Below are 144,179 nucleotides of genomic sequence, written 5' to 3'. Positions count from 1 at the left end.
GATAAAAAATTATGATTTATATTTTGAAGAACTATAAATTTTAGATTTTGCAATAAAATACTTTCACGAGTTTAAATAATGGGATCAATGTACCTGATCTGCCACAAAAAGAACATTTCTTTAACAATCAGTTAAATTGGTCCAATGTTCAAAGTCTTATGTATACCAAAAAAGCAAATAGAAAAAAAAATGGCAGAGTTGAATATGTCAGAGTTATTTCTTTTCGCATTTAATAGAAATTTCCTAACGAAATACCTCATAATTCCGTGAAAAAAACTCTTAATATCTACATGTAAAGAGATTATTGTTGTCAGTTAAACTTTTTCGTACAAAAAAATATTAATAAAAGAAAAATTCTCTACAATTCTTAATTTAATGATACAGTTACTGAATATTGGATAAGGCAACTGGTTTCAAAATTATCTAAGAGATTTATATCAATGGCTTTATTCATTCTGCAGTGGTGTTTTAAATGAATGCAGCTTCTGCTTCATATACAGGGTGCATAGAAAATATTTAGTAAAATCATTAAATACGGCAAAGCGAACTCATTCTTTCCCCATTCAATATGTTTCAAGAGCTCCGATGCACTTAAGACAACAAATATTGAAAAAAAAATATACTGTAAACTGAATAAAGTGTGACGAACCTTTTAAAAAGAAAAAAAAAAGATGTTCAAATATTGTCTAATAAAAGTTTGTCAATATCGGCGTATTTTTTACTTTTCCTGTAGCTATAAAATCTAGCAACAAGAAAGAAAAACATATCCAGACATAAAAAATTAAATTTATTGAACGTGATAAATAAAGAACAGGCCCACTTTTGGGTAATTTCTATGCCTAATCCGGAAACAAACATCGGCTTCAATTTATTAAGTTAAATGTTTCTGGACTCATATTCCATGGCAATATATATAGTTGGTTTGTTCAATCCACTTTTAAAAATTCTCCTATGTATTTGCAGGACATCTTGTTTATTATAATTTTTAATGTTTTGATATAAACGAGATTACTCCGCAGCTTAATTCAGATAGATTTATCTTTAGAGTTTTGTTTCTAATACAATGATCTGAAATTAATTTTTACAATGCATTTCTTATGATCTAAATAGGCATTATAAATCGAGTTTTGGGCTATGATTGAATTTTTGCAAATATTGATGTTACTTTTGTAGCCGTTTTATTTCAAAAATTATCAGAAACAGCAGATTCATTATTTGCTGCAATGCCGGCAGCCACGCGCCGGCCACCAGCTAGTTCTTTGTGAAAATGAATTGTTTGTTTGGATCTATATCATTGATATATCATTAAGAGATCTTTAGTTCTAGTGATTGACACCCATCTTACATGGATTTGTCTCAATTATTTTTTATGCAGATACAGTTATTAATTTATTGTTATACCTGTGACTTATCCGAAGCTTGTTATGGATCGAACTTGTTCCTTTAATTCATTTTTCTTTCCTGATAAAATAATTCTCAAAAATGATTCATGTCTAATATTCCTGTGGTAGTTTTTAATTCAACCATTCAACGAATTCTAAATTAACTTTTAAATTATTTTTTTAATATAAAAATTTTAAAAACAAAGGCAACAATACTCCAAGTTTTCAAAACTTTTTTGAGATATTTTTATCATACATACTCTAAAATTACTTATGTTAAATGATACACACGAACAAAAAGTACCGGTAATTTCTCAAATCACATCATTAAAAAAATTTGTTCTTCGTTTCATTAAAAATATCAAGTCATAGGTATGATTGTCAACGAAGGTGAAATGTGAAGACAGCAAACGATCTATGATTAGAACGACACTCATTCTTATCAACGATTTAAATAATTCAGACACATGCCAAGGTCTTAACAATGATACGAATGACCTAGGCGAAAGTTCTTAGATTTATTTTCATGCCAATTCGACAAAAAGCTTCTTTTCAACTTCATTTAAAAATTCTTTTAATCTAAATTCACTTTTTTTTTTATTTTACTCTTCTGTTATCGTGACTAGTTAGGTAGCTACAAAAACTTTTCAAATTTGCATTCCAAACACAAAATGTACACGAATGTCAGCTGAATGCACGATAGGGTGTTACAATTGAAACTATTCACACCAAACAACCCCCCCCCCCTTCTTTTTTTGTTTTTTGTTTTCAGAATCAACTCTAAAAGAATTGCGATGCAGCATGTGGTCAGACCATGGTAAATACCTTTTACTTGCAAAATCAGTTGTTCTTTTCTCTGTAACGAAAGGGTGTCTGACCAAACAGAAAAAATGCAGGGTGGTTTCTTTTTTCCATAGAGTCTACTCGTTCGAGTGTCCACGACTGGGCCCTTTTATCGCACCTAACAGTGGTCACGTTTGCATTTTGCTGTGTTTCGGGGTCACGCCACAGATGAACTTATCGCCGAGAGTGGTTCGTGGGAAAACCGAAGATTGCTCGCCTTCTGATGGTGTCGGCAATTCAAAAGTGATAAAAGATCACCTCGTCATCGCCGTGGATGGAAAAAAAAAAGTAATTCATCCGAGATTTTGTTTGTTTGATTGGTGTTTCCTAAACTATATTTTACAGACAGATAACGGCAATCTAAACATGCGGCGTTTTGGAGAGATTATTCGGAACGTTATGGAAAGAACCGTCGACTAAAATGGCATGCCCCATTACGGAATATATATGGCAGGATTCTTTTTTAAATAATAGACAATGTATCTCGTTCGGCATGGGCGAATGTTAAAACTTTGCAAATTAATAAATAAATGATTAAAGAATACTCGAACATAACTTAAAGTTTTTCTTTTATAAGCTGTTCTGAGATTTTACCATTGTTTACTGATTAATATGTATACTATATCGTTAAGGTATTAAAATTTTATTTTCAACTTTTATAACCTCCAACTCCGAACCAGTGGATACTCCAGTCTTCTAACAGAGAATTTTTTCCCAATATTTATTTTGTCATGTTATTTGTGATTGACAGAATGATTATTAATAAGGAAATATAAGAATAAAGGACTCCACAGCGATCTGAAAAGACTATATACAATTTCTTCAACATACAATAGAATTTTCAATGATATGAATAGGAAAGAAAGTACTTTTTTTCTTCTACTAAAATATTCATCTCAAAAAGGATTTCAAATTTCTTTTAACCATTTCCTAAAGGCTGATTGTATATAATTATTTTCAAAAAGTTATAATTAGAGTTAAGAATCTGAAATAAGACTGTTACAGTATTTAGTTGCCAATAGAGACGAGTTATTGTACAAAAGAAATTTGGCGATTTGGAGATTTTTCAAAGAAATTAGGAGAAAAAAAGATTTTGAGATAGTCATAAAATACTGTTGCAGATGAAAAGAAATTATGCTTGATAAAAGATAGTTTATTATTGACTTTCAGCTCAAAGAAGATATTCAATAAGAAATCATTTCATTTCTTGATTGATTGATTGATTATTAAAATTGTAAAGTTTCCAACAACTGCATATTTTTGCAAAGAAATACGCATTTCTTATGCTATAAAAGTAAATAATAGAATTTTATCTGCGTCATGATAATATTGACATTCATAAGAAGAAAATGACATTACATTGTCATTTTGTACATTAAAAAAAACATAAATATTCTTTTCTTTAAAAAAAAACATAAATATTCTTTTCTTTAGACTTAGTTTTTATTTTGATATTTTTGCGTCCGATGTAATCTATAAAGAAAACGCAGTAGTTACAAGATCACCCCGGGTAGCAAAAGATGTAGCTATGGCCACTGCCCTTTGGTACCCGAAGTCAAGACCTTACCAGTAACACACGTTCATTTTTGAATAATTTGTCTTCATACATTTCATTTTTATGACAAATTTATTTTGAATGAATGGTCACTTTATTTCCTCAAAGTGACAACATCATTTATTAAACGTTTAAACGACTGGTCAAATAATATTTATATTTAAAATAAATTCCTAAGATTTTGTGTCTAACGAACTGGGCTATTTTTATGAATTCATTTGTTTGGTTTTGAAGCCATTTATTGAAACACAATAAGGTCAATAGCCTTTTCAAATATTTACTGATTTTTTTTTTATTTGAAATAGCAGATTTCACCAGAAAACACTTTTTGATTTAGTGTTATACTAAAAAAATGATGTACAGTTAGTTCCATTCGTGGAAAAAAAGATAAAGATAAATAAATTACGTATCACTGCGACCGAAACTGACTCGCAAATTAACGATTCTATTTAAGAGATTTAATTTATGCAGCACAGTAAAAATTTCATTAGCAGTTAAATGCGCCGGGAACGAGCATTATCGAAAACAATGTATTCCGAGAAGAGTTGTAAATTTGAAGAATGCGGAACCCTGAAGCACCATTACTGCAATTTACGCCGCTTTAAGTACGCTATCGGAGAGTAAATCAACATTATTTCACGAGCCAGATTCCCATTTTAGATTAACAGCGCTTTAATAGCTTTATTTTAAAACTTCCTGAAAGAAATTAGACTGGTGGAATATACAAAAAGATTTTAAATATTCGAAAGAAATGCAAAACTAGCTAATGTTTCTAACAGGATATTTTCTTAGTTCGATTTACTCGAGAGCTTAAAATGCAGAGCAGTTATATTATTTGGCCATCAACGTTACGTCAAATGTTTGTCAATAAGATTCAAGGACAGTGCATTGAATTGATCCAGATATGATGAATAACAAAACAGCTCATGCTTACTAAGAATACCGCTTATTGTGGAGAAACTTAAATTGTAGACTATTCGAACAGAACTTTGGCAAATAATAATAATAATAATAATAAAACATGCAGTTCCGCACTAAAAAAAAATCTTGATTAATAAGTAAAAATTAGCGTAAATCTTTATATATGTTTGTATATATTTGAATGTAACGAATTGAAACAATTCTGAAGATCTAGCTGGTGTTCTAAGCTGCATATTTAAAATGAAACATATAATTCTTGTCATGAATCGGTATAATTGAATTTAGTTAAATTTTTTTTAAGAAACCTGGTGGCTATTCTCGTAATTTTGAATAGTGTTTGAAAGAAAAAGATTAGGTTAGAGTCGGCTAACTCCTTTCTAAATTACTATCTATCTACTAGATGAAGCACATTTGATGCCAACAGACTCAACGTTTATTAGACCTACTTACACAGCGTCGAGGTTGGTTTGATTTAGTTAGTTTAGTTTCGTTATATTAACGCCCCGTTTTAAAGCAACACTTGGGCTATGTTGGGGCGGACATCGTAATTTTGAATCGCGGTCAGATGACGAGGACGAAGAACTGGTACGTTGTCTCTAAACTTCTACATCCACCAGCAGGAGGACAATTGGCTCCGGCAGATTTAGTATTCCCAGACCCGCTTACACGACGGATCTTCAGTGGAAGCGGGTCTCCAAACTGAAATCCTCTGGATCCGAAGCCGAGACGTTACACCAGGCCACCGCAGCCCCTGAAACGATTTAGAGCGATCTAGCCGTTATTCTAAGCTGTATATTTAAAATGTAATGTAAAATTCTTATCATGAATCGATAAAATTGAGTTTCATTAATCATCTTTTTAAAGAAACTTGTAGACTATTCTTGAACGGAGCTCGTAATTTTGAATCGTGTTCAGGTGACGAGGACCACATCAGAATCAGTTACCGCCTTTCTGAATTTCTATACTATGCTAGCTGGAGTACGATAGCACCAGTTTTAACATGCTTCCGACCTGATTACACAGCATTTTTCCTAATATGAAATATCGGGTTTCGAAAGCCAAAACCCTATATTCATGCTACCACGATCATTGGTAAAATGAACCCTCTGACTGTAAATTTTTTAAAAATCTCTATTTAGATGAGACGTTTGCAAATAAGTTCAAATATTTTTCAAACAAAACGAACTGATATCATATGTTACATGATAACAATATGGTATGATAAAAAATCTGTAATCGTAAAAATAAACACTCTAAACTGCGAAAAACGAGGGATGCAATAGAAAACGGACTAATTATCAAACCACGGAAATTGCAATATAAGTAGCTCGAGGGTTAAATTAAATCCGAAATCTTCAGAAGATAGAAAAGTAAAATCCATTGGTTTTTAAAGATACCTAAAAGCAAAAAAAAAAAAAAAAAAAATGCAAGGAAGAAATAAAGCAACAGCTTTTAATTACTCAAAACGAAAAAAAAAGTAGTCAATGTCACGAACTGATTTCTTTACTCGGTTTTGAAATCGTTATCGTTTGGCATTATCATCGTCAATTATTCATGTTATGTAAGCACTTGTTTGCAAAACGGATGATGAATCTAATATTTCTGAGATGAAGTCTAATCAAAATGATATTACAGTTATACCCAAAATTAACTGCCTAATTTTCTATGGGATGTTTAATACAATGAAATTTTTAGTAACATTATATTTTCCATTTTAAAAGTAAACAGCTGTTACCACACTTCCTGACAACCTGAATTTTGGAATAGTGTTGTACTCGTTCATGCAACTCATATAAAATGTAAAAGAATGGAAAAAATTACTAAGAAATTAAAAGAAAAAAAAAGTGGAATGACTTACAAATACAAGAGATTTTTTTTCTCCACTCTTCTGATTTCTTGCATACGATAGAGCATAAGTGCGGCAATTGTCAAAAAAATTCGACTTGAAATTTTTAATAAATCTCCATGATTTAGCATTCCGTGTGCTCGAAAGAAACGATTCCTCAAATTTGTGTCTGTCAATTGTCGATTCACATATATTTGAATACAATAGCTGAAAAATGAGATGATCTACATGATTGAAATCGGTTATGCAATTTTCCAAACTGCATTGTACGTATGAGCTGAATTTTGAACTAAATAAATTTGAAATAATAAGCAATTTATTAATGATCATTCATCTCGTGGTCATCATCACGTGATCATCAAATCTTGTGGTCTTTTCGATATGCTATGAAAAAGAAGGAAAGCCTTTTAAAGAATGTTACATTTAATCAGATATTATATAAAGTTTTCAGCAAATGAAATATTTAAAATTTTTGTGCAAAAGTTTTTGAATTTTAATGTTTTATAAAACATTCTTTTGTTAAATTAGCTTATAAGAATAATTAATTAATTAATTAATTAAATAGCTTATATATCTTTTTTTTAATTTTTAGATATGAAAAGTAAAGACCTAGATTGCAAATATCTAGTAAAATATATTATAAAATATATCATATGTCTTTAAAAATTAATATTATGTGTAATAATAATATATTTTTCTTTAAATATGTTATTTAATATTTATAAAATATTAAATTATTTAACAAATTCCATAATTTTAATATTATTCAGAAATTAATAAATTTTCTAAAAACCGATATAAGATAAATAATCATTGATTACCAAAATATTGTATAAACGATTCATTCTCAAACAATCCATTTTTATACTTATGCTTAAATAACATTTCAAACTTGATTTGAATTTGCAACAAGAAAAATAATTGATAAGAAGACGAACATTTCCCTTAAAAAATCTTTCTCGAATAAATAATATTTGATTAATATATTTTTCTTTAAATATGCTAGTTAACATTTATAAAATATTAAATTCAATATTTTCCCCGATTTTAATATTATTGGGAAATTAATAAATTATCTAAAAACCGATAAAAGATAAATACTCTCTAATATCTTTACCAATATACTGAATCAAACGATTAATTTTCAAATGATCAATTTTTAACATGCTTTCAATTTGCAACAAAAAAAGTAATTATCTAGAAGACAAGCATTTTCTTTTGAAAATCTTTCTTATTTGACAGTATAATTTTCTTTAAATATGCTAGTTAACATTTATAAAATAATAAATTTAATAAATTCCATAATTTTAATATTATTGGGAAATTAATAAATTATCTAATCACCGATATAAGATAATTAATCTCCATTAAGATATTGTATGAACGGATTAATTTTCAAACCATTATTTTTAATACTTTTGCTTAAATAGGATCTTTAACATGGTTTGAATTTGCTGCAGGAAAAATAATTAACGAGAAAACAAGCATTTTTGTTTGAAAATCTCTGTTGAATAAATAGTATTTGAATTTTCACCAAAAGAATTTGTAAATCTATCGAATTATATTAATCTTTTTTTACAATCAAGTCATAAAAATGGATATTTTTCATACCAGAATCAAAATAAGACAATCAAGGAAGAAGAAGACAGAAAAAAATGACTAAGAATTGTGTCTTCCATAAACCATCTTAGTGTCAGGGTTTTTATCTAAGTAGCCATGAAGATGCATGTCAAAGTCATAAATCAGATTATTGTTTAAAACAATCAATCAGCCGGACCTCGATTGTTACCCTGTTGCCATTCAGATGAGAGGAAGAAACAAAAAATTAAACATAAAGAGTCATATAACCAATTTTCCCTCGGCGGCCAAACGACATTTTATTGTTCTCTAATATCGCATCTTCTCGTACATTGGCCTGTGAATAGAAGTTATTGTTTGCTAAAAACCATAGCTTCCGAAGAAGATCCATTATAACAAAAGAAACGGAGCAATTCATTTTTTTTGTGCATTTCTTTTTTCGTGCCGTTTATTACCTTCTAAGTGAGGAGATTTCACTCCAATTGCTGCTTTACTCTTCCGTGAAGAAGTTCTACCAGATAAGCCACGATTTCGCTATTGTTTCTCATCGCCGGGTTTGATTGGCAGCAGGTGGTCGCTTGTTATTACGTCATAATAAAAAGAAGCAAAGAAGGTGAGAAGGGATCGATAATTAGTATTCGCAGTTTTATAAAATATTTAATCTAAGAGAAAAGAATTGTTCTTTATTTAGGATTAACTAACCATGACTTCTAGCTTGTTCTCCAGAAAATTCGTTTTCCGGGCTATTTATCAGTGAAAAAGACTTGCTCAAATTTTCTGAATTATTTTCGAAATTTCAATGAGTTGCAACAGTTACTTTCGTTTATTTTCAATGAAGACAAAAGTTGAAATTTATTAAATAGCCACTGTATGACAAAATTTATGCATTTAATGACTTTTGTCCATATATATACATAATTTTAATTCAATTTATGTATATAATTTTTAAAATTCAGTATTTTAAAAATTATTTAAAACTTTGCAATGTAGTTGAAATTTATTACCTAGACACAATGTGACGAAAATTTTACGATTAATGACTTTTGTTCATACTAAATAAATATATAAATAGAAATAATTTTTACTCAATTTATGCATATAAGTTTTAAAATTCACTATCTATATTTTAAATTTCAGTATTTTAAAAATGACTAAAAACTTTGCAATGCAGTTGGAAGTTATTACCTAGACACAATGTGACGAAAATTTTACGATTAATGACTTTTGTTCATACTAAATAAATATATAAATAGAAATAATTTTTACTCAATTTATGCATATAAGTTTTAAAATTCACTATCTATATTTTAAATTTCAGTATTTTAAAAATGACTAAAAACTTTGCAATGTAGTTGAAAGTTATTACCTAGACACAATGTGACGAAAATTTTACGATTAATGACTTTTGTTCATACTAAATAAATATATAAATAGAAATAATTTTTACTCAATTTATGCATATAAGTTTTAAAATTCACTATCTATATTTTAAATTTCAATATTTTAAAAATGACTAAAAACTTTGCAATGTAGTTGAAAGTTATTACCTAGACACAATGTGACGAAAATTTTACGATTAATGACTTTTGTTCATACTAAATAAATATATAAATAGAAATAATTTTTACTCAATTTATGCATATAAGTTTTAAAATTCACTATCTATATTTTAAATTTCAGTATTTTAAAAATGACTAAAAACTTTGCAATGCAGTTGGAAGTTATTACCTAGACACAATGTGACGAAAATTTTATGATTAATGACTTTTGTTCGTATTTAAGTAACTTTAGATATAAATAATTTATTCAATTTATGTATATAAGTTTTAAAATTCACTATCTATATTTTAAATTTCAGCATTTTAAAAATGACTAAAAACTTTGCAATGCAGTTGGAAGTTATTACCTAGACACAATGTGACGAAAATTTTATGATTAATGACTTTTGTTCGTATTTAAGTAACTTTAGATATAAATAATTTATTCAATTTATGTATATAAGTTTTAAAATTCACTATCTATATTTTAAATTTCAGTATTTTAAAAATGACTAAAAACTTTGCAATGCAGTTTTAAGTTATTACCTAGACACAATGTGACGAAAATTTTATGATTAATGACTTTTGTTCATATTTAAGTAACTTTAGATATAAATAATTTATTCAATTTATGTATATAATTTTTAAAATTCATGATCTATACTTTAAAATTCACTATTTTAAAAATGATTAAAAACTTTGCAATGCAATTGGAAGTTATTACCTAGACACAATGAGAAAAATATTTTACGTTTAATGACTGTCCATATTTAAATAAATAGAAATAAAATAATTTTTTGTCAATTTCTGAATATAATTTTTTAAATTAATTATCTGTATTTTAAAATTTAATATTTTAAAAACGATTTAAAACTTTATAATGTAGTTGGAAATTATTATTCAGACACAATGTGACGAAAATGTTACAATTTGTGACTTTTGTCCATATTTAAATTATATAAATAAAATAATTTTTAGTCAATTAATAAATATAATTTTAATAATTCATTTTTATAGCTTAAAATTCAATATTTAAAAAATTATTAAAAATTTTGCAATGCTTTTGCGCGAATTGAAAAAAATTTATTGATTAATTATTTTTGTCCTTCTCTAAGTCAATATACACAGAAATAATCCTATCTTCAATTTAAACATACTCTATTCATTTTAAATTCCTTATATGTAAATTAAACATTTTTTATCTTAAAGATGACAAAAACTTTCGCAATGCAGTAGCAAGTTTCGAAAGGAACCAAATTATGTAAATCACAAATTATTCTACAAATATTTTTTACTTTGATTGTAGTATATTACAACAGATTATTCCACAGTTTTACTACAAATTCCGTGAACACTGTAGAAATATTTATGTCGCTCACATTTCGTGTCGCAAGAAATTGAAATGAAACCAAACTCCTCAGTCTCGTTTTTATCGACTACTGAAATATTCGATTCACTCTTCTTTCAGGATTGTAATCTAAGTTGTAGGAGATCTTAAAATGTTGGCATTTTCTAGTGTGTCATTCTAATTCACCTATATTGACTTTCATTTGGCATGTAATTTAAAATACGTTTTCTTTGTTTGCAACTTTTTTTTTGTTTTAGTGTAATATAATTCTTATTTTTTCATTTAAGATAGTTAAATTATATATTGATAAAATGCGGGGTAATTATATTAAACCAGCGAGAATGCCCCCCAAAAGCATTTCTCGCATACTCTCTCCATATTTTTTTCGCGTGATATTGGCAAACATTATTTATGAAATATAAATCTTTGGCGTGAATCTAGCACTTTTATTGAATCTATCGTGTAAATAAATTTTAGATGTTTTTTCCCCTGACCAATTGAAACCACAATTTTGGTTGTTGTTGTTTAAGCACAAGATCACATAACGAATTATATTCATTTAAATCAGAGTATTTATGAATTATTAAGATTAAATACAGACCGACAGATGACAAACCCTTCGACAGATTTGAATCAAAACTTGATAAGAATATACATTGTGGATGCTTAACTTGTGTACCAAATTTTTTGTGTCTAGCACTTTACGTTTTGTCGTTATCAATTTCACTAGTTATCGGGTAGCAAGATAAACAGATTTCGTCTGAATAGATTTCGTTAAAATTTAATGGAAATCCATAGATTCGGCTTTAAGTCCTTTTGCCAAATTTCACCCGTTTAGCTCAACGTGTTCATGACTTTTCGTGTTCAGATAGACACACATAATTCCAAAAAATGTGTTTTTAGGATTCAAGGAGGTTTAAAAGAAAAATATTCGTCATCTTTTCGAATTATAATTTTTTGGCGATTAAGTGCATTCTTTCTACCTCGTAAATAAATAGTAACTAGCTTAATTGTTCTTTTACCGCTTTTCTTGCATGGTCAAATCATAAGTTATGAATGATATATAACTGTCGGTATCTTCCCATTTATAAACAATTAATAGTTTTTTTATCATAAAACTTCAATTTTTGTTTTAAACACTCAAAGGCTTGCTTTAAAAGGAATCTCGAGATGTAAAAAATTATTCATTGTTGCAAAGGTTACTCTCTTTATCAAAAACAGTTGTATTCGTACGTAAGTCATGCGAAATTCTATCAACTAAAATTACGAAACGGATGTAAAAAATTTGGTGAGAAAAAATTAAAAAAATATTATATGGATTTTAATTTATTGAAATAATGAATTCTATTTATTTTTAATTACTCTCTATCTAAACCTGCATCAATCGAAGAGTAAACAAGACTGTATTGTTTACGATATACGCAAAAATAAATTGTCTCGTTTCAACCAATATTAACTATGTTTAGAAAAAATATTCATTCTTTCAGTGCATTTCACAATGTTCTATATATATATATATATATATATATATATATATATATATATATATATATATTGCTAAGATAGATAAGTGAAGGTCTATAAAAAAAAGAAGACGAAAGAAAGAAAGAAAAGAAAAGAAAAATACCCTCAATATTAACTATTTTTAGAAAAAATATTCATTCTTTCAGTGCATTTCACAATGTTCTATAATTTTTTTTTCCTAAGATACATAAGTGAAGGTCTATAAAAAAAGAAGAAGAAAGAAAGAAAGAAAAGAAAAGAAAAATACCCTCAATATTAACTATGTTTAGAAAAAAATATTCATTCTTTCAGTGCATTTCACAATGTTCTATAATTTTTTTTCCTAAGATACATAAGTGAAGGTCTATAAAAAAAGAAGAAAGAAAGAAAGAAAAGAAAAGAAAAATATCCTCAATATTATCTATGTTTAGAAAAAATATTCATTCTTTCAGTGCATTTCACAATGTTCTATAAATTTATTTGCTAAGATAGATAAGTGAAGGTCCATAAAAAAAAAGAAAAGAAAGAAAAATACCCTCCTGAATTCCTCACCAAACTTCATTATAATAATTGAATAGAATTATATTACTTACCAATAATTTCCATGTTGTCTATTGTGTTAAATAATAAATGTTTATTATTAATAAATAAATAATAGTAAAGTATTAACAAGAAAAAAATTTCAGACAGTTTGTAGGATTTGATTAATATATTACAACAATTCAAAAATCGTATTTTAAAGTTTTCACAACTCATTCTATTCTTAAAAACAATAATCTCCACACCTGAATTCTAATTTTATCATCAAGCATAAAATAAAAAAAATTCTAACAGAAAGTCAAAAAAAAAAAAACCTACAATTTTCTCTTACACTACGTTATTTTTTCCACCTAAGAAAATGATCAATTTAGTATAAAAGTGGATAAAAACGAAAATCCATTCGCGTTGCCATTCGACCTTTCTTAAACTTTTCTTAATCGTGACCATAAAGCACGGGATATAAAAGCTCTGAAAGAACAATATGAAATACTCATCTCTCCGCCATATCAGTGTCCGTCGCCAAACAATAAAGAAACAGTGTTTACCGTGGGAAAAAATGCACGCGCATCTTTAATAGCAGCTCAGAAGTTTGGCATTGAGAGCATTTCGATTTCCGGGTGCGATTGCAGTTAGATCTACGAGCTGTTTACTGTAACCCTTTCCGCGCTCTTTTTTATATTTTATTACTGTGATCTTTGTTTTTTATTTGTCTGCTGCTAACGCTGAAGGAAGCAGCTGGTTCAAGAGGTCTCAACAGTTGGGAAACAACGATGCTAAGTCAAATAGAACCCTTTCTTTTACGGTGCTTACTAAATTCACCACGAATATTAGGTTTTGTTGTAAACTTTTTTATATGGCTCTGAAAAGGGTGTTTGTTTCCAATTATTTTAACAAATTATGCGGCATTTTGTAAAGGATTTTTGATTTATGATACGTGGATTCTTTTTTTTTTTCTCCTTCCTGAAAAATAGGGCGTCAATTAGAACTGGGGATGGTTTTGGTTACCGTGGCAGGATGTCGCTGCATTTTGTTATCTTTTTTTCTTCATTTGTAATTTGATGTATTTTGCCTCGTTCTTGTTTTAATTAAAATTCTTGCCCTATGGCTGATAATATCAAAATTTTATACTTTAGTTTTTTAATGGGAAATAAATGTGATTTTAATTCCTCTAAATATACTTTTTTATACTTGACTTTAGTACACTTGTTTAACTAAAAGATAAAAAAAAATATGAAGAACTTTTTTTTTCATAACGATAGTGTATTTATCAGCAGAAGTAAGACAAATGGATACAAATAAGATTTGATGCAATGAAAATAAATCAAGACAACATTTTACTAAATAGTTTAAATAAATGCAATTTTCGTCCGTATAATCATTGCCAATATCGATCTTACATAATATTAGGTTAGCCAAACGAAAAAAGTAAATTTGGTTAATTATTTACGGGTTCTGAATCAGACAAATTTCATTGCCGATTATTTTAACACAAATAATGATAGGGGGAAAAAACACATCTCATTCCTAAGTGTGGTATTCTATTTTTAAATAAATTTCGTAAAACAATTGATTTAATCGACTTTAAATTAAATAAATGATGTTTTACTTTATTTTGTTAAATCAAAGGATTGCAGCATTGTCAAATTTCTTATGTAGCTTGAAAGATGCTATTAATATTTGTAAATTTAGTAAAGCAGTGATTTTAATAACTAATCTTATTATCTATAATTTAGTTAATTTTACCGACAGTATTGGAAGGATTTTATAATGTAATAAGTCTGCTACGGCAACCAACTTGTTCATCCAGTTTAATAACTTTTTATGTTGTTAAATATTAATTTTAAAGAAATAACATATTGTTGTTTGATAAAACTGAAAACATAAATTTTATTGAACCAGCCTACTACAGATTATTGTTCGAGCAAATTAAAATTGTATATACTAGAAAATAAAAGCTTAAATGAAATTCTTACTTATGTTGAGTTAGAAAGAAATAGAAAAGGAATTGAGAAAGCAGTTCTTTTTCGCCTTAATTTTAACGCTGGCAAATCACGCATTTTAGTATATTCAAGGATAAGTTTGAATTTCATCAAAACTATAAAGCCCTGTTACAGATTGTATATCAAATCAAATTTTAAAAACTTTTTTTCTAAACTAAGAAATAATTGCCCGGTTTTAAATTTATGCTATATTTGCTTTGTATTCGTATTATTTTCAAATGTACTTTTCTGTATTAAATGTGAACATGCAAACGATTTTATCATGCATTTACCATACTTCAAAAATAAAAACTTTGAAAAATTATTTTTTTAGTATTAATATAATTCAAAAAACATCTTTGTGAGATAATAGTTTTGATTATATAATATATGAGCATCTATCTCATTAAATAACATTTCTTCTTTTAAATAAAATGGAAAAAAGGGTTATCTAATTATATAGATGGTTTCGACGAGCTCTCTTCTTAGCATTTCTTATATAATATAATGAAACAGAGTGAAACGTCAGTGCGACGTTCTTTTGCGACATTTGATTGAGACAATATGTAATTAAATGGATTTCAGTGCCACCTAGTTTAGCATTTTATATATAGAGAGCTTATTTAATTTCAATATTTTTAAGCAAAATATTTTTATCGATACGTAAAAGTAAACATATCAAAACATATTAACAGTATATGTTTCAGTTTATGAAAAATTTGAAGATATAGCTTTGAATTTTTATTAAACGGTAATTTAACCTGTATTTTTATAAAAAAATAATTTTGTTAAGATTTTCCAAAATTTACTTTTTGTTTCCACTTCTAATTGTACCCCAAATTAGTTACTTTAAAAATTTGGTAAATTTATATGCCTTTTATAATTTCGTGGAATGTGTTAATAAATCCGTTTTTCAATATTCTTTGGAATTTTTTTATCTGTTCATTTTAATTTACACTAGATAGCAATTCTTAGAATAGCGCTATCTTTCTCCTCCAGAAATAAATCTAAAGAAACTGTTTCAATATCTCTGCAATGCTTTTATCGGAAAAAACTCACACTTACGCTGTTTCTGAAGAGTCCAGATAAAAGATTTAAAGAATCGTCTGCACCAATTCTTTAAAAAGTAATAAATGCAATATAAAAAAACTATAATTTCTTCAAAATGATCAGTTTTATCAGCTATGAAATATTTCATCTCCCAATTTTAGAGTGCACAAATATGATAGTGGAAATTCCCAACCACACATAAGAAAATAAATAAATAAAAAAAGAGCTCAAGAACTTCCGTGTCAGAAAGATAGAAATAGAAGAAGAAGGAAAAGATGTTTCATCTATCTGTACTTGATTTGCAAACTTCATTGAATTAATTACAGTTTCTGAAATGAAATCGCTAGAAATGGAAATGTTATGATAAATTGCAGAATTATGTAAATAGGACGTCATTGGAAGATATTTCTGATACGATTTCAGAGTTACATATGTTTTAATTATTATACAGTTATTCAGGCTTGTCTTTTATTTAGGGTAGCAACATTGTCGAGTTGTTACAATTCGATTTTAAAATATCTCGTTCGAAATTGAGCTAAAAATTAATTAGGATTGTTAAAGAGAAATAAATAATTAATCATTATGTGAAAAAGGACTATTAATTTTAACTACTTCGAGACAGTCCATTAATCAATGTAGTTTATTGCTTTGTTTTTAGATTTAAAAAATTTTTGATTTTAAATAATTTGCAATTTTTCCGACTTTGTGTTTAGTACATTTCAGATATATTTTCGATCATGGGTTGTTAGTCTATTTTATCTATCGATAAAAATTCAAGATAAATACAGTCTTTCTTTTTGTTAAAAGAATTATCTATTTCTAATATTCCATTTTTTAATAATGTTCCAAATATTTTACAGATATTTTTCAGCATTTTGTAAAACAAATAGAAATTATTTTCAGATTGGAATCTTAAACAATTCGGCCGATGGGACTTCATCTGACATCTAACTAAGTGCAGTTTGTCAAATCAAATTCAAAAAAATATTAAATGAAAAGTAAATTAATAAATAATAAAACACGAATATTGCAAAAGATATTTATGAAAGCTGTATTTTTTTTATCTATTTTTAACTAAATCCTTTCACATTCATTGTCAGATTTCATAGTTTCTGCTACTTGATGGATTTAAATAAGCAGATTTTATCATCTTAACTGGTTTTTTTTCTGTTATATAATTAGGATTTGCCTTCTATCTTGGAAATGTTTCGTATTGATTCAACTACTATTCCATAGAAAATTAGATGCTTCCGTATTAATGTCATTTTAGTATTGACTTATAAGATCTGTTAATGTTTAAAAATGGGGCAATTCAACAATTGAATTTCACTCGCTGTATCCTAGTTAAGAGATCTGTGTATTTAATCCACTACGTTTCCAGTTAATACAAAAGGATATGTTTTAAGAATTCAAGAATAGTGTTTTGTGATTGTGTATCTTTACCTATTACCTTCATTTCTATGAATGATTTTTAACAAAAGAATCAAAGAAATAATTTTAATAATATGAAGTAATCATATGGAATAAATAATAAAAGAAAACATTGGAAGAGTTGCACTCATTGTTTGAATTTTTTTCTGTGATTAGTGAATAAAACTTTTCTCTAGAATTGATGCTATTTTTTCTCCTTATATATGTAATTTCGACATGTGCTCCGAGTTTCTGAGCAATTCTGAATCGAAGCGAAAAACCGCTTCAGGATTCAAATCGATTAGCGATTTCATGGATAGAAAGTATGCTTTCACAGTTTAATTGCAATTATATAATGAGAGTAAAAGGTAATTTTATATATGTATATAATAGTTTCAATTCATCCGCGTTTTTAAAAATTAATTCTTTTCTAAACATTAGAATTAAAACTTCAATTTAAAGGTGTTTGTTCTTTTCCATATTTCTCAGATTTTACACACGCCTAACCCGAAATGTCTGCTCAGCTAAATTTCAAATAGTCCCCGTTTGAAACTATTTAAATCCTGAATTAGTGTATCCTTTTTTTACTGCTTTCTGCCTTTACTATTGAGTTGAAACTTTAAAAAATAATCTCTAAAAATTGAACCTTTTGTTAAGTATCACAGAGAAAATGCAGATGAAGATTTTGCAGGCAGCTCATTTAATATAGTATATTTATCATTTATTGCATAATATCATCGAATTAAAAGAAAGAAATACCTCAAAATTGCGATAAATAATAAAAAAATGCTTAAAAAATAATTTTGATAATGAACTTTTAATAATTTTCTCTTTCCCTCTTTCAACTTGGAGCACCCCCAATCGAAATCCTCCATAGCCATCGGGCTCCAGAACTTGCAGATCTTATCACCAAGGCTTTTGGAGGACTCTAATCGTTTGCATTAGCACTGCATGTATAGACACGACAACAACAACAATAATTTTCTCTAAAAATTGAACCTTTTGTTAAGTATCCTGGAAAAAATGAAGATAAAGATCTCAATGAAAGAACTTATCGGCTGTCCTTTTATTGCATATATATTTTATCTTTTATTGCATAATACAATAGAAATAAAAAATGCTCCAAAATTGCGACAAAAGAATAAATAAATGTTTAAAAATGTATTGCAGATTTAATGTCCGAATGTGCCATCGTATTATCCAATTGATCAATTTCCTGTAAATCATCTATCATTTGCTTTTCTTTCTAAACTCACAGAACAAATTGCAAAGACTCTTATGCAATTTTACCAGTTTAGAACATTTCAGTCTCTTGCCAATCAGTTTGAATCAGAACTTAAAATCTGTTCCAATTCCTACTCCACGTTTAACCCTGCCCTTATGCATAGTGTCATTCGCAAACAAAAGCTAAACATTGGTCACATATAAATGAACCTGTAGAAGTACAGCAAGCAATATAGATCATTGTTCGCGAAGGCTGTATTTATCTGCAAAAGAAAAAAATTGCCCAAACGATAAAAAAAAACCCGTAATAACTTAAATAGCCGTTACTTTAATGAAACGAAACTGCACGATTTTCGGTTGAAAGTGAGGGTTGGGCAGTCCATTACCGACATCTCATTTGAAGATCCCCCCTTTATCTTGCCTATTTGTCAGTCAGATAGGTATGTTTAACCTTAACATTCGGAGTTTGAGTAATCGTTCTGGGCTTTACGTTGGTAACTGGATGCTGTTTCACTTCCGTGTGCCAGATTGTTTTGATCTGTAAGAGAAAGGGATGGTATATTTATCGCCAAATTGAGGGAATAAACGCATGATTGCGTCTATGTTAATTGACAGCAATTATTCGGTTTAATGTGTATTTTTATCTTGCCTACATTATACGACTCTTTAATTCATAATAAATCAGCGGGAGTGATTTCCCTCAAACTTGCTTGTATACTCTCTAATAAACTTCTCATACCAGAGAACACCTTATATACCATTGGAATACAATATCTACGAAATATTTATTTTTGGCGTTAATTTAGCATTTTTACTGAATCTATCGTGTTAACCTTGGCGAGATATTTTATGATTAATCTCTGGAATGCGTTAATAGTAACCAAAAATCGAATTCGTATTTTAAACACGTTTTTCCCAACCGATTGAAACAAAAAATTAACACAAAATTTGTAGTCATAAAATACCTAACCAAATTTGATATATTTCAATCATTGTGTTTTTCTATAATCGTATTTACATTTTTCTGACCGCGCTGACAGATAGACTATCAACCGATAGTTGGATTTGACTCAAAATTTGACAGATGTCTACACTATAGATGTTAAATCCGTATACCGAATTTTTTTCTATCTAGATCGCTTCATTTTGTAATTATCATGATAATTTATGTTCCAACAGCCAGAGAGACGGAGTTCCTATGAATAAATATTACACAAAATCTGATAGAAATGTGCACATTTAGTGCAAAGACCTTATAAGAAATTCCAACCATCTATCTCAAAGTGTTTTTAACAGTCGGGCAATTTCCAAAAATGTGTTTTTCGACCTCAGAGTTGTCTTAAATGTCAGAATTCTCATTTCTAGGTCAATTTTTCAAAATCTCTTATTCCAGTTTTGTGTCGATTACTATACTTTCTTTATACTATGTATACGAGAAAGTAAAGAGTATTATTTTGAAAAAGGCGTTTATTATAGCACTAGATACAATTTCTGCTTAAAAGACTAAATTCCATAAGTTTTGATTTTACAATTTTACGTGACAGTAATTACATAATCATTTTTTGAGACATTTCTAACCTTGTGATATCATAAAAAAAATCTAATGCATACATAATCTAATGCGTTACCTGCGTTACATATAACATCATATCAATATCTTCAGAGAAGATTCCAAAATGTAAAAACACATTTGCTATCTGAGGGCAGAAATTTGAGTTTTTTATTTAGTTTTTAAAAAATTAAAACAATAAATAAATCGCTTATGTATCTGAACAAATTTTTGCATTTCTTAAAAACATATTGAATTTAAATAAAAATTGGGGCTACTAGATTAGAACGGTAAAAAAAAGTCATAAATCTTTATAAAATTAATGAGAATTTCTTTTCCTGATTTTCTAAAACATTTACACAATTGAATGCGTTTTGTGTTTAACTTCGTCTTTTAACAAATGAAAGTGAGCTTACATTTTGACTTATTTTCATCTGCTTCAAAAGATCTAAAATTCTATAATAATTTATAATTTTATGAGGGAAGACTAATTCTATTCTTATTTCTTATGCTTTCTTTGAATTTTTGTATTCAATGTGTATGTGCAAATTAAACACAGATGTGAAATTCTAATTCGAGGCTCATATTCTAGAATTCATTCATCTACTGTGTTTTGTTTTTGAGTAATCACATTAAAATATGCACAAATACAATTCGATAGACTATCAATCATTCAGGAATTTACAGTTCGATAGACAATTAATCATTGACTGATTTACAGATCTATAGACAACCAATCATTGAAGGATTTACAATTACATTGACGGAATGCTAGACAATCAATCACTAAAGGCAGTAATAAAATCATGTGCTAAATACTATTCATACTATACTTATTCATGTGTTGACATATAGACAGGTTTCTCATCGATATGCAAAATGCTTATTTGAATCTTTAGGACTAGCGCTGGTTCTATGTTAAGATTTTTTCTTTTTGTGTGTGTTTTCTCAAATTGTATTTTGGGTGCTCTTTTTACATTAAATTACAGCTGAAGACAGCGGTCGTTTTCTTTTCAAAAAGCGAAAATGGTTTTAAAAATCGTCTTCATATTATCTTGTATAAATGCTATATTACCATTTTCATTCCAATTTTATTTTAGAATTCATTATGTATATTGCAAGACAAAAGAGAGAGAGAGAAAGAGATATTAATGTCAATATGTAAAAACATTTATTTATGAAAATTAAATGAATTGGTTCTGTTTTGAAGTAGGATAAGCTTTTGAATGTTCAAATCAAATTCTCAAAAACTAATAAGAAATTGATGTTCTTTTCATTTTTTTTAAAGTAAAGAAAAATGATATATAACCATAACAGAACTATTCCCATTTTTTAGCAAATTATACTAATTTAAAGTTGTAGAGGGACGAGACTCTTTATAACTTCATTATGAGGTAGTTGAAAATAATGGACGAGTTTAAGAAACAGTTATTTAATTATTTTCTAAGTTCCGCATTTCAAAAGACAAAGCAAACACGAATACGAAAATGCACGACACTCACTTAGAAAACAATCTAATAATAACCCCCAAGGAGGATCATGGGAAATGTTAATAAAGTATCGCCATCTGTTGTATCAAAAGAGAAAGTAGTAGAGTTATATAACTGCTACAACAATTCATTAAAGCTCAAGATAGCGTTCGTTTCCTTTTTCAAAAAGCTAAAATTATTTTTAAAATCTTCATATTATCTTATATAAATGTTATATTACCATTTTCATTCCAATTTTATTTTAGAATTCATTATTATTATTTTTATTTAGAATTTATTATACGATAACGCCATCTGTAATATCAAATGAGAAGGTAGTAGAGCTATGTAAACGATACAAAGCAAAATAAAATATAAAATAATTCTGTCGACATATTATTGCTATAGATAGGCAAACGATTTTCAGATTCAAAATGGTAAATTGAAATAAAATTTCTCATATAAGTAATCTAGAACTGGTAAGTTTCCTAATTGATAGATAAATTTATTTTTGAGTAATATTAAGTTGAAAATCACTATACTTTTTATATCCTTAGTAGGAAGTTAATTTTTATAACATAAAAATTTTAATTTAAGACCAATAACAAAATAGTGTCGCTTTGACTTACTTAAATAATTTCGCCTTTGTATTCGTGTTACACTCTATAAATCAAGTCGAAATATTTTGTTTTAAGCGATGATTCATGCAGTATGTAGAGAAGAATTATTTGTTATGCAAATTTTTCAAACAGTAAAACAAAACCTGAGTGCGATATGAAGTGAATTCAGGTCATCAACTTTCGGTTTTGGCGAAGCAAGTTTACGGAACAAATTATAAAGCGTCGAAGGTTTTCAGAGCAGGTTTCTTTCAAGTATTTAATTCTATTAAGTGAAACTTCTTTCGTGTTTAGTTGCCATTCTACTAGGACTCAATGAAATGAAGAATCAATTTCAAAGTTTTAATTTCAGAGGTGTGGCAACTGCTTGATAAAATCGTTTACATGTTTATGTTTAATACAGTAACGTACCTCTGCTTTGAATAAATAATGCAAATAACAGAACAAATGCAGCATAAATTCATTTTGTCCTACTTTACTTTCTCATATGAATACGCATGAAAATACAAACAGACAATACAAAATACAAACTGTCAGCATGAAAATACAAACAGAATTAGATAAAATTTATTATACTAATTTAACAGAATATATTTTATGGTTCAGTTTCGAAGAATGTCTAGACTGGGCGGATATTGAAAATATTGAACCTTTTTCAACATATTAATTAAAAATAAATTGTTAGTTGATTTTCCATATTAAAACGTAATATTTTTAATTTATCGAAAATATATCACAATAATTTATTTGTATTTGTTACATATTGTGAATTACAGTTATTTGCTTATATCTATGGCATTTTATTATAAAATGCTTGAGATTTTTATATTATAAAAACATAAACTCATTTTAAGAAAAAATTTAGTCAAGGCTTTACTAGAGCAAATTTCCAGCTAATTATTATATACATTTTTATTTGCCTTGCACTTAAATCTATAGAAAAGATTTTACAGAAACAAATTCATTCATTAAATTTTAAATTTTAAAAAATTGAAAGAGACTTACTTAATCCACTCAAATATTTTATCTTATTCAAGTTTGTTCCGGCATCTTGTAATAGTAATCAAAATGACAAGATGAATTTATTCCAAGATAACCTTTGATAAATTGACTAGATGTATGGCAAAACGCCCAAATACAGTAATCTTATAACGAAACAATACTAGCTATGGAATTATTACAACACCATTTACAAACATACACATACGTGCACTAACAGAAAAAAATTGCAATTAGAATCTTGTTAAAAATAATCCCGCTTATAGTAGACCTATTATTTATTCCCAAGAATTGTTCTTTTGCAAACGATATTTTTTTTTTTCTGTTTCCCGATATTTTTTCGTTTGAAAGAGAAGAATTAATATAATAAAAAGATTATGATGATGATTTTACACAAAGAAAATAATGTAAATTCTTCCAGTGAAATTGTAGATAACAAAATAAACAAAAAAATAAATGTTTAATCCACTTGTATTTAAAATGTCTTACAGTGCATATTGCATGTTATTTTGAAAACAAATTACATAAGATTTATGAGAATATCCTTTAATGTAAGATTTTTGAAATAAAAAAATGCTTAGCTTTCTTTTAAATTTACCTACATTATATTTAAACAATTGTTCTGTGTGAATTAAAAAAAATTCCACATAAAAAGTAATTTCTTATTTGTTTTAATACGAATACGTTGATATTTACATATAAACGATAAAGGCTTCCAATAAAAAAAGAACATGTTCAAATTTTGAAATGATTTACGCCATATATAGAAAATTGAATATTTTACTCAAAAATATTCTCATATGCAAGAAAATAAAAATAATTTCATTAAGAATAATAACTTTATAATAATAAGAATTTCATTAATTTCGTAAGAATTTCATGCTGATGATTTAATTTTCCTTTCGTGCAAATTAAATAGAACAATAAATAATATTAGCCATTTGCAAATAATATTATCTGCTAATAATCGTTTCTGGTTTTTTTTTTCTGTTTCTTTTGATGGCAACCGTTTTTTACAATTCTATTTTTCATTTTGTTATTTCTAATAGTGTTTTTTTTAAGTGTTAAACTTTTTTTTTCTGATTCTGATTGTTCTTCCATCATAAACAAATTCTTTGGTGAGTCATATTATTTTGTTTATTCAATTATTCTTAATAAACTTATTTGCACCATTTTTTTTCTTTTAATGTAGAATTATCTTATATCGTATTAAGTCATTCTGTTTTACGCGTATATTTAAACGAAATATCCGTTGAATTTCACTACGCCGTCTAATTTTTATCGCTTCTTAACTAAATAAACTCACGAATAAAAAAACCGAATGACCGCAAAAAACATCTGCTGATTTATTTATCAATTTAAAGTTGATAAGAATCTGTCTCGATGGTTCAGATTTAAACGTCAAATACTAAAAATACGCCGCACTCGTCAAACTTCACACTTCACACACAGATAACTGTATCCCACCTATTTATGACTCATGTTTAATCCGTAAATACAAGTGCATTTAATCTAATCTTTTAAGGCAAGGAATGCGTGCAATAGACATTTTATAAATCAAGGATGTTGCTTGTTTACATTTTTTTTTCGATCGTTCTTTGGTGTTTGAATAAATAGATTTCATTTTAGTTCAGCAAATTCTTTGAGTATGACACTTGTATTGCAATGATTCAATCGTATTACAAAAACTTTTTCAGAGTACGGTAGTGATAGCAGTCCGGATATAGATTTCAGGATTAAATTTCTTCAAAATAGAAAGTATGTATTTATGAAGTACAAACTCATTACTTCTGTCAAGTTTTGTTTTACAGCTATTATATAATCCAAGATAAAGTAAATTGGAGATATTACTACATTTAAGGGAAAATTAACTAATTTTGTTTTCTAATATGACAAGTATTAAAAACTAGTGAAGCAAAAATTTCTGCTTCTTTCTTTAATTAATTTTTTTAAAGATATTGTAAATAATATTTAAAATAATGCACTTCATATCTGATAAAAGATTATAAAATTAATCCTTTCAAAACCGCCCAGAAAAACTGTGATAGATATAGACGTAACCTGAAGCTTGTAATTCTAAAATTAATTATTTCTTTAATTTAAAAGTAAGTGTTACTTTTACGTTTATCAGTATACAGACTGACTGATAAAATTGATTCTATATGTGACAATATAAAGAACATTCTTTTGTGTAGTAACTGAAATGTTGAGTTAATTATAAAGTATTATTTATTCTCATTGTCTAAAATATGAACGAAAATTTTAGTTCAAAAATACATTCCAAAATTCTTCTAGTAAACCTTTAAAGGGCCATTTTTTTCTAGTCATATTATGTTAAAATACTTTTAGGCTTGAAATTAGAATAAGGAAAGGGATTAATTTAATTTATTAGATAAATTTAATTTGATTAATTAATTAATTTGGTTAATTAATAATTGATTAACAAATCAAGACACATCATTTTGTGTAAGATAAAGAACTGAAGCATCTAATTTTCTGTCTGTCTAAAAAAGTTTGTCAGAACTTATGCCAACCTACATAATTTCACACAAAGATTGATAAATTTGGTGGGAAGCATACTTCCCAGAAAGGGGTAAGAAAGGGGTAAAATACATAAGAATAATTTATTCAATATCTCTCAAAAATCTTTCGTATTACATGAAGCTTTCATTTTCTGTTTCTGTTATAACACCTTTTAAAGTGCTTAAGTCTGGATTCAATGTAATATACTTTAAAGTAAAGAACCTTCATCTATAAATATAAATCATTCTGAAATTTCGATTGTCTGCAAAGAAAAGCATGAATATAGAGATTACCCTCGCACAGAGTAAACTAAAATTAACATTTTTTTTTTTTTTAATTCTTGAGAAAACAAATAGATAGATAATTTTGGTTGAAACGAAGTTATGAAATTTATGTTAATTTAAATAAAAAGTACATTATATTAAGCATATTTTTACTTTCTTTAATTAAATTGCTTACCATTTATTTGTTTGTTTATTTACGTCGTTTTAATATTCAGAAATATTTGAAATAACCTGTCTTTGAAGTTCAATCGATTTGCCGGAATTGTTAAACTAATCAATTAAATACCCTTTTGTAGTTTGCTCCTGATATTTTTACCTTAACAAACTATTTTTAAATTTTTAAATTTGTTGGACATGTAGTACGTATTATTTTTGAAGCCTTATATAGGTCTGTTGATTGTGCTATGCATCTCTAATTTTCTATAAATTCAACTAAAATTTAAACTTAATCTAGAAGCGGAGCAAAAATATTTCTTACTGAAAATATTTAAAAATGGAAGTACCTTTTAAAAAAATTATTATTCCCTACTTGTAAAGCTCAATTGTAATTACAAGTATTACAAAATTTCAAAAAGCTTACTTAAAACTTATTCACCATGGAAAAATAAGCCGTGTTCTTATATGTTCATCATGAATATTGGAAGAAAAGATCATGATGTAAGACTTGTAGGAACACTGAAAACGATTTCAAATTCATTATAAAAATGGAATATATTTTGTGAAATAAGTTTAAAATATTTCTTTTATATAATTAAAAATAAACAAAAAAAATATACAGTCATTTAATTGGTATGATCGAACATTTTTTTTTTTAATTTTAAAATGTTGTAAAATTTATTTTTGTGTTATAATATTGTCAGCTGCGAATGGAAATGTCGAATTTCGCTTACTATTTCATTAATTAAAATTACATTAAGTTGAATTAATTTTTAATTAATTAAAAATTTTAAAAGTCACTCACACTTACTTCGGGTCTTCAAATTTCTTTTAAGCCAAATTTGTGTAGCCTATTTAGGTCTAACGGTCTAATCTGTAAACCACTAACACATCCATATATACATTCTCCTTTAGTATTAGTAGAGATTGTGTTGACTCCTATAGCGCCTTCCTTTTAAAGTCGTGATTACTATCTACTGTAACGTTAATTTTTTTAAATAAATAATTCTATATACTATTGTACTTTATTTATTATTTATTTATAAAAGAAATTATTGCGCCGGTTTCTTATAAAAATCTCTATAATAGTCTTTCCATCTTATTGTACAGGATAGCTGATAATGATTTCTGTGCCGCCTAGGCGAAATAAAAGTATTACATTATTTATTTTAGAATGGTCATATTCATGTAACAAACCTTAAATGTAATTTCATTAGGGAGTCAATACATATCTTGCAGGATAGAAAAAAACCCATGGCGTTATGGAAAAGCTTATTTCAATGTGCAATTAAATGTTAGATAATATGTGCAGTGAATGACATCTAATTTTGATATAGCTTGATTGAATAAATTTCCAAAAAAATTACGCAGTTTGAGTCAAATTTTAATAAATAATTTTCATAAATTATTTTGCGGACAAAGCTGTATCGGTATCTTTATCACTCAAATTACATTAGGCATGCCGTCCAAAATAGTCTCCAAAACGATGATACCTCTAATTTTCTATTATTATTCCTTTGTTGTCAAATTTTTGTAAGCAATTACTTAACTTCAAACTTCCTGAGAGTTGTGTTATTATTTATTCGATGGATCTCAACAAGGTCTATTGAAGCGAGGAGCCACTTCCACGTATTATATAGGATTTGAAGTATTTCCGGAAACGTCTTATCGGCACGTTAATGATGGCTGAAACAATGATCTTTGGCGTAGAAAAATGGCATTAAAGACCATTTGGTGGCGCATCGGAATTCACTTCTAGATTGATGGCTTAATCATGCCAAGTAGGCAAAGGAATACACACACACATAATCGAAAAAATCTATGGTATTATGAAAACTTGATTTGAAAACTGATGAGTTTCTGGTAAGAAGTCTGTTCAAAGATATCGATGTTTTTGTTTTCTGTAATCTTAATCGCGGTATCTATTTCATGAAATGACACCGATTGCTATCGCAGGTTATGCGTTCGTCTGGTCATTGTGTTACATTTCTTTGGGAAAATATTTAGAAGGAAATGAATGTGATTATAATTTATATGGCTATTATTTTTTGTTCCTTATCTTTGCCAATATTGAAAACTGTTCTAATAATTAAAAATGCGGATATTAAATCAAAATGAAAATAGTTCATATATTCTTATCTTTACGGAACCAGTCGTTAAAATTGCATGAACTACACAGTCATCATCTAACATTTAATAGCACATAGTCTTATACTGTGTTTCGATTTCATTCTTTATCTTTTGTAAAATATCCAATACATTCTAAAAGTTAAACCAGTTTGTCATGAGAGAATGTTGTCAGAAAATAGATCATTTTTTCGAAATCGAACAGACTGCCATACATAAACATATTTATCTCATTTCTATAAATTGATCTCAAATTTATAAAGATCCCTCAACCGAGTTTATTTTCTCAAGAATTTTGCATGTATTTTTTTTCTAAGCCTGTATCAATATTCATTTCTTTAGATTTACTTTCGGAAAAAGTGAAACAATTTCGTGCAAATATTTTTTGTTGAATGCATAGATAGTAAAAGAATGGCATAGTGGTAAAAGATAATACACATTGGTTTATCATCTCATACTTTTTCAATTTTTAACGCTTTTATTTTTGGTTTTGTCATTTGTTTTTATGACAATCCTATTGTGGAACGGGGTCTTATATCGATAAGTAACATGAAGATGGAAAACTATGCATTTCAACATATAATGCTGGATTTCTGGAAATGTTTTAGTAACACAAGATTATGTCACGCCCAACTCATAATATTGCCAACGATGTATTTGTATAACATTTAAGGTTTTGATAATTTATAGTTTCATAAAAAAAATCATTTCCACATAGTTGTCTTTTCATAATCTTTAGGCAGTAGACCTTTAGCTCATATATTCGGGTTGGTCTTCACTAGCACATGCTTCATGTTTAAAACTGCAACTTTCTTTTAAAAATTGGTCAGTTCGTAATTCCGAAGTGCACCAAGAAATTAACCCCGAATAATTGACAACAACCTCTTATGAAACACATGAAACCAAACATCTCTTTCTAATCAATCAAGGTGTTACGTTTCACTCATTTTCTTGACGCATGTGGTATACCAGTCCATGTAACTTATTTCCATCGCCTTGGCCATCCATCATACGGCCATCTTTTCACGTCTTGGGCGAACGTTGTCCTCTATTATCTGATAGCTCTCAGCTGCCCCGCCCGAAATGCGTGCAAGACCGACTCTGGCGTGTGAAGTGTAACAATGATTTGGCGCGAAAGGATGCAGCAGGTGAATCTGAAGTTCATAGTGATTCCGTATCTCAAGTTGGCAGGCTTGGCACAGGATCGCCGATATTCTGGCGAAAATAAGATTTTTACATGCTAGTATATTAATTGAACGATTGTTTGAGTTTTCATGAGACAAGGCCTTTGATTTCATTTGATTGTCAAAAATGGTAGAGATAGATACGGTTGATTGGAACAAAAATGTACAAAATCCGAATCCCGAATTTATTTTGATCTTTTGATCTTTAAGAATGAAAGTATTATATATATTTTAGTTGAAGCAACGAAGACAAACATTAATCATACAATTGGGAGTTGCAATACAGATTTAGGCATTTCTCCGTGAGTATTAAAATTCGAGTATTTATTTACTATAGGCCTGCAATTAACGTTTCATTTCTTTACTACAACAAAAAAAATTATGATGGCCTAGGGACAGAGGGTCGACTTTGAGGCGAAAAGATTGAGAATTTTAAGACTTAATTTCACTGAAGATATTCTGTGTTTACTGTGAAGTTGAACGATTCGGATGTTCTCCCCCATTGATGTACTATCGACAAGGCAAGATTTAACAATATGTTATTTAAAACAATAAGACGCATGTCCATCACACAAACTGGCTGTTAGTTGTTCGTCAGATATCCGCTTCTCATGTTAGATATTGAATTGCAATATACATCTAAATGTAAATACTTTATTTTGGATATCAATGAATTATTAATGGTCTAAGAGTAAATTAATAAATATGGATTTTTCATTTTGCGCAGTTTAAATACTTTATTAATTAAATTAACTGAAATAAAATCCATATTTTATAGCAAACTTGTTTGTATTTTGCAAAATATTTTGAGTTTGCATGTGAATATGTTAGTGCGTAATTATAAAGAGTAATTATAATAATAAAAATAATAATTTTTCCCTTGTCTTCCTATACTGGCTACGGATCGGTCCCATGGGGGAAAACCTCGTTAATGAGGATGAGAAGCCTCCGGTGTGGGGGTTGGTTCTCGCCACCCTTATGGGTACGCGAAAAGGTGGGGGTCTGGCTCCTCCCATCGATGAAGGGACGTACTTTCCACGGGAAGGGTTGTACCTTGCCCGGTGAATGGCTCTTAGGTCTTAACCACAGTTCCCACCAATGTTGATGTTACGGTAGTCCTGTTATTCAAGTTTTTCAGTGTGCCTTCGAGCGGTCGGAATAGTCAGTTTGTAATTGTGATATACTGGGTACGGAAGTAGTAAAAATGTGTCCCCGATTGAGTTGATTAAGAAATATGAACATTCTCCATATAAAGCAAAATAATATCACACTCTAAGGCTCAAAGTAGATTCACCTAATTGCCTCAGCACATCTTTCATATCCTGAAAGATTTTACAATATTACTGAAGATTGGATGCATTTCGCAATCCATATTGGTGCAAAATTGTTCTGAAAAAAAAATTGCCGGAATAATATAGAATCATTTTAGGAATGTAGGTTTAGGCGATTTTTTTCTACGATGTAAAAGGAATAATTTCGTTCATGCACTTATATTTAAAATCTCTATAGTGGTCTGTTAGACAAAATTCTTTAAAAGTCTGTTAGACGAAATTTTATAGAATTTTTCTTTTAGTTTGCTTCTAAAAATGCTCAAATACAGATACTCAATGCTCCAATACAGAAATTGAATGCTCAGTACTTCTGCATTGAAAATTGAGCTGAAAATTGCGAATTGATAGTATCTCACTATGAAGAATAGTAAAATTCATTTATTTTACTTTCTTAAATGAAAAATAATTTCTTGGCGAAATATTGCCTTTGATTGCGAAATTCTGCCTTTGATTGCAAAATTCGTGCAAATCCTTTTCTTTTCTAAATATGCTTTCATTTCAAAAGCAAATCTTTTTTTCTACGAATATTTTAACTTTCTAGCATCCTTTATTTTGTCTACGTATAGTTTTTTTTTTTTTTTTTTTCACTGGATATCAGCTCTGTCAGAACTCTTTCCTTGAGGAAACGAATCCTTTCCACTTTTTATTTTTCACTTTTATTTAACTTGACTTGTTTCGTGTTTCTAAAGATGGAATGCTGTAGCAGACTTTACCCACACTTCCTGATGTGCTTGAAGTCCGAAATTTTGTATTGGCGTGTTGCCAGTGTAAAATGTTAATGTTTTCCGAATTTTACAATCAGTTAATCATATTTTTTTTCCATTTAATTAAATTTTGATTCCATAAGAACGGCATCACTTAGCAATAAATTTTAAAAGGAAATGATGACATGATTCCATTATATTTAGAATATTGACTTATAAATTAAATATTTAAAACAATGAATATTATAAATGTATTCCTATTAGTTTACTAATAAAACTAATAAATACCATTTTATTGAATCATTTTATTTATTTCAAAATATGTCGGAAATCGAGAATATTTCTAGCCTTATATAAGTCAATGGTTCGGCTCGTAAAAATTATAATTCATTTGAATTCAAAAATGTTAAATCGAAATATCAAAAACTTAATTAGTTTTAATGACAAGTAATGCATAACGAAGCTTTTTAGGGTTGCATTTCCCCAAATTTTCATAATCATATAAAAATGAGGAATAATAAGCAATTATTCCTCATGTATTCCATTCAAAGTTCTTTAAACTAAAAGAATGATTTGTTTAGTTAAATAATTTACATTGTGAATTGCAAAGTAAATTTTTTGTCATCAAAATGCAAAATGATAACAAATTTCTTTCCTCTAAATCGAAGAATTTTATAAACCAGCTTACAATAATTGTTTTTGTTGCTGTTACAGCTTTTTTTCCTCTTCAAAATTTAATGAATAATGGAGAAAAAAATCAACAGAAATTGTTTAACTTCAGCAAAGTTTTTTTTTTCTTTGGCAAACATATAAAGTTTCATGCGATGCATGAATCGAAGCAGTTATCTGAGTTATTCATCATATAATAGTCAAATTTTAGGCATAATAGGTTTTTACGATGTTCTTCAAATTATTTAAATCTCCATCTTTTTTCAAAAAACTATTGTTAAAATGGCACCGAATTTTACGATTTAAGATAGATGAAAGAATAAGAAGAAATCTTTTGATGGATCGCTGAATAATTTGTTCCAATAAATCAGAATTTCGGACAAGAAGTACGGAAGTACGTTTGGGGAACAAAGCTTTTGATAAATGATGCTATTTCATGTTCTTTTTAACCCAAAAAAAATTTTCAAAGCTGCATTCAACAAGATGCCAATCTCCATTACTTTCATTGATTTATTACTCAAAAATGAAGCAATCTTTGAATCTTTTAGGAAATTCATTGGAACTACAGTTTTGTAATGTAACGGTTTTCTGCAGTTTGATAATAAATTTCGGCAGAGACATGAAAGCTGGAAATTCTTACATTCGATAACAATAAGTTAACGCATGTCAAAATAAATTATTTTCAAGGTATAATTCCAGAATAATAGTCACTTCTTATTTTACTGATGCTAGGTTTATCACTTTTACTTAAAAAAAGAATTTGGGAATAAAAAATTATGACAGAATAATGAATAATAATTAAACTTGATTTTCTGTACTCTATTTTTATTAATACATAATTTTATTTAAATTGACATATTTCAGTTTTTAAAAATTGAATATCGTAACAGAAATTGTTATTTTTATTTATTTTATTATTTTTTTATTTATTCTGAAACTGATTATCAGTTAATTGATAAATTGAACTACGTTTTGATTTCAGATTAATTTTTGTGAGAGTAATTTCAAAAGAAAAAAAAATTACCAGCTATAATATTTGAAAAATAATAATTAAAATAAAAGAAAATTTTACTTTTTAGAATCTTTTCTTTGCTTTTTTATTTAAGAAAAATTTCATTAGTTTGGTAACTTATAAAATTCTGGTTTGTGCCTTATCATCACTTTTATAATTCTAAAATTAATGTAAAGTAACACATTTAATTTTAATTAATTTCGATGACGTATCATTTTCTATAATTCATTAACATATACAGATCATATCATTACAAAATTTGTAATAATTTTCTGTTATAATCTATAAAATTTAATTAATCTTTGATTTAAAGTACTGATATGCAATAAATTTTCGGATTTGATGGACAAAATTTAGATTTATTTTTACAAGACAGTAACTGAAGCTCGGGGATATTTTCTTATCATTCATATTTGCTGTATTAAAATGTTTTTTGTTACTTATATAACATTTACCATCAATATTTTTTCATTTCCACTGTCCAGGACAACGTAGAATACAGTGCCTTGCTATAAATATCATTCATAACATATTTCATAATGTATCATACAAATTAGTACATTAAATATAAGATTTATTGTATTAGTATTTTTTCAGAAAAACATAGCGCTTAAGATTCATTTTTATTATAAAAATTATAATGACAGCCAAATGAAATTTTTAAAAATTTCACGGAAGTTACTTCTATAATAATATGTAAAAGATGCACGAATGTTCTCTATTTAAAAAAGCAGATGCTGAGTTTAAAAGATTTTCCATTTATTTTGATTTATTAAACGCTCATTATTTGGCAATTTTTGTTAATTTTTATAAAATTTGTTATATTAGTTTAATTCTTCTTTTCTAATTTTCTTCCTTTTTAAAATTTTTTTTTTTTTTGTTTAATATATTTGTTTATTGATGAAAATTATTTTGTAAGATCATCGCTTATCATTTTTTAAGTTTATAATATTTAAAAATGTAATGTCCCAAATGTAATTCAATTGAAAGCAGTTGAAAAAAATTAGTCATTATTAATGAGACAATGTATTGCTTTCTTTTAAATAGCAATTGCTCAAAAGAAGTCAGGAAAATAATCATTATTTATTAAAAAATAATAAATTAAAATAATGTTATCCAGAAAAAGAATAAGAAATTTGGATAATTCATTAGAAAATAGATCATTTATTTAGTAGATTCTAGAATTAGATTTTTTTTATCTACGTTCTCTATAAAATAAAGTTCTATAAGATGAAAAAAAATTGAGATCTCGCAGGAAAATTTCCAGAGATAATAAACATTGCGTTAAAGCACATTTATTTATTCCTTTATTTTAAATATTTTACTACGCAATAAAATTAAAAGTTATTTTCTAAACAACCATCATCATTTTTAAATTCAGATCGCCATTGATTACTTCTGATAACTGGTGGCAAATACTTATTATAGTTAACCCAAAACGATCTAAACCCAAACTGAAACTGGATTGGCGACCAAGAATCGATGCCTTTCCAAAACCAGTAACCCTCCATGAGGATCTCTTGAACCTGACCCGTTCCGATGATGATGCACACAACCCCGCCCCGCTCATCACTGCACCCAGGGATCATCATCTGATAGTCCATCGGGACGGGACACGACTCGAGCACTTTTTTGTTTGTTTGTTTGCTGTTTAATCGGTTCGCTCTATTTGATGCTTTAAGGATGCAATTTGGAGAAGAAAACAAACTCATTTGAAGGAAGGTTCCATCTCTTTGCTGGGGTGCCTGGTGGGGAAGGGGGTAGAGGGGTGCCAAGGGTAGAGTTTGTTTATGGATATCACTCGGGTAAAAGGGTATCGAGGGATGCTTATTTTGGTACGATGTCATGATCTTTGAGCTGAACGTGTTTAGCGATAAGGGGCTAGTGGTTAAGGAATCGTGATTTTGTGATGTTTTCGGTAGTTACACTTTATTTTCAAAATGTAAACTGCTGGCTAGTTATGAAACACAGTGAGTCTATGTACCTCAGTGCTTAATATAGATTATATTTTTATCGCGATCTTCTTTGAAAATCTATTACATTGAAAATCTGAAAATCTATCGCGTTTTTTTTTTTTTTCGTGCATATTCACCACAACGAAATAAAGTATGTGTCAAGCACAGAAATAATTACTAGGCTTCTATTTATTTATAAAACGGGAAGAAGTATTCGTTCATATAACTAGTTTGTATTAATAATGGATATGGAACTTTTCACTAATATCTAATATACAGATATATTCTAGAATGTTAGTCAAATTCAATGCCCTGAATTTAAATCTTCGACGCATAGCAATTAGTTGCAGTATTTATTTAAAAGATTCATAATGGATTTGAAGAATAATTCAAAATGCACTTGGAGAATATAAAATTTTCAAAATGCAATAATTTTTAACAACCGAAATTCTTTTTCCAATATAAAAATGGTGGTATAAGTATAAAGCATTGACAAAATATTTCATGTTGTTTGGAAAGAATATTTATTTTCTACAGGATAGTGTGTTCTAATATTAAAAAAAAAAGAAATTGTTGATATTTATTTTTTATTTTCAGTTTGTAAAACGGATAAAAATGAACATTTTCTCGATCCAAATGAACTGTAAATTTAAAGGAGGTATTTAAAACAACCGGAGATGTTCAATGTCAGCAGAAGAGGCAAAATTTCAAAGTAATACCCTACATTGGATTTTCATGCTTCAAATATGGAATTCCATTTCAATGCAAACTGAAATCAAGAAATAGAAAAAGAATACATTTTTTGAAGAAAATCCACATTAAATAATCAAAAAAAAATGTTTATATATATATATATATATATATATATATATATATATATATATATATATATTGCGAATTACACATTTAAAATAAGTTTGAAAATTTCCTCATAAATTTTATCTCAATCCAATAAATCAGAAGGCAGTTCATCCAAACTCAAGTTCCGAATGCAGTCTGCATTCAGAACTTGAATACCTTGTTGTAAATTCTTAATATGAGTGTCAGCAGTATCAGCACAGACGCGCTATATTCTATAATAAAAGAAGCGTACACTGAACTTTTTGACTGTTGCATTCTAAATTTGAATGTTTAAAATATCAATACATCAATACAAAAATATAAATATAAAAATATTGTTTGCTTAAGATGACGCTGCTTTTCTAAACATTTCCTATTTTCTAATGAAAAGTGAATAGTGAAGTTTTAAAACTTAACGGTTTTATAATGACGGCATAAAATGTGTATGGTATAGCATTTTTTTAGCTTTAATTATTAGTTATATTGAGCAATTTTCTTTTTCTGGTTTTTAGAGTTTTATTCGCTTTCTTGTACTTTATTTTTACAACAAAACTTTATTTCCTTCATGATGTTATCATGAGAATTTCTGCATTATAATATACTTTCCCCTTAAAAAATGTAGAATATAATAAATATTTTAATCCATGCATGGTAACAATTTGCTAATCAAGTTATTCAATTAGAATTGATCTAAAAAGTATAGGATAAGCTTTATTTATTTATTTATTGATTGATTCAGTGAGATAATGCTTTCTTCTGATTAAGATACAATTCAGCATAAAAGAAATAACCAGTCATTTTTTCATAAAATTATTTTATTTCATTCTTTTGCGAAAAAAAAAATGTAAACATCTATCAATATTTGGTACTTACAGCAAATCAAGTCGAAAGGGAAAAAAAGAGGCCAGTTCAATAAAATAACTTGTATTTACTTTGTTCCTGAAAAAAGAAAAACGAAAGAAAGAAAGAAAGAAAGAAAAACAGCGAAAGCTATGTTCGAATATAAAACCTAATAAAACAATCGTACTTTATTTTATACAATATTTAGGCATCCTTTATTTAAAATAAAATATTTAAACAATTTTAATGCAACTGCAAGATTTATTATTTTGCAATGAATTAACATCCAATTGTAAAACATGTTTGTTATGCAATATTATGATCAAATTTAATGAATCTGTTTCAATATAAATATTCAAATACAATCCTCTCTATAAAAGTTCTTAAAATCTAAATACTTCTATGAATAACGTTTAACAAATTCTAAAATAGAAAAATCTCTACTGATAGGTTTATTTAATAAAAGATTAAGCTTACACATTTTATAGAGTGTGAAAGTTTCGCTGAAGGTCTCAAAATATTTTAAAGATAGACTAGACACTATCTTAATACTGATGCGTTTGCAAACATTTTACAAATATTTTCCATAGTAAGCTTTCTTTATTTGTTGAAATAATAAATTTTACAGGTCTTTTCCACAAGTTAATCGTTTAAAATGATTAAATATAATCCCTCAATTAAGGCATTTGAACAAAATGAGGAAGGTTTTTTTTCCATGAAGAATCCCAAAAGTATCTCCTATCACTTAGGTTAGAAATGCTTTAATATTTTAATTTAAAGATAATCATTTTATTTACGCAAAGTAATTATAAAAACACAGATTCAATGTACAAAAGCATTTTTTTACAGAATATATAACGGAAATCCTAGGTTTTGCACAATGGCAATATAATAAATATACAAGGTTTATTATTTTAGCAGTTCTATGTGATTACATGGGCAACACACACGAACTAGAAAATTGATATAAAATTGTTCCCTATTATTTTCGTTACTAGAACTGACTTGATACAAAATGTATTTATAAGGAGAAAACAAAGAAAACGTACATAAGTTGTGTAGAAGTATATTGTTCGGATTGAAATAAGGGTACGTTTAATTCTTCAGTTTTAATGCTAAGATTCAATTACGTGCTAACATCTTTATAAACATGTTGGCGCGTACTATTCTACCCGGCTTTTAAAGAAGTCTTTTGTTACCAAAATCAACTGACGCTACGGCAGGAAATCGAAAATATAATGATAAACCTTATTATATAATTATCATAAATGTAATAAGAGAAAGGACTATTGACTTCAAATTTTAATTCTTGTATATACATGTATGTAACAGATCGGCTCCACACATGTTTTACGTACTAATAACATAATAATCCAATAAATGATTTCGTACAAATACTGCTACTTTTCCTGTTGATTCTTAAGGAAGCCATTTCGTCTCTTACCAATGTGCAGCTTGTAATCAGATGACTTCTTTTTTCCGAATTACACCTGTTGAAAAAAAAGAAAGGTATTTTTACATTTTTTTTATACTTTATACAGTATACTTTAAATTTCAGTATAATAGCATTTATATTAGTGGTCGACTATATTTTGATTGAATACTAAGTTTTAAACAGTATACTGATTCCACTTTGTTTAATTGTCGCAGGGGAAAGGCTATATGATCAAAGGAAAATTAATGGAACAATTGAAATGACCAATTAATATTTAATACAAATATATAAGACAAATAACAAAAATTAAAATAGAAGAGGAGCACTGTTTGAATGCGTGGAGGAAGTAATGGAGGTCACAAATTACTTCATACCAAAATGTTTTATGAGCTTACATTATTATTTTATCGTCTTTTGAATGTTTCCTATCATAGTATGCAGAAGAAGAAAAAAAAAAGTTTTGTTTTGCTTTGTCATTTGAAGGCGATGCTTTTCCGACTTGAAAGCATATTACTTCAATTTTAAGTTCATTTTAATTATAATGACGCCCCATTTCGGTTAAACGCAAGGGCTATATGAAGACGGATCTCATAACTGTGAACTGCGGTCAGATGACAAGGATGACGCTTGAACCCCTTCCTCCCCAAACTTTCCCACCACATTAGCACCCTTTTCAAATGCAATGCCTTTATGGTTAAGTTTTTATGTGAATCTTGAATTCTCTTCACTGTTATATTTTCATATTCCTTTAATATCTTATATTCATACAATTTCATCATAAAAAATATTATATATTTTAGGATTCAAGCAGATAAATTTGTTGACAAAAAAGTTTTAGGTGAATGAGTGAACACTAAAAATAAAACATTTTCTATTTCTTAGCGTTCCTAATTTTTACTTATTATCTTCTCCTTGTTTTTTCGGAGAGTTTCATCAAAATTTCCTTAATCCAGAATATCAGAAAAGGTTTTAAATCATCGTAAATATTGTCTATTGTTATGTGTAAACTCAGTCTGGTAATTTTCATTATAAAAAAATTCTTAAAACGTAAATAGCCCAAGTGAAACATTTGAAATTGAAATAATTTCAAACAGAAAAAACACACACACATAGATAGAATTACTTAACCAGAAGCTGAGCTTGCGAATTTTAAAAAGGGTAAAAATTGCTGATGAACTCAAAATATTTTAGAGATGTAAACAAAATTTCTTTTGAGATTTGTTCATGGATGAGAGCTATCATTTCCAAATATTCTGCACATATTATTAATTTTTGAAGAATAATTTTTAGCTTTCATTTTTGCGAGTAAACCTCTTACAATCATTGGCTTTAATATAATATCACAATCAAAATGTCTGATTAGACCCCACAATATTCTAAATTTTCTTCAATGAAAAAAGCTATGTTATGGGCGATGTTTTATTTTTTTTTCACAATTTTTTGTGAGCACTGAACTGTTTTAAAGTCAGCTTAATTTCTCTTTGTATCCGTTTAAGAATCGAACAAAGTCATAACAGGAATGGAATCAAGTTTGGCAAGGACTAAAAATAAACAACTTAAGAAGATAATCCTGTACGTACAAGAACGGTCCTGTTAGCGTATTTTTTATATTGAGAAAAATAAATTGTCTCAGCATATTAAATCAACAGCATAAATGCACTGAATATTTTTTTTAACTCTTACGCATACCCTAAATTGTAAGATCATCTCATCTTTTGGGAGAATATGAGTCATTTCTTCCGCCGGCATTTAACTCATGCAGAGCTTTGATGATTGAACCTAATTAGAAAGGAAGTGAAAAAAGACCTATTTGTGGTTTGGTGTTAAAGCAACGTAGAACAGAAAAAAACCCATCTTTTGGAATACATCTTTTAGCTTAATTCCCCTGTCCTTAACAAGCGAACACATCATTGGATGAAATCGTTTGCGTTAAATTTAGACATTGCGTCTTCCACCAAACGCTGCTATCGACTCGGAAACAATTATTAGATTCCATTTCGAATTTTTTTTCCTTTGACGTAACTGCCGAACATGTTTCCCTGCCTTATGCCACACCCTGTAACAATTCTCTCTTTTTTTTACATGCACAATGATTTTGTTGCAGTCAATAGAAAATACTATAAATGAAACTTCTCGATGAAAAGATTTCTTCGCATGAAAAGGTTTTCTTCGCATCGCAATAGAAATAATTTGGAAATATTCGTCGTTTCTATACACTTTTTGTTTAACTTGACGTTTAATTTTTTTTAAGGATAGAATTTTGTTATAGATCTTTCCATTTCCCTTTTGGTGTTTACAAATTCTCTACATTTGCGTGTTCTCTATGACGATACTATATTTTAATATTTTCAGAACTTCATTACCTCGATTTGATTAAATTTTGATTTCATGTGAATTGCGCCAATTAGCAGTTCAGAAAAAAATTCAGAATTCAGAAAAAAAAATTTGAAGATTCTTGATATAAAGAGATTACGCTCTGCCATATAGAGTGATATATGACAGATCGAGTTTTCGCCATTTACAGAGAGCATGCCAGCTTATAAAAGTTATCACATTAAAATCCGCTTTTGTCCCAGTGCACTTGGGTCAAGTCAACAAATTAATTCTACTTTGCGGTTTACTAAAAGTGTCACTGTTGTCGATACCTTGCAGGTGTTTGATAACGTAATGACCAGACAGGTATCCTAATTATGACTTCAACGGAAATTCCATTGTATTGAGATCGACAAATTATCCCAATAAAGTGATTCTTAATTGTTATGGCACATTAGAAGCAATATTCAACTTCACATTCATAAAGAAAAGCTGGGATATTACGTTCTCATATACTTCACATAAAGCTGTCATTTATAATTTAGGATAAGAAATAATATTTTTCAAAAATGAATTCACAATCTTTTAAGATACTCAATAGATTTTAAAATTAAGCTGAATTTATCTGCGTATGCTACTTTTCATGTTCATAATTTCTGATAAATGTCGAAAATAATACCTAAACGATAATTTTTTGGAAGGAAATTTTATATCATAATATCATTTTAAAGTTTATTTAATGATGTTAGTTTGTTCTTAGAGTCATATTGATTCTGTTACGAATTTATTATGAATTTAACTTCAAATTATAATCAAGTTAAGTACGAAAAAGTGCGGAATGTTCTTATCATAGGATAGAAAACATAAACATAGAAGTAGAAATTATAAATGATATTTTTATTGAATGGGAGGTGCAATACGCGTGTTAAACCTTCCTTATTTATTGTTTTATTGTTCATTATTTATTGTTATTTTACTCCTTAGAATACAGAAGAAAATCGAGTAGAAATTTAGTACATATTTACGATGCAGGTGTTAAAAACGTATGCCAAATTTTATTTGCTTAACTCATTCAGCTTTATGAGTTTTCATTTCTTCATACACACAAGATGTGATACCAAAAATGCAATTTTTTTAACCAAAAAGTCTTAAGACGTCAAAATTCAGACAAATCTCTTTTTCTAAATTTTTTGACGAATACCTTGAACTGAATTCACCTTCGTGTACTTTTTATACAGAAAAAAATAATTCATATCCTAAAATAGCAAACGATAATCTTTTCAATTCCACTTGTATTCTGGTTAGAAGTGTCGATATAATCAGTGTGGATTTTAGATTCGCAAAACTACAATTTATACACAATCATTTTGTTCTGAAATATTTACCCTCCTTTTGAAGCGATATAATTAGGGATTGCAATACCGGACCAAAATTTCAATACCGGTATTCGGTATTTTTCAGATCTTAATACCGGGATACCGGTTTTAATACCGGTATTAGAAATTTTAGAAAAATAAAGAAAACACAGGTGTTTCTTTGTTTTATTTGCCAGTTTCATTAGAGAGTGTAAATGTTACAAAAAATAATTTGTAACTTATACAATATAACAGTATATAAAGAGTTTCAAAAAAGTAAAGGAACATCTTATTTATTTAAATCATAAAAAAAGTGTAAATATCACTCTTCAGTCTGTGGTACAATTAAAATTTTTTGAAATTTGATAATAAAAAACATAATGCATCAATTGTACTATCATTAAGCCTGAAAAGTAATTTTGTGCAAAAATTACCAGATGTCAAAAACGCTCTTTCGGCATCTACACTAGTTGGTGGTACTGTTAGGAATGAGCGATATACTTTTCCCAAGTATTTACCTCTAAATCCCTCATCTTCAACTAAATCGATTTCTCTTCGGGTGGGTTTTGATATAGCTGATTTCTGTATTGTAGTTTGGTTCGTTGAAATTTTTTTATCTATCGCTAATTCTAATTTTTGTTCAAGAGACAATTCATTTTCACTATCGACATTGATGTCATCATAATCTTCGATAAGTGAACAGTATAGGTTTATGGGTAAAAACATTTAAGAAAATTTACTATAAACTTAATCCGATTTGAATTGGTTATTTTCTTTTCATTTTCATTTTCATTTTTAAAATCATTATAATTAAGTAAATACCATAAGACATTTTCTATTTCGGTATGCCTTTCAACTGTGTGATTTTTCAATGTAATATATAATTCTTCAGATAGTGTTGTGTGCTGTTCTTTCAGTGACTGCGACATGAAATTTATTGTTGCATTAGCTGTTAATAAATTAGAATCTCTCCGACATAATGCCTCAACAGTCAGTTTTATTGGAAGTAGAGCTGATGCAGTTCTGGATATTGAGTCGAATTCATTATCTGAAAAATTAATTTACGAGTTGAAGTCGATTATTGCTTTTGAATTGGATTTCTCAGTTTCAAAAATCGTTCCATCATTAGGAGTAAACTGTTTCAACGTGTTTTAGAATCTAATATTAACATATATTCTGTTTTATTTTCAGTTAGTATATATTTTAGTAATATGTCATTTTTATAGGGGAACGCTTAAATATCTTAACAATTTTTTGAACTTTATAAACTATAGGAAGCAATTCGTGATTGGTTAATATTTCATCCTCATTAGAAATATCTTCTTCAGCAATGATATTGTCATTATTTTCATTGTCAATATCACTCACTCTCACTCTTACTCTCTTCAAAGTTGGAATTCGAAGTTTTATATCCACAGTATTTGGATTCTTCTGTTCTTTATTTTTTGACATCTATTACTCCTAATTGAATTCCATGTGCACAGCACAACTGCTGATGTGCACCAATCAACTTTCTAACTTTTTTCATAATTGTTGCTCCATCAGTCGTTATGGATACAATATTTTCTTTGAGGGATAATCCATGTTTCGCTAATTTAGATTTAAGCCATTAATTTCGTCCATTAGGGAGATATAAAAGCAAAAACGTATACTATTTTGCTATGTTGGCGATTCCTGAACATTTAGTGTAGACAATTTTAAAAATTTCTAGTAAATACCGAAAAACCGGTATTTAAACTTGTGAATACCGGTATTACAAAATTGTACAAATAGCTCAAAATACCGGTATTCGGTATCCCGGAATACCGGTATTGCAATACCTAGATATAATAGAATATTTTTATGGAATTCTAATAGTGAGCCATAATCAAGTAACTTGAATATCATATGCGTTATATGCTCTATTCCATAAGCCGCAGCAGTTTGAGGTCAAGCAAAACGATGAAAATAACATAAAATGTACTCCCTTCATCCAATGCTAATCGCCTGATTGGCCACATTTTCTTGATTATTAACATTATTAGTCCTATTTTCGAAAAAAAAATCAAGGAATCCATCACAAATTAATTTTGAAATGTATGGAGACAAAGAAACCTAAACTCATAGTGTCTTTGACATCTTTTTCTTAAAAATGCATGATTTTACCCCTTCTTTTCCAAACAACAAAATACGTAGGTTGTATTTTCTCCGTCAAATCGGATTAACTTTTATGCATTTCCATCTAAGTTCATCAGAGTGCTTCTGAACAAATCAGATATTAATATTTTAATGGAAGGTTGAATAAATATCATTAAAGAAACTGCCATAGCTTTAAATATACTTTGTCGGCAATGGAGAAACAAAATGAATTATTTAAACGACATTTGTCAGTTTCTATAGGAAAAGTACCCATTACATATATAAGCGTTAAAAGATGTATGGCCAGCTTTTCCAACCGAATTTTCAGGAATTTCACTTTACTCTTTTATTTATTTAATGGGAAATAAAATAAAATGAAATGAAGCGAAAATAAATTTGACAACTGAACATTAATTTATTACAAAATTAAGTGGGTATGTAAAAATAGCCCAATATCTACATTTATGAAGGGAGAAACACAATTTTATTGCTAAATTTGAAATTTAAATCATTGTTCTTTTGAGTTATACTGTCTACATACACATGACCATACAAATATACATAAACTTAATTCCAGAGATCATCTCATCATTTGAGCCTTTAAGATAATACATTAGTTTATTTAAATATTATGACATTATTTTATTTACAGATAAGACTAGATAAGACATTATTTTAACATTTAAAATAAGGCATAATTTTATTTAAAGATACGACCTTATTTCAAGAGGACAATATTTATAGGTTGGTATAATATCCATAAATTAAGCCTTGCGGCATAATTAATCAAAATACACTTCAGAGTAACCATTAACCTAGAATTACCAAAACTGACGCATTGTTACATCTTGGATAGTAAGAGTTCATTGAGAAGTGTCTTTTCAAAATTTTAATAAATTTTTTTATTGCAATCTAATCAAAATGTTACCATTTCTCTCTAACTTTGCAATATATTATTGCATTAAAACCACTTTTATACTTTTTTCAACATTCAAAAAGTTAGTTTTCCTTGATACCAATTTTTTTTGTATAATTTTTTTCTTTGAACCTTTAAAAATACGTTTAAGAATATTGTATAACAATGCTTTTACTGTATATATACTTTTCATTTATCTTAGCTACTTTATTTATTCTTTTACTTTTAGTAAACATATCTTTCCAGTATTGGATCTATGTAATTAAGAGTAAAATTGCAATAAAAATATCATATTACTGTTTCGGATGAAATACTCGTTTCTCTCTCTCTCATTTTTTTCAGAAATTGTAGAAGTTCATTTTCAAACTTGTAGATCCAGAAAATCGTTGAGATCACATACTTTCGCCGATTTTCTTTATATAGTCTTGGTATAAAAATGAGAAGAAAAAAATCACTAAAATGCTCTTAATTTCTCTCCCCGAAAACTTTTAAACAGCTCAGAAAAAAAATCCTTTAAGTGTTTATTTCGCGAGCAAAAATAGCAACTAGAGTCCGCATCCAGAAACTCAATTTAGATAAACTCACGAGTGTAAGTTTTCTCTTAATATTTCGCGTCTCTCACCCAGTCTTATTGCCATTCTAACGGCTTCTGTAAACAGTCTTTATTTTTAAGCCCAGCCAGATGACTCAAGCAGAGAGGAGAGAGAAAAGGGGGGGGGACTCCACGTGGAATGACAGTTGGAAGGGATATGGTATAAGCGATGGGGATTAGGGGAAAATATTTGTTCGACTGACGGGAGTGGGATTAAGCGGGATACAGAATAAAAGGGAGTCGACCTTGACCGTTAAAACAAAAAACTGAAAATATTGCATTGTGGCGAAATTCTGCAGATATCATGGCATCTAGTTGTTATTTAATATTGCGGTTGTTACATTATATATTGTAGGAAATGCTTTGTATGGGAATTTTTTTTGTAAAGTGAGTTAAATCAAGGGTACATGAACTTTTTTACAAATAGGTAAAAAAAGAAAAGAAACATTTGATTGGACAGTATAAGTTATTATAAAACTCAAATATAATTATCAACATTTTTTTAGTTTAGTTACATCAACGTTCCCGTTTTAAAGCAACACTTGGGCTAATATGAGACGCTACACTTAATTTTGAACTGCGGTCAGATAACGAGGACGACGCCTGAGTTGGCATCACTCTCTCTAAACTTCCATACCTCACCGCCGGAAGGGATTTTGTTTCCGTCGGATTTAATGCGCACCAGAGCCCCTAACGCATCAGTTCCTCGGAAGAGTTGGATCTCGAATCCGAAACCCTTGGATCCCGAAGACGAGACCGTGCAATCAGGCCATCACGGCCCTGAAGCCTGTTTTTGAGAAGTGTTTTCTCGAAGACCTATGAATATGGAAACGTCATCGGCTTACCTATGTATCTTTAACTTCAAATTTAAATGAAAATTGACAAAATCTGCTCATTGGTTTTAGTTGCATTATGGTTTTTTAAATTAGCCAATTATTTTTTAAAAAAAGTTTGGGGCCAACAGTCAGTCTCCAAAGGCGGCTAGTTATACTGATAGTTTTTACAAATCATTTAAATTATTATCCTGTGGCAAATGGGACAGAATGTCTAAGTTAGCCGAGATTGCCCACCATCATTATTCAAGCATCAAATTTCATTTTATATGCTTTGTCTAAAAGCACAGTTCCCTGTTTGAAAGTATGTCCAGAAACACTAATGATCACAGTGAAACTAAATTTCACTTACACAATGTAGAAAGTATAAAAAGATGAATTTCTCATAATAAGTATCGGTAATTTATAATTATAAATTAAGTTATCAATATGATATAATTTTACGCTGCCGAAACCAAAAATTATGCATTAGGTATTAACTCAAAAATTGAATTTTTAGCAATATCTGCCAATAAAAAAAAGTTCCAGAAATACAATTATAGGCTACTTTTTCCAAAAATTAATTTGCTTATGAAGTAACCTGTCATGCAAAGGACTGTAATTGGTCCGAATTTTAGTTGATCATACATAGAAAATGGGATACAATATTTTATTTGAGTTGATTTCTTAATTGCGTAGCTTTTCCAAAGCCTTTCACGATTCGAAAACACATACTACAATCCAGACACTGATATGTTTATATACCAAATACTATATCCATCAGACTTCTTTTTAAAGTTGACATTTAAAGTTGACAAATAACTATAAAATATAAGAAATTGGAAATGTGGGGACAAAAACTAATACTATAGTAGATGCATTTCGCAAATGCTGGTAATTTCTGAATTTTATTATTTGCCATACGGTACAAGAAATTTCTTTATGGAAAACAGTTGTGGGAATATTTTTGGTTTCTTTAATTATGCTAATGTTTCCATTTAAAGAAACATTAGAATTAGGGGATGACTTCGTAATTCGGGAAAATGTCAAATAATACCACAGTTGTCCCTCGCAGTATTTCCTACATTTATTATTTCCAATTATAAGATGTGCAATGGATTTCGAAATTAAATGGATGCGGCACATATTGCGTGTATCACGAAAGAATATATTTATATTAATTATTGTGGAATTAGAGAACATACATATAATGAATGATATAAAACTTCATACCAGAGATTACTAATTTGGCTATGATAATTATAAATAATAATTATTAAAAATGTCATATAACTTTAAAGAAACTCTTGTATTTATATATAAATTTATTTGGTGTATCTCAGAAATGGCTCTAACGATTTGGTTCAAATTTTATATTTAGATAAGGTTTTGCTTTTTTAATATTACCTATATAAGTATCTTTAATGAAAAAAAATGCGATTTTACACGCATAAGTTTTTATAACTAATTATTAGAATAAGTATATTTAACCCTTATTGTGGCAAGATTGCTTTTTTGAAGAAAGGCAAAAAAAAAATGCATATAGGTAGCTTCTTTACTACTATTTTTATTTTTGAAGTATAAATAAACGTCTAGAAATGTCATGTGTTTAATAAAACTAAGTTAAAAACTATTTTATAGTGGTAGTATATTGTTATAAAGTTGTATGTATGGTATACTATACAAAATGAACATAAGGGTTCATTTTGTCGAAGTTTGGGCAATGCAGTATAGTGGTCAGAACAACTTGAAGGGCGCGTGTGGTGCCAGTCCTCGCGTCGAGTTGCGCTTTTCGTTACATTTTTTTGTTCATGTATTTATATTTAATATTTTTGACTTTTTAGTTTATCTATATAGGCGTCTTTCTTGAAAAATTGCAATTTTATATACACACACAAGCTACTTTTTATAACTAATTATTACAGCCTCTTTCTATCTGCTCTCATGCTGACGATGTCATTTAACAGCCTCTCCGACTCGATTTCACCATAATAAAAGTGAGTGTAAGTTCAACAAGTAATATAAAAGGAAAATTTTTAAGTTAATTGCTACTTTCGTAAGAATTGAACTCTCATTTTTCCCCTTCACGTGCAAAATACTGAAATCCTTGCATTTTACCGAGTGAGCTACTGCCAGCTGGCTTCAATTTCCATTACAAACTGCTAAAAATCTATTTAAAATATTAAAAATTAATTTAATTTAATAATTAATGAATTAATATTTGAAAAAAATATATTAACATCAAGTGTCATCCATTACAAATTTTAAAAAAATGCATTTAAACTTCAGTGGATGAATAAAAAGTATTTTATTAACTATTGAAAATTTGAACAAGATATAAAAATATATATAGGGAGAATGTGAACTAATAGTAGGAATTGAAAATTGTAAGCAATGATAGATAAACTGTAAAATGAATACTGTAATAGAGCAGATAGTTTCGAATATCGTGTTAAACTAAGTGCATTTTTTTTTATTTAAATGACCATTTCATATGTAGGTAAGATTGAAAAATATTTATATGTAATTAGCATGTGATTCGTATCTAAATATTTTCTACGTAAAAACACGACCCCACCCCCGAAAGAAAACCTACCGAACGAAGCCGCTAGATATTAAAATGGTGATGATTTTCTTCTGTCTCGAATCATTAGTATGTGCTAATTAAAAAAAATAGTCTATCAAAATTTGAACATTATTATAACCCATTTTAACAAAAGTTATAGTTCAAGCTTCACAGTTCAAATAGATATTGTAGCTTTTAGCTTCGTTATTATTTTCACTGTTTGTCGAAACAAGCAGAGGTTGAAAATTTGCTAATTACGTTTCGCTCGTTTCTCTCCTACCTGAGAACGTTATTTCCCTCTAAGCTTATTTGACTGCAGAGAAATTTCCTGTTATGGGCACGTGACTTTATCGATTTCTAGGGGAAAGATGAGTTAATGTTTCTAAAATTGATTTAGAATGATCGATAGGCTTCACTTGTGTTAATTTTTGTGGAGACAAAAGTCTAGTTATTTTGCTATTTCTAGAACTGTATAATGAAATGCTTAGAAGTTTTTATATCTGATGGAAAAATAAAATTAATATTATTACTTAACTGTATATATCTTTAAAAATTAGATAAATATTATTTTAACCAAATAATAAAAAGAATACCAACAAAGGAAATAATCTAAATCATATCATTTGATTAGATACGTAAGTATAATAGCATTTTGATTTAGAACAAATTGTCGAATAAAAGTTAATCTTATTTTTATATTCAGTTAATGACACTCATTCCAAAAGCAAATGTTAAGAAAAATGAAAATTTAGCAGAAAAGAAATAAGATAAGTGAAAATGAAATGCTGAAGATAAAAGAAAAAAAAAGTAACAAAAAAGAACAAAAATATAGAAAAAGAAAATTAAAATGAAATCTACGATCGCCAATTTCAAGTTATCATGTGAGAACATTATTATTCTTTAATCAATTACTTGTATTAAATAATTCAAGTCATTAACCAGTTTAAACCGGTTTGAAACAATCACGAGACTTCTCTATCGGTCTCTACCCCAATATATAATTTTTTAAAACTTTCATTTTCAATTTTTCTAGCTGGTAAACAAAGTTTTGGAGCTTGACCGATTTTGAGATGAAATAACAGCTATGATGTGATATAGTTCTACGTCAACCTTTTAAAAACGCATCTACTTTCAAAGAAACATACGTAATAATAAAGCAATACTGGTAAAAGCAGGTCAACCTTTTAAAAACACATCTGCTGTCAAAGAAACATACGTAATAATAAAGCAATACTGGTAAAAGCAGGTCAACCTTTTAAAAACACATCTGCTGTCAAAGAAACATACGTAATAATAAAGCAATACTGGTAAAAGAAGGTAAAAAAAATATATCCGATTAAAAGATGAAAATTGCTCTTTATGCTTTTATTCATTGCCTACGCGTTTTCGAGCTTCAAAACCCCTAACCAAAACAACATCTTGCTCTCACATGATAATAAAGGAGATAAATGATATGTGAAAATAAAAGTTGTATTTTATCTCTATTAATAACAAAGCTGACTGTGAGTGCATGTTTGTCTGCTTATGTATCTTTTATTGGCCCTCAGGTAACAAACCGATCGTCAGATCTATATTTACTAACTTTATATATATATATATATATATATATATATATATATATATATATATATATATATATATATATATATATATATATATATATATATATATATATATATATATATATATATATATATATATATATATATATATATATATATATATATATAAGTAACCAATCTAAAGTAAGAAAAAGTTTGAAAACGAAACTAAAATGAAAACGAAACAAAACAGTTTCGAAATCGCAACTAAAATTTATTACCTATTTAAACTAAAACCAAAAAAGAACTTCATAGTATTTTATATATATACTAGTACATAGTACTTTTATATATATATATATATATGTGTGTGTGTGTGTGTGTGTGTGTGTGTGTGTGTGTGTGTGTGTGTGTGTGTGTGTGTGTGTGTGTGTGTGTGTGTGTGTGTGTGTGTGTGTGTGTGTGTGTGTGTGTGTGTGTGTGTGTGTGTGTGTGTGTATTAGATAGTTTCAATGTGAACCTGAGAGCTAGTTTTTGAATTTTTAATTAGAATTTAATTTATCAAAGTTCAAGCAGAATTTTGTCATTTTTTGTAATGATGCTTATATTGTTTTATTTGTCTATTTTATTTTTATTAATTAGTCTATTAATTTTCTTAAAATATTTTAAAATCTATTATACAATATATTGCACTGCTGCATAGAAACTGAAATCTCTTTTATTGTTGTAAGTATTTCATTCTCTACTTTTCGTCAATCGTTTAGGATGAAAGCATAAGATTTATTTTTATGATGAATAACTTTCTACTTAATGTATATTTTTATCAAACTTTTTACATTTTTTGTAAATAGAAGGTTTAACTACACACGCAAGTAATAATGTGCATTTTTCCTAGTGCGTCCATTTTTAAATATTTTCAGTAAGAAAATGTTTGTATATACCATATATATTATATAAAGAGTATATGTTCTTTCTTTATAATGAATATCTACTCTCTCTCTCTCTCTCTCTCTCTCTCTCTCTCTATATATATATATATATATATATATATATATATATATATGCTGAATTTAAGCATCGCATAGTAAATGATCGAAATTTGGGGTAAATAAACTTAATGTTGACGCCAAGTAATCATGGAAACAAAGTAAAAATTTGCTTTATACTTCCTTTTATTTTCCACAAAATTAATCAATTAATCTTTGAAAATATCAACTCTAATTTTGCATTGAAAATAAAGTCGTACACAGTATAACAGCATAGTTTGAACCCAAACACCTTATTTTAGGCCGATTTGATACTTTTTATTGACCCCTCAAAATCACTTCGTTCCCCACTACTTCGATACCCAAGACTATATTCTTGAGCATAACCCCCATAAAATATTATTTTGGAAACGCTCCTGATCTTACATTCGAAAATGAGTTGGGTACCATTCGCTTTCTAGCCATTTGCTTTAGCTTGACTTCCATCATATTCTCCCCTCAATCCACTTAGTTAAATTTGGGAAAATCTGATTATTTTAAATTTACATAAGTAATAATTTTTTCAGTGGACTTTTTAAATTTATAAGACTTTTATCAATCAAAGCTTTCCACATTTTTAAAAACAATATTGTCCTAAAAATTTAAAACAAAGAAAGAATTAGGTAATAAGAAATATTTACCGCCAAAACCTAATTCAAATATTCCAGTCAGCGACACTTTGATTTAAGCAGATAAATCGATTTGCCGCATTCCGAAATTTTAACTCTGTATACATTTTCACAAAATATATTGAAATGTAGCATTAAATTTATCAGCCAAACGCAATAAATCGCATTTTATGGCAACCCTGCAACTTGTCATCTAAATTTAACTGTGATCTCCAGTGCCGACTTTTTTCTCACTTCACTTCAGTTGCTATCTCCTATCCGCTTAATCCACGCTATGACTCTTGCCAAACACTTAATTCTATCCCTCTAAAGAGACAAACAAAAAAGGAAAAAAAGGAGCATTTTCTGAGGATGTCGGAGACAGAGAAAAAAAAACAATAATAACAGATTACTCTTACAGGGTCGTGTTTTGTGTCAAAAACTGTTTCTTTCTCCTCTGACAGCTGGCAGGAAAATAAAAAAAAGTAAAAATAAAAATAAATAAATAAACGGTTTCGAAAGAATAAAAAGACAGAGAAACTGGAGACGAATGTGTTGATGCGGTAAGTTATTGTCATTCGAAAAAGATGTATTGAAATCGGAGGAAAATGCTTTCAATTAGCGGTAGCGGTTGACACATGATTTGAAAGATAACTTTGTTCAGAATACTTGTTTCCTTTTTCCATTCTTCTGGATAGGAAAAGAATGTCATATGATACACTTCCCCGAATTTTATACACAAACGATATTATTGTCAGTTTCGTGAATTTCAACTTGACATCCCCCCCCCTTCACCGAATCTTTTTTTTTTTATTATAAATTCTGTGTTTATCATTTCTAGTCTTATTCAAAAATAATATTCTTTTCATTAACCAAATTTATATAATATATGATTTACTGACTTTCTAAAGGGTGTCCCAGAATAAACGCAAGATTTGAATTTGCCATCATTCGTGTAATAAAGCGTTGGCAACCCTATTAAAAAAACCATTTGACAATTTATCGCTTAGGATTAGTAAAAATAGAGCGTTACACGATACAACAAGCTGTTAACGCAATATTTGAATTAAATAAAAATAAACAATTTTTTCTTTAAATTGTTATATTTTATTGAATCGTAAAGTACTCAGGATAAGGTATTAGGGAATAACATATAGAACAAATGGCCTGGATGACTTTGCTGGCACATACGCACTCTTTTGTCGAAATTTTCCATGACCATTTTGCATAAATGTGGCTGAATTTCGTTGATGCAACGTTGAATTTCCTCCATTGAACAAAGTCAATGTCAAAATGTCAAAAGTCAATGTCACTGTGTGGTAATTTAAAGTCAAAGACTTAGACCTTTGATTTTAAATTACCACATAAAAAGAAATCCAATGTTGTTAAATCACACGATCTAGGGGTCCAATTCTCAAATTTTCAAATTATGGATGCCAGACTTTCATTGTTTTTTAAATATGGTTCAACAATGAAAACACATTGTTCTATTGTGTAACGCTTCATTTTTACTAATCCTAAACTAAACTATCAGATATAAATTGTTTTTTTAATAGGGTAATGGTGAACGAATGGTGGCAAATTAATCTTGCGTTTATTTTGGGCACCCTTTACAATAGAAAAGGAAAAATGAGAAGAAGAGAAATGAAAATAAATTTAAAAGGAGAAGAAAAATAAATTCATCATGCAGGTGATAACTTATTAAAATATTAGGTTACTTTAGTAATAATTTTATAAAACATACATAATAATTTCCTCCTCTTTTTTAAAGTTCGTATATTATAGCTAAAATGAACAGATTTTTAACACTTAAAATAGATTATATATTGATCCCAACTTTGTTATATTTTAAACTTTCACTGACAAATGTTGCAAAAATTATCTATTTGGTCATTTAAACAGCTATTCGGCATTATTTAATCATTTAAAAATAGTTTTTAATCTAGAGAAAAACTGAGTTTTGAAATTGTTGATGTGGCATTATACAGTAACTATGCGACAAGCGACAGGAACTCTGGCCAGAATATATTTCTGCAAGTGATTTCAAAGTGATTGAATTTCAAATTAATTTTCCCAATACAAATGAGATCGAGGTTCGAATCGATAGATCACGGCAGCTTCAGACAGACTATTTTTTCATTGCCTTTAAAGTTATTTAAGTGTGTCAATAGCAGATTTGTTGAAAAAGATGTACTCATTTTTATATTTAAAATTTTTAAGTATTAAAATGATGATTGATGTATTAATATATCAGGGTTTTTTTTCCTTAATCATATAGGATTTGCCGCTTTTAAATAAGAATTGGACTCTATCGTTTCTGGTGAAGAGAAACCTAGTAAAAAGTAATAGTTTCTGACAATGTAAGAAGAGCATATTTTATAGAATGACTTCATAGTGATATTGGTCTACATTCGTATCTCATATGACAAAAAATCCCAGCATAATCAGTGCGAAGAATAAAAACTTCAGATGCGACTTAAATATTTGTTTATCAGGTTTTAAATAATGACCTCCAGAAATAGAAAATTAAATATCAGACCAAACCTTGCATATCTCAATTCCAATTTAACAAAAATTAAATTATAAGCCTTACTTAAGTATCATGTAGTGATTGATTTCTTAGATTAAGATCCTGATTTTAAGTTATACTTTAAGCATTTGAGTCAAGACAGAAATATGGAAGTGACTACTATGTTTCAGACCTCTAAAATTATCTGCTCTACAACAGATTTTTAATTAACCCTAGATCCATATAAAAATTTGAAAACGCAATTATAAGACCCTGAAGAAAAAACCAGGCACTTACCTTTCACATCTCTAAGAAAATGGAAAATCACGTGACAAAATAATACAATTTAATTTTATATTCAAATGGACCCGCATATTTCGCAGCACGACACTTGCATGAAATTTTTTTGAACGGGGTGGGAGAGAGAAAAGAGTGAAAGTGCTATTGGCAAGTTTTATGAACTCGAGATTACAGTTGAACATTCGATTCGATTGCAAATATTTTGAATAAGAGAGATTATATGTAGACGAATTCATATTACAATTCACTTAGTATGGAAACTTGCTGAAGAGATAACCGGTTTAAGTGTTACTTTCGTTATCTGATAAGGGTTTTAATTAAATCATTCCCAAAAAACGGTCGGATTAATATTTGAATTTTCAATGTTGCAGCTCAATATATTTATTATATTTATTTTATTAAATATTTTTATACAAGTACTTTATACTTTTTACACCAAAGACTTCATACTTTTTTTTACTTTATCTTTACACTTTGTACTCTTACTTATACTTTAATACTTTTATACTTATTATCTATAAAGTATACCTGTACTCTATACATTTTACACAAAGATTTTATACTTTTTTATACTTTATACTTCCACCTGATATTCTTAATTATACTGTTATACTTTTTTAATACTTATTTTCTATAAAGTATACCTGTATTCTATATTTTATACACAAGGATTTTATACTTTTTTATTCCTTATCCTTCCACTTGATACTCTTAATTATACTTTTATACTTTTTTATATTTTCTATAAAGATAATCTCTATATTTTTCTATGCACTCTATATTTTTTATACAAAGATTTTATGTTTTTTATACTTTATCCCTGCATTTGATACTCTTAATTATGCTTATTTTCTTTAAAGTATATAATACTCTATATTTTTTACACAAAAATTTTATACTTTTTTATACTTATTTTCTATAAAGTATACCTGTACTCTATACTTTTTCACTGGCTTTATGCAGGCATTTCATATTTCAGAGATATTTCAATTATTTTTTAATATCAAGAGATTTCTATTAGAAAATAATATGAAATTATTTTGTTGGAATTATTACTTTAATACAACATTTTAATTTTTTTTCCACCATTAGTTAGATACTTTATAAAGGGAAATGAATTTTCAGTGAAAGGAATGTCTACAGATCGTAATAAAATAGAAATTTAGATAATAAATATTTAATTTCGAATGTTCAACATATAAAAAATATTTCATTCTACATTTTTACTAAAAATAGAGACTTTAAACCATCCAAAAACACTTCACAAAGGCTTTATTTTGACGCATGTACAACAGATGTCTCGAATTTTACAACAGCACACATCTACATTGCCGGGAAAACAACGTTTCCGTTCACAAAATGCGAAAAACAAGAGTTTCATTCATTGGAAACCAACAGGTAGTATATGCACAGGTAGTATACGTTCAATTTTACTAAAAGGACCTCTCGCGGATCAGAAGGTAATTTTACGTCCACAATGACGTCATGTACTAGAGCAATGACGTCTTTCAGGCTCTGACGTCATTGTGCTAGATGGATGCCTTTTTTTGACACTGGCATACCTGTGCACTACTATTTGCCTAGCTACAGGTGAACGCGATTGAAGAGACGTTGGATACATTTTTATCACTTTTTTTTTTATTTCGCAGTTAATCGGATGCGGAGGATGACGTCAGAGATTTAGATGGCTATATTTATCTGTATATTTTGCGCAGCTGAGCGGCGATCTAAAATTAATATTTCTTTCATAGATAGGAAATAGCGTTGCCTTATCTTCAATTGAACAAAAAGGAAATTTCGAGATAAAAAGATGGAAATTTATTGATCATTCGTTGAATAGATTTTTAGCTCTTCTTCATTTAAGAATGCGACATTAAAAATTTCAGACAATTTACGGTGACGTATATCTTTGTTAAAAAAGACATATGTTCAATAATCCAAAAGAAATTATGTGATAAAATTAACATTAAACTTGTAAGATAACGTTTTTAAAGAAGCGTTTTAAGAGAAACCAGTCAGATAATATTTTTAAAAAAAAGAACGCTGATGATTAATTAATGAAACGAAAATTTCAAAATACAAATTTTTGATACAAAACAATTTTTTCTGACTGTTCAAATTTTATTTCATAGATTAATTAAAATCCGTAACTCACTTTCATTTTTTGTTTTATAATTAAATTATTCGTTTCTTTTCCGTCGCATCATTAGTTTGTTTCTCTGTAACTTGAGGTTGTTGGTTGTGAAACAACTTTTACAGATAAAGGATTTTTAGCTTGTGGCATATGGGCATTTATTTTTTTATCAGTTTGGAGATATTTGGCGATGAAATGTGGCGCCAAATCATAGCTCTAGATTTGATTGACTCTGAAGATTAATTAATGAAAGAAAAATTTCAAAAAGTACATTTTGATACAAGACACTTTTTTCTGACTATTCAATTTCATTTTATAGATTAATTACAATCCGTATCTCAATTTCATTTTTTTTTTTTGTTTTGTAATTTAAAAATGATTATTCATTTCTTTTCGTTGTCATTAGTTCGTTTGTTTCTCTGTAACATGAGAATGCTGATTAAGAACAACTTTTACAGAAAAAGATTTTGAGCTTGTGGCATATGGGCAGAGTTTTTTCGTGCAGCTTTGATCAGTTTGGGAGGTATTTGGCGATTAAATATGGCGCCAAATCATTGCTCGAAATCGTTTAATGTCTTGGAAGATTAGAAATAAAATTTCTAAATGGATTTTGAACTTACATGATGGACATTAATTGTAATAACGCATCAAATGATAGACAAAAAAATTTAATCTGGGGGTGAAGGTTCAGTAAAGCAGTCATTAAAATTCTAATTATGAATTTAACATTTTAGTAGTCCATTTTGATGTCTAAAGTTGCTCAGTTTTAACTCAGCAAAACACACTCATATGAGACATGAGTAGAAATTATATTTTATTTTAATTGATTCTAAAACTTTTAAATATGAGAAATATTTAGCAGTGTTTGTGTATGTGAAGAAAATTCATATATTTAAGCTGTAGTGTTTGGAAATTAATATTTTATACACTTGTGATGGAAATTTAACATTATTCGAAACCTCCGAAACCTCATAATTAGGAATATTACATCATAGCTATTATTAAAAACTGCTGCAAATGCGAACTAATTAACCACCAAAGAGCATTTTTTTATATTTTGATCTATTAAGAAGAGCATATTAGACGAGATACATTTTTATAGAAGCGAAGCATAGTATTAACTTTCCTTTGTATAAAAGTGTTTCAAAACTATACAAAAAAAGTCTAGAAATAGAATGTTTGTTGATAATTAAAGACATGCAGAATTCTATACACAGTGTGAGTGTCATTGACTTCTCGTTATACCGAAAAGAAGAGCGGTGGGAACACTTTGGTTTAGATTTGCAATTATTTTTAAGTTTTAATTCGCAAATTTTATGTGTTTGTGTGCGTTGTTATTATTTTTTTTTAATTCTGTGATATATATTTTCTTTGGGGTTTTTGTCTGGAGGGTTTCGTGAGTGATGATCCCCTCTTAATGTATTTAAAAATTTATGACATTTTTACTGTTTATTTTTTATAGATTGAGCTAATCATAAATTGGCTACTCCGACCCTTCCTAAGACACACGGAAAAAACTGAATGAAAGGACCGCCGCGACAGTAACATTGGCAGGAACTATGGTTAAATCCTAAGGGTCATCACTGGCCACGGTTACAACCCTTCCCGTGGGAAGTACGTTTCGTCATCGATAGGAGGTGGCCAACGCTCACCATTTCTGTATCCAACAGGGTGGTTAGAACCAACCACCATATCGGAAGCTTCTCATTCTCATTTCTGAGGTGCCCCCCTATCTGATTACAAATTGGTTTAAGTCAACCTTTTAACTCTCCGACCCGCGCTAAGGCACACGGATTTAAACCATAAAACTGAATGACCAGACCGCCGCAACAGCAATTGGCTGGAACTGTGGTTGAGTCCTAAGGGCCGTCACCGGCCACGGTACAACCCTCCCCGAAGGAAGTACGTCCCGTCATCGATGGGAGGAGCCAGATCCCCCACCTATTAGTGTACCCTCCAGGGTGGCGAGATCCAACCACCATGCCGGAAGCATCTCATCCTCATTTCTGAGGTGCCCCCCCGAGGGTCTACAAATTGGTTTAAATCATTTTGCATATTAACTCTTTATATATAGGGCTTTTCAAAATTGAACCTCTTTTTCTTAAAATTTATAGTGATTGTGATATTATCAATCACTTTTTTCCCCGTACCTTAAACAAATCAACCAAGAAATTGACGAATCTGTAACAGTGTCTCAACTTTCATATCAATCGATAGGTAATTTTTGCTTCCGAAGATTCATCGTGTTAACCTTCATTTCTGTATAACCCATTTATGCAAACCCAAATTTTTTTGCACGTCTCATTAAATCAAAGTGCAAAGCTGAAGGGTTAGATATGCTCATCTGAAGTTTTATATTCTGACTTAAAGAAACATATGTATCGGGATCTTTATGCGGGGTCACTCAGAACCTACCAGGACCATTAGTATTCTTGAGGAAAGTATTGCCATGCAATTCCCAATGTACCCAACCCTTCTGCTTTGTAACTTCCAGATTCTATCCTGACGGAACCCTTCCTAGACACGAGCCTAGCACTATTTTACTTTATCTGATTCCCTCTTTCGGCTAGTCTGTCTTCATGACATACGAATTTCGGGAATTAACCAGCGGGATTGGTTTTCCCCAAACGCTTTATTGCATACTCTGTAATGAACTTGCCATACCAGAAAACGCTTTATATGGTATTAACCTGCAATAGTTACGAAATATTGAATTTTGGCGTGAATTTAGGCTTTTTACTAAATCTATCCTGTGATTCTTGGCGATCAATTCCTGGTATTTAGCAATAAGTATCCAAAAATCGAATTTCGGATTTTTTCCAATCGTTTGAAATCAAAATTTGACACAGAACTAAAATAGTAGCCATAAAATCACATACCAAATTTCATTTATTTAAATCATTGCATTTTTGAGTTATTGCATTTATATGTTTTTGAAAATGCAGACCAACAAACGGTCAACTTTCCTGTGACGGATTTCCTTCCAAATTTCATAGGTATCAATTCGTTAGATGCTAAATCTGTATACCAAATTTTATCTATTTAAATTGTTGCGTTATTCCATTTACACGCATGTGAAATCCCAACCGACAGATGGTCTACCCGCTGAATGAATCCGGTTCCAAATTTGATAGTTATCTACACTTTAGATGTTAAATCTGTGTAGAAAATTTTTTTTTCCATTGAACAATTTTTTAAAATCTAGGGCGGATCCTAGCACAGCCCACCTCTTGGCGTCTTTTTGAATTCACGCCAAACGAGTGGCGATAACGTCACCAATATGGCAACCTAGACGGATTTTTTTATTATTTATTTTTATTTTATTTATTTTTTATTATATTTATCTTTTCTTATTAATTATTTTATTTTATTATTAAATAATCAACCTAGACGTATTTTTTAAATTTATTTTTATTTTATTTTTTTATTATTTCATTTTATTTATTTATTATTTTTTTTATTTATTATATTTATTTTTTATTATATTTATTATTATTTCTGGCCTTCAAGTATCGTTTTTTAATTGAAAAATAATAATAATAATAACAAATATTCAATTAGTAGTCAACTTGGCGAGATTTCAAATAAGTCGCCAAGAGGTGGGCCCATCTAGGATTTTACCAAAATCTATGTAGCAATTTCTTTTGCACGTGTTACATTAACTTATATTCACAGGCATACAGAAAAACTTTCATTCATGGATTTCGCTCAAAATGTGAAGAAATCTAAAAATTTGACACAAAGACCGTGTTTCAAATTTCACACGTCTAGCTCAAGGTATTTTTAGTTATCTTTGTCACAAACAGACAGACGGACAGGCAAATATAATGCAAAAAATATGCTTTTCGAACTCAGAGAAATCCAAAATGTTCAGATTGTGAGGTGGGGCGTCTGGAAAACATGAAAAAACATCTCAAAATTAAGTAATTGAAAACAAATGAAATAATAATGCTATATTTTCTTAGAAACATGTTAGTTCCGCTCCTTTCTTGATTCTCTGTATCAAATATTTAATCCGAAGTGGCAATTAACAACTTTGCATCTCTGCGCCTTCGCATCATTATCCAATTTGCAACTTTATTAATGGTGTCATTATCGCCCCAACAAAATAAAAGCTTTCTGAGCCACACAAGGGCCGCGACGGTTTCTGAAAACTGAGACGGCTATCAGACGGTCTAGATTTCATTGCGAAACATGACTCATGTCATTCAGAGTCGAGTGCAACATTATGAATTGCTCGTTGTACATGAATCATTTCGCACTGAATATTTGTAGTTGTAATTCATTGGCGAAAGAAAGAGAATTTGAAACAGTTTCATTTGCATTCAAGATTCACAAGCTTTACTGAAATTTGAAAAACTGTTAAGTTTTCGATTTCCTTAGATTTTCGGTGTAATAATAATGTAATTTGGTATAATGCAAAATTATTCGTTAGATGGTCTGATGACACACAAAAAAAATTTATAATCATGTTGTTTTCGTTCCTGTAATAAATTCTGAAGAAACTGTAAGAAAACATTTATTAGTATTTATTATCATGGTGAATCGGTACAAGGGAGATTCAATAAAAGTTTCACTCGCTATATTTTATAATTCAAAATTTTTTATACTAATGTTAAAGTATTATTCAAGTTACAATGCTGTACGTATTTTTCCAAGTGTGATAACATCTGAATGCAGACTAAATTATTTTTTATTAAGATTAAGATTAAGTTTTGTCTTAAATAAATAAAATAGATAATGATTTCAGCACTTTTGAATGCTGATATAATACTGCATTTATATTAATTAATGTGAGTTATGAATCTTTGCTACTGATGGTTTATGATTTATTTCTATTGCTTATGAATTGTTAATATACTCCTTATTAAATATACATTTTTATACTTTCTCGAATACGTAGTATAGACTTAGTTTAGTTTAATTTAGTTATATTAACGTCCCGTTTGAAGCAACACAAGGGCTATTTTGGGACGGACCTCGTAATTTTGAACCGGTCAAATGACGAGGACAACACCTGAGGTGGCACCCCCCTCTCCACCCCACACCAGCGGGAGGACGTTTGGTCATGACGGATTTAACGTGCAACAGACCCCCTTACACGACGGTTCCTCGGTGGAATAGGGTCTCGAACCTGAAACCCTCCGGCTTCGAGCCGAGGCCTTACCACCAGGCCACCGCGGTCCACGTAGTATAGAGAAAGCATTGTAATCGTCAAAAAATTCGAACTCGAGATTTTGACGAATCTCAACGTTTTAGAACTCTCTGAGTTCGAAAAACACATTTTTTTTAAATAATATCTGTCTGTCTGACAAAGATAAAACAAAAACGCTTTGAGCTCGACGGATGAAATTAGATATGCAATCTTTACACCAAATTTGCAGATTTCTATCAAATTTTGGGCAAATTCTTTTCTGAGGAGGTCATTTCTGTCCTGCTGTTCGAATGTAATTTAACAAGATAACTACAAAACGAAGAGGGCTAGATAGATAAGATTCGGTATACAGATTTAACATTTATAATGTAGTTACCTATCACATTTTGAACCAAATGCAAAGAGGACTTGACCTTCTGTCAGTTTGTACTTTCAGAAATATATTAACGCGATAACTCAAACATGCAATGAGTTTAATATCAAATTTCATATGGTATTTTGTGACTACAAGTATAGTTTTATGTCAAATGTGCCTAAAACATAAATTCGAGTTTCTGATCATATTAACGGCAAGTGTAGTTTTTTTTATATAAATAATATTTTAGCTTCAATCGGTTGAGGAAAACGCATCTATATCGAAAATTCGATTTTCGGATGTTATTAGCCGCATGCCATAATTAAAAAAAAGGGAAAAAAATTGAAATAAACCAAATTTACAATTTTTAATTAGAAAATGTGACATACATATCCATATAACATGTGTGCACTTACACATGTTAAATTATGTGTGTCTGATTATGTAAATCGAGTTTACCCATACTTGACTTCGTCTTTTTAATAACTAATTTTAATAAAATTTGGACGGAAGTTTTTGCGTTATTATATATTTTTCAAACTACTAAGTCCATGTAATTTATATCCATTGAGTTTTGATATCCTTGTACTGATTCAATAAAGAATTCCGCGTTTTTATATCCAGCTTAGACGTCAACCTCATTATCTGACCTTGTTTCAAAATGACGAGTTCTTCCTCAAAAAAAGCCCGCATGGATCTACAAAACAACAAATTAACCTAACCAAGAGACACAGATTTTATATAGAAATTTCTCCCCTTAAAATCCTGTTTAGTTTCGTTATATTAATGTACAATTTTGAAACATCATGAGGGCTATTGTTGAATGAAATTGTCATTTTGATCAATGGATAGTTGAAAAGAACACTATCTGATCCGACAACTCCCGCTTCAAACTTCCGCAGTCGACCAACGACGGTAGAACCTTTATCAAATTTAATGTGCACACATACAACTAAACTCAGGAGAATAAATTTCAACCTGGAATACTCCAATCCTAATGTCAAAGCCTTACCATCGAATCACTAAGTTCTCCATTATCATGAATTTTTGAGAAAGATGACGAGGTTTACAGTTTACGAGTTATTACTTTTTTTTTATGGATGCATATTCTCAAGTACAAAGGGAATTACTTAGTTACTGTATTTAACACCGTAAAGGTAAAAATAACCTGTATATCAAGATCATTCCAGAAGACCAGTATTCATGGCAATGACTGATCCTTACATTCTATAAATTGCCAAGTTCGAAAATTGTTACGTAATTACTACTTCAGAGACATCTAATAACGAAAATGACAAAACAATTTTCGCATAAGTATTTTTGCTTTGATATTTCGGAATGATTTACATCGCTTCTCCAACTCTCTTTCAAAACAGTTGACGAACTTAGAAATTCTTTCGCATATTTCACCTTCGCGCTACATCAGCTCATGCCTATTATCATCTCTCTAAATAGCCAAAGTAACCACTTGCATAATAATGAACAGCGCAAGCAATGACTGACTGTGAAAAAAGGTACTTATAAAAGAATAGGTTCTGATGGCTAGAGTAGATGCAATAAAGGCACCAGGAAAGGAAGCTGTTTTCTAACTAGAAAGAATGGTGTCTCTGAAGCTTTCTCGCATAAAATTGTGGATCTTGGGTAAGACTGCGAATTCCTTGGCGAATGAAAGTTGCGAAATATAGATCTTTGGCGCGAATCTGGTATTTCTACTGAATCCATCATGAAAATATTATTTTGGGTGCGGTGTTGCTGACAAATTGGCACCAAAATTTGGCACGGAAATGCAACTGTAATCATAATATAATATACTGAATTTCATTGATTTAAACCATGAATTATAAAGTGTTTACATGTATTTTAATCAGTGACATCTATTTGGTAAACATGCGAAGTATCTTTATAAACGACAATGGTTTTGTGTTTTACCAATTTACTATTACTTTATTGTTATCATTTTGAAAGTTTTCCATTTAGTATTATTTAGTTATTCAGTGTATAAAGACCCCAATCATGGGACGCTCCAAATTGCATTTTCGACATTCATTGCTTTTTTTTTGTTTGATTTGAAGAAATCTGCTGCCGAAGCCCATCGGACACTTTTAGAAACTTATGGTGATGCTGCTACGTCTTATCCCAATCGTCGGTATTGGTTTCAACAATTTAAGAGTGGTGATTTCGATGTCAATGACAAAGAACGGCCATGAGGAAAAAAAAATTCGAAGACAATCAATTGCAAGACTTATTAGAAAATGGGACGAAATTAGACGAAAATGGGAAAAAGTTGTAGAAAATGATAGAAAATATTTTTATTGATATATATTGTACAAAGGTTTCGCAATAAATGCCTTTTTAAAGTGAAAAAAAAAATGATCAAAATACATGCAAGCACCTAATATTACATTTACAAGCATGCGAAAGCCCAGACGATCAACTTGATCAGTGACCGACTTGATTTCAAAAAGCATTTTTTTTTTTTTTTCGGATTTCTTTGAGAGGAAAATTTTCGATATTTGCAATACCATTTCATAGTATATTGCGTTCATACAAAAATTTAAAAAATTCCTCTCGGCAAGCTGGAAGACAAAGGTAGATTCCTTTACATCTAAGTTAGTATCGGCGACGTAAATTGTAGATACTAAAAACAGTAAAAATTAGGGCTTGAAAATTCCTTTTCAGTTCCTAACTTCTAAGATTTTTCAGTTATCTAAAAACTATAAGTACAAAAGTTGTTCGTCTTAATGAGGCGCTCATTTGGCTAATTTGATTTATTTTTCTATCTTCGATTCTAAGAAAGTTACAGCAAAATGAAAATTTCAACCCCTCAGCATTTCCACATCCTTTTAGCTAGATGGGTCATTCACGAACTGGTCCGAGATTTTTACATTTCTAACACATATTCAAGCCAGTTAAAATAGAAACAAAATTACCCTATTTATTATCATGCTCACAAGATAACATGGGCAAAGCGTTATACGCACATATATATATAAATATATAAATTTTTGACCGAAGGATGGTATGGAGTTCTAGGAATCATGATCGGTAAAGAACTGAAAAAAATTTCAGGAAGTCTGATCATGAGAATCATTGCAATACCTACAGGAAGAAACTTCCTGTAGGCATCTACCTAAAATGATTTTGACATACAGCACACTCCCGATTATCCGCGGAATCGGGTGGCGTGGCCGCCACGGATAATAAAAATCGCGGATAATCCGAAAAAAGCTAAAAACGGGTATAGCAAAAGAGAAAACAGTCATTCCAATCGTTTTATGTACAATAAAACGTAAAATAAACAGCAGGAAATGTTTAACTAACGCTTAATATTTTAGTATATCACTCAAAACGAACCTAAAATGCATTTTGTTAATGAAAACCGAAAAGTGCTTTGTACTTACGAGAGGCGTCAAGGATACACAGAAAAATTAATACATATGTACTGTTTTAATACTGTAATGTATTATGTAATTACAAAAGCATAACTGTAAAGCGACACCTTTTTGAAGAAATCAGTCAAAAAAAAAAACTTTGTGCGGCAGGCGCAGATAACCCGCCCGCGGATAATCGGGAGTCTACTGTACTTGGTAAAACTTTAAACTGTACAGATTCACCAAAAATCTCAAGATCGAAACTGTTGGTGACTGCCGCTCATTTTTTTTAGCATACTTCGTATTTGAGAAAGTAAAAAAAAAAAAAAAGAAAGCAGAGAAAGCGAGAAGAGAGAGAGAGGAAGAGAGGAAAAAAGAAGGGAGGGAGTGCGAGTCGTCCCAGTTTTCCTCGGCCCATAAAGCACGGGGATGAACAGGCGCATCGGATACAATGTCGCAGGAGAGAAGTTGTTACATCTCCATTTCCAGAAGAGGCTTCATTTGTTCCCCGAGACATATTTATGAGTCTCAGGAAGCGTTTCGAGGCCACCTCGGCGTGTTTTCATGAAGTTGGGTTTGTGCCTCTTAGTGAGCTTGGGAATTTTTCTCGCGTTTTTAACACCAGCGCATAAATTCGTAGCTTGCGAAACACATTTATTTACATTTGTTTGTTTGTTTTTCTATTCATGCTCCTCTTGGACACTTTTATTGAATTTCACTTGTTTCATGTCTGTAAAGATGCAATCTTGTAACTGATTTTTTTTTTTTTTTTTTTTCATTCTTTTCCTCGTACGCTACATTTCTCAGTTTTTACATATTTCTGTCTCATCGGTGATACAAATGATTCAGGATTTGATAATTCCTAGACATAGGAATTAATCAATTAATTAATTTTAAAGTTTTGATTTCATAACGATTATGCCTCATGGAATTTGAGAAAAAAGTTAAAATCATGAATTCATTATATGTATAAAAATTTTATATCTTTAAACGAGCTATTCTTGTTTATACACACACACATACATACACACGTACACACGCACGCGCGCGCACACACACACACATATATATACGGCTCAAACGATTTGGATCAAATTTTATATTTTAGATAAGATTTTGCTTTTTAACTTTATCTATATATGCGTCTTTCCTGAAAAAAAAAAGCGATTCTGCACAAAAAATAGGTCTTTCTTATAACTAACTATTACAGCCTTTTTCTATCTGCTCTCATGCTGGCAACTCTTACATTTTTGTGGTATTTGCATTGCTGCCATAGAATGATAACTTATTGGTATCTCAAAATTTTGCGAGATGGAGCTGTATGACATTATTCGAACACGAATACGTTAGACTCACATCCAATAGCAACTATGCAATTATTGTGTTAACCAATCAACTTGTCGTACAAGTAACATTAACGTATCTAAATATTTTCTCCAAAAAAACACCACGATTTTATGGAAAAAAAAATGCCGAGTGATACTTGCTCTTCCACGTACGGAATTATAAATTAAAACCAAGAAAATAATTTAAATGAAAATATTTTTAGTGTTCTATAAAAATGTTATTTAAACTATTATTTAAATTTTTGATCCGCAAGGGAGAATGATTTTAAAATAAACTGGTGGCAGCCTTTTTGAATATTAAAAAATATAGTTTTGTTTTCCCTACAGAAATCTAATACATTCCTTACAGATGCATTTCGTGCTCTTTTGTTTAGAAGTTAACAATACTTACAATACTTCAAGAAATGTTTTAAGTCTTAAAACTGAAGCGGTTCAAAATGACTTGGTCCGTCCCAAAATAGCCCTAGTGTTGCTTCAAACGGGACGTTAATATAACTAAACCAAACTTAAAACTGAAACCTTTTTCATTTATTTCATTATCACCCTTACATTAAATATCAGATTTTAGAGTCTTATGTAATTTTATCTTGCTTGACGTAGCGATTCATATGAGTTTTAGTGTCAATGCACTGTTATTCAACCTGAGCGTAAAATGAAACCTTGCGAAAACCTTAAAGTTGATAGTTGAAACCTTTGAAAGTTGTTTACAGATCTTAAATGCGTTTTTATAGAACATGCTTAGAATAAGATTTTAAAGTAAACTGTGAAAATATTTGATTAAGTTTGAGGACTCAGAAAAATATTTCAAATAAAAGAATTAAAACCAGTTTTCTTATTATTTCCCCATAGAACTGAGGGTGAAAAGATGCGATTTTACTATATATTTATATGCGCTGTTAAGTTTGCCATATGATTTGATTTTAATGTGACAAGCAATGTCTGTTTCAGATCCTTTTGGTTATCTTCGTTCATCCAACCGAAAATGCAAATCTAAAAATGCAAGGGGAAAAGGTTAAACTTTCTCTAGAAATGAATGATTTTACTTAATCTGAATGATTGAATTACTTAATCTGATTGCATTGATTTTCACTTGATTACCCATGTCAGATGGATCATCAAACTAACTGTACTGTTTTAATTTATAATTAAAAGGAAAAATATATTAATTTTTTAGAGAAATTTTGTATAGAACATAATTTTAAAATTGAAAAAAATATTAAAAAGCGTAATAGAAGTCAGATAAATCATTTGTGGGCAGTAAGGTAATTCAACCATCTAACTCTCCGACAAGCCACGAAGGCACACGGATTTAAACCATAAAAACTGAATGACGGGACCGCCGCAACAGCAACATTGGCGGGAACTGTGGTTGAGTCCTAAGGGCCGCCACCGGCCATGGTACAACCCTCCCCGAAGGAAGTACGTCCCGTCATCGATGGGAGGAGTCAGATCCCGCACCTATTAGTGTACCCTCCAGGGTGGCGAGATCCAACCACCACGCCGGAAGCATCTCATCCTCATTTCGAGGTGCCCCCGGGGGGGTTGGGCAGTAAGGTAAGAAAGAACTAGCTTTAGACGATTCTTAAACTTCGAAATATTTGTATGCCTTACAGTTTTTTTAGGCGTTATAAATATCACTTTACACAACAAAAATATCAGTTCATCAAGTGTATGCACTCTCCAATTACCACAATCATAACAGAGATTTCTGTAATTTGAGCCCATCCTTCCGATTATCCTCTGCGTTGGTTGATTTTCCGCAATGCATTGCTCCGGTTTTTCGCATTTAATTTCGCATTAAATGTGGTTAAAACGTTTCATTCGCATTGACTTCAGCTAATCAGATTCTCAGAAGTGATTGATTTTTACTTTCTCGTATAAATAGTAAAAATAAAGTATAGTAATCGTCAAAAAATTCGAACTCGAGATTTCGATGAAACTCCAAGTTTCAAACTTCCCTGAATCGAAAAACACATTTTTAGAAAACACCCGTTCGTCTGTCTGTCTGTGATGTACAAAATGCTAGGATTTAGAAAGATAAATTTGGCGTGCGGTCTTTATACCAAAGTTGTAAATTTCTATCAAATTTTGAGCAAAATCCAACAAGAGATTTACCATTTGCCGGTCTGTAATTTCAGAAACATGTAAAAGTGATAACTCAAAGACACAATGATTTAAATATATTAAATTAAGTATGGGATTTCGTGAATACAAATGTAATTTTGTGTCAGCTTTTGGTTTCTATCGGTTGGGAAACCGTATCTAAAGCACAAATTTGATTTCCGGATACTATTTCCCGCATGCTTTAGATTAATCGCCAAATAATTCGCCAAGAATGGGCACGATACATTCAGTAAAAATGCTCAATTCACGCCAACAGTTAATATTTCTTAACTATTGTATCCAAGAGCCACCATTCAAGGCGTTCTCTGGCATGGAAAGTTTATTAGAGTACGTTTTTTGGGAAAAGCACTCCTGATGGTTTTTAAATGAACAAATAAATAAATCAGATTTGAAAAAATTATAGGAATTATAACAGACTTCTGGCTCCAATGAGCTAGCTTCTTCAATCTAAAAGCTACAAATAGATTTCGAATTTGTATTGGCTACTTGTATAAAAACACGAATTCCATACTAAAATATAAAAACAATTAAATTTATATTATGCAAAAAAATTTTCTTATATAAGAAAATATGTAAAAAAGAAAACTTTAAACATCTTTAAAATGCTGAATGTTAACGGGAACGGAAATATTTTGCATTTCTTTTAATCTGTAAAACAGGTCAATTAAAATTTGTATGAAAAGTTGCAACGCTGTACGTGTTTTCTATTTTAAATTATCTTTCGAGATAAGGTACATTTTTGTTGTTCATACGTGATTTTGTAGCTAAATGCGACAACGAAAAAACACACACCTTCCATTTGTACTTTTAATTTAAAGTAGATGTAAAATCCAATAGATCTCAGATAGGTTCATATCGTGCTTTAGTAGAATTATGGCAAAGTCTCTGCTTCGGTAGGCCAAGTACTTGCGGGTTTCAGACCCAATTCCACGACGATCCGATTTTTATGATGGTGAGGATAATGTCGTGTCCGCTTTACCACGGAAAGAGGGTGCAGTAGCTTCTGAGGGTAAATGAAGATGACACAACACACATTCGCTTGCACAACCGCTTTTTACATGGGGGCACATTCACACACCTCACAGATAGAACAACCATGCCCGAACCAGAATTCGAACCCGGGACGCGCAGACCACGGAGAAGATGCGCTACCCATATGCCAGGACGCCGTCTTTTATGATGGTCAGGCGCATATTAAGATACTCGTAGATTCAAATGTAATCACCCCGGTATGGTTCAGAAGAAAGTAAAAGAGGTGGATGACATGTTTCTTTACGTATTGTCCCCTCAACCATTTTCATATAATAAAAAAAGATCTCCAAAAGATGTTCCAATCAGTTTGGGACCAAACTGATTAGCTTATGTTTAAAGGATCCAGATTCAACTTTCTTATAGAGATAATGGTGTACGTTATATTGGTTGATTAACTGTTGTAATGCGGATACTTCTAAAGGAATAGAATCCTAGCTATTCGATGATACTTTAAAATGATAGCTTACATCCCAGGTAACCCACCTTTAGTTTCAAAATGTCCTATTAATGCAGTTGAGCTAAATAAATTTGCAAAGGAAAATTTATTGATACTTCCAACCAAAAGGGGTTTGAAATTTTTGGCCAATATTCATATTTTTTATTTTTTATTTCATTAATACCTTGATCATTCTACTAAAAAATTGGAGTGTATTGAAGAAGAGAAGACATTTAAAAAGGAGTGATTCAGTTAATGGAACCTCTTTGGTTTTGCGTACTGGAATAAAATAACAAATCTAATATTTCTTTATCGAAAAATGTGGGCAAAGATTTGAATGTAATTATTTAAAAAGTACAATCACAAAATATTTGGTCAGGACTTACTAAAACAAGAAATATGAAGCCAAGCAGAGGTTTCAGTAACTGAATTTTGAAATCGTAAAAATATTGATATGGCGTGGGACTTTTTTCTTCAGCATTCACAAATTATTATTATTTTATCATTTTCATCTCTTTTTGTCAGCCACTCCTCTTTGTCCACCACTCTTGTTGGCTAACATGTTTATAGGTCCAGATTATAAAATTATTTGTCGGTTTAAAAGTGTGAAGTTTTTTCTCACTGTTTTATTACGACACTTTTAAATTTTATTCTTTTAAGTTTTTAAACGAGATTCTGAAAACAATTATCCTGTAGTTGATTCGCTACTAAATACTTTGTTTCAATATTCATTATTTTTATGTAGATGTTAAACTAAAATTAGTAAAAAAATATATACTTTTGGAATTTGTTAAGGCTGAAAGGGATGATACTTATATTGCTAATCCTCTCCTATACTGTTCAAGTTTTCGTATATATATTAGCTAGTAATAACTTACAGAGAGACAAAATTTGTTATATCAAGAAAAAACAGTTTGGTAAAAAAAAATTTGATAGTTAACGTACAGAATATATCCAATAGGTTATCATTGTTGTTATTTGACTCTTCCCCGTGCCTTTGTAACCATCCCCCATTTGATTTATTTCATGCTTATTAAGTAACCTCATCCCTGTAGATTGACATCGCTGCCTCATAAAACTTCTTTTTAAAACTCAAGGATATGAACATTTAAAAGAAAATTATCAAAAACGTCCGTAAATTATTTTAATATTCACAAACAAAAGATGGAAATCTCTAAATCAACAAGATGCAAGAAATGGAAAGACCGCTGTTTGCTTTTACAGATGACACTTCCAACTTCGGCTGACACTTTTGAAAGAACTCGCCTTTTGCCAACAAAGATAAAAGTGGCGCGGAGGGGGAAGAAATCAACACTTTTCCTTTACCTTTCCTTTTTTTCCCCTTCTTCGAGAACCTGAACTGGTTTTTCGGTTCTGAGCTAGCTCACAGGTGCACACGAATTGCACGTGCTCCATCCTTTGCGCGTAAGCTTCACCTTGGACATAGCTATGCTCTCTTTCCTTGGACATATCTCATACTTTTTTTTTTCTTCTTTTTTATTATCTCAACCCTTCTAGGCACTCGGAATTCTTACTCTCTGGCCGTGGAAGTCATTCATAAATGTGCAGGGATGACTAGATGTGTGCATGCATTTCCTGACCCGCGGCTATGCCGAATTAACATACTAACGCTTGTTGTTAATGGCAGCGCGTGCTCCGAGTCCAGAATGCCCGACCGCTCTGCGGTCATAAAGTGTAAATACGGTGACAGTTGGAACGATGCGATGCTGGGATTGCCCAATTTATGCAGGCGCGAGCACCACCAGAGTCGCCGGCCGAAAAGGCGGATTTGTGGTTTGTAATTTAATTGCGCTTTGTTATCGCGGTCGGATATATCATAAGTGAATATTAAGATTGCTATTAGGCAAAGTTCTCGAGTAAATCGAGAAGAAGATTTGAAGAAGGATTGTGGCGTAATCGCATTATTAGTTCGGTTGTTTGTTAATTCTTTTGGATATTCTAAAGGCTAGTGTGGGTTGGATTGACCGAAGTCCTATGTCAACTATGACCAGATCTGTTTTCTTTTATTATCTCAAACTTGAATTAGTATGGAAATAAAGATGAGAACTCCTATAAACTCCTATATTGAATTAAATTATATATACATGATTATAAATCCGTGTTTCTTATTGACAGTTGGTTACAAATCTCAATTTATTCTATAATATAAAGTGGGAAATATATTTGTTTATCTTTTTGCACTTCACAAGAACTGCTCCTAAATGGTGAACGATAGAGGCAGAAAATTTTCACATGATGTTCATTTCTAGGTCAACTGCACTACAATTAATTCTTAAGATGTTTAATAAAATAATAAAAAGGAGAACAAAATTCTGTTCAGTTTTCAGCCAATGATTCCTGATACAGTTATAATACACCATATTGATTATTTATGTACCATCTTAAAGAGCAAATATAGATATATTTCAAATCAGGCTTATTTAATTGCCATACAATCTTATTTAAATTTTCTTTTTTTCCAAAATTCATTGTAAATATTATTTGCAAAAAAAAAAAAAAAAAAAAAAACTTACTATTGTCAAAATTAATTTAGAATTTTATTGCTTTATCGAACTTTTCACTCTTAAGTTTTTGCCATTGTTTAGGCTGCGATAAAAATATTGCCTCATTTGAACATTCTCAAAATCCTCATGAAGCCTTTCAGAAATTTTACTTCATCTCTTGTTTGGAAATAAGCACAGCATTTAGAATGAGCGCACAACAATTCATTGGCTGTTAAATTGCTATACGATTAGTTAAATTAAGTTACTGTTAGATAAATAATTATACAATATTTCATTTAACTTTCACAAATTATTTTTAAATTATCCTGTAGTCAAGTTTATTGGGCACCATTGCGTGAGAAGGGAACGAACACAGAGAGAAAAAGAAGGAAACTGCATTCAGTGTTTTCCGGCAAGCCTGGCTGAGGGATCAGACGACAGCGATGACGAAGAATTAAGTTTAAAATGAATGTGAAAATATTATCGTGAGCAAAGCCGGATAGCTGGTAAATTCATATAAAATAAAAAGTTCTAAAAAGGAAAAATAAATAAATGAATAAAAAGCATCTTTTTATGAAACATAATTGTTATATATATGAAGAAAGTTTTTGTAGCCACAGTTTTCTTCCCCTTCGTATGATTTTGTATAGGACATTTTAATTCTAATTATTTATTATAAATAAGCAAAATTGTAACACGTATTTATATTCTACATTACATTGTAAATACTATTAAATCCAAATAATATTAATAAAGTGTTAGTTCTCTATCAGTGGTTTCATCCGTTGCTGGTAATGCAAATATGAGAGAAAGAGGCCTTTAGTTAAGATATACACTCTCTTAATGATGAAAAAAATTTATCAGCAAAATAGAAAGCATGAGTAGATTATTTTCATTTTTAGATATAGAAAGGGAATGAGTATGAACCACCCCTCATTGCCATTTTCAGCTCTAATTTCATAAGGGTGAATGAATGAAGCTGAATGACAAAAAGAATATATGTGATAAGAGTTTTTCCAGCAAGATGTTAAAAATGCATCAGGGGTTGAAAATTCCTTTTTTCAACCTCTGTCTTTTAAGTAATTGCTGCGACATAAAAACCTTGCGATAGAAAAGTTATTCTCCATAATGTGACTATTCACTTTCAAGTATCATTCGGTCTTCGATAGTAAAGAAGATGTGAAGAAATGAAAAGCTCAACCCTTATGATTTCCCTTGGGTAGCCCATCTACAAATTCAACCGAAATTTTTAGCTTTGCTGCAACATACCCTCAGCGGTTCAATTCCAATCAAAATTATTCTAATCCCTACCTCTACTATAAAATTGTAATCGCGTGCGTAAATTTGAATTTTATATTTTCAGAAATAAATTAATTAACAGCAATTACCAGCAACCTGTAAAACCCAGTGGGAGTGGAGACTCTAAAACTTTCTCGCATACTCTATAATAAATATGTCATGCCAGAGAATGCACTGAATGACATTGGCGTACAATTGTTATGTAATATTAACTTTTGGCTTGAATTTAGCATTTTTACTGAAATTATCATGTCAGCCTTGGCGAGTTATTTGGCGATTAATCATTGACATGCGGCTAATAGTATTCGGAAATCGAATTTTTGCTTTAGATGCGTTTTTACCAACAGATTGAAATAAATATTTGTCACAGAACTATAATTGTTGTTACAAAATCCCATGTCAAATTTCTTCAAATCATGTCATATTTAAGTTATTGGGTTTTTGAATTATCGTGTTTACATATTTCTGAAAAAACAAACCGACAGACAGTCAAACATTACTTGGTCTTTGCTCAAATTTTGACAGGCGTCTGCACTATAGATGTGTATCTAATTTTATCTCCATAGCTCTCTTCGTTTTGTAGTTATTGTGTTAAGTTATATTTGAACAGTTGGACAGACAAACTTCCTGTGAGCCGATTTTACTGAAAATTTGATAAATATCTAAAAATGAATCTACTGTATATGAACTTTCATTCCTCTATATCTAGCTTCTTTGAGTTATCTTTGCCACAGACAGACAGACATTTTCCAAAAGTCTTTTTTGGAACTCAGAGAGGTTTAAAGCGTGGAGATTCGTCAAAATCTCGAGTTCGAATTTTTTGACGATAACTATACTTTCTGAATACTACATATATGAGAAAGTAAAAATAGCAAAGGCTTCTATATGCATTTTTTTAGCTATAATGCCCAAGCTCGAGAAAATAAAAATGAAAATGATGGGGGAAAAAAACAAATTTCGATGCAATTCAGCGACTGTTCACAAAACGTTAAAACCCAACCATTTCCTTATCGTCCCATCCACCTCATTAGCACGTGTTGGGGAGACTGTTATACACTTTGAAAACGACCCAAACCAGGCGATACTTCAATAAAAAAAAGTCTACGATTACCATATTACTGTCCGCATTTTAACAACCCGCACCACTTGAATACTCATTAGCGCTTTCTGATATTTAATGTCGGTGTTTCTTTTGTGTAGCCCACGTGATGAGAAATGAAGTTACATAATTTCAAGGATTTCGCACATTTCTTCTATCTTAACAGGCTTACGTTTTGGTCATTCAATCTTTAATTAACTGTGAACATCTGATGAGGGACTTGATATAAATGCTTGTTTTGTTATAAGGGATGGAGCTATGATTTTGGAACAGAAGTGGCTTCTGAGACTTCAGAAATAAATTTTATTAAAAGTATGAAAAAAATCACGGAGTTAAATTTGTATGAACTGTTTATTGACAAAGGCAAATTTCAAATATTGATAAGAACCTACATTTTAAATGTTTAACCTTTGCACTAAATTTTATATATCTAGGTCTTGAATTTCTATAGGACAGCCAAACAGACACACTTTTGCGGCAATTTATGACAATTTTTTTAATCCATTAATTGATGTTATGCGGTTAATACACAAGTGTAAGAAAATCGAATAGAAATTTTGGACGCCTATTTTTCTATCGATCAAAACCAAAATTTGACATAGAACCGCAATTATAGTCACAAGATCACATTCCAGATTTCATTTATTCAAATCATTGCGTTTTTTAATTTATGATGTTTACATGCACGCGAAAGTGCAGTCCGTCAGCAATCGACCCTTTGATAGATTTGACTCAAAATTTGATTAAAAAACACCTTAGAAGATAAAGCTGTGGAGCAAACATTCACCTAAGGTATGTTTTTTCTTTCTTTTTTTTAGTTTTTTAGTTTTTGCATTGATTTGAAGACAAAAGTATAGACTGTTAGATGTTGAATCCCATAACTGATTTAATTCCAATGGGGGTCGTAGCAATCTTCATTTTAGATGTTTAACTTATGATCTAAATTTTATCTGACTAGCTCTTTAAGCCCTCTATATAATTATCGTGTTTCCTTATACATGGACAGCTGGACTGACAGACTTCCTCAGAATGGATTGAAATCTACAAATTTGGCGTAAACTCCACATACCATATTCTTCTCTACTCCTTATGAATTTCCATAGTATTCTGAGATGATTCATAAAATTGCCAAATTTTGCAATTTTGCATGCCGTTTGTGGCATGTTTTAGGTAGATTCCTATAGGAAGATTACCTATTGCAATGGTTCTCATGACAAAACTTTGGGAAAATTTCTTCAGTTCACCGATCATAGTTCCTAGAATCCAAAACCACCCTTCGACCTTTCGTTTCAAAAGTTTATACATACATACATGCATATATCTTGTGAACAGGATAATTAGAGTAATTTTGCTTGGATTTTAACTGGCTTGGAATTTGTTGTTAGAAAAGTAAAAATCTTGGATGCGTTCATAAATGGCCTTCAAGCTCAAAACGGTTAGAAATGATGTGAGGGTGAAATTTTCATTTCGCTATAACTTTCTTAATATTAAAGATAGAAAAATAAATCGAATGACACAAATGAGCAACTCATTAAGACGAAAAACTTTTATATTTAAAGTTTTTCGATAACTGCAGTATCTTCAGGGCTGAAAATTGATTTTCACGCCCTAATATTGACTGTTTCTAACATCTACAATTTCTGTGGCCAGAGAGTAACTCAGATGTGAAGGAATCTACCTTTGTCTTCCAGTTTGCCGAAAGACATTTTTTCAAATCATTTCGCTGCAATAAGAATATCAGCAACCTAACCGCATCAAATCCTCTTCAGATCCCCAATGCCCTACCAAAAACAACAAAGTAGCCTTTGGGTCCTAACGCAACCAGGTCTCCGTGTAGACAGAATGGAGCTAGATATCGAAGGACTCGGTAGATTACTTTTCTCCGAGCTCGTTCCCGAGCTGACACCGACAGAATAGCAATCGTTCTTCCTTAATTACGATCCCGCTGAGCGAAATAATTCAACGGCTATTTATAGAGCACAAAATCAGCTCCAGCCAGCTGGAAAAAGATCTATCTCTCTCCCTTTTTTCCTCTAAAAGCCAATGAGATCACTTTCCGTTATCTTTCAGTAGTTAGACCTCCACCCCCCCCCCTCCCCGTTTCGCTCTCTCTTCATTTTTATGTCACAGTCCAAATGGATTCCATATGGAATTTGTTTTAGATTCTTATTGCATGGCTTAACACATTTTGGCATAACTCGTTAAAAATTTGGTTCATTTTCATTAATACCAGAACTATTAAGACCATCATTTTGACGGTTTTGAAATTTCATGCTTGAAAAATTTGATATGATATAACTTATGTAACGTTTTAGAACTTTATGACGACTTTTAATGAAATATAAGAACAATTACATATTCCTATTCAATTTCCACTCAGCCACGACCATGACCTATACCTATTTATACCAAGACCCGACAAAATGGCTGCTTTAGCAATTCCAAAAGTTTATAATATTTTATGGATCATCTGTGCAATGATGGGCATCAAGACGCATTTCCATTCATTTATACATCGCTTTCAGACATTTCCTGGAGAAATTTGAATTGCATTTTTCATAAGAAATTATATTGATTGGTCCCAAGCCAACCAGTTTCCCAACCAATCCCAACCAGTTTTATTTTCTCATATATAAGCATAGAAAGAGAAAATAATTTTTTTCGAACTCGAAATCTGCAATAATCTCCACTTAATTCAACTCACCTGATCCGAAAGAGCTGTATTTAAAATCATACCTTCCTCTCTTTTTGTGAACACAATAACTCACACATTGGCGAATAAGTTAAACGAATGAAAATTGACATGTGATCGTAATGCAAAATCCATATTCGAGTAAGATTGCAAAATAAATCCGTTAAAGATAAGACTCTCGCTCCTTTCGTCCGGGTAAATGCGAAAAGGGTAACAAAATATGCAATGACCAAGCATATATTTTATCATTAAAAAAGTAGATCAGTATTAGAAATCAGACCTATAGAAAAAGGAAAAATTTTAACATGAAACATAATAAGAAATAAATATGATAAATGAAATTTGATTCATCGTCTTGACTTTAAATTTGTGAACAAACTGATTAAAAAGAAGAAGCAAAGAATGCTTATTCCCTTTTCTTCAGTATAAGAGGGAAGGGCAGCTCAGGTGCCGTTCTCGTCATCTGGCCATGGTTCAAAATTAAGAAGTCCTGTCCCAAAATAGCCCTAGTGTTGCTTTAAAGCGAGACGTTAATATAACTAAACTAACAAACTCGCTATAATACGAAGTTATCACATAGCGCACCATTTTCTGTAAGTATAAAAAATGCTCCATCATTTTATTGTTAGGAGAGAACACACACCAGAACATTTTTGATGTATTCATTATGAAGTTATATAAATTTCCATTTCCTTAGAAGTATCATATTTGGAATTATAATGATTTTGAAAATAAGATTATGAAATCGCTCGACTGCAGTAAAAGAATGGATAGCTAAATATTTTAAGTAATTGTCATTCAATATCCATAGAGAATAACAAACAAACAAAAAGAAATGTAAACCAGATACTTCAAATTTCAGGCTATTGTGTATTATCTTTAATGATCAATTATTTGAGTTATGAACATAATATTCCTGGCATTGCGTCCATTCTCTTATCATTTAAAAAAGTTGCCGATAAAATAAAAATTAAACAAAAAAAATTATTAATTTATTGATTATTACAAGCCACAATTTTTTTTTGTTTATTTATTAAATAAAAATTTTAATAGTTCTTCATTGTAGCTTTCTGATTGAAAAAAAAATATCCTTAAAGCAAATAATTCAATTTACCTCTTAATCTACTTGAATTTAAATTGTCTTTCGATTTCCTATAAATTTTTTGACATCCTCATTATTGACCGAATTAATTGAAAAAGTTTTATGACTACGTTTGGGATGAATTGTTTGAACATTCGAAAATAGTTATATTTTTGAATATTTGCATTAAAAAGATTGGAAAAAACAAAAATATACTAGTAACTATATATACAAAAATATACTAGTAATAATAAAAATATACTAGTATACTAGTATATTTTTGTATTACTAGTATTATTAGTAACTATTACATTACTAGTATATTTTGTAACTAGTATACAAAAATATACTAGTAATATAAAATAAAACAAAAATATACTAGTTAAGCGGCATATTTCAAAAAAAAAATTGGAAGAAAAAACTAAAAAAAGCAAAAATTTTCTAATTTTTATCAAATAATTTGCTTAAAATTATGCAGATATCATAAGAAATCTTTTATCTATTTCCTCAATTAGAAAATAAACTATATTTTAATGCATTCTTTAAAACATGGGATTCGGCTGATAAATAACACCAAATTTTCAATTGTTTTCACATTGTGAAGCACTAAGACAACTAAAAAATATTTTTAAATGAATATATTTACTTATTCTTTTATTCAGGACCAATGGAACATATTGAGAAATTTTTATACCAAATTTCAACAGAAAATATACATTAGATTTTAATTTATGAGGCTTTTTGTAAGAAAATGATATCAAATGAATATGGGAAAATAGCATCTAAACATGTAAGACAGCATTAAAACTTATGTAAATGCAAATATAAAAATCACTGTAACTTCCCCAAAAAATTCAAATATTAAATAAACAAAAATTTTATAATTTTGCAAAAAAAAAAAAATCGACTTTTTAACGTAGTCACCTATCTTTTAATTATGTTTTCATATTGTTGAATATAGGGTAAAAACAAAATCTTTCTGTGAAGACGAAATATCAGTACGAAATAGCCATTGAAGACTGATGCAGTTTTTGACATTTGTAAATTTCTGCTCTTAAAGTTTTTGGAACCAAAAAAAGACACTGCACATCTATAATGAAATCAGGTTCCATGAAATCAAATTTCCATTTTCAATTCATTTGGCGTTTAAATATTTCCATCATCCCAGCTTCCCGATTTTCGAAGTCATAAATCAATGACTTAAAAATCCTACAAAAATGGATATCATTAATAGGCTTAGAAGTGGAAGGCCTAGAGTAAGTGATGCAAATTTAGGCCTCATTCTTTGCTCATGCCTCGAAAACAGAGGATGGTTCCAGATGTGCAAAATTTGGAAATTAATATTCCATACGAGGTGCATGCCACCAACGATTTCATTAAATCATGTTTATTTCTTAGACGAACCAATCTGTCATGTTCTTCACTGGAGGTCTGAGAATCCACATGTTGCTTCACAGGCAGATAACGACAGAAAAATTATTATTTGAGCTACGAAGGGGATGCGTATTAAAATAATTAGTCTTATTACAAACTCGATTACAATAGTTATAGTTTACAAAAATAATCATGTGTTTAGATATAATAATGTTTACATAATAAAATAAACCTTATAAAACTGTATGTGTGTGTGCAATGTTTGTGTTATATGTATATATATTATTTATATAATTACTCAAATTAGTTTGTGTTATATGTATAATTATTATTTATATAAATACTCATATATCTGGGCTTAAAACATTCAAAATTTTTATTTTTCAATTCATTTGTGTATATAATAGAATATTTTTCATGTAAATATTCAAATTGCATTCTGAAAAATATTTTAATAAAGTAGCTGCGGGTGTGATGCTTTATCCTTCTTAAACATATTAAACTGGTGGGATAAAAAAATAAAATATTTATTATTAATTAGAATTTTAATTAATTGAAGATTAATCAATATTTCAACGTTTTTCTCACATCACCTCATAAAACATTGTAGAAAAAAAATAATTTTTAGATCATCTAAAAATTCAAAAAATTGTCTTTTTAATGATAATAATTTGATAGCTGTGCAATTTTTTCTGAATTTTGGCAATTTTTTTAATATATATATAATATGTTTACCCTGAAATTCCATTCTTCTTCATTATTTCATTAAATATTGAATCACGTGATTTTCTTTTATTGTTAAAAACTATAAAGGGATGATTCTGTTAACTATCTGCATAATTTACAAGACGAATAACCAGAGGTAAGAAAACTTTCTGGCATACACTCTAATGAAAGCGCTATCCCAGAGAATGTATTGCCGTACAATAGCACAACAGTCATGCAAAAATTAACCTTTGGCGCGAATCTAGTTATTTTACTGAATCTATTGTGTCATCCTTGGCGAGGTTTTTGACGATTAATCACTGACATGCTGTTAATAGAATCCAAAAATCAAATTTGTGTTTAGACGCGTTTTTTTCCACCGATTGAAACAAAAATTTGACACAAAATTGCCCTAGTAGTCACAAAATGCCATACCAAATTCGATATATTTGAATGAATCCACTTATTATTTACATGTTTCTAAAAATACGCACTTGAAATATGCATTATTTCTGAAATTACTATACTCCTTATCGGAATTCGCTAAAACTTACTTAGATACTATATTCGTTAAATTCGTTTACCAAATTTTATTTATTTAGCTCTTTTCTTTTTGCAGATATCGTGTTATCAGATATTCGAACAGCCTGACTTTCTTTTAACGGAGTTTGCTCAAAATTTGATGGATGGAAACCTACGATTTTGGTACAGCGACTGTATACCAAGTTTCATCCGTCTAGCTCAAAATGTTTTTGAGTTATCTTTGTTCCAGTCAGGCAGACAGACGGACTTAAGTTTCAAAATCTCAAGTACGAATTTTTTGATATTTACAGTACTTTCTCTATACTACGTATATGATTAGTAAAAAATTAAATTACAATATTGTGAAAATTAGAAGATTGTAACATTCCCCGTTTCCCAGTACTGATAAGACATTTACATCCAGCTGTGTCGTCGCTGTTAATTACTAAACTCCTCGAGATAGCCAGATTGTGGATCTTTTCACCTGGGTGGTTTCGCATCTGTTCATTAGCGACTACAGTGAAAGACCACATGTGGGATTTCCTCGTCCAAGAGATATTGATAGTACCTTCAAAGAGAAAGTTTAAATGTTTCTCATTGTGAAAGGACTATGATAACTCCGTGTTCCAGAATAGTCAGTTATGAAAGGTACATCACTAAAAGGACCTTCCCACGACCAACTGGCGCCGCTGAGGGAGCATATTTCTGAACCCCGATTGGCCGAAATTGAGCTCAAATGACCAATGTAAATTAAGAGGCGGAGATTGTCGCTGAAATAAAGTGCGGAGATTTTTTTTTTTTTTTAGGGAGAGGAGAAGAAATGAATTGCAGGCAGACTGTTGGACTACGTCCACGATTTCCGAATTCGAGAACTGGTCGTGTTGACTAACAACCTGTTAGTTCCCTGTGGTGTTGTTTCTCCGTATTGATGGAGAACTGAGTTTCAAGATAAACCTTCACATTCGACTGTTGTGTCTCCTACTACAGGTGTAAATAACTATTTATTTAACCAAGATTAGAACAAGTTGTTCTTTTGTATATATAGGGCTATAAAATAAAGAATTGTCTGGAAATTCTGCTTCGTTATTTGATCAGTCTAGATCAAGACATTACAAGATATATGAATTGAAAATTTACGTTATTAATAGAGCGAAGCTGTCATAGGATTGGTCTGTCTCAGAAATGTTTACATACTCAATGATCAGAGCCTATGTGGGGCAATTAAAGTAGCACGGTTTTAATATCTGACAATTTGACAGAATCACGAATATGAAATTACATCTAAAGAATTTAGCCGAAATTAAAAACAACCAATATTCCTCTGTCACCAGCTGGCCTCCAAAACCGACTAGTACTTTCTGTAAAACGGATCTAATAATAAATTGATTTTAACAGTTGGCGACTAACAAGGATTTCGAAACCGAAGGAAGCAGTTTTTGTGAGTTGGAAAACCCTGTCGTTGGACATTTTTAGAGTAATGAAAGCTTATCTGGTCTGACAGTTTATATTAATTCTTCAATATATTTATGGTAGAGTTCGGGTCCGATGTATTTGAAGCATAAAGATGAAAGATTTGTTCAGACATCCGAAATACCAGCACCAAATTTGAAGGAATAAAGATATGCCCTATTGTTAGCACAAACTAATATTCCTTCTTATTTTTTTCAATAACATGTCGACTCCATGTTGAAAAAGTACATTCTGTCAAGAAAGCCAGGGAAAGTTCTACATGATCAATACTGCGTAACAGGTTTATTACTAATCTTTTGATGACTTATTGATTTTATCGCCCTTTATGAAATATCATATAAAATGATTATAATAAAGGAGAGTAGTTATTACCAAGTATAGAGGTCATAATAAAGAGACCACACATTCCGGATTTTAATAGAACGCAAATATAAATATAAGCCGGATTCTTGATTCTATGAATTAAATTTGTCTTGGATTTTATCTTGAACTATTGGTCCAGGATATTTTTTTTTTATTTATTTTTCTTTATTCTTTTTCTTTCTTTCTTTTTTAATTTTTTTTTCTTTAGAATTAAGTAATATATATCAAGACAGCATATTTTACATTTTATTTTTTCCCTTCAGAATTAAATAATATATTTAAAAAATTTGCAAAGAATATTATCTAGATTTTTTTAATTCCTTTTTATCTTTGACAATGCATGAGATACGGTTACCACATTTTGTTGCATATTGGAAGTTCAATACTATAAATTATAAGTACATAATTACTTCGGTTATAATCAAGCTCGCATTACTTTATTGTTAATGTTAAGCCACTAGAGACCCCGCATTAGAGAGGATTGTTCATTCGTTCGGTTATTATATCGCATTGGTCTTACACCCTTCCCTTTTTCCACCCGCCGTAATATTTAGACTGTCCAGGAAAACTAAATTTGATAACTTTATTTGTAAAATAACTAAAGTGGAATAAAAAGAGACACCAGCACAAATTCGGACTTGAGGCTAATATTTATAAGAATAAATTTATGAATAAAATCTTTTTTAACTCTTCAATAATAATGTCTCAGTGCCAAAAAAAAGTATCAAAAAGACAATATATCTCTAATCAAATCATAAAGAAAGCGATTGGAATGAATTATCTGGAAATGGTAAAATTTTGAGTGGGCATACAGGATTGTCGCGGGAGAATGTTTGGTCACTTGTAAACTCACATCGTAAATGAAATTATAGATTAATGCGATTCGAACGTTCAGATGCTTGCCATTCAACATTGATGAAAGTTGTTTCTTGTTACAAGATCTATCTTCGTTACTCGGACGTATTAAAAGCTGAAAGAATTCATTATCCAACAGAATTATTACAATCTCTCAATGAGGTTCTTACTAAACAGGTATATGCCAAAACTTGAGGAAGCGACTACAATGTGCGAAGTATTTTAAAAGCGGTGTTAAGAGTTGAGGATCACGTAAAATAATTTTGAATTTGCTTTCGAAATTAGAACTACTTAAATTGTTCCCATTAAAATTTAATGTCCTTAGTATGCATACTTAATTCCTTCGTAAAACGAATTTAAACATTTGAATTTATATATTATGATTGTTTTGTCTGTTATTTATTGACATTGGCTCTTTGATAATAGGAATTACCTATACAGAATGAATGAATTCATCATTTATTCCCCGAATAATCACGGATATGGTATTCATTGTGGACCTCTAACATATTTTAAGACTTCAAATATGCCTTTATTACCTGTTGTCTGATGTGAAAATATTACCTCCAGACGGTTCATAAACATCCTAAGTGACTTACCCTCCAGTAATCAACGGGTGTTAAGCTACATCAATAACAAACGATCCATGCCTAACTCGCCAAATCATTGTCAGTCTCTTCACACGCACATAAAAGCCAAACGTCACATTTTTCACCCGTTCTGGACGCATTCGTCACATTCTGCACACCTTTCAACCCCTCATTGCCAGCCTCCCTTTCCCGCTTAGAGCCCCACCTTTAAGATGGAGAAGAAGAAAAAAAAAGCCCTCAAGAAATTAAAAAAAGATACAAACAAATGGAAGGCTGAAAACTTGAAATATGCCAGCGCTCGTAAAAGATTTCGCTTTTTTTCTTCTGGCAACTTCCGGGCCTCGGGCAATTTTTAGCGATACGCTAAACGGCGCGTTGTCCAGCACAGATGATGCGCTGCAAAATGGTCCGTTAGACCCCTTTCAGTCCACCCCCGAGGATGGGAATTGCTGGAATGATATCGTTTGAGTTCTGATGCACATTCTGCAACCACCCCCAAGTCTCTAGGGCGAAAATTCCGCGAATGGCACGCGCGAATTGTAACAGGTGTCAGTCCATCACCTGTGACAAGGCGCGTGCCCAGTGAATGGACAACGCCTCGAATTTTGATCGTGTTTATTTTCCTTTTTTATTTTTATCTTCTGGCTTAAGGGTCGCAGACCGTCGTACGAATTTGAGGCGGAGACCGCCTAACCTATGAACTTCAAGGAAGATTTGTTCGCTCGGGGAATATTTCATTATTTTTCTTCTTGCTCACTCTGAAAGCGTGTCTTAGACAAGTTCTCGGGTCACGTACGACTTGTTTCGTCTGTTTTATGGCTACTTTTTCAGGTACCCCTTTCTACCACCTCCCCACCGTTCGGTTTCACTTTTTCGAAAAGAATCGGCTGCACAGAAGCAATTAGATTGGACATTTTCGCTTTCATTGATTGGCATCACACACCCTTCATTTACATACGCGATTTGCTGCTTTTTTGTGAATCGGTTTGGACACTGTTATTGAGGGAAATTTTTAGGAAAATGCATTGGCTCGGAATACAGATGGTTTATAAACTGACTTTTATTCAGCTAGATTACATAAGAATATTGAAATATTGTGCATTTCTACAAAATTTGAATCGAAAACTTACAGTTCAATACATAATCAGCAACATTTTGATTTTAAAGCGGCTTGCTTTAGGGATCTGTGAAACAGCTTCTTTTTTTCTCATCTGACATGGAAATGTCAGTTTTTAACCTTTATTTTAGGCTTGCTTCATGACAGCACTACAGGTTCAAACCATTATTTTTGTTTTAAGATACATTTTAACAGCTGCGAGAGTATTAGGGATTGTCATAACATGATTGCTTTTTCCTTGAAATTATTTTATCTTAATTACTTTATATCGTTTTAAAGTGTTGTTTCCTGTTTTCCCCATACTCGCCTTTTTCTTTCTTCATTTGTTATTTAACTTAAAAACACTGTTTGGTCAAATTGAATATAATTATTTTAATTATTATTAAATATTTTTAATGTTTTCTTCACATTAGCATGAACAACGTTTCATCTAATTCATGCTGTGAGATTTCAATACAAATGGCTATATTTTTTTTAAACTGAAAGCAGTTCTTTTTTTTTTTTTTTTTTTTTTTGCTTGCTTGTGTGCATGTATGGGCGTGCGTGTGTGTGTGTGTGTGTGTGTGTGTGTGTGTGTGTGTGTGTGTGTGTGTGTGCTTAATAGCTTACCTTTCTTCTCACAAATGCATAGTACAACACACTAAGAACAGTTACAAAAGGCAGTTAAAACTATTTAAAACAAATAAGAAAGTAAGAATATTCTGGCACCTGTTATCTTTTTTGACTTATATACAATGCACCTTGATGTATGAATAGCTTCACAGCATAATAATGGAAATCGATTATATATTTTTAACTTTAATTGCTTGTAGATTGTATTCAAAATATCAAAGTTTACAATTTTAATATCGAAACAATACGCTGAATTTTACTTGTCTAACGTGTTTCTAAATTATAGAGTGCTGAGATAGACAAAGAAAAACAACAAGCAGATTGTGGCTTTACAAACTTAATTTTGTTATAAAGATTAATCTATAATTTGGTTGTAAAGATTATGCTAAAACTAGGCAGCTTAATATGTTATATTTTTAAGTTATCGCATTCATGTACGCACAGAGATGCAGATAGAGAAAGAGCAAAACGTATTGAAAATCGATTCCAAATTTGACATGGATATTCGGTTCTTGCTATAAAGCTATATTATAGTTTTATTAGCTTGACTTATTTTACTTTGTGCTACCATATTTAAAAGCATTTGTAAGGACAGAGTTCTCGCCCAAAATTTGCCATAGATCTCTAATTTCAGTGTAAAGATCGCATGTCAGATTTTATATATCTAGCTTGTATTTTTGAATTGTCGTATTCACATACAGATATATCTGCAAACAAATGATTCCGAAAAAAAAGAATTTCGATAATACATTAATTTTTCAGAACTACTATCTTTCTTTTTGTATTCTAAAATTATAAAACTTATTTCTATTGTTAGCTAGAAATGGCAGCATTTCTTGCAATCCATTGATACATATATACATACAAAAGATATTTATAACTATTTTTCTATATTAATATTTTACAAAAGAAAACAATTGTCTTTGAAGACGAATTCAAATGCTTAGGAAAATAGATGTTTATTTATATTTACACTAGATTTTTGCGAAGTTATTATTAGATATGTAAGATACTAATCCATTTAATAATTTAAGGGTACTATTCGATTTCAACGGCAACCAAAAAGCGCCAAGAAAAAAATTCGCAAAATTATAAAAATATACTCAAGTGTATTATTATTTATTATGAAAAATATTGAACCTGCGAATCAAATGCTATATAAGTTGACGATTGAAATCGCCAAACTGGTTAAATTTTTTCTTGGCATCGTTAAAACCGACAAGTACCAATTTGAGAAATGGTCATTTCATGTAAAGTGAATTCGTTTGAAAAATCATAATTCACACATAAAGGCTCTCTGTAAGGGAAGAATAAGGTGCCTGTCGGTTTTAACGGTGACCAAAAAGCTCTAAGAAAAAATTTCACCAAATTATAAAAATATACTCAAGTGTATTCTTTTTTCTTATGAAATATTTTGAAGGTGCGAATCACATGCTGTATAGTTTGACGACTGAAATCGCCAAATTGGCGAAATTTCTAGACGTAGCTCTTTTGAATATATAATAAATGATACTATTTACTAAAAGTTATCCATGCAATTAAGCGCATTTCTTATATTATACTTGCTAATAGGAAATGCTTCAAACGTTCCATTAGCGATTAATTTTTCTCTGAGACAATATATTTTATTTCAGTGATGTAATCGTAAACTAAGCATCGTCAGAGTATCTTCGTTTAGGTAATATTGTTGGGAGAAGATATGAGGATCAAAATGGTGCGCATGATAAGGATTGTAAGAGGAGAATCATTTCACGATAAAATATTATTCTTCCATTAGCATATATAGCTATTCTATCTATTTATTAAAATAGCGAAATAATAAAACATCAACAATGAAATAATGCATATTTTTCATTATTACTTTATGTTAGATTTTTTATCATATATGTACATAAACGTAATACAATAGAAATATTAAAGAATAATTTTTGAAATTTATGTTCATTTCAATTAACGCGAAGATTAAGTCATTTTGGCTTAAAATTATGACATGAGTATATAACAAAAAAATCATAGATTTTCATAATCAAAACATAAAAAATGTATATATATAAAAGTATAAAATATTTGCAACCTTAATTTTTTTTTTACATTTTTTTTCGCCAATGGTTGCCAGTGGGTTTAAAGGGAACTCACTCCATGTTCATACCTTATATCACATTATTCCTGTTAGGATCAAACAAATTTTTTAGGGCCCTAGATTTACTTGGCGATTTTCAGATTACGCCAAGATCTTCAAGCTCCATTATTCATTTGATGCCGAGATGTTTGCATTCCCGACTTTACTTGGTGATTGTTGCATGATTTACCTGAAGAATGTCAAGAAAAACTATCCTAAAAATAGATCTATATAAAGATACAAATTTTATACTATTATTCCTAGACTTTGATCTGATATAGTAAGCTAATAAAATCCGTGCGCATTTCATGGTAGCTGCTGTAACTTGGTAAGCATACGTGATAAGAAAGTTCTATAAGGAGAAAAACGACGCTGCAGATTATCACTTACATTTGATAGGACACGTTTGCTTCATTTTTTTGCCTACTGTATATGCAATTTTTTCACAGTGCTTCTTTCACATGTTATAAGCCTTTATTAGGTATTTATGGCCGATTTCAGTTCAATATATTGTATAAACTACTACATTGGTCAAACTACTTTCGAATTCCCCTTTTCTTTTCCAAATTCAAATTAAATTTTCTAGATTGTCCAAGTTTTCATTTATAAGTAGATAATTCATATTAAGTAAGCCCTTATCTTGTGCATGAAAATAATACATTTAAGTATTAAAAGTTATTTTGAATTTTTCTTCTTTTTTATAAGCTCTGATTTATGGTTTTTATAAGCTCTGATTTATATATATATATATATATATATATATATATACATTTTGCTGCCTTTTTTAAAATGTAAATATTTTATTTCTCCTGCTCTTTACATTTTATTTTTCATTGGAGTTTAATTTTAAAATTATTCTTTTGTTTATTTATTTTTATTTCAGCTTAATATATTCCATTTAGCAACCTGGATCGTTTGTGTTCTATCACATCTCAGACTGGAGATCTTAAAATCTGCTTACTTTAATTCAAAAAACAAAGTATATAATTTACTCTATATTTTTATGTAGCCATGTATTCAATATAACAGATTCCAATTTTATTTTCTAATTTTGAATATGTATATATATATATATATATCAAATATTTTCATCCTTTTCATGTATTACTTCTAATCTTTACAAGTATGCTTAGTAAGTTATCAATTTTTTAATAGATATGAGCATTATTCGCACCCTACATTTAAATTAAAAATAAACATTGGAAGCTCTATTTTTTATATCTTTTGGGAATCAAGTGGAAACAATAAGGAATTACAAGAACATATAAAAAATCCATTGCATAATTCGATGTAGATAAAAAATAATTTGCAGATATCTATCCAATTTTGAGTAAAATCTGCTCAGAGGAAGTTCGTCTGTCCAGCTGTTCGAATATAAGTTAACATGATAACCGCAAAAGGAAGTGAGCTAGATTGATAAGATTTGGGACACAGATTTAACATCTATAGTGTAGGCGCCTGTAGAAGTGTGAACCAAAACGAACTACAGTTTGACCGTCTGTCGGTCTGTACTTTCAAAAACATCTAAAATCGGTAATTTAAAAACACAATGGCTTAAATATATAAAATTAGGTGTGGGATTTTGTGACTACAAGTGCAGTTTTCTGCCATCTTTGTTTCAATCGATTGAGAAAAACATCTATAAAACGCAAATTCGATTTTCGTATACTATTAACCGCATGCCAGGGATTTATCGCCGAAAGACTTGCCAAGAATGACACGACAGATTCAATAAAAATGCTAAACTCATGCCAAAAGTTAATATTTCGTAACTATTGTATACCAATGTCCTGCAAGGCGTTTTCTGGAAAGACAAGTTTATTAGAAAATATAATATATGCAAGAAAAATTTGGGGAGATGACTCCAGCTGGTTTAAACTTAGATTTCAACAGTGAATATTTTAGCGCTTTCTGCACTTTTTTATGTAATTGCTCCACTCCTTCATTTATTATTTCATGCTCCCTTTGTGTACTGTATTCTAGAGTTTGAGAATCAATAACATACATTGCAAGAAGATTGAAACTGTTTGAAAAGTTTTTAATCAATCAATTCTATTTTTCAAGAAGAAATTTATCTTCACTACAGCATGATATACCTATTTGAACATCTGATCGTCGTATTCTTCTGATTCCCAAGAATTTCCATCAAATTGCTAGTGATAATGAATGTGTTAACTGTTTTATTCAAAAGAAGCATAGTCATGAATTAGTAACAACAAGAAAGATGTTGCTTGTTTTTTCTTTTACAACAGCATAGTCATACTTAAACATAACAATCCAAATTTTTATCCCTATTATCAAGCAAAGTTTTTGAATGCGCTGATTGACTGAGACTGAAGGATTGCGTTCATACGCATATTCCCCTCGCCTTTTCCGGTTCTTTGTGGCTTTTTCACCACATCCACCTCCTAATTATTTTGCTTAACCCTTCCTTCATATTCTACATTTCGTCATATCTTAATGGGTCAGAAACATCTGTTCTATAAATTTCTTGTCCATATGGTACGTTTTTTATTGATTTAACCCATATTATATGCCTTTTCCACATAGACAAGCACCACCGTGTGTTCAATCAAATTTCCAGTATCAGAAAGCTGGAAAAATCGCAAAAATTCAACACCGGTGGTGATTTGTCGTTCAAACACATAGATAAAAAGGTCATCCACTGTTGATTTAATCGTACTCGACTCTTTCCCAACGGACTCGGCTTGAATCCCAAGTGTTGATTGGCGCCAGCAGTGAGTCTATGAATGAAATGCACGTAGAGTAAAAAAGCAGCTAGGTGACAAGTTTATGAATGAAAGCAGGTATCCTTTTACCATGAATGAACTGACATGAGTGGCCTTGCGTGGGTACTTACATATGGGTCAGCAAATCGCGCAGGTAATTGCATTGCGTAAACCTGTCGCGACGCTTTTGTTGCAGATTAACGGAGGTGGCGGTGGTGGTGGTATTTGGATCGCTAATGACACGATCACTCTCTCTTATTGGCATGTCTGGAACTCTGCCTGCATTGTGGGGGGGGGATATGTTTTAAAAACAGATTGCCATTGTTTAGGAACCATTAATTCGAAACAAAATGAAAGAAATTGTTGATGATTCTGGTTGTTGTGATCATTACCTTTTGTTTGTGGCCTAAAAATATGCCTGACCTCCTTTATAGCCCTAGTAGTACACATATATTGTACAACATTTTATAATACTAAACAATATTTTCAATAGTATATTATATTGTTGAATATAGAATCATATAATGTAATATCTCACAATATTGGCTACTTGGGAGAGTAGAAAGGAGGGAAAAAAATAAATAAAAGAGAAAATCATTTATTGAATACAAAAATAAGCATCAGCATTAACATTCACTGATTATATATCAAATGTATTTTAGTAAAAATTAGTAAGATGGCATATGTATTTAAATCCTATTTATTTGAAACTGCAATGTTCATTCAGCAGGAAGTATGATTCAAATTAACCCTTTGTACTCGGATGGTGCCTCTCACTCACCATTCAAGACGGTGCATCATTTTGACGTTTTATTTATTCATTTTTCAATATTGATTGTTAGAAACGCCTACGGAATGGTAAAAAGACGTAGATTAATTTTTCAGGGAAATTCGACTTAAAATAATTACATACATTTATTTTTTGGAACAATAAAGTAGCTCTTGTATTAGGTGAATAATTAAGCATCGGATAACTTTTCCGAGTGTAAAAGGTTAATATGGACAGTCGGTACTTTAATTTTGATAACGACAATTTTATTATAAACTAGCCGCCTTTGGCGACCAGCCGGTTCGCCAATCTTTATGTTCGTTTAAAGTTTAATAATTAAATAGGTTGAACCGGAGTTTAACCACCTTCTTCGCCAAGTTGCGATAACGCACCAAAGCTGGCAATCTTTATTATGCACTATAATTGAACATCTGCTTCTTTGCTTTTGAACATTTCGCAAGGCCGTTGTTGCCGATTTTTAAAAATTGCGCAAAGCAGGGGGTTAAACTCCGGTGTACCATTAAATATTTTACGCAATTCCAACTTTAATAGATTCTTCATCAAAATATTTTAAAACTTCAAATTTTGACAGTCATATAATTCACACATAATATTATAAAGGGATTCAGTCATAACGTGATATGTATCTCTCTAATTTTCTGTTACCCCTCGTATAATTTATGCTTTAAATTAAAGTGTAAATGATTAATCTGCAATTAATATAATAATATTTTTTACTGAAACAAAGCATTTTTTTTAATAATATGATTACTGATAATAGAGTCACTGAGCGTTTAAACTTTATGGGCACTAAAGAATATCTTTCTTAAGTTATGTAATATCTCAAGAATTTGTCAACAAAATTTTCTCAGATTCATCATGAACAGATCGATTCATTAACAATGTTTAATTTTAAATGCATCAAACACTAAGAAAATAAAATGAATCGTTTAAAATAATCGGTCGAAAACAGGTTTAAAAAAACTACTTAAAAAACGATGTACTTAAAACTATAAGCATATACAAAAAAATATATAACAAACATAAATACAATTTAATTACAAAAGCATGCAACTAACCTAAAAATAATTTAAATCATTGAAAAAAGGTAAAAAAAAACTACTTTAAAAACGATGTACTTAAAACTATAAGCATATAGAAAAAATATATAACTAACATAAATACAATTTACTTACAAAAGCATGCAACTAACCTAAAAATAATTTGAATCATCCGTTGATAATGGTTATCATGACAACAATCAGAACACAATGCGCATGTGTGAATTTTCTTCACCAATTACGGTAACGCAAATGCGTGAATTGTTTCTACGCCAGTTGGGGTAACGCTATGCAGATTATACATTTTTAATTTCCTTTATTCTGTGTTATTTTAATTCAAAAGTACTTCAGAATGAATCTGAAACATGGATTCATTCACAATGTTTAATTTTAAATACATAAAACAATAAGAAAATAACCAGAATCGTTTGAAATAATCCGCCGAAAAATATTAACTCTAGCCTCATTACTGTTGGGAGAAAAAAAAACTGAAGCCTTACTCATTTGGCGGTGGGGAAAATGCAAGATTTTTTTGGCGCGAAAGTTAGTTTTTAATTAATAATTAAAATTTCAAAAAAGGGGACCCCAGGTGCACATTCCCGACCTCTTAGGTATACATGTACCAAATTTGGTAGCTGTATGTCAAATGACCTGGCCAGTAGAGCGCCAACACACACACACATTGAGCTTTATTATAAGTATATAGATATATAGATTATGCCTGTTTTCAATTTACATGTAAAAAAGCTCTAAATGTTTTACAATGTAGATAAAACATTAACGATAACTATAATCCAAATTCTGAGCAATTTTTGTTTTCTCGAAAAGGAAGCATGCACAAAAAGAAAAATTTCATGGTAAAAAAAAAATCCGCCAAAAGATTTTTATGTCCTTATTTTCACCAATTCCGAGTTGGAATAAATAACTTTTTTGTAATTATATTTTTGTAATGTCAGCCGATTCGTTTTACTGTGAATACAATAATTCAAAAACGAAACAATTCAGCTAGATGAACGCAATCTGGTTTTACCTTCAAGATCATAAATCTCTGCTCAATGTAAAATAAAATATGTCTATGGATTGATTATATGACGTTTTGACATCTCTGATCTGGTTGGATTATTCGTGTCTGCGTGAAGACAATTGCCCAGAAGAGCAACCACATATATAAATAAAATTTTGGAATGTGGTCTTGTCAGCAAAATTGTAGACATATATCAAATTTTGAACCTAATAAATCACACTTCATTTTTATACACTACAAAACTAAGTATAAAGAGCAGGCTATCATATAAGGAAACCGGAAGTTGAAAGAGCAAATACGAATCAAATAATTATATGGAATGATTAAATTTTTATAGAAATAAAAAGCATACTTTAATCATGAAATATGCTAAAACAATGATTAAATCTTTAATTTTACAAAAAAAATAATTATTATATTAAAAATAATATCGCTTATTTCCATTAGAGTTCTATAATCAATTTCCGAAGATGGTATATTGTCAATTTTTCTACTTTCAGACTTCTCTTTCTTTGTTAATGCAGTTTCACTGTATAAGAATATAACCATACGAAATAGTGATTTCAGTGAATTATGGTCTATTTACAACAAGTGTTCAGAAGAATGGGCGCGATATCGTTATGCTAATAGTTTTATGAGCTGTCACCGCAAGACGTTGAACGCCCAGTGGCATAACTGGGCGGGTATGGGAAGGGGTGTGGAACGCTCCGAATGACACCAAATGATGGAACTGGCACAATAATTAAGATTTTTTGTCTTCCTCTAAACGTTGAATAAAAAAAACTCCTGGGAATGCAAAGTTGCGGTCAAAATTATCCATTTAAAAATCAGCCTTTCAAGAAGTGACGATTTTTTAATTTTCTGTTTCTAGTTATTTTTAGTATCAGTATTTTGGAAAAGATTGAACATATTTCCATATGCCTACGAAAGCTAATTTCTGTTGGAAACCAGTGGGATTTTTGTTCCTTTAACTGTCTCATGTATTTCTGTAATATGGTCTATTTTATGTTTATCTTTCCCATGCAGCGACGAGAATAGATTTTGCCCTTTTGAACTCTTTGCAATGGATGGAAAATTCGATACACATCTTGACTTACATAAAAACCATATACCAAAATTAATTTAATTTGCTCTCTGTCGCCTTCATTTATCCAATTCGCATATAAAGAAAACGAAAACAGAAAAGGCAGATAGGCGTGAATCCAAAAATGTTACTTTTTTTCAGAAACAAAAAAAATAATTTAAAGCCCATAGAATTAATGATATATTTATCAGGTTTGAAATCAACAATATTTTAGCTTTATATAATGCCTTATAGCGGAAAATAAAAATGAGTGTATCGAGACTGAAGTCAGCTGGTGTGATGTCAAGGTCATAGGTCAAATATAACAAAGTCAAAAGGTCAAAACTGCAAGTTGTCTTTTGCTGTGTTGTGACACCATGTCCTTTTTTTCTTTTTTTCCCCTTGAAAGGTGCGTAATCGACTCTAAACTTAAGCTACATGACACATGTCACCTGTATCACGTGAACATGAATCGGCTTCATTTTCGAAGTAAGAAATGAGGAAATTAAAAGAAAAAACTACACTCAATCATCCTGTTAAGACGTTAAATGTCTTTTCTTGATTCAAAATCTGTTTGGTAGAGACAGAACCTATAACGGAAATAGAAATTTGAAATGTATACTTGAATGATCGAATTCGGTGAGCAAAGCTTGTCAAAGATATTATATAGATAAAATAAAAGAAATAAAAGATCAAATATTTTTAAAAAATTCCAAAGGCAATATTCTCTAATGGAGCTTCTTATATATATATATATATATATATATATATATATATATATATATATATATATATATATATATATATATATATATATATATATATATATATATATATATATATATATATATATATATATATATATATATATATATATATATATATATATATATATATATATATATATATATATATATATATATATATATATATATATATATATATATATATATATATATATATATATATATATATATATATAATAGACTTATTTTTATTTGCCGATACCAAATTTCATATATATAGCTCAAAGCATTTTTTAGTTATTTTTGTCACAGACAGACGGACATTTCCCAATAATATGTTTTTCAAACTCAAGGACGTATAAAACATGGAGATTCTTGAAAGTCTCGAGTTCGAATTGTCTGATCATTACTTTCTTTATACTGCGTATAGAGAAAGTAGAAACGAATTAGAATGAGTTCGATAAAACATATGTTTGTAGCACTCATCTACGCCACCTAAATATTTAAAAGGTATTTATCTTTCTTATCATAAACAGTCCAGCGCGAGATCAAGAGACTCATTGAATCTAAGATCAGATCTCGGGCAATAATATTCTCAACTGGAATGACACTAACTATGATACAATCTATGGAACTTAATTCATCGCCTCAGTCTTTTCGCCGATACCCATATAAATCAATCGTCTCGCCTCTCGCGAAGTATCCGAAGTTACCCCGGAGACACCCCGAGCCTTCCGAGAGGGATACTTAGAAAAATATGTCATACAACATCCATCACATGATGTCAAGAATCGCCTCTGATACTCTGGCAGAAGCATTTCTTTCTGGGAAGGCTCTTCTGCTTGTATCGATGTTGGTTTCTTTTTTTCTCCTTCGATGCATTGCGGACGACACCCCAGTCATTAAAGGCGTGGATGCCACGATCATGTGATTAAATAGCGCGTTCGAGGCTCCACCCTGGTCCACCGATCCATCGCGAGGAGAGACGGAAAAGAAGAGAGGAAAGAACAAGAAGAAAGTAGGAAGATTCGAAGATTGAAAGTGGTCTATAGAGTGGAGTGGATTTAATATTAAATACATAAAGTTATCCCAAGCAATTCGGTTGCAAATGATCGTAATTTCCTTATTAAATGCTATAGGAATAAGTAATATGAACACCATACTAAAAAAATGAATTCGCAATAATTCCCTATATTACTTCCCTTGGTCACATGGGCGACATCCCTGTTTGCTAGATTCTGACAATATTCGTTGGCAATGACAGGACTTCGAATTAGATTTTGAAACAATTATTATATGTAGAATGAGTATCTGTATAATTTAGTAAAATATCAGTGCAAAACTTTTGAGGTCCATTAATGAAACGCGTTTTTTAAATGAACTTCTACTAATTCGACGCTATTTTTAATCTACAGTCCTCGGGTCTGATATCTGATGGCTTACAGTGAGAGATTACTGTAAGTTAATTTTTATGTACATTTTCGTAGCCTAGATTAGATAGAATTTTCTTTTTGAAAAAAAAATGGAGAATGATCAGAGTAAATACGGACAGCAAACTTAATAGCATCATTGGACGGCAAACACATTGATGGGCAGTACGCCCTCAGGCGTCAAGCTCATGAAAATGATACGACAGAACGCCGTACGACGTAAACGACTTAATTCGTTCTGTCTTAGTTGTTTCTGTCATATCACATAATTTTATAATTATGAGTTGTAACGCTATGCATATAGGCAATATATGAAATTTATTAGTGTCCCAGCATGCACTGCCACCACGGTTGTACTGTCCATCAACATGTTAATGATTTGAATTTTAAAATGATGTAAAAATGGCTTTCTGCCATTTAATGCTCCAAAACTATATCTGAGAAATTTAAAAATTATGAAATCAAAAAGAAAATAAAAGTGGATACAAATTTGGAAATGTGGTATAAATGAAAACGTTATGAAAGTAATGTTTAGTTGTATTACAGCTGAACAAAATTATTTCCATTCTCAAATTGTCGGTGGCATATGTAAATAAAGCAAAAAAGCCACGAGAAAAAAAATTCCCGATTTTTTTTTAAAGAATTTTTTTACTATTAATTTTCTTAGGTGTTCACTTTAAAAATTCTAATTGGCATAAATAAGAAGTCATATAAACAATATAAATTTTTAAAAATCATAGAAATCTTACCTATATTTATTTCAGGTCAAAATTTCATAAATTCAGTTGTACTTCCAAGGGGAAAAAAACATTCTCATCATTAAACCTATCAAATAAAATATTTCATTAATTATAAAATTATAATTTAAAGATCCAAGATCAAAAGGAATTCTAAACGTATTAAAATATAACTCTATTTCTGTATCCCTTAAATTATTTTTAGATCAAATAAATACATTTTACAGAACTGATTTAAAAAATCTGTGCCTTAAATCTGTGCCTTAATTCGATAAAAATCTTAAATATTTCATAGTATGTGTCTCACAAAATTGGTCCTCTCCTCACAAGTCTGTGCCTTTATTGATATATTTAAATATACAAGAGCCATTTTAATTGCGATCTAATTATTAGTTTCTAAATCATTAAATACAGGCATATACTTCCCTTATAAAAAATTATTTAAATGGAGTTAAAAACAAATAAATTTTATGTTTTGGGGAAAACAAATATTTTGCTAAAAAAATTATGAAATCTAAATTTTATATAGCTTATAGTCTTATTTAGTTATATTTGGTAAAATATTTTTGGAGCAGTAACATTTTAAATAAAAAACCGCTTCATTCATTTTAGATTGAAACTTACATTATTTTAAGTCAATCAACGGCCTCCTTGAGGAAGCGCTATTCATTGTTTAATGAATGTTCCTTTAGGTGATCATTGAAACAACTGTAAAACTTCCTTAATGGCGATATTCAAAACTTCATTATTCAATTAGTTTCAATCACAGAAGCTCAAAATTTATTTAATTTAAGTCACAGAAGAGCGGAATTTATTTAATTTAAAATGTTAGTATGTTATAGATATTTTATTGCATATGACTTAAAAGTATAGAGATTATATAAAATACATATTTCGTAAATTTTTCCCCAAAGCATGTATTAACACAAAACCTTTTTCTTTTTTTTAACTTTATTTAAAGATTATTATTATTATTATTTTCAATTTCAAGTCTATGCCTATTTCCAATGAATCATAAATCGATTAATGGATCACGATGAGAGCGGACACAATGTATTTGAAACTAATATTTCATTACGAAACCACTTTAAGGGAAAATGAATTAGTTGACCTCGCATATGCTATCTGATCATCGAGGTTGTATTAAAGATTCTATAAAAAAACTTTAATAAAAAGTTATATTTTTTTCGAATTCAGGAGGGTTTAATTACAGTTTAAATTTTTCTTCTCGCACCTTTTAACCTTCGACTCATTGTTTCCCTCGACGTCAGTAATTAGGCTCACTTTTTTTTTAAACAGGTAAATGCACGTGGCACAAATTAAAAAAAATCTTAATTAAATTCGCTCCGGATTCGGCATCCACACCCCCGTGTTCTGAAAGATATTGATGATGATCGTGGCTTTTTAAGCCGCCCAACTTTTTTTTTTAATGAAAACTCTGGTTGCCTCCACTTTAATGATATTTTAATGCTATTTTAGCAACGGCTCAATTAAAGGTACTGGCATCAATATAAAACGAAACATTTGGCCCAGTGATGTAAGTATTAGAAATATTATTCAAGTTTATTTAATTTATTTCGGTTTAAATTCCATTTATTCTATTTATGAACTGTAGCAGGAATCATAGAAATAACAATATTAGAATTTTAGTTTCATTGTATTTGGTATAAAAAGTGAATGAAGACTATCTATCTCTCTCTCTCTCTCTCTCTCTCTCTCTCTATATATATATATATATATATATATATATATATATATATATATATATATATATATATATATATATATATATATATAAATGAAACGTGTTTGTACGCTATAGAAATCTAAACTTTTTCTCATACATTTCAAATTTGGCTCACGAATTTTATGAAACATGATAAACCTTTTAATGAAAATTTCGTGACAATAAATTGAGTAGCAATTTTTTTATAATTTAAAAACTGCCACGAATAAAATCATCTAAGTGTCACCAGGTGGCGCTGAATTTCTTCTTACCAGAGATGTTAACAAGTGAACTCTGATAATAAAATAAATTGAAGAGGCCTGTTTTCTATTTGATTCATCAAGATAGATGAATTTCTTAAAACTTATACAAATAAAAGCAAAATTCTTTAAATAGCAATTTTAATGCGCTGTAAGGAATCCAAATTACTGAATGAATTTTCATCCCAAGCAAACCCCGGTAATTCAGCTTGTACGTCATAATTTTTTATCAGCACCTTTCGAAGTAAAACATTGCAACTAACCTGCATTAGTTTAGTAACTAATTTAACTAGTTTGATTTCAGCTCTCTACAGTTGCGATTCTCAAGGGATGAACACAAATTACACGTCCATTGTTTTGAAAAGGGTCGCAATTAGCTAAATTTTCACTTAAGACTTTTAATGCAATGCATTTGATCTTTTAAAATCGTGTGAAGATAACAACAAAATATTTTTTCCCTTTTGCTTTTAAAATGATCACATCTATTACTTATGTACACTTACATCTTTACGTACGTACATTTTTACACTTACGTACAGTTTGAATTATTATAATAAAGAGAATCAATACTTTGTACCAATGTTTCAAACTTAAATTAGTTAATACTAATGAAGAAATATATCATTTTTTTTTGGTAATAGGCAATATTTTAACTGTCATTATGTGCCCGAAAGTAAAATTACTCGGCCATTAAAGATATCATTCGCGTCTTTTATGTTATTCTCTTTAAAGGATTGATTCCAAGTATGCCATTATATCCAATCTTATAATGCAAAGATTGTTTCAGGACCATAAGAAAAAGAATTTCATCGAGAATGAAATCGAATGATATTGAATGAATCATGAAAGCAATATACAGTTTGTATATTGCGATCAAAATAACTATTACTTTTTAGATCAAAAGATTTTAAAATTCAACCTTTTTATCTAGTTAGTCAAAATTTAAGCGATAGGTCTCAACCATTTGGAATTGATCTACTACTTAAAAGAGATTATTTCCTTTGTTTAATGAAATATAATTTCTGAAATAAATCTCTTTCCCATTTTTCTACTATAAATCGAATACGAGCTTTCCATTTTCATAAATGTTGGTAACTCAGTATCGAATTCCTTCAAATATCGCAATTCTTTTGAAGTTTCACGATTAAATATTTAAAAATGAAAAAAAGGTTATAAAATAATAACATTTTCGGAAATTATTAATTATTTGCATTTATGACAATAAATAATAGTAATGTTACAAATTATTTTTGTTAACTTACATAGTAATGAAAAAAGCATTTTTTTTTTAAAAAAATTGTTCCAACATCAATAAGCAAAAGGCAGAATATGTTTTATATTATTAATATCAGATGAAAAACTTGCGATTCAAAGGTTTGATAAAACAAATAAATATATTTGATTTTGATCACAAAACGAGAGTATGTTGAGAATTATATAAAAAATATTTGTTTGAAAATTAAAGGATAACATATTACAGTTAAATCAATATTGCTGAAAATATTTTTAAAAATTGAAATTTAATTTTTGGACAAGAATCGTTTTTTGCAACAATAAATTTGAAAATTATAGCAGAAAATATTGACCAATTACTTAATTTTTAATACATTAAAATTTTAATTAAAATTTCAAACACTTTCTGTTGATACACATGACTTCCATATCATGTATATGCTAAATTTTCTAGCCTTATATCTCAATGTCTGCCCTGTAAAACACCAACAAATACATATACATCTACCTATATAATTTGTAAATTTTTCCATTACGTTAGCGGTGATAATTTTCAATACAATGTACAGTTAATAGATATACCGAATAATAAAGACATCCTCTATTTTTAGAGTCATGTAGCGGTTTGCTCCCAAACACTTAAAAAAATTTACCGCAGAATCCAAAGATAAAATTCTGAAAATCTGTTTGATATATATTTGTATACAATCCAATAAACATGTATCGTCTGCTATAATGTCAAGGAGACCAAAACAACTTATTGTCTGACTTTTGATATCGCAGTCGTGAATCGTCTGTGTTTCCAATTCACGATTCACATCCGACTCATTAGGTTTCTAATGATTATTATGAAAAACCTCTTCGTAGCAGATGCTAGTACAGTGTCTCTGGCATGGTAATAAAGTTAATCTAGTTATACTTAATAAGAGTAATTTTGATTTTTCTGAAAACATTTCTCCCTACTTTTGTCTCATTTTTCTCTATAAATTACTTGATATTCAAATTTTGAGAGTAAACAACTCAATTAAAGCTTCAAGTAAAATTAACTTGTTTTTCGTTAGGTCATCCTTAGTTTGTTTCTGGGAGAGAGTTAATAGGAATATGAGTTTCAGCTGTGCGCTTAAGAAATGATTTGAGTGGATTCTTCGCTGTTTTTCGCTGTGTCTTCTTTTTATTTTTAAATTTTTTTCTTAATTTGAAATTTTGATTAAATGATGTATTTATGTTTGCTATTTTTATTGCAAAGAATCTGGTTTTTTTAAAGAAATTTTATAATTTGCATATTTATATTTTGAAATGAATACGTGATTACTTGTGATACTGTGGATACTATGTGAAGATTTCAATCTCCAACTCTTTTATTTACAAAGTGTTGTAGCGGCCAAGAAAATATATTTTTATTAGATTTTAGTAAACTTTGAAAATATTGCATCGATTTTTTTGATTCAAGCATTTTGCGCAATTTTACTTTCTCGTATATTTAGTAAAAAAGGAAATATAGAAATCGTCAAAAAATTAGAACTGGAGATTTTGACGAATCTCCACTTTTAAACCTCTCTGAGTTCGAAAAACACACTTTTAGAAAATGTCCGTCTGCTTGTCTGTGACAAAGATAGCTCAAAAACGCTTTGAGCTAGACATATGAAATTTTGTATGCAGTCTTTACACCAAATTTGTAGATTTCTGTCAAATTTTATGTAAAATCCGAAACAGAGGAAGTCTGTCTGTCCAACTGTTGGACACAATCCACAATCGGTATAAATTGAAAAGAGCTAGACAAATAAAATTTGGTACATAGGTTTAACATCTATAATGTAGACATCATATTTTGAATCAATTCTAACTGTCTGTCGGTCTGTACTAACAGAAACTAATAAATACGATAAATGAAAAACGCAAGGACTTAAATATCAATTTGGCAAGGGATTTTGTGACTACAAGTGCACTTATTTTTGTAGAATTTTTGTTTCAATCTGTTACGAAAAACGCGTCTAAAGCAAAATTCGATTTTGGGATACTATTAACCCATGCCGGGGATTAATTGCCAAGATCTCATCAAGGATAGCTCGATAGATTCGATAAAAATGCTAAATACATGTCAAATGTTAATATTTTCTAATTTTTGTATGCCAATGCTATGCAAGGTGTTTTCTACCATGACAAGTTTAAGAGAACATGCGAGAAAGTTTGGGGGAGATTACATCCGTTTTTTATTTATTAACAGGACAGCTTTGTAAATTTTCATTTATCAAACTAGTTACATTTTTTTAAATTTACGTATACATGAATGCACAGATAGACAGAAAATCAATCCATTGGAGTCTAAAATATGACACAAATCAACAATTCTTAATCTTAAATCTTTAAAACTCGAAAGCCAAATTTAATTCATCTTGCTCATTTCTCGTTATCTTGTTAAATCAGGCAGATTTAATTCCAAAGATTTTCTTTTGAACTCACGGTGGTCTAAAGCTTCGCATTTCTTTCAATTCCCGGGGTCAAATGCTTCGGCGATAACAATACTTTCTCTTTTTAAACTTCATATTCAAAATAAATAAAAGGCTTTATCATTTCCATCCAAAAATTCATTCGAATTCATTCCTATTTACCCACATCTGTTCTCAATCCAGGCCCACAACAAAACGAGAAAAAAAAAACTCAAGACCCTATTCATCCTATTTCATCTCAGAACTCTTTCCCAACTTTTCACTCGCCAATTATCCACACATTAATATTAATTTTTTGCCAAATCAAACGAAATTACTGTGATCCATAACGATAATGAGACCAACTATTCCGCCGTCATTCTCATTCATTGGCGAGTGTCCTTGGCGTCATTTTGCTGGTTGTTTGGACGGAAAGGCAACCAGAAAAAAAAAAACTTTTCCACAAAAAACAAAGAACATGAACGTGTGCTGCGCCTTCTCATTAAAACCGTAATGGTTTAATCGCCCGTCCTCCATTCTTCCGCTGTGGCTGATGTCATCTCCCTTCCCCCCTTCCCCTTGCCTTATTAAGCTCGTCCGAGCTGAACTCATCTGTCCGTCAATAGTTTTGTCCATCTGGGAGCGTTTACTTTGATTAGAGCGATTTTTTTGGGACAGTATTAGCTCATGATGGGAGGTGGGGAAGGATGCGTGGTGAAATAACGGAAATAAGGCGGAAAACAGTGGACTGGTGGTTTTTATAAGGAGGAAATTTCCAACTTATGTGTTGCAATCATAATTTTTTGAACAAAAATGGGTAAATCATGTTTTATTCTTCAACAAAATCAATTTTTTTCAGACCTTTGCCAAAATAATGACGATATTGTTTCCAAATGAATTTATTTTAATGTTACCAGAAAATTAGTTGAGGCACTCCCCAATTTTTGTCTTATATTGAGGTAAATATTTCATATTTGTGCCGAATTTTGTTCGTCGTATAGTGAAAAGCTCATAAAGAAGATTCTTATCAATACAATGAGTTCATATTAACAAAATGTAAAAAAACTAATATTGTTAATCTCTAATGTCAAAATTCTTTAAAATCACACCACATCTCATTAACAATATTAAAGTTAAAAGAAGTATTTGGCAATTAGTAAAGTTTCTTTTTATTACTTATTATTTGATGAAGATGTATATTAAAAGACATATGTTCTCGAGCATGAAATAAACAAGCAAATTATCAATTCCAATTTATAAAGAAAGAAAACAAAAGTCTTCCGTAGTACCAAAATTCCTTAATGATTTTTATATTATATTATTCATATTTATTTATATTATTTATTATTTATATTATTATATTTAATTTATTTATATTATTATATTTAATTATATTATTTATTATTTATATTATTATATTTATTTATATTATTACATTTATTTATATCATTTATTATTTATATTATTATATTTATTTATTATAATATAGGTTTTCTCTCATTTTAATATTACTTTCCTCAGTTGTGATCACTAATATAAAACCCATTTACAACGAGTGGAAGTGGTCTCCACAAAACTTTCTCGCATACACTCTAATACAGGTATTATCCCAGAGAGCGCTTTGCATGGCATTGACATACAAAAGTTACGAAATATTTACCTTTGACGAGAATTTAGCATTTTTACTGAATCTATCTTATCAACTTAGCTATTTAGCTATTAATCCCCGGCATGCGCTTAATGGTATCCAAAAATCGAATTCGTATTTTAGACACATTTTTCTCAATCGATTGAAAAATTTGACATAATATTGCACTTGTAGTCAAAAAATCACATGCTAAATTTGATAGATGTCAATGTGTCTTCGACCGGCGACCTGGCATAGGAGTAGCGCGTCTTCCCCGTGATCTGGGCGTCCTAGGTTCGAGTCCCGGTTTGGGCTTGGTTGTTTTTCCGTTGTTCTCTCTGTGAAATGTGTGAATGTGCCCCCCCCAGTGAAAAGGGGTTGTGCAAGCGAATGAGTGATGCGTGAGTACCAAAGTCATACTCTTGGCCCTAGTTGGCGCTACTAAGAAAACAAGAGACGCTCCCCCACCGGCTTAAATCGCTGTCTTCGTGTTAACGGGCTTGTCCATGGCAAGTGCCATAAGAAACAACAACAATGTGTCTTTGAGTTATTGCTTTTACATATTACGTAGAGATCAACAGACGGTCAATCCCTTTCTGGATTTGGTTAAAAATTTCATTGGTGTCTAGACTATAGATGTTAATTTTGTATATCGCATTTACTCTGCAGAGCTTTTTTCGTTTTGTAGTTTTCGTCTTAAATTATATTCGAACAGCCGGACAGACAAACTTCCCCTGAGCAGATTTTGCTGAAAATCTGATACATATTTTCAAATTTGATGTAAAGACTGCATACCAAATTTAAACTGTCTATCTCAAAACTTTTTTGAGTTATCTTTCACAGGCAGATGGACAGACGGATATTTTCCAAACGTGTGTTTTTCAAACTCAGGGAGATCTAAAACGTGGAGATTCATCAAAATCTAGAGTTCGTTCGAATTTTTTGGTGATTATTATGCTTTCTCTGTACTACACATACGAGAAAATAATAAAAATAAAAATTTTATCCTGTTTCTTTTTATGAAAATATCTTCATCATTCTTTTCTGAAATTTGTGATATACTTTGCATCATTTATACTTTGTCACTGTACATTATTTGTCATAAAAAGAATGTTTTTTTTCCATATCAAAGACATTGTTCCGAAAGAATAGCATTACCTCACTTTCGCATAACTGGATTTTTCACTCTTGAATGGAGGCGCCAAAGCCTGACTCAAGCACAACAATCTGGAAGGTATTCTCTATTTCAACATCTTTATGTCAGTCTATTCTCGTCCGAGTGAAACCACAACACTAATAATAACCTTTTGAAGACGCTTTTAGCAACACTTTTGGCCCAGTACCTGCCGCTAACAAGGTCAATGTTACAAAGCCCGGAAACTTCACTCCACTCTTTTCCCAGTTCTTTCTTTCTCCTGCACCAGTGGACTTCGAATTTGTTCGAAAATGAATTGTCTTTTCCAGAATGAAATGGAAAGGCTTGTTGGCAATGTACTTGTCAACAAGTACATATTGTTTCCTGAACAGTTTCATGCAAAGATTAGATGCGAGAGAAACAGCTTTGATTAGAAATATTGTGAAGTGGTTGTTATTTTACTTAATTTCTTTGGTTCAAAATGATTATAAGAATAAAAATAATAAAGTATAAATAAGTATGAGATATAAATAATAATGAGAATAAAGTATAAATAAGTATGAGAATATAAATAATTATGTAAATAATAAGAATAAAATATAAATAATAATGAGAATATACATAATAATGAGAATAAATAATTATGAGAATATAAATAATAAGAAGAATAAAGTATAAATAAGTATGAGAATGTAAATAATAATGAGAACAAAGTATAAATAAGTATAAGAATGTAAATAGTAATAAGAATAAAATATAAATAAGTATGAGAATATAGATAATAATGAGAATAAGGTATAAATAAGTATGAGAATATAAATAATAATGATAATAAATAATTATGAGAATGTAAATAATAATGAGAATAAAGTATAAATAATAATGAGAATATAATTATAATGAGAAAGTAAATAACAATGAAAATAAAGTATAAATAAGTATAAGAATGTAAATAATAAGAATAAAATATAAATAAGTATGAGAATATAGATAATAATGAGAATAAGGTATACATAAGTATGAGAATGTAAATAATAGGGAGAATGAAGTATAAATAACCATAAGAATATAAATAATAATGAGAATAAAGTATAAATTACAGTAAGAATATAAATAATAATGAGAATAAAGTGTAAATAATAATGAGAATAAAACATAAATAAATATGAGAATAAAAAGCTGTCATAGATATTAGTAGCCGTGACATGAAGAGTTGGAAACATGATAGATTTTAATTATGTAATTTGCTTTAAAATAAAATTGCTAGATATATTGGAATTCAAAGCATGGAAGCTCGCATTGTCAATTCGGGACAAAGTAGAAAAGGAATTAGAAAAAGTCTAATCAATTAGCAATAAGAATTCAGAAAAAGAAAATAGTTAATCATTTAATTACTACGAACTACAAAAAGAAATTTTAGAGTTCTGCTTATTTAATGGAAAATTGTACCACTCGTTTAAAATTTCTATGAATTTAAATATAATTTCTAATTTTACAAAGGAAATGCAAATGAAAAGTTTAATTTTTATTAAAAAGGATATTTTCATGTGTAAGGAATTTTGATAGAGAAAAAGAAATTGATTCAATAAATGCAAATAATTGTTAAGATTTTAACTATTACGATTTTAACCTAAGCATTCTGATTAAAAGATTATTAACGATACTTTAAAAATACTAGAAAGAGACCAAGAGGCATTAATAATGCATTTTGGCATTATATTTGCTATTGATCTTTTGAATTGATTCATTCTCATTTGTCATATAAAATAATAAAATGAATTATAAATAAATGCTATGAATAATAAAAGTAGAAAGCGTGATTTATTATAAACCAATTTTATTTAATGTATGAAATATAGTCATTTTTTAAAAAAAATTCTTGATTACTTGTAAGTGAAAAACTGGGCAATCCAAAGAAAACATTTTTTTTTCTTTCAATTTTCTAATACAATATTATCTTTCTTTTTACGTTCCCTTCTTCAACGTTTTCTTCGTTTACACTTTTTATCAGGTTTTTCAGATAGAATTAGCTTGCTGCTATTTATGTTCCTGCCTCCTCCCCCCAAATTATTTTTGTCCGCTTTTACATTATTCTTTTTTAAAAGGATAAAAATACTGTAATTAAGTTTCAGCCATTGTTAGCGTTTATTAAAAATTTCGATATAAAATAGAATCTGATGGCCATATTTTTATCGAAATAAAAAATCAAAGTCAATTCGAAACTCAGACAGAATCAAATTCCATCGCACTGAATTTTGAAAATTCTACTGTGTAGCAGTCATTTTTTTTACTTTTGTATTTGCATTTCTAGTAATAACTTCTCGACCGAGAACGCGTTCATAGAACCGAAATCAATTTACCCAATTGCCTTACAAGCAGCACATACCCAGATCCGTCGCCTTCCTGCGCGAGAAAGCATGCCTCATCTTCTCTGTCAAGGGTCACGCAGGGGGATCATACTCATACATTACCATTTCATGAAAAAGAAACGGACACCCTAATCATTCTCACGCACTAGCTTGTCGCGGAACAATTTTGTCAGGAGGAAAAGGCAAGAAAAAAGAAAGAAAGAAAAAAGAAAGAAAGAAATACTAAGCAAAGTGGTCTGGAACGTATGTCAGGTCAACTGTGCTTGACCTCAAAGGGGTACTTAAAAGGGTGCGCAGACAACATGCTGTTGTTGTGTGTGGTGTCTTCATACGAAGAGCTCGGAATGGTTAACTCACAAGGTTTGGGATGTATGTTCATAAATTTGTCCCTAAAAAAGCTTTTTCTGGCTCATTCGATCATGGACACTTATCTTGGAATTCGTGCAGCAGAGAGGAATCGTTTTCAGTGTCGTGAGATTGCGCAGTACGGAGGATTGGGGATGGTTGACCTTGAAGAGTTGATAATGAATTCTGAATTTGCTTCATATAAAAATTGGGAAGAAAATTATCCTCGGTGGGACTCGGAATTAAAAATTTCGAAACATTTTGAAGCGTTTTTTTCTCCCCCCCCCCTTTTCTTTTTTAAGAAGCCTTAACAATTGAGGCAGAAATTACGGACATCGAAGCCTCGCTAAAAGATTTATTATGTTTTAAAATCTTCTTTATAAGCAATTCGTGAACAGCGTTGTAAAATATAAATTAATAATTTATTCTTTGGTTAATGCCATAACCCGGCTAAAATAAAAAAAGACAAGTTCACATGACACACATCAAATGTGTCTCACCAATTCTATTTTAAATTGTTCTGCTTTTTGCAGGTGAATGAAAGGGTCTAACGACTCAAGATACATTAAACATACAAAGTTCACATGACACACATCAAATGTGTCTCACCAATTTGATTTTTAAATTGCTCTGCTTTTCGCAGGTGAATAAAAAGGTCTAACATCTCAAGATACATCAACTGTCATGCGCAGTTACATTTGTCGTATGACTTTATTCAATTAAGTCATATGATTTTATTACTTACTTTAAATTACTTTATAATACAAAATTATTTATTATTATTTTTTAAATTCAATTAATTATTTTTTAAATTCAAAATAACTTTTGATTACTTTTAAATTATTTTATAATTCAAAATTATTTATTGTTATTTTTTAAATTCAATTAATTATTATTTTTTAAATTCAAAATAACTTTTAATTACTTTTAAATTACTCTATAATTCAAAATTATGCTTAATTTTCATTGATGGAACCGCTTGCGATGAGGTCTAGAAAAAGAAAATTTCAAAAGAAATTTAATAATAATCTTATAATGTTATGAACGTATTTCCTGTATCTTGTCTTTTTATAATCTATCATACCTTTAAATTCTTTGATAATAGGATATTTTTCATATTATTTCTGTATTTGAATGTAAATAATTATAATGTAATTAAACTCCTGCATCATCACCTTAAACACATGCAAGTATCACACAGTATTACTATTATTATTATTATTATTATTCCGTTTGATGAATTTTATATGCAAATTTTGCGTATTTTAATGAACGAAAATGATGCAAAGGCATAAAGGTTACGTTAAAAAACCAATTTTGAATTGCTATGTATAACAGCATTTCACAACGTGGTATTCTAACAAATTTTGTCGAGATTTGTAGAATTTTGAATTCTAGACTTATTTTTTCTATTATAATTTTATGTTCTCTTTCATTTCAGTGAATTTTGGAATTGCATATATTGTAATAAATATATACAACTGTTTCGTATTTTGACAACAAAAATGATGCAAAGTAATAAATGTTACATTTCTTTAAAGAATTTGAAATTGCTACATTTAATATTCTGTACAGCATTACAGCATTTTAGAACATGGTATTCTAACAACTTTTGTCAAGATTTACAGATTTTTGCAAGACTCACTTTTCTATAATAATTTTATACTCTCTTGAATTTTAATGATTTTTGGAATTTTATATTTTGTATATTTCCGTCAAAAATCATTAACATGTAATGACATTTTTCTTAAAAAATCATGCTTTTTCATTCATTTATTTATTTTAAATCATTTAATTTGCAGCGTTTTGTCAAATAGAACAAATGCACTTAATCGACGTTATTCTGAAATAGAAAAAAAAATAGAATTTACTGAATAAGTAGTATGTATATATGTACATTTAAGCTATTAACACACATCAGATATTGATATTTTACAGATCCCTCAGGCATTTTTCTGACGCTGATACTTAAAATCTTACATTTACAGTGATTGCATTAGGGAGAAAATCAAAATCTACGAAATAGCCTAAGGGGAGAAAAGTCGATACTGGGGAGGAAAATAATTTTAATGCTCGGCTACACTAGATGCAATTTTTAACTGTAACTGTAACTGCAACAGTATTTGCTATATGTTAGGCGCGTTGCAGAAATCCGTATTGCTGGAAATAATATTAAAATTTAGTTTTATTGCACGTAGACTCGTCTTTCTTTGATTTAAATAATAAAATCTTTCAAAAGGAGAGGTGCTTTATTAAGCTTTTTGTATTTCTTTCATGCTGATGATTATAGTATTAATCTATGAATTCCATTCATTTTATCACAAAATGCATATAATATCAATAATTATAATATATTCTACAATTTATAGCATAAAAATATCATTAGATTTAGTGCAAACTTGTTAAGAATTTCATAATCATTGATAATAAAGGAAGCTTTTTATGAAAAATTTCAAAGATTCTTGTTTTTAAATGCCCGAACAATATGAATTTGATGAATTTGGGAAGTGAATGAAACTTTTGAAAAACAAAACAATATGAATTTGAAAAGTGAACAATATAAATTTGAAAAGTGATAAGTTTGTTTATTTGTGGTTTATTGTCGCAAGAACCATATTTGGCTATACTGCGCCATAAAAAGTGCTAAGAACGTGCCATTAACTTACGAAATGAAATGACAAAAAGATTAATACATAAATAAGAAAAAAAACTTTTCTTAGTTAAGATTCAACCTCGGAAGAAATAAAATTAGGAAGCATTTTGACTTGCATGTAGATAGTATGTATAAGAAAGAAATTAACTATGGGATCTCGAAACCCAATAAAAATAATTTAAATACTCCCTTAAGAATTTACTTTAAATCAAATCTTTATTGAGAATAATACATTTTTTTGTTATAATTCAATATCTAAAATAAATATTTATGTGAAATGAAATATTATTTTCACATTTCCTTTATTTAGTTGTTTAAACAAATCAAATATTCCCAAGGAATTTAATCTATGTTCATATAAAATGTAGCAAAAGTGCAACAACAGTTTAATTTTGGAATCAAATAAACATTTTAGAGGACAAAGAGCTTCAAAAATCGGATAAATATACGCAAAATGACATATATCGTTACATTTATTAGGTGACTGAGATGTCACGTAAATTGGCTTCATGTTTTAAAATTGCAAAAATTTAAATTAAGATGACAGTATTTTATTTACAAAATAATCTGAATAGAGAATATATTCTGAATTTTTTTTTAATATAACATCTTTTGAATATTTCTAATACATTTTTAATGAGAATTATTTATTTTTAAGTGAAATGAGCTCAAATCGGGACAAAAAAAAAACAAGATCCCTTAACACTTCAGTTCAGTTCAGTTAAAACTTTTGTCTGATGCAGAAGAATTATACTTTGCAAACATTCCAAAATGAATACTTGAATGTCCTATCACAGAAATACTTCTCGGAAAACCCATTTCAATAGCCGTCAGAACTTCGCCAGTAATTCCAAGCAGACAGGCAACGCGGAACTGTTCGCTGCCGCTAATGGAATGGAAGCAGATGTTTTGCGAAAGTGTCATATTGTAACAATCTAAAATTAGGATTTTTTTTCTTTTCATTCTTCTTATAATAAATAAAGATTATGTACAAAAATGGAAGCTGGGATGAAAAATAAATAGAGTGAATCATAACCCAATCATTTCGAATTTTCCATTACCAAACGATTTTCGGGCTTTTTAAAGTTCCTCACAAGTGAGCGGGAGATCTTTAGAATGTGTTTCCGTGTAGCGAGTTAGAGGAATAGAAACAGTAACTGAATACTTGAAGCGCGAGTATGTGATAGGAGTTTCAGCAGAGTCCCAGGGACTCGCCGGCGACGACTTGCCTTAATGCCTAAGTGGATCTTTATGAACCGAAAAGAGAGTAAATCAAAGTGAGAAAATCTGTTTCACGTGTGTTTGCGTTTCGTGCCCTGGTCTAAATGTGGCATGAAAACATATCAGGGAAGGCATGTTTTCAGTCTTTTTTCGCCCTACGAGTTAAATAAAAAGCACAGTTGCATTTAGATGCTTCTAGAAGTATTTTAACTGTGGAGATGCATATATATAAGCGTAGGGAAAATATCATGAAAACAAAGCATTTGTTTCTGTCATATTTTATTTTTCGAACTGACACTCTACTTTGAAACCTCAACTCTCAACAATAATAAAAGCAAACACGTGTATGCGTGTTTTTTTGAAGTCTTACCACTATGTAAACAGACATATAACACAAGTATGCATGGGAGGATATAAATATACACTCCAAGAGCACGTTTTTCAGAATTTTTGATAATTAAAAATTAAGCATCATTTCAAAGTCATATCCCTGATCAGCTTCAATAAAATGTGACAAAAACACCTTATTTCTTTTCATGGAACTGTTATTAATGAAAAGACAATAAAGTGTTAAAACCATTTTTAATAAATGTTCTGACATTATTTTATGTTATAGTCACATTTTATTTTTCAAAATGACACTCAAAATTACTAAAATCTCGACTCTAAATAATAATAAAAGCCATCATGTGTATGTATATCTCTTGAAGTCTTGCCACTATGCAAACAGACGTTTAACACAAGTATGCATGGGAAGATATAAATATGTATCTTGAGTGCAAGTTTTTCAGAATTTTTGATAATTAAAAACTAAACAGCATTTGAAAACCTTATGCCTGAATAGCTTCTGAAAAACTATGACATAAAAAGGGTTTTAGCACATACTAAATTTATTTTCTTGTCAATTAGGCTATTTCAAATTTCCTTCCTTTAAGATTTATCATTTTTTAAAATGCTTTCTTTCAGCAATACTTTTCGTTGTTTTAATGTGATTTAGACAATTTTCCTTTTTCTTAAATTTTGTAATTGCTTTTTCTAAAATTATTAAAAATTGAATTACAAAAATTGTATTCATTGAAATTTAATTACGACTTAATTTATTTTCAATAAATAAATTATAGAAAATGATGTAAATTCTAAATGTTTTGTTATTTCTAATCACTGTTTCTTTGTCTAAAAAAAAAAAAAACAAGTTGCCTATTAAAATTATGACTATGTCCCCAGTAGTTAATTTCTAAACCATTGGATATAAAATTTTAATAGAAAATAAAATTCTAGTGAGAAAAAAAATAAGAAATGATATAAATTTTAATTATTTTGCTATTTCCAATCACTGGTACTTATCTAAAAAACAGGTTGCCTGTTCTAATCATAATCTTGGCCCAAAAGTAAATTTCTAAATCACCGGAGTATATTAGTTTCAAAAATTGTCTATACTGATATAAAAATATTTTATTATGGCTATATCAATAAATATATTCCTAAAAATGTCTAGACTAAATTTTTATATAACCCCCGATATTACTATTCATAATTAGTAAACTATTCATGACACGCAAACATTTTGAATAAAAATAGTTACCTTCTTATGCGTTTGAAACTGACTGATTTATGAAGCGGTGAATATCGTTATTGTAGACGATTTTAGACAGTTTCAATGGCCGCCTCCAGGAAAATTCGCCAATCAATGAGCAATGTGTGGACAAAAGATCTGGTGATTGGCTTAAAATAATAAATTTCAAAGTTTCCTAACTCAGTCATTTTTATTCACAGAAGAGTGAACGATTTTTTAAAAATTAAAATGCTAATGTGTCATGAATATTTTATTGGGTACAGCCAGTAGGACAAGGAGACTATATAAAAATTTAAATTCCGGAAATTGTTTAACTTTTTTGTTTGTTTGTTTCTTAAACAACTTAAAATTCAATTTTTACAATATTTAAAGCATTTTTTCAAATGGAAGTATATACATGTCTCTTAAGTTATAGTAATGAATTTTCGTACCATGATTAGAATGGACAAAGTATATAAGGTTGTTTCGCTGTTTTGTTTTAATTCACATCTTGCTTTATTATTGTGATGGAGCTTATATTTTTTGCATTTATTACAAATATTTACTTCAAGGAAAAAATTATGATATATACTAAATACATGCAGATCGGCAATGGTGACTGATTATATTTACGGTTATTTCATTTATTTATTCATTTTTGTCACAAACAGGTGACAATTGAAATAATTCGCTTTTGAAATGCTTTAGATATACGCCATTTCCAGATACATATCAGCCACTTAATTATTGTGACTATAAGTCATACGTGTAGTGTTATCGTATTTTTAAAACTATTAGCTAGCATTTTGTTACAAATAAATTTCTTTAATTCAATTTAAAAATGTCAATAAACACTTCAACTGTTCTGTAGATTCCTAGTTGCAAAAACAGATCTAAAATTAAAGATCAAATTTTAGCACGTGCTTAAATTAAGGAAAAAAGCAAGCATAACACCTCTGACACAGTATGAATCGGACGGAATTTAAAGTTTCTACGTTCAGAAAACAATTTTAAAAACTAATTATTAGAGATGGCATTGAAATGCAACACAAGCAGCATTTCTGGCGACAAAATACCTCGCCAAAGGGGGAAAAAAATTTTAAATCAAAAAGATGTAAAAGACTAGTCAAACCCGGAATTAAATTATTGATTTAGCTTAGAAGTATAATTCTAATCGTGTTGCAATTAATGGTAAAAGTTTGGAATTATAATTCCCTTGAATTGAGCACATTCCAGTTTCAGTTTTTCATGAAATGTTAAAAATACTAGAGATAATATTTGAAGCATAATATTTGTATTTAAAAAATGCAATGTTCTGATGTTTTCGTTATAGTATGTGGCTTGTTCTATAACATTTTTATCTTTTTTATTCGCCGCAACTAAGCCTTACAGTCTGAGAAAGTGAGAAGTTAGTCCTGCAATATTTGCGTATTTCTCTAAAACTTCCACTTTACTACATGACAAAATTTATTACAGTTACGAAGTCCGAAGAATAAGGTTGAGCCTTAAAATATCTGTATACAATTGAAAATATTTTGAAAAAAATAGTGAAAAGAGTCATAAAAATCAGAATTAAACATCTCCTTCCAATATACAATTAGAACAAAAATATTTAGAAAATATCTATAAACTGTTTATATTCGTTAATTTTATTTTAGATACACAACTGAAAAGTCGCACAAAACAGAACCAAGAACAAGTATACTTTATTTTATAAAAGGAAAGAGTTATATTTCGTCTTTTTTTCTTGTTCATAATTTAGAAAAACTGAATGATCCTTTGAATCACAAACTTAATTGAAGCAAAAATAATTGGAAAAAAATTCGATGCTCTAATCCGTAACGTCATAATATTTATTGTTTTAGACTTGAATAATCTATTTTTGATTTATTTTTAAGATTCATTCTTTGTTAAATCGAACTAGAGTACGCCCAAAAATATATAATTAAAACCTTCTAAACGTGCGTGAGTGTAAATCTAGTAACCACAGAAATGAAAAAAGTAATGAATTATATTTAAAAATTTATTAAAATTTTAAAAGAAAACTGCATGAAAATAAAACTTGTATGATCATAAAGGTTATTTCTTAAATTTTAAAAAATTAAAAAGAAATATAAAAATGGATTTTTTATGATTATATGCTCCACTATTATTGAGAGAAAACACCAAAATTTTAATTATCATTAAAAAATAATCTGAGTGAAATTTTGAAAAACCCTTTATCATTTCAACCCAAGAAGTAATTATTCCCAAATTTATTATGGCATTCTGTCTTAAAAAGCGTTTCGAACAATATTTTAAATTACCATATCGCAATTAGCAGATACTATTTTGGCTTATAGATATTATAAGTTAAATTTTCTTGTTCTTTAATCACGTAAATTTCGCCTAATTAAACTATTATGAAATAATAGTTTAATTAATGTTTATAATTAATATAAATAATATAATTTAATTAAAACTGCGAAAAATATTGTTATAAATGATATATAAAATGCATTTAAAAAAAACTTATTAAAATTTACTGCCCTCTTCAAATCAGAAATTCTACATCACATAATAAAAAGGCATACCTATCTATAAGATAAAAGCTTTATAATGAAAAAACCGCCCTAGTTTTCGACATCGTCTTACGCGCATCTGTCACACAGTTATTAAATTCCCCCATAAGTATAAAATCACGTTTCGTGCGGCGTTAAAAGTGACCGGTTATCGAAACCGTGATTTATACATCTCGCGCGAAAGCGAGCTGACCAAACACTGACTGATTGCAGATGAAGTCGATCTCGCGTCTGCCAATATGCAAAAGAAGCGCGTAATAGTTTATATCGACGTTGTTCAAACATCTTCTGTACTCCTGGTTAAATATATCACGTACGCAAGACGTCAGATCGAAAAAGAACGACGAACTGAGTGCCGATCCACGTGTTAGGGTGTTCCTACTTTATCGTATGCGTAGGAAAAGTATTGCATTTATCAAAAATCGTACGAGATTTAGAAGAATTTCGATATTTCATTCCGAAAAGAAAATTATGTCTATCTGTATGGACATGAACGTGGATAAGAAAAAAAAAACACAAGAGCTAGTTAAATGAAATTTGGTTTATAGTTCTTATATAGATAGATATGTGTCATATTTTAGACTACAAATAATAAATCAACGTGTTAGAATATTTCTACTTTATCATATACGTAGGAAAAGTATTGCCTTTATCAAAAATCGCATGAGTTTTTGATGAATTTCGATATTTTATTCAGAACAAAAAATTTTTTGAAAGATGCCTAATTGTATGTAAATGCACATGGATAATAAAAAACACACAACAGTTAGTTTGATGAAATTTGGCTGATAGTTCTTACATCGAAATGATAAATCTGTGCCATATTTTAGATTAAAAATCTTAGAACTTTAAACGAAGGATTCTTGTGTGTATATATATATATATATTTCGTGTATCTCGGGAACGGCTCAAGTGATTTGGATCAAATTTTATATTTAAACAAGGTTTTACATTTAAATTTATCTATATAAGTGCCTTTACTGAGAAAAAATGCGATTTTACATAAAAAAACACACTTTTTATAACTATCTATTAGAATTTTTTTTTCTATCTGCTCTCATGCTGATAGTATCATATAGCGCCATTTCATCGTGGTAAAACTGAGGGAAAATTCAAAAACATGAATATTGACAGATAAATTGTAAAATGAATACTGTAATATAACGGATTGTTTCAAATAACATGTTAAACTAAACTGCATTCATAATTTTTTGTATTTAAGTGACCAGCTTATATGTAGGTGAGATTGAAAAATATACATATGTAATCAATGCATATGTGATTCGTATCATTATATATTTTCTCCAAAAAACACAATTTTATAAAAAAAAAAAAAAAAAAAAAAAAAAAAAACCTGCTAAGCGAAGCTTCTTTTTTTTTTTAGATATTAATAAATGATGTTCCATATATATATATATATATAGAGAGAGAGAGAGAAAGAATTAAGAAGAATGGAGAATATATAAAGAAGAATGGAGAATATATAAAGAAGAATGGAGAATATATAAAGAAGAATGGAGAATATATAAAGAAGAATGGAGAATGGAGTCATTAGAAAGCTAATATTCATTATAAAGCAAAAGAAGTTTCATATTTAGAGGAATACTTTTAACATAACATGAGCAAATTGGTTCAAGAAAAATAAATATATACATTTTTGAATTTTTATAATTATTACCTGCAAATATCTATATTTTCTTTTCAAAAGAAGAAGAAAATGTTGCCACCCCATATTGCATAAACTTTAAATAGCTTTAAACATTAAATTTCAGTGCTAATTATCGTGACGATAATTAAAAATACGTCTATAAAATTCTGAAAATTGGAGAATTAGGAAACCGTAGCAATCCAATGGACTAATAAAACTTATCTCTAATTGAATTCGAGATTTCGCAAACAAAAATAGATAAATCACCTGCCCTTGTATTTTGTATATATTGCAATTAATCTGACGGTAATAAATGAGCATGTAAAAAAATAAATTCTAGTTTCCTCATATGTGAGAATATGTTTTAAAAATTCCGGCAGATGTTTTTGTCGATTTTGGAGTTTGTGATCTGAACCACGTGGCCCGCTTCCAATTCGTTAATTTGATCATATTTAATAAATAACAGTTTAAACGTTGTTTTTCTTGTAAATAATATGCTTAAGATATTTTCCGTACAAAGTTTATAATAATACCGTGGCAAAGGTGATGAAAGTGAACCAATATTGGATAAAAAAGAATGCAAACTAATTCTCAACACCATAGAGGACTGACTTTATGAATAGGTGAAAAATTTGGAATTCTAGAAGGATGGCGAATATGGTATAATTTTCACTCTGAAATAATCTTCTGATCCGTGAAATTAACACCTGCAAAACAATCCTGAGAAAACAGGCTTAAGAAGAATCAGACGAAAATTCTCATACAGTGTTCAAGATATACATATTTGACACATGAATAAGACATGGCCTAACAGAAAGTGTGCTAGTTACTGGGACAGAATTTACATGAGCAATCTGTAAAAAATTAGACAGCATTCTATAATTTTTATCTATATTCTGAGGATTACACTTTAGATCTATAATTTTTCCATCATAAATGTTTTTCGATTAAGATTATCATATTATAATGATGTCTATTATTAAAACACCTTGCAATATTTTTTACACTTATAGTGCTTTTTTATTAATGAATTTTGAATATTCTATATTTGTGAACTATTTACATAAGAATATGACACTAAATAACTGCAATTTTAAATATTTATTTTTTTATTCCAGGTTAAGAAGAAAATATTTTATTTGCAGTTAGTAAGTAATTCATTAGAAAATTAAGTATTTAAATTTTTAAATATCTAGCCGTAATTTTTGATGTCAAATGTAAATTCCATATTCCATAAATTTTCCATATTTACTTCTCTCTCTTTCTATCTCTTAAAAACTTTTATTTTATTATTTATTTACATTATTTCTATTCCATATCTGCATTCAAATCGGAAAAATATTTAGAAGAAAAAAAGTTTCGCTAAATATCATATTGAATTATTATTATAAAAAAAAAAACATTCTCTAAAAATAAGATTCTACAATCATTTAATGTATAATACACAAACAAAAAAAATCTTTCACATTTCAAGGCTCTTTGTTACTAATATTTCTGGCAACAGCTGCCGCCTTTTTTGTAAGTCACTGGAGCAAACGATAGAAGGAAAAAAAAATCGTCTGGTATAGGGAAGAAGCGACATCCAACATAAACACTGTTTGATGGAACATTCTAAAAATGTCATAGATCTCGCGAAAATGAAGAGGCAATCTATTTTTAATGCGGTATAAAGGGTCCTGTTGAACGTGGACGGGTCCTATTACCTCGCATCGGTAGTCAGGCGACATGGACTCTAGACAACGAAGCTGAATTGGCGCGAAAGCATGAGACGAGAAAAACAAACTTTTTCATTGATACGCCAATACCAAAACAACGTTTCGTAGAAAACTAAATATAATACGTTTAAAGCACATCTTCCAGTGTTTTCATGTTACTTTTTCACTGTAGGGATAGTTGTCTGAAGAAGAAGCGGTTGTTTGGAAATACGATGGCACTCGTTCAAAATTCTAGTTTGTACCTTTGGAGTGCGTAAGATGCTTAGATTTCTAACAAGAGTGCGTTTGATTCTGATTTTCTTTACCAGGAAAACCAGTCGAAGTCCTCTTTTAGTCGACTTTCTTGTGTACTTTCAGAATATTGTAAAATTTGCTTTAGATTCGTTGTATAGTGATAAATAACGAATGAGAAATCCTTCCACGTGAACTTGTACAATAAATAATCTCGCCATTTTTACTCTCTCGTATACATAGTACAGACAAAGTATAATACTCATCAAAACATTTGAACTTGAGATTTTGTCGAATTTCCACTTTTCAAATCTTCCTAAGTTCGAAACATACATTTTTGGAAAATGTCCGTATGTCTGTCAGTATGTGACAAAGATAACTCAAAAACGATTTGATCTAAATGGATGAAACTTGATATATGGCTTTTATGTCATATTTGTAAATTTCTATCAAATTTTGAGCAAAATCCGCTTAGAGGAAGTCTGTCAGTCCGGATGTTCGAATATAATTTAGCATAATAACTTCAAAACAAAGAAAGCTAGATAAATTCTATATACAGAATTAACATCTATAGTCCAGATAACTTTAAAATTTTGGACCAAATCCAATTAGGGATTGACTGTCTTCTGATATTTACGTTTAGAAACTTGTAAAAGAGATATCTCATGACGCAGTGATTTAAATATATCAAATCTGTTATGTTATTTTGTGACTACAAGTGTAATTCTGTGTTAAATTTTTGTTTCAATCGGTCGGAGAAAACGCATTAAAAGCACAAATTCGTTTTCCGCTTGCCAGAGATTACTCGCCAAAACTCCCGCCAAGGATGGCTCGAGCTATTCAGCAGAAATGCTAAATTCAAGCCAAGGGTTAATATTTCATAACTATTGTATGCCAATGCTATGCAAGACGCTCTCTGGTATAACATTTCTATTAGAGAGTTATGCGAGAAAGGTTTGGGGAGAGCGCCCTCAATGGTTTAATGCAAATATGAAAAGAGGAAAATTCAGCTTTGCCTCAGGTTAAGTCCAAGATATTTATTGAGCTATTCTGAAAACGTTGATTATTATTTATAATTTCATTTCCAATCTTTATTTTCAGTAAACAACCGAAAACAGACACTTGTATATATTATCGTAATACTCACTTTTTTTAAGTACTCATTATTTGAGCGTATTATCTATTGACTTTTAAAAATTAAACGAAACTTAACATTTAATAATTGCATATCTAGATATTATTTTACATTTTAATTCCTTATATTTAAGTCCGTAAGGTATTGATTCTAGTCGAGTGGAATACTGGAGTTTAGTAATTTTTTTTTATTGTGTACAAGAAACCAACATAAGAACAATTCGGAAAAACCTTCAATAAAATTGCGATGTACAATTATATTCCCTTTTATTCTCCAAAAATAAATCGAGTCATTCTACGCTAATTTAACTTGAAATTTGATGAAGTCATATTCAGTGTCTGAAAGTTCTAGTGTAACTCTGTGCCATGAAAAGGGAACCAAACTCTTCAGCAGTCGTCTTTCAAAATTCTTGTATTTCTTGGCATAAAATTATGATACCTTGTAGTTATGTAGTACCGAGAAGAGTACTGAATCAAACACGCGTTATTCTTAAACTCATTAACCAAAGAAACCAATAAATATGAGTCATGCATTATTCAAAGTATTTAAAAATCAAAATTAAACAGCCCTACTTAAAATATCAAACTCTGCGCTCTAGCATAATCGTTAAGTTTTCCCCGAACACTTTTGGACGGATACCTTAGCGTTAAGTGTTCCATAAATCAGTCAGATATGTAAAAAGCCTTGGGGACGCTTTTTTCCCCGCCAACTTTTTCAGCCTGAGATAAGATAGAGTATTTGGTTTCGGGAGCTGGCCTATGTGTCTTCAATTAATTTCAAGTGTTATTAATTGCTCGCATGTGATCTTCGAATCTCGGCACGACATTCTAGAGTAGGGGGTGTCTGCGTTGCCTCTGAAAATAATTGCTTGCTGGTTTCGGAAAGGCAGGGTCTTCCGTTTCTCACAACGTTTTCGACATAACAAAATCGTTTCTGAGAAAGTCACTCCCGCTTATTCGAAGAAGGGATAAAAAAATGCTCATTTTGCACGATTGTAAGAAAATATTTATTTTACAACGATTATAAGAAAACACTCATTTTGCACGATTATAGGAAAATACTCATTTTGCACGAATGTAACAAAATACTCACTTTGCACGAATGTAACAAATGCTCATTTGCACGATATTGTAAGAAAATATTTATTTTGCACGATTATAAGAAAACACTCATTTTGCACGATTACAGGAAAATACTCATTTTGCCCGAATGTAACAAAATACTCATTTTACACGATTGTAAGAAAATATTTGTTTTGCACGATTATAAGAAAATACTCATTTTGCACGAATATAACAAAATACTCATTTTGCACGAATGTAACAAAATACTCATTTTGCTCGATTATAAGAAAATACTCACTTTGTACTATTAAAAGCTAGAAACAAAGTAGAAAATCAGAATTGTATTTCCCTCTCTACCAAATGTTATTAACCTTTGAACTGCTATTTTTTTTTCTGCAATTTCTATAGTTGTCATAATCATTTCCATAGTTGTCAGTTTAAAGACGTCATTTTGATTCAACTAACTTGAATATTTCAAATATTTTTATATTCCATATACATTTTTTAACTAATAGCAACGTTTCAGAAGTACTTATTTTTTGAATATACAATTCTATGACAGAGAAATTTAGAATAATAATAACGCTTTAGGCACCATTTATTATCGTCAGACAATAATAAATGAGCCGGCGTCCTGGTCTAGGGGCCTACCCTGTGATCTGGGCGTCCCGGGATCGAGTCCTAGTTCCGGCATGGTTGTTCTTTACCCTGTGTTCTATCTGTAAGGTGTGTGAAAGAGCCCCCCTGTAAAAAGGGGTTGTGCAAGCGAGTGTGTAAGTGTCATATTCATATGAGCTAGAAGTCAAACTTCTGCTCTCAGGTGCTCAGGGACCTTTACCCTCAGAAGCTACTGCACAAATTCGGCTTAAATTGCTGACTTTGTCAGCGAGCTTGTCTATGATAAATGCTATAAGTAATAACATAATAAATGAGGCCTGATGATTGGTAAAGCCTTGTGTAACTTAACCCTTTAAGTGACACATAGTCTCAAGGAGTTAACGAAATTACATGCATCAATAACATTTCCTACATTATGGTATTATGGTAAATCCAATAACCGTGAGTCTAAGACCTGATTTCATAAGATTTACAATGTATGCGATCTGATATTGGCTTAAATCGCCCATAACAAATTTTTCTTTCGGTGTGGTGTGGAAATTTGGAGAAAAATATCCTCCTAGCCATCTAATTATAATGCAAAATTACATCTCCGAGATAGCCATCATTTAATTCATAAACAAGACGTTAATAGGACTGGAAACTGAGCAAAACCTTGATACTACAAGGAAGACGCCAATGTAATTTTGATTCTTAAATTAAGAACGCCATTTAAGTTGATACCTTACTTTCCATTATTTTTTTGCTACAGTAAAATACTGATATATGATGCTATTTAATATATACATAGTCCACAGACATAGTAAATTTTCAGTGCGATCTGATATCAAATCCATAATGTTACGACATAGAATCCGATATCTATCACTAGATTCAAAAGCGCCAGAAAGGCGAATATATATATAAAAAAAATGGTGAAGGTTGTCAATTAATTGACGTAATTCACACTCAAAATCGAATTTTGATTACCAATTTCGTTTGATTGATTTGATTTGTAAAATCAACATCCTTTCCTGAGTTACGCATCGGTGGTTGTAGATTAAATTTCCGTGAAATCTAAATCATGATCAAAGGGAGAAATAGTTAATGAAACAAATACTTCTTTATCAACGCTTGCACACTATGCCAGTTTAAAATCGTGAAAAAAATCATGAAGTCAGAAAAAAGCAGAAATTCATTTAATCTGTTTATATTACCTTTTTCTATAGAATAAAATATTTCATGTTCGTATAGAATCAATTCACATGGCGACATATTCATATAAACCAGAATAAAGGCGCAAGGCTAAATGCAAATTGTAGTAGTTTGTAGTATAATGTCATTCCAAACCCTAAATTGGCTTGATGAATTTGATGCGTATCAAATGGGAGCATTAATTAATTCTTTTGACAAACATATTTGATTAAGTAATATGCTTTAACCTGTATTCAAGGGAAATTTAGAAATAGGATGCGTAGTAACTAAAATAAGCCAGAAATTTTTTTTTTTGCAATCTATCAATTTGAAAAGAAAAGCCATGTCTTTAAAGGGATTAAAAACAACGGTGCATTGAGAAACAGTATGATTTGATAACATCTCTTCTTTGTGAAAATGCAAAAAAGACAATGAGAGCATTTTATGTTTTAAATACTGGGCTAAGAAAAGTTCTCATAAATGCATGAATAATTAAATTTGAAAATATTCTTAAAAGAATACACAGAAAATTAATTAAAAAAACGAAGTTATTAAAATCTATACTATACTAATGTACAAAATTTCAAAACTCTGGAAAATCTGGTAATGTGTGAAAAATCGATTAAAAATTTCTATTCTAATAAAAATTTTGACATTTTGAGCTAAATATAAGTATATAATAAGATTATACAAAAATAAACTACATTTATACAAAAAATTACTACTACACATACAGGGTGTCCCACAAGATATGCAGCGTCTAATATTTATAGATTCAGATCGAATACGTCAAGATAAGTGTTTTGATGTATTTGTAACAATCTAAACAAAGTATGACACTATATTCGGGTATCCCATACGTAATACATCAAAATATTCGTTTTAACATGTTCTATCCGAATTTGTAAATATTAGATGCTGCATATCTTGTGGGACACCCTGTATAATACATATACATCACATAAATACTACATTTATATAAAAAAAATTATGCGACATAAAAAGATTCCATCAAAACTTTTTTATGCTACATGCTATTTCTTATAAAAATCAGAATTAAATATCTCTCTAAAATCCAAACATTTATTTCAATTGAATGGGTACGCATATGACAGTATTTAATCTTATATTAGTCGCTGACATAATCGTTATTTGATGAAAAAAGCTAAAACAAATAAAAATGTGATTCTTTTTTGTCTTGTGAGGTAATACAAATTTTATACGATAACATATAAATATTCTTTTAATAAAAAGAAGAGAAATGAATAGTACTATTACCCAACATTTGAAAATATAACGAAATGAAAATTTAAATGGTAAAAAATCATTTAGTTTGAAGATGAAAGTCATCTGAAAAAAATGAATGATGAATTGAAAACTGTTGACCTTTTCTAATTTAAAATTCTTTTTAATTTGAAAGAATGCAAAACCAAAGAACATTTGTTCTTAATTGCCATTCGAATAAATAAAATAAAAATATATAATTTATGTTATTTTATTTTTTAAACAGCTATGTCTGTCCGCCTTACGTTCATTGAATTATCTTATTTCTAAACTTTTAATAGTAATTAAGTCATTTATAAATGATATAATTCATTGTAAAATAATATAGAATCTTTATAATCTCTAAATTCTTGCTGTAATAAATAATCTCTAAATTCTTACTGTAAGCTTAGTAAAAACGAGTACACATTCCCAAAACAGAATGAGTCTGTCCTCTAATTACATAGTTAAAAAAAAAAACTTTTTGGCAAAATGTAGCAAAAGGAGCTAGCTAACTCCTCTCCGCAACTCACTTCTTTGAAATTTATATTCTTCATTACATAAGAATAATTCGGTTAGAATATTCTTTCAGAACAAGATTCTCTCACAGAATTTCCTTTTTGGACAAATTTCAACTGCATTCGAAATTTAATCCGAAATAAAAATTGAAACTCCTCCGAAAAAATGAATCATGAACATAAAACTGCTGACCTTTTCTAATTTAAAATTCTTTTTAATATGAAAATATGTAAAAACTAAAAAACATTTATCCTTAGTTGCCATTCGAATAAATAAAATAAAAATAATTAATTTGCGTTATTTTATTTTTTAAATAACTAGGACTGCTCGAGTTACGTGTAATAAATTATCGTATTTCTAAACTTTTTAATAGAAATTAAGCCATTTATAAATGATATAATTTATTTCAAAACAGCATAGAATCCGCAAATAAATAGTCTCTAAAATTCTTAATATAAGCTTAAAAAATGAGGACACATTTTCAAAACGTAATTGTCTGTCCTCTAATTACACAGTACAAAAAAACTGCTTCGCAAAATGTTAAAAAAAAATAAGATAACTCTTCTCCGTAACTTACATTTTTGAAATTTATATTCTTCATTACATAAGAATAATTCGGTTAGAATATTCTTTCAGAACAAGATTCTGTCACAGAATTTCCTTTTGGGACAAATTTCAACTATATAATCGACAAGCACATCAAACTATTAAATTTAATTAGATTTATTTACAAAATTATAAATTAATTAGATTTATTTGCATTAAAGTTAAAAGATTTATTACAAAATTAAAAGTCAATTAGTTTTATTTATAAAACAAATTGACTGATGTTTCATTTCTTACATTCGAACAAAACGATTTTCTGCTTTCACCAATCATATTTTTTAATACATTTGAAAGATTATCGGTTGCTCTCTGGAACACTTTCTTTCATAAGCTAAATCGCGCGAACTGTTTTTATCAGCGCTGTTCTCTTATCAAATTAAATTTTCAACAAATTAATTCGTCATGCCAAAAGGTTCATTATTTCTAAATTCCAAAACAGCAGAAGTTCTTGCTTCTGAAATAATAGTATGCAAATATATTTGAAGCAAACAGTGTTTTGATTCTAACTCTTTTAAAATTTTTGAAAATTTTATTTTTAAGATTTGTTTTGGTTAATGTTTTTTCACTATATATTAATGGATATATAAATGTAATGAAAAAATAATCTTTACTGTATTGGCTCTATAAAATGAGAATATGCATCTCAAATTTTAAAAGACTTTTCTTTCTTTATTTCGTTTTGTAATTATAAACAAATATAAACAGGCAATGATAAAAAAAAGCCATCTTAATAAAAGGATTTTCATTGTACACTTGTAAGTATAACAAAATTATTAAAGTTATTACACAGAAAATACTAAATTATATAATTTTATGAAAATTTGCATACTCTGTTTCAAAATAAATATAAATATGAGATATATTATACATTTTAAGTCTATCTATTCAAGCATCATAGAATTACATTCCGATTATTCTATCGAATTTCAAGTAATACGTTATTATAGATGGATTTAAATATACTACACTATTTAAACTTGAATAATATTAACGTTAACCAGTTAAAATTTCAAGCTCTGAAAGCACCTTTCTGTGTTAACGTTTAAATTTTTAACTTTTTCAACAATAAAAATGAAATGTTTATGAAATTATTTATAAAATCTTCATTGATACTTATACCTTTTCCAATAAATTTTTTATATGTTGGATTTCCGAATGAAAATAATCACTTCACACTAATTTTTTTTAAGGAAAATCTGAACATGCAAACGAATGCCAGTAAATAAATTGCCTCACTTCAGGAAAATACAAACTAATTTGTTATTAAAAACTAGTAGAATATATATATCAAAAAGGATATCTACTATATCAAAAGCATAATTACAGTGGGAATTATTTACCAAATAATATATTTTCATATTACAATTTCAGCTTCAACAAAAATTATTTTTTCAGTTTCATAATTTAAATAAAGTTGACATTTAGCAATTAATAATTTTTTTTTTACTTTTATCACAACATACTAATAAACTAAAATAAGGAAGAAATTTTGATAAAATATTTTTAAAAGAAATCTAAATATGGTTGCAATAATTATAAAATAAATCTTTAAATATTAATATAATCTTATTAAAAAATGTTTATAGGATATCTTTTATTTCGAAATAAATGAGGGGATTCATTGCAATTCAAATTTGAAATATGAAGGGTGATTTTAAAAAAAAAGTTGTGTCAAATTTGAAGAGGCAATATTAGATACCAAACCAAGTAAGCTTCATAATAGTTTTTCAGCGTTAGAAATGAAAACTATAGGAGATAAAGACAGCGAAAACACAAAAATAGCATGTTAAGTATTTAATTCATACTTATTGGCTGTACTTAACGCAAAGAGTGATTCGTTCTCTCTCGAACGTACTCAGTTTTGACGTAGAAGTCCTCTGCAGATATCATTTGAGGAAGATTTCTGCAATTAACTCCTCACAAAAGAATAATAAATATGAATTTATTGCTACTGTGTTATTATTTTGCTTTCACTTGCTTTATCTCGTTCAATATGACACACCCTCTACCACCAATAGTTTCAACTCCCTTCCTCAAACTACTGTGAAATATTTTTGGTTTGATATGCATCATTAACCTTTTCACATTTGGATCACCCTTTTTTTTATTGTCCTGTATAAGAACTTAATGTATACAATAAATATTGGTTTAGTATCTGAAATTTTGCATTAATGGTTAAAAAAATTACAGCTTTTCAAAAAAACTGTTGTATCTGTATGTGGAATAAAATTCTATGAAAGCTCACTTTTGGTTCAATTTTAACGCTAACGCATGTGAAACATTTACGAAAAAGAGTTTATTTTGAGGATCAAGTTACAAATTTATAATTGCGAAACTTTACCATTTATATTTAAATTAAATAATATAACCTCCTCCAGTTCATTGGAGCTCTTTAAGGTATTTCATTTCAGAATAAAATTACTAGCCTCAAATGTATACTTATTTTAGCGTAAGCTTGCGAGCATACTTTTTTCCAGTTTATTTATTCCAATAAGTCTAGTTAATTTTAGAGCAATCATTTAACTTTTATTCAAAGTCAATTCACCTGTTCTATAAATTAGAATGATAATCTTTGAGAAAATTTTTAATAAAGAATAATTAAACTTTTACTAATAGTAAATTCATCTCTTGTATAAATTAGAATTGTTAATCTATGAGAAAAGTTTTAATAAAGAATAATTAAAGTTATTTCTAACTTAATGCGAATAAAAAAATTATAATTTTTTTTCATACGATAGGAAGATTTAGAAGTAAATCAATTTTGAAGATAAATTTATTTCTATAAATGAAGTTTATTATCTTTGAGAAAAATTTTAGTAAAGGATAATTAAACTTTTACTAATAGTAAATTCATCTCTTGTATAAATTAGAATTGTTAATCTATGAGAAAAGTTTTAATAAAGAATAATTAAAGTTATTTCTAACTTAATGCGAATAAAAAAATTATAATTTTTTTTCATACGATAGGAAGATTTAGAAGTAAATCAATTTTGAAGATAAATTTATTTCTATAAATGAAGTTTATTATCTTTGAAAAAAATTTTAGTAAAGGATAATTAAACTTTTACTAATAGTAAATTCATCTCTTGTATAAATTAGAATTGTTAATCTATGAGAAAAGTTTTAATAAAGAATAATTAAAGTTATTACTAAATGCGAATTAAAAAAATTATAATTTTTTTCATACGATAGGAAGATTTAGAAGTAAATCAATTCTTCAGATAAATTTATTTCTATAAATGAAGTTTATAACACAAATTATTGTATTGCATTAATATAACAGTTGAAATAATATTCTCTTCATAATACTTGATTCACAACTATAATGAAATGATTTTTGTATTCAAACTCTTTAAATTTAATGTCATTAAAACATATTTTGCATCAAATTTTGAATAATAATAATAAGTTGTTAAGCCATTGTTTATTATTGAATTCTAATATTAGTTAAAGGTTAATTAGGACATATTATTAATATATCGTGTTAGAAACTGAAAAGAAAAAGGTATGAAAAATCTCAGTATGATAATCAAAATATTATTTATAAGAATTTTTCCGTCTAATCTAATCGATTTTTCGCTGTTAAAATTACAAAAGAAGTGACCATTGCATTCAATTTGTAAAATTCATTGGAATAAATTTGAAATCTTGATTCTTATTCTTAATTGTAATATAAAAGAAAAATAAAGGTTAGAAAGAAATATGTATAATAATTTAACGAATATTTAATATTCAGTTTAACAAATGAATGGATGAATAAAAGGGCATTTTTAAAGAATATGTATGCGAGAAAATTTTGGGTTAAATTGAAAAATATTCGAAGAATCAATTTCAGATTTTATTCCAAAAATGAAATTGATAATTTTCAATGGATTCATATTGAAAATTCTATTTTTATAGGTAAATTGTATTATTTTGAAGTGATGAAACTTTACTTTTTCATAGACATAAAAAATTTATTTTCAGAGATCATTTGCCTGATTAATTTATAATTAATTCAAGAAAATTTACCTGCAAACAGTAAATTTTAATCAATATTTGTTAAACTCAAAAAGTAGTTTTGGAAAAGAATTAGGCATTTAAGTAAATAGTAACTGTTAATTAAAATATTTAACAAATAGAATAAAAATATTATCTTTTTATACATATTTATAAAATGAGATTCAATAAAAATCTCGCTAAACTAAATTATATGAAAATGCGATAATAAATTAAATCATATTACTCTTCAATGAACTTTTAAAGAAAATGAGAGTTAGAAAAAATTAAAGCGATTTTACTAACTTTTATAAGCTGTATTATACTATCATTATAAGCCCTAAGAAGGTCAGAAATTCTTTTAAAGATTGAAATGTGAAACTGACTTTTTTTTTTTATATAAATTTTACAAATACCTTTTTTGTTGCTAAGTGAAAAAAACTATTTCTATCCTCTTATCATTTCACCATTTCGTGTTTTTTATGGATTAAAAAGAATTTTTCATATTAAAACAGTTTAATTTCTGAAATATTTAAAATTGAATAAACTACCGAATGTAAAAATTGCAAATTCTGACAAGCTGAATTCAAATAAACATTCTTTCTTCTAATACTTAAATAAAAAAAAAATTTTAAAAATATTTCTTCTATTCTAATTTTAAATTTTTTTCATTCAAATGAAAACGATTTTGTTAAAAGGAATTTGTTTGTGTCATTAACTGAGGAGTATAAAATGTAAGAAAACAAAATAGAACTCTTCTAACATAACATGTCATTTAGTAACACCCTAAAATCTATTTTTGAAAAATATACATAGAAAAAATCTACAACTGAAAATGGTGGTAAAGTATTTAGTCCAAGTAAAAAAAAATATATAATATATATTTTAACCTCATTACCAACAGTATTTAGAAACATACTTTTCAATTTAAATACATTTCCTTCTCATTAAATCTACAAGGATTAGTTTCAATATTATATTTAAATGCCATTACATGCTAGTGTATGTAAAAACAGTATTCATTAACTTTGATAAAGTTTTTAGAAATTCCCATATTTTTGGTTAATAATGCGAGATTCTTCATGTAACATTGTGATAATAACTATAATTTAATTCAGTAAAAAAGTTCAAAGATAAATAATAATATCAGGCATACCTGAGTTTATAAAGTTAAAATGATCAGCAAAAATAATTTAAGAATTTTTCAATCACTCAAAGCGCTTTTTAATTATAGAAATAAAATTAATGGTAGTGTTAAATAGTTTATAGTATCAAAAAATTACTACGAATTAAAAATTATTATGAATATAAACCACTGTAAGAAATGCTGTTTTCAAAAATCTATCGCCATAGCAAATGCAACTGTTCTTTTTTTTTTTGCGATGCAAATAGTTCATTTTTTTTTTCATATCAAAACTAACGGACATCTCATTTTAAAATTGTATGTAAACGGCAGAGTTTATAGTGAAACAACCCTTTATAACCACAAAAACTGAATTTAAGAGACAAAAAATTATTTAAAAGCTATAAATATTTCTCAGTTTTAAATGTTCTAAACCCTTTAGTTTTACTTCTATATAAAATCAATAAACATCGTTTTTACGTTCACCATCAAACTGTATAAGCTTTCTATTTGATGTAAAAGTTTGTTAAAGAAATAGATGCATCAATATAAACAACAGCAAATGTTATAAGAAGAATACATAGATAAGATTAAAAATATAAAAAAATTAAGGTTGTTTTTAAAAGTATTTTAATATATTTATTTAAATGATAAATAATGTTTACATTTACCCTCTTTTCATTAAAAATAAATTTATGAGGTTTACATGAATGCTTTTAGAAAAATACAAATACAGTTTATTTTTACCAACGATATTACAACAAAAAAAAGGAAAGAAAAACAATGCGTAATTCTTTACATGGAGTAAAGAGAAATGTTTTGAAATGTCTGATTACTTGTCTTGAAATAATTTTAAAATGTATCATATTTTGATTCGTATCGACATAATAAAAGTAATCTTGATTAAATTCTGAAACTTTCATAAAAGATTCGAATTTCATTTCTTATCAATTTTTATCATAAAATAATTTCATCTTAAATTTCTTGAGCGTTGAATAGCATATCTTGTTTTATAATAAAACTTAAAATGGAATATTAAAAACTTATATAATTAAATGGTCAACATAGTTTTGAAATCTATATAACATAATTTAAATAATGAATATCTTTAAAATATTTCATTAAAAGTCTCAAAATAACATCATTTTGTTCAAAGAAGTCTTTTTGTGTAAATTCACAGATAATAAATTAAGAATAATATAAGATTATTCACAGATAATTAAGAAATTCTTAACAAATTCTCTGTAAAACATATAAGAAAGAACGTACATTTTCCGCATCAGTTTTAAATTCAGACTATGGCTTATAGGTACAAAATTTTTCTCAGTAAATTATTTAGAAATTGCAATCAATTCTTTTTCTTTTTTTAAACTAAATAATAATAATGCAAAATTAATTTTTCATCTTTATAAACATATTTGCAAAGTAATATTTTCTTTTTTAACGATTGCTTTAATTCAATGATAACTGTTACTCTATGTTTACATTCACAAATATTTAATTTTAATTTCTATTAATTACAAAAGAAAAATGATTTAATTATAAATTAATTCATCAACTTCAGTTTTAGTAAATTTATTTGACTATATTTTTCTTATTACTGATAATAAATGATTATAAAAGAACTATATTAGTAACCATACCATACCATAGTAGAAACATATAAATAATGCGAAAATGAATCATTGCATTTAGTTTCCATACAATTCTTTTAATTCGTAAAAACATTTTGGAAGATAAATAGAAATTAATTTAATGTTCGTTAAATATTATTTCCCCTTCTTATTAAATAAACTATAAATCAACATAATAGAATTTAAAATCTTACTTATATTCTTTTTTCTTGAATCTGTTTATTTTATATATTTATTTTCTAAAGAAAGAAACATAATTTTAGGGTATAAGGTGGTGGAAAATTTTGAATTTGTTAATACAGTCGCAAATATTATACTACTCCAGAACTAAATTAAACAATATACTAAAAGAAACTAGAATGAAACACAAACATATTCCAAAAATAAAAAAGTATCTAAAACTAATAGCACAAATCAAAATGCATATAACATATTTATTATAAATATAAACATCCAAAACACAAAACAAATTTAAAAACTAAAAAATGTTTAATGTATAGATAAAAAATTACAAATAATAATACAGATAAAAATACACACAATATATTTATCATAAATGTAGGCATTGAAAATACAAAATTAATTCAATACACTAGATAACGCAATCGTAATATAAAGTTAAAAATAAATTAGCATTCCCAAAAACAATAAAAAAATGGGTCATTTTACTTTAAATAAATATGAAAACTGATACAAATTCCGTTTAGAGCTCCAGCAGTACGCTAAAAAGAACATTCACTGCCAAACGGGAAATGTTGCGTAATAGGAATGTCTTTAACTTAAAAGAAATCTTTCCGTTCTTTAACACTGTATTCTACAAACAGAAATAAACTTTTATTTACTTTCAAATATTTTTCTTAAATCGCATAATCCCGGTTTCCCGCTCTTAAATCGCATAATCCCGGTTTTTCACCTCAATATTTATCTAGAATCTAGTTTTCGACAATATTCCAGATTATGAGTTTTAGTTTAGAAAATAAAGTAAATATTTTTAAGCAGAGATTTTATTTTTACTTGATTCTTCGGTTCTTTTATTCATTTTTCTTTCAATTTTTTTTTAAAGCTGCCTTATTTTTAAGATAAAAAAATTATGTGGCATAATAATTTTATCTGTTTAAGTAAAATTTCTGATTTTTTTTAAAAATATGAAACATTTAATACAATTTTAAAGTATGAAATTATAGTAAAGATAGACTTAAAAATAATTTATTTTAAATAATTTTAAAAGTCTAGGGAAACATGTATTTTATGAAACGAATACTTTAACGCAACTAAACTCGATTTATGAAAGATTTTTTTTTTTTAAATTTCGTTAAAAATCTGAATTAAACAATTTAAGGTTATAATTTTATGATTTATGTTTATAAAGGTTTTTTTTATGGTTTTAAACGCTTATAACCAAAAGTGCGGAGAAATTGCCCCAAAACCTGAATTGATTTTAGTTTTGCAAATAAATTTTGGCTTTTAGATGTACTTAGAAGATGTCATATTAAACTTATTAAATTTTTTTTCAGTTTTTAGATGTATTTTCATACATTTTTGGGAAATATGTTATTTTAAAATATACAGATAAATATATAATTCAAATGCATCCAAAAGTTGCTTAAAAATTGAGCCAAATCTGTTGAGTTGCCAGTAATTTTGCTATTAAGTTTGACATATAGAACATATACAGAATTTTTCTTTTTACATTTCTTATTTATAGTAAGCGCAAATTTTGGATAATTTTTAGATATACTCAGAAGATGTCATAATAAACATATTTAGATATATTTTTCAGTTTTTAGTTGTATTTTCATTCACTTTTGGGAAATATATTATTTTAAAATATAGAGATAAATATACATTAAAAAGCCATTTAAAAATTGCGCCAAATCTCTTGAGTTGCCAGCAATTTAGCTATTAAGTTTGGCGAGTAGAGCATATTCAAAGTTTCTCTTCTTACATTTATTATTTATAGAAGGCTCAAATTTCTAATTAATTTCTAAAACAATATTGCTAACAGTTATTTACGATTATTGCTGAAGTTATTTAGTAGAGTATCTGTAGGCTCATTACAGTGATATACTGCATGTACGTAACTCACTATCCTTTAATTTTCCCACAAAATAATTTACTTATACATTATAAATTAAACTAAGAAAGCTATCATCTTAACTTACATTTCTCAATCCACTTTCCCAACAGTACTTTTTTATCCTGATTTCATTCCAGAACTTTCTTCAGCTCCACACATACACCATCGCATATTCGTTCCATTCCAATAGTTACGCCATCATATAGAATAACTCACCTAAAAGCCGGATAATCTCTCCCAAAAAGTGAGACAAGAATTGACTTTAGCTGTGACTCTGGATAATGTTCGAAGCGCAGAGGATCATGAGCGTTTTTCGGGCTAACCCCCGCAGTTTCGGTTCGCCCACGATTTTGCTTCTCCCCCCTCCCTTCGGCCCCTACGCTCCTCTTCTTTTCTTTTTTCCGCGGCGCGACATTTCGTGAACTTGACAGCGGCCGACCTTCCAGGACGCGATGTGTGTATGTAAACAGTGTGTCGTTTTCGAACTATTTGCTATTGTTAGTGGAGGTGGGTGCCGGTCGTGGTAGACACCGGGAAATACCGAAGGACAGTGTTTCGAGGTTGGAGAGGAAGAGTGATTTGGAAAGTGTTGTGCTGCTCTAACGTAACACGGGAGCGAAGGTACATAATTTTATCTAAAGAAAGCCGATGTCAGATAAATCATTTATCGTGAATTTAACTGAAATTGATAATTCAAATAGAAAGCCACTACAGGCAGCTAGAGAATCCATCTCCATGTTATCTATCCTCTTTTGCTAAAAATATAATTCACCACTGATTAAATGAGGAATAATATACAGGGTGGTTATAATTAAAGTTACATTTTGAAATGGTCATAAAAGGAAAACTACTGGACGAAATGTTATTAAACTTGGTAATCATTTAAAAAAGGTCATAAAAAAATTTTCTGCAAAAAAAAGCCGTTCAAAAACTCACCACCAGGGGTAAAATGGCGCTTTAACAATATTGTGAAGACAAAATAGGATATGAAGACACCGATACAAAATAAGCTTATTAATTTCTGAAACGTGTTACAAAGCATGTTCAATGTGTGTTATCTCAAAAGCACTGTTTATGGTGATCATCTAAAGAATCTGGCGGAACTGAAAAAAGCGATACACCGACATGTGCGCAACATTCTTCCTGATATGCTAAGAACTACTATGGAGAATGCAGTAATATGATTTAACGTGCTTTCAGAAAATGGTGAACGCCACATTGAACATGCTTTATAACACGTTTCAGAAACTATTAAACACATTTGAAACCGGTGTCTTCATGCCGGAAACTATTAATTTTCATTAATAAAATGAAGAATAATGCACATTGCCAAGGAATTGAAAGTAAATTTCTGTCAAGGGCTTTTTGAAATTTTTTTAAATGCCAATTTTGACTCTCAGGTCTATATTTTCACATTACTGTAATCATCTATTAATGAACCTCTTTTGTTAAAAATAAATTCTCCATTAATAAAATGAGGAATAATTTGCATTGCTAAGAAATCGCAAGCAAATATCTATCGAGGACTTTTTGAAAGAATAACAAAATACCAATGTCCATTCTCAAGTTTACAATTTCCCATTACTGCTATTCTCTACCAATGTTCAAAAAAATATCAAAAAAATTCTCCATTATTAAAATGTGGAATAATTTACATTGCCAAGTTCTTTCCAAAAGTTGCCAAAGTTCAAGCACTTTTTGGAAAAAAAAAATGTCAGTTTTGGCTCTCAGGTCTACATTTTCACATTATTGCAATAGTTTACCATATGGACAGTAACATATAACATTTTATAGAATCCGACTAACGTTTAACATTAAAGTTTTATTTATTTTAAAAAGCTCTGCATTCATACTATAGGTGGCATCGTTTTTATGTTCCTTACAACTAAGTTAAACATGATAAAATTTATAGTAAAATTTTGTCAATATTTTAATTCTTGGACTTTTCTATAAAAAGTAACTTTATGCTTATAGTATATGCGTAATAAGCATTTGCAAAAATGTCTGGAAGACCGAGCACAACTCGCCAAAGTTTTTTTTTTTTTTTGTAAAATTCTTCTAATAATTTTTAGATGTAAAATGGTGTCATATAGCCTATCGTTTGTATCTTGGGGAAAAAGAGAAATAAATTTTGTGGTGGTAGTGGTAGTCTTTTTCCCTATATAATTTTAGAACGAGGTACGTTAGTTTTTGCTAACAAATTATAAAATATTTATACCAAAATAATATTTTAAAAGACTATGCAATTAAATATATTAAAAAGCAGTACAAGCTGTTACGATGAAATATTAAAAGCAAAGTTTGGTCCCAAGGATCAAAACGTCTAATTCCAGTTCTAATCTCATATCATTATGTAGCATATTCATCAGAATAATTTCATACATGCTATTAGATCATTAAAACAAATGTACATTAATAGCTGAACTTGAATGGGGTAAAAAGAGGTCACGGTTTTCCGGTAGTTTTTTTTTTTTTCTTTTTTTTTTTTTTTTTTTTTTGCCTGTCGTTTGTTTTTCGATTGCTCTCTCTGATAAGTTTGTATTTCAGTGAACACCCAAAATAATCATAAGCAAATCATCACAACAGCATTAAGTCCATTAATCATCCCGAATATGATCTCATATTTTCATTCAATGCCTTCTTCAGAATTCTCATCATACGAAAAAGTTGATATAGGCACAGTAACTGGATTTCTTTCAAAACTCAATCCCTTTTTTTAATGCCGGGTCTTTGACAAAAAAACAATAGATATATATTTTAGCATGCAAAATATCCCCTTCTCTCATAAAGGCCTCATATGAAGTCGATTTTATTTTGTTTTTAAGAAAAAGTTTATTTATATTTCATATACACTCAAAAACTATTTTTTTTTTATATTTTCCTCTCTCGATAAGATTGTATAAGATTAGTTTAGATCAGGTATTCCCAAACTATGGTTCACGCCCTGTTTGAAGAGAGTAAAAAAAAATAATAAAGTGGACAAAAAGATATGGAAAACTAATTATTAAACCTAAAATCATGAGATAGATTTATGCATAATCGAAAAGTGGACTGTAAATCTTAAAAAATAAATAAATAACTTCATTAAAGTGGCATTAGTTTTTGATATCGATGATGATGTTCTTAATCGTGAAAATGATAAACATCTATCTATAATATCTAACTGTAACTGAATTCTCATGCTAAATCTGTTATTAAGTTTTGTTCTTGCAGAATTTATAAGGGCATTCGTCAAGAACTTACCTCTGTATTCGCTGAATTTTGCTTGTAATTATACAAAGACAAAATACCGATGCTTACTAGTTGTTGCATATCCGTTAAGAGATACAAAGCTTTATTATTATTATTATTTTGCTACCTTCCAGTTATCAACATTTTTTTCTATATTTAATATTTTATAATTCACTAAGGGGTATGGTTGAGGGGAATTCTATGAAAGTTATTGGAATAAAGTTCGTTTAAATGAATCCGATATAGAGAGTTGATCCTAAATACAGAACCATTAATTCTCCATCAAGTCTGAAAGATTAAACAGCTATTCGCAGCAGGTTAGTCTCATATCGCTAGGATATATTCTACTTTAATTTTTTAGATCATTTTATTTCATTCATGGACCTTAGATGAATAATGAATCAAAGGAGTTTCGATTTCAGTTATCCATCGACGAAGATACAGCTCCTAACCATCCAATTCCCAGGGACAAATTTACAATTATTTCTCTTTAGTTTTCCTAAATTCTTATGTATATGTTTGAAATTATGCCATTATTTAAATGCCGTTATTTATTTTTGCCATTCATTAAAAAAAAAATCTGAATTTATTTCTTTTCGAAATGGCGAATGATTAAGAACAATCACCATTACTAAAACTGGAACATTTTTACTTTCTATTATATAAATTATAGAGAAAGTATTGTAATCGTCAGAATTCGAACTCGAGTTTCTGACGAATCAGAATTCGAACTCGAGTTTCTGACGAATCTCTACTATTTAGATATTCTAAAGACACATTTTTGGATGATAGTCGTCTGTCTGGGACAAAGATAACTGAAAAACGCTTTGAACTAAAAAGGTTGAAAATTGTCATATGGTTTTTACCCTGAATTTGCTGATTTGTATTAAATTTTGAATAAAATCTGTTCAGAGTAAGTCCATCTGTCCGGTTGTTCGAATATAAGTTAATACGGTAGTTACCAAACAAAGAGAGCTAAATAGATAAAATTCGACACACAGGTTTAATATCTATATCACAGACACATATCAAATTATGAGCCAAATCCAGTAGGGGGCTGACGGTCTGTATTTTAAAGAACATATAAACATATCATTTTGTAAGTACCACTGATGGGTAACTATAGTCTTTATCTATAATTATTTATTGTTAAATTATGCATTCCAAAGTTATCTTATTTATTTTTTGTGTATGCCCCACGGATGGGAAACCTTGATTTTTATATATAATTTGAGTTTAAATATACTTTAGACTAAAATACTTTATTTAACAAAAAAATGTTTCTGTTTTAGATAAGTAACATTTGAGGCAATGACAGTTCATTATGGGCACACATGTCTACAAACGAAACTCAGAATGATCACAAGTGGTTACAAACGTCTGAATAACCCCGTTTTGGTAGTATTGATTAAATATATATGATTTATAATCCAAATACATTATGTCCTCTTTTTAATTCTTTTCGGAAATTCGGATAATAAATTCATATTCTAAACGTTATTAAATCACTATGGTATCACGCGTTTGAACGCTACAATACAGGAATAATTTTTAAAGAAGAAAACTACTTCCATGTTGAGAATACAACTAGCCATTCTAATTTTGTCTTGAAAATACTAAATGAATGTCCCCACTCTCCGAGTTTTAGAATTAAATAGTTAAAAAAAACTTAATGTTAAAAAAAATTTTTCCTCGGCATCTTCTAAATACTCCAAAAATTTGAGTCACATTTCAAAATGCCCTTTTCTCAAGAAATATCAAGAAAAAAAATTGCAGGCCATGAGAAAAATAGCCTGAACCAAGATATTTGAATTAATATTCGTTATTAAACCCCTCCTTAAACACTTCCAAAAAGCAAAACCAGTATTTCGACGCTACAATTCGAGCAAATCTCTCGAAGTTAGATGGTATCTTTTATCTATGGCACATGTTGTAGAGCGTGGAGTCAGTTCAGTTTGGCGAGCCAGTAGTTGACATCATCTCCCAGATAGTCTCATTTGTCTTCCTAATGGACACGTGACCTTTTTGGATAAAGATAAACAACCTTCCCATTTTAAGTTTATGCTGTCGAGATCCGAGATAGGACGGCCCACGGGTTCTTGTTCTGACACCACCAAAGCGTTTGATAAAAAGACAGTGAAGAAAAAAAAAAAGAATGATTTCGTGTTCTAATATCGTTAATCGTTCGCCTTGATTATCGAATGAAATTGTTGATACATTTGTTGAATTAAAAAAATAGCTAAACAGTGAATGATATTCTTTGTGCGTATCAATCAACAAGAAAGTGTAACATATAAGATTGTGTCAAATATAAACGAGATTTTTCTAAAAGATATTTTCTGGAATGTTATTTATCGAAATGACACCAAGGTTTTTTTTTTCTTTGTGATAAAAAGAACTCAAATGTGCGTGAAATCATTTTTTAAAAAAAATTCTACTTCTTCATCCGTTGAATAACTTCTTCCCACACTTTCTTTAAGAGGTACTATGGTGCAATGCATATAGGCCAGTTACCAACTCTTCTACCCGAATGATCGTTTTGGTATAATGGTTTAGTTACCACAAAGTCCCAGGTTCTATCCATAGCACATCGCACACCGCTTAAGTACAAACAAATAAAGGTCCGAAAATACAAAACATTGACTATAGGATCAATGTTATTCATCAAAATTTCTTAATTATTTTCTTATATATGAAGCAAAAGAATGAAAGCACTGTAATCGTTAAAACATTTCAACTGGAGATATTGTTGACTCTACACGTTTCATGAAACCGCTAAACACATTTTTGGAATTTTGTGTGTCTGTCTGTGACAAAGATAACTCAAAAATGCTTTGAGCTTGACGGATGACATTTGGTATGAAGTTTTTACACCAGATTTCAAGATTTCTATTAAATTTTGTGCAACCTCCATTCAGAGAAAATCTACCTGTCAGGCTGTTCGAATAGAAGTCGACACGATAAAAAAACGAAGAAAACAAAATGGATAAAATTTTATACTGATATTTGACAGTGTATGCACAAATTTGGGCCAAATTCCAACAAAGAATTAACCATCTGTTGGTCTATATTTTCAGAACAATGCAACAACTAGCCGGCGTCCTGGCATAGGTGTAGCACATCTTTCACGTGATCTGGACGTCCGGGGTTCGAGTCCCGGTTTGGGCATGGTTGCTCTGTGACATGTGTGAATGTGCCCTCCTGTAAAAAGGGGTTGTGCAAGCGAATGAGTGATGCGTGAGTAGTCAAGTCGTACTCTTGGCCCAAGATGTCTCTACGATAAAAACAAGAGGAGCTCCACCGAAGGCTTAAATCGGCTGTCTTCGAACAGCGGGCTTGTCCGTGGCAAGTACCATAAGAAGCAACAACAACAATGCAATAACTAAAAAAGCAATGACATAAATATATGCAATTTAGTATGTAATTTTGCAATTATAATTATAGTTATGTGTTACATCTTGCTTTCTATTGATGGAAACGTAATGTCCAAAATGCCACATCCGATTTTCTTTTGCTTGTATATTAACCTCGTCTTAACGATTAATTACCAAAATCAAACCAAAAATCGCGTGTAACTGTTATTCGTGGATAATATCTCTTTTATAATTATTTGTGTATAACATGTGTACCATATTACACTAGCAAATTCAAAAGAGAGCATGCCAAAAAGTTTTAGAAAGACAGTACTCCCCTCTTTTATTACACCAGTTATGTGGATTTGTTCATTGCCGGAGAGGGAAAATTTTGGGTTCGATCTTATGATTTTAGATATGCCATCACTGGTCGTCTGCGTTACCACTCTCATTTTCAAAGGTATCGAAATTATACAAGGTCCTTCATTCCAACAACTGCCATCATTTCTTAAATTTATTTCGTCATTTTATAAATGCAACTATCCATTCGAAATAATCCAAAATGTCTGACAAAAAAATTAAATATGTCGTATTAAGTAAATAAATATTATTTGTATAATGAACGAGTCAGTTGAGGGCGGCGAGTTTTTGATTAATTAAAGCGATAACATGATAGTAATGGATCTGATGGGATGGTAGTCAAATTCGAAAATCTTTTTAGAG

The 144,179-nt window shown here is 29.4% G+C and overlaps 1 long non-coding RNA gene across 2 annotated transcripts; it reads right to left on the bottom strand.

The window, feature by feature from the left end:
- Positions 1-35,928: 35,928 nt before the first annotated feature.
- Positions 35,929-137,220, bottom strand: LOC129987708 (uncharacterized). 2 transcript variants are annotated; one of them, XR_008785590.1, is made up of 5 exons: positions 136,958-137,220; positions 98,993-99,068; positions 38,335-38,466; positions 37,010-37,075; positions 35,929-36,065 (listed from the first exon to the last, which is right to left on the bottom strand). It is a non-coding gene; the product is annotated as an uncharacterized LOC129987708 (long non-coding RNA). The 2 variants fall into 2 exon arrangements; XR_008785589.1 differs by lacking the exons at positions 35,929-36,065; positions 37,010-37,075 and having other exon boundaries at positions 38,261-38,466; positions 136,958-137,214.
- Positions 137,221-144,179: the final 6,959 nt, after the last annotated feature.

This window comes from Argiope bruennichi, chromosome 10, assembly GCF_947563725.1.
Source record: "Argiope bruennichi chromosome 10, qqArgBrue1.1, whole genome shotgun sequence".
Lineage (NCBI taxonomy): Eukaryota > Metazoa > Arthropoda > Arachnida > Araneae > Araneidae > Argiope > Argiope bruennichi.
The sequence above is the reverse complement of the archived record's forward strand: the minus strand, read 5'-3'. Positions and strand labels throughout refer to the sequence as shown.